Raw genomic sequence first — 144,179 nt, 5'->3', positions numbered from 1 at the left:
TCCATTGTACATCTTTTTTTCCCCTAAGGACATATAAGAAAAAAAATATCATCTTGTTTTTCTATCTAAATGGAGGTTTGTGCTAAACACAAAAATCTAACTACAAATAAATTATGCTCTGATCTTGAAGGATAAAATAAACACAAAGCATTGCAGAGCTGCATTTTGTCAGAGCCAAATGGAACATGACGTTCAGAAGTTTCCAGTTGGGTTCCAAAATTAGAATGAATCTTGGCAAAATGCATACTCATGTCCCATTTAGGAATCTTATCATTTGAACTCATTACTGGCTACTCCACGCCTTACTCATTCCAGTAGTTCCCAGGAGGTCTGAGGACCTTCTTCCATGAGTTCTGGAGCTTCCCTAAGTCAGCTAGTTTTAACTTTGCCTAAGTTAGGAAGGAAATAGGGCATCAAAAACCCGACCAGTGATCTATGACTTGAACACCCACTTCCAGCCGCATGTCTTCTGAGAAATTCAGCTGTTGCTACAGAATGCATGCATTGAGTAGTCATCACTACTGGATTTTACAGCTTAGCCCTCTCAAAAGAATTTGGTGGTAGATGCTGAATCTAAGCCTTCTGGTTGGGCCACGAGCTCTGGTTACTATGAGAGTGTCTCTGGATTATATATTCTATAATAAATAGTTCATTTCTTGACTGGAAGACTTCTTGGATAGGAAGTCTGGTTCAAGGGTGAGAGCACGGGAGTTCCTATCAGGAAACTCTAAAATGGCTGCCAATTAATGTCAAGCAAGGGTGAAAACTTGCTGAGCTCCCTTCCAGGGGCCAGAATGCCAAACTCCATAATCAAAATGGACTGGAAGATCTTCCCTCTGTTGTTCATAGGGCCTCTAAGCTCAGTATTTCATCTTATCTCCCACTACTCATGAATCAGAGTGTAAATACTTTCATCAACCAGTGTCCTATTAGTCCCTTAACATGCTATGTTCATTCTAACTTCTGGACTTCAGCTCATTCCAGTTTTTCTCTTGGAACACTTCCTTTCAGTGCACCCTGTAAATGCCATTCACTGTCTCAAGCCCATCTCACACCTTTTTACATCCTGTATCAGGCATCTCTGCCAACAATTTCAACCCATTTTGGTTGCTTGCCTCTCTCTTTTTTAGTTGCCTCCATCACACAATTACTACTTAATTAATATTCTGTCTTTTATCTTTCTGCAATTGCATGCCACGATTATATTAAAGCATTCTGAATTCAAGGCACATATTTTAGACTCTTTTTTTTTTTTTTAAATCTCTTGAAACTGGAAAGATAGGTATTTGGAGTTTGCCCAAAGTTGAATGTAAATCTAACAAAAAATGAGCAAAATCTGTAGACTGAAACATATAGAACTTTACTGAGATAAAGTGAAGAAGACATGCAAAAATGAAGGTATAGATCATGTTCACAGATTGGAAGACTCAGTATTAAAATCAGATGATTATTTTCATGAGCAGAGGAGAGGCAAAGATTTCATTAATAGCATTTATAAATTTTATGATGTACTAAATATAAAACTGACACTACAGGGTATTAAAAAAGAATACTTCAGGGGATCCCTGGGTGGCGCAGCGGTTCGGTGCCTGCCTTTGGCCCAGGGCGCGATCCTGGAGACCCGGGATCGATTCCCACATCGGGCTCCTGGTGCATGGAGCCTGCTTCTCCCTCTGCCTATGTCTCTGCCTCTCTCTCTCTCTCTCTCTCTCTCTCTGTGACTATCATAAATAAATAATAAAAAAAACAAAAACAAAAACAAAAAAAAAACAAAAAAAAAAAAAGAAAACTTCAGTGTGCTTGGGTGATGTAGTCAGTTAAATGTCCAACTCTTCGTTTTGGCTCAGGTCATGATCTCAGAGTCATGAGATTGGCCCCGCATTGGGCTCTGTGCTCAGCGCGAGTCTGCTTCAGATTTTCTCTCCTTCTCCCTTTGCCCCTCCCCCCAACTCTCTCTCTCTAAAGTAAATAAATAAATCTTAAAAAAAGGAAAAAAAACTTCAGTTAATCAAAAGACACCATTAAAAGAGTGAAAAATGAAGTCAAAGATTGGAAGAAAATATTAGCAAATTATATACAAGACAAAGGACTTGTACCCAAAATATATAAAGATCTCCTACAAATTAATAAGAAAAAGATAGACGTCTAAACAGAAAAAAATGTGCAGCAGACTTGAAGAAGTTGTTTACAAAAGAGAAAATTCAAATGGCCAGTAAACATATGAATAGATACCTAACTTCATTAGTCATTAGGAAAATGCAAATTAAAATCACAAACTTCAAAAACAGACACCAGAATGGCTAAAATGAAAAAAGACATTCAATACCAAGTATTGGAAAGGATTTGGAATATTCGGAACTATTGTACACTATTGTTACACAGTTGGTAAACCACTTTTCAAATGTCTTTAGCAAAATCTACTAAATCTGAACATATGTATATGCTATGAACTAGTCCTTCTAACTCTTAGGTGTATATGAGCACATACACTCATCAAAAGACATGTAGAAAACATATTCATAGTAGCTCTGTACATAATGACCAAAAAGTGGAAACAATCCAAATATTTATCAGCAGTAGAGTAGGTAAATAAATGATATATCCACACAATGAAATGCTTTCAGCAATGAGAATGAGCAAATTATTGCTACTTGCAAGAATCTGGATGAATCTCACAGATAATATTATTGAGCAAAAGAAATCAGACACACGGACTATATATTGTATGATTCCATTTCTTTAAAGTTCAAAAAAGGCAAAATTAATCTATGGTATAACCAGGACAGGTTTCAGGATGCAATAATGTTCTGTTTCTTTATCTGGGTGGTTGTTACAAGGGTTTGGTCTTCTTGTGCAAATTCATTAACTGTGCACTTATGATTAGTGCTTTTTTTTTTCTGTATGCATGAAGTATTTATGTTTAAAAGCAAAAGGTTTCATCCTAGGCAGATGAACTCCCATTCAATAGGTATTTTTATCCACTGCTCATAAGCTCAGGAGTGGAAAGTGAGGAGTTTTATTGAACAAACAGACCCATAAATCCAATTTCAAACCTCATCTTGACCTTGGAAAGAATAAAACACTGGGTTGAACTACTCAGCTCCTCCTGCTTCAACAAATTTACTCATAAAACCATTTTATAGACATTGCTTTGCTTTGCTTTCAACAAGGAAAGCATCTTTGTTAATAACCTTCCCGTCCTCATTATTTCCCATTGTAGCTCATCTCCTGGCTTAGAGTTGTCCAAGTCTCTCTCATGACTGTCATCTTGTTGAATCTTGCATTACAACTGTGGTATTCTTTTCTTATTCCACCACCCTCACCTCCTGAGGGCAAAGTAGCCCTGTGTGGCTCAGTTCAATACATAGGAAAGGCTCAAGGCTGGGTTTTAAAAAAAATTAATTTAATTGGATTAACTGCAAGGCTCAGGGTTATGAACTCAATGGGTGGTGTTGGCTACACCTGGTTATATTTTGGAATCTTCCTGAGTCAGGTAGAAGGCCACTATCCACATCAAAACCCCTCCAAGTGCTGGGGAGTCTTTGCTTGAGTCTGCCACACCCCAGGCTTGATTTTCCAAAGTTATTCTTGGGCACTCAAATTGGTTTAGGTTATTCCAACCAGAGCACTTTTGAATGTTGAAGGCAAATTGGGAAATATATTGTCCTGGTTTTGTGTAAATTACATCCATCATACTAAAGTGTAAGAGAACATTAAATTTGGACTCTAGAAGTACTGAATTTAAAATGTTTCTACTTTAGGGATGCCTGGATGGCTCAGTGGTTGAGTGTCTGCTTTCAGCTCAGGGTGTGATCCTGGAGTCCCAGGATTGAGTCCCACATCAGGCTCCTTGTGGGGAGCCTGCTTCTCCCTCTGTCTGTGTCTCTGCCTCTCTCTCTCTCTCATGAATAAATAAACTCTTTAAAAAAATAAAAATAAAATAAAATGTTTCTACTTTAGCCTTTACCGACTCTGAAACTTTGGTAGTGGAGATGGGAGAGGGGCATGTAGCACCTGTTTCCTTATCTTTCTCCAATGGGGCAGTAATGCCACCCCACAGGATTACTGGGAGAATTCATTCAAGTACACACTGCACTCAGCTTTCAATGTTCGACATTTATTCAAAACATTCTATCAGCTCTGGGGACTCACAAAAGGTTCATAGTCCAGTTGGTGGGTAAGATGTATGAACAAATCAGTTCTGTATTTCTCAACCTATTTTTCATTACTGGCCTCTAAGGAACCTTCTTAGACTTTTTTTTCCTTATCTTTCCCTGCTCTCCATGAAATTTTAATACCACAGGTACACTGTGCATATATTTATGGATTGTATTCAGATCTGTGCTTTATAATAAAAAAGAGTATGATTTTTCCAGACCCCTCCTTCAAGAACTACTTCTTTCCCCCTTGCAGGAAGATATATATCTTCCCCTGAAAATGAAGGAGACAAAGGGTTACAGGGGAGTGTGGTGAGTGCAATAGGAGAAAGTGGTACAAGTTGTAGAGTCACTCCACTGCCCATGGGTGGGGGAGACTGACTGTGGTGGGTGTAGTTTGGAAAGACTTCCGGGAGTAAAGGGAGATGCTAGAAATCACAAAGGAGGAATCAGGACTGTCTGGCAGGCATAGAGAGGGGAAGTCCCATGGAAAGGCATAAAGGGTGTGAGGTGGTATGCCCACTCTGGATGAGTACAGATGGGGAGGCCTGGGGCATGAGGCGGGCTGGTGTGGCCACAGAGGGCCTTGAATGCCTAGCCAATGGCTGACCTTACCCCAAAAGCATGGGAACACAAAACATCTTTAAGAAGCAGAATGACTTGATCAAATTCATACATTTGCAAGTTTCTTCAGGCTTTTGTGTAGATGAGGGGGAATCAGGTCAGAGTCCTTAACAGAAGTAAAGACAGAAATCATGAGGCCTTGAATGAGAGCCTGTGAAAATGAAAGGCGAGAAAGAGATTGTGGAGACAGGATTAAGTGAAACAGTTTATGTGACAGCACCTGGTTTATGCCATAAGTAACCGAGGGCTGTTTACTGAAACTCAGCAATTGGGACGGTTTGGCACTGCAGAAGCTTCCCAGAGATCTCTGGACCAGATTGCTGGGATCTCTCAGTGGCCTGAGGCTTGATATCTGTACAGTCAATATGCTTCCTTGAGGTAAAACCTGGCAGAGTAAACCTAACCAGTGGGCTATGAGGGAATAGCATGGGCTGTTTCTGGGCTGGGCCCCGACTGCTGGGCTGGATGACTCCATGAATCATCACATACGAGTGTAACAACAGGACAGTACCAGCCACGGGCATTGTCGGGCCTGGGCAGGGCTTTCGGCATTGACTTCTGCTGCTCCCTTGCCTTTCAGCTCCAGCCAACCTGAATCCACCAACTACATCACCAGCTGCCCTCATCCTCTGGCTTTACTGTCTTCTGGGAATCACCTGATCTGTTACCAAGACCCCTGAGCGCTGACCACATGCTCCCATTTGTGACTCTAGTTCACAGTAAAATCACCACCTATGGATTTTCCAACATGAAGCTGTTCATTTCACTCCTGTTAGCAGCTTTGAGGATTATGAAGAAATTTTAATTGTTTAAGAGAGAGAGAGAGAGAGTGTGTGTGTGTGCACAAGTGGGGGGGGGCAGGGGAAGAGGAGGGGGAGAGAGAGAACCCTAAGCAGTTCCATGCTGAGCACACAATCCAATGTGGCGCTCCACCTCATGATCCTGAGATCACAACCTGTGCCGAAGCCAAGAGTCGGCCGCCTAACTGACTGAGCCACCCAGGTGCCCACATGCAGAAAATTTAAAAGGCAGCCGTGATGTGACATGTAGGGTAAACAAGGACTGAACGACTCTTCCACTAAGTGTAGGAGCAGGTGTCAGTGGCCTTTTGGCCAAGGCACGCATGCAGGGAGGTAGGCCGGGAGGTGGCAGCGGCCGGGAATGCAGCTTCTTCTCTCTCTTCTGAGGTGCTGGCAGTGGCTGCCCCACAGAGCTGCCTGCCTCAGGGTACCCAGGGAGGGGTCTGTCTGCCACTGGGGACCTTGTGGTACATACATTCCCTTCAGCTTTATGCAGAACACACTCTTCATGTTTGAGAAGATGGCTTTTTTTTTAAGTTTATTTTTTTAATTTTTATTTATGATAGTCACAGAGAGAGAGAGAGAGAGAGAGAGAGAGAGAGAGAGGCAGAGACAGAGGCAGAGGGAGAAGCAGGCTCCATGCACCGGGAGCCCGATGTGGGTTTCGATCCCGGGTCTAAGGGCAGGCGCCAAACCACTGCGCCACCAGGGATCCCGAGAAGATGGCTTTGAAGTAAAGGTTAATGCTCTTTTGCCTGTTTGGAATCAAATCAATCCACTGGCGCCACCTTCTCAGTGATCATCTTTATCATACCATGTCCCTTACAGTCCCTCTCACGGCTTCCAGAAGTCGCCATGAGGGTGACATGAATCAAGACCTGCCAAAGTTTCCCTGCCCACCATCCCTTTCAACCTCCCTGCTCTTTGGCTTCCCCAGTCTCTCCGCTCTGCCCAACCCCAGTGGGACTGACAACCGGGACGCAGCCTGTTTACCTTGGCTCCCACACGGAGTGCCTATAAAACACTGCCCTTCATGGACTTGCGATGAAACTTGGCTAAGGGGCCCTGGCCCTCTGCCATCCTAGGGTGTAGGAACTGGATTCAGTTGGGCTTGCAGAACCTTCCAGATTCCCCTTATTTGTTAGGAGAAGGTGGAAGCCACAGTGCTGAGAGACAGCCAGAGCTGAAAGTGACTAAAGAGCTTGCTAGGGAGCTCTGGAATGCTCCAGTAAAGCCAGAGCTTCTGACTCACCTCGAAGTCCATCCCAAGCAGGGGCTACCTAATTGCTGAAAGGCTATAGCCAAAGACTGCAGGCCTGTGCATATTGATATCTGGAGGGAGGTTTTCGGTGGGGTGCCACAGTTCCTGACATAGTCACCATTTAAAAATTAATTGGATTAGGAGCTTTGAGAAGATGTTAAACAAACACTGAGAGAATGCAAAGCTGGCAGAGGAGACCAGTACACTGTGACAAGCTCCAGGATTTAATGCAACTTTGAGGGGCTGAGTGGTGATGTAATGTTCAGGGAGAAATGTTAATGAGAAGTGTGAATTGTTTTTCTATTAACTGCGTAGTGCATGGGAGAGGACATGTGGCATACCAGCATGAGCTGAAAGGACCTTCAGGATTTTAGTGGATAATAAGACCAAGGGAATACAAAACAGACATGCTGGCACCTCAAATTTTACATACCCAAAACTGAGCCTGTCAAATTTGTTCCTCTCTTGACGGTACCAATTTCTACAGATTAGAGCTATTATTAGCCTCCCAGAATTATCTACCATATGGTGACAGTCTATAGCAACTATTTAATAAACATATATTTGGTATGTATTGAATAATATGTTTTGTTTTAGTAAGTCTTTTTATCATTCATTCATTCTTTCAGTAAATATTTTTTGAGCACACAGTAAGTACCATACCCTTTGTGCAGTGCTAGAAATATAGTAGTGAATAAGATAGACACAATTCCTACCCTCTGAGAGTTTATCAGGCACAACAGGTATTAAACTAGTGCATACACATATAATTATTCAAAATTATAATCTTCATTAGTTTTATGAAAGTACAAGATTCTAGAGGGCATATAGGGGGGAGATAGGGCATATTTGGGAGGAGGATTCAGGGAATGTTCCTTGAGGAAGTGAAATTTGAGCCCCCTTATGGTTGTTCTGTCTGCTACAGTTGCCACTAGCCGTGGCATGTGGGTAATTAAATGTAAGTGGATCAAAATTAAATAAAATAGTTCAGCTCTTCAGTTGCACTAGCTACATTCCAATGCTCAATAGCCACCTTTGGCACATGGCTACTGAATTACATAATACAGATATCAAATGTTTCCATCATTGTAGAAAATTACATTGGGCAGTGCTGTGACACAGAATTTAACTAGCTGAAAAGGGGCCAGGGGAGGGGAAAAGAAATATCTTGAGCCAAAAAAAAGATACTTCTAATTTAGAGAAACTTTATAATCTAAGACAAATAAGATTTTTAGAATGTCCATTTGATGGTGAAGTTGGATGGTGGGTTTTAGTGAAGGATCAGAGGAGATGGGGAATGTCCCCTCCCTAGGTTTTCCAACTCAGGCGCAGACAGATAATACCCAGCCCATTGTTCAGGGCCCCCTGTTCTGGACCTTTGCCTTGGTACCTGGGTGTAAGAAGTAGTCAGTGACCAGGACAGCAGAAAGGAGAACACTTATAATATATAAAATAAGTGACACAGAATAGGGCAACAGGGAGTAAATTTTGAATTGTATCCTAAAAACCACACATAACTAAATCCTGGCAGTCGTCTGCCTCTGAGTCATCTGCCCCTTGCAACAGCCTCTGTTCTCTGCCCATTGAGTGAGTCCTGGTGCCCCTAAGAGTCCTATTGTGGGTGCTATTCTCTTTTCACTCTGTCCATTCCTCTGAGTGTTACCATTCACTCCTTGGTTTAACGTGTATTCTATGTGCTGACAGTTCCCAAGTCTGTATTTCTAGTCCCAGCACCCTCTCTTGGGCCTCAGACTTCTAAATTCAAATGCCCACTAACCATCTCCAGTTGGCTGTTCCACAGACACTTCAAACTCCTCCCTCTGGTGTCTTCCCAGACTGCACCTCTCACTCGGTTCCTTACTTTGACAACTGCAATGTTTTCTCTAAACCAGAAGCCAGAAGCCTGGGCACCATCCTTGACTTCTACACTGAAATCCCATTGGCCACCAAGTCCTGTTGGTTCTGCCTCCCAAAATATGTTCTTGAATTTATTGGCTTGCCTCCCTTCCCTTTTGTACTATCTTAGTTTATTATTCCCTGTCTGAATTATGTAACTATTTCCTAACCAGTTGCCATGGCCTAGTCTTGGCCCCCTTCAAATCATGCTCCACTCTACAGCCATAGCAATCTTTTGAAATCCAATAATGTCCTTCCATTGTTTAAAAGCCTTCAATGTCTCCCCATTACATTGTTCCAAAGCCCTTTCTGTAGTTACAGGGCTCATCTTGATTTGACTTTGCTCACTTCTCCAGCTGCTTCTCTTAAACTTTCTCCTGTGTATATTATTCTGTAAAAACACTTAGCTTCATTTAGTTCCAGGAACCCAGCATGCTTAACTTTGTGTTGTGATCTTTGCACACGCTATTTCTAGAAATATTTTTTATCACCATCATCCTCCTTCTCCCTCCTCTTTTTCTGGCTTATTCAGCTTCAATGTTTTTGTTTTGTTTTGTTTTTTGATTTTCAAGAAGACAACCCCCAGTTCCTCAGTGTGGGGTTAGCTGACCTATCACACACCCTCTGAAGTAGTTTTTTTTTTTTCTGAAGTAGTTTTAATGATGCCCCGCAAATGTCCACATCTGAATTCCCAGAACCTGTGAATGTGGTTTTGATTGGAAAAAGGCTCTTTGCAGATGTAATTAAGGATCTTGAGTTGACAATGACAATGACAAGGGTCATTATAAGAAACAGAAAAACAGAAGAGGACATGTGAAGAAGGAGACAAAGATCAAGTGATGCAGTGACAAGCCAAGGAATGCCCAGGGCTACCAGAAACTAGAAAAGGCAAGGAAAGATTCTCCTCTAGAGCTTTCAGAGGAAGTGTGATCCCACTGATACCTTGATTTCAGTCTTCTATTGTCCTGAACTATGGGAGAACTAATTTATGTTGCCATAAGCCACCAGGTTTGTGGTAATTTGTTGCAGCAGCTGTAGGAACTAATATATCCTTCCCTTACTTCTATGATACCTGTTTTCACAGTGCTTCAAAGTGGCCTCTTTACTTGACTGTCTACCTTCCTAACTTGCAGTAAGCTTCATAAGGCATGGGTTTGTTTATAATTATATTTCCAGCACTTGCTCAGGACCTGGTACAGATTAAGCAACAAATAATACTTGATGTGTGAATCTGATACACACAGGATAGATTAATAGGACCTACTCCTGCCAGAATTTCCCTAGCAGGTGTGCTCAGCTTCTCTGTGTGCTGGGAAGTGGTCACAGTTTGCCATGACATCTGTTCCCCTCCTTTTGGCTGTCCAGCATCTGAATCTCCAGGGGAGCCCACTATAACACACACACATTATCACATTCTTTGTATGCCATGCTCAGAAAAGACTAGGAAATACCTTTAAGGTAAGGAGTCATGGAAGCTTCTTGAACTGAAACATGAATAGGGCCAGCTATATAATTGGTGGGCCCCGACACAAAATAAAAATGTGGGCCTCTGGTTAAAAAATCATAAGCAATTTCAAGATGGAGATAGCAGACCATTAAATTAGTATAAAGCCCTTCTAAGTGTGGGGTCTGGTGTAACTGCCAGATCTCACACTCATGAAGCCAACCCTGACCATGAAAGATTTGCTGAAGATGGATATGAAGTCATTGTGTAAAATGGGTTGAGCAAGTCGGGGGTATATTTGGGGATGAGGTAAGAGGTTACTGCAATACACCAGGAAGGTGGAGGTAAGGAGGCTCTGGATTCAGGTGGTTTCATAGGAGTATGAAGGGAGGAAAAAGGCAAATCTAGGAAGTAAGAGATGATATGTGCTCACAGTCAGGGATGTTTCAGGGTCTCTCTATATTTCTCCCAGCAGAGGAAGCACTGGGAAGCTCCTGAGGAATTGGGGAACATTACTGTGTCATTGACATTGTACTGGGAGCTCTATCGGGTAGGACTGGCCACTTTACTCCACAAAGGAACCACATAGAGACATCAGGCTGTACCTAATAACTTCCTGACGTTAGTGAGGGAGACGGATGCAAAAGGAAGTGGGAGAGAGGACAAGGCTACCATACTTCCGGGGGCCAGAATGTGTGAGGGTGAAGAATGGTAGGGACTGCCACAAGCTCTGGCCTGCCCATGGGTGACGGCCACTGTACAGCTTTAGCTGCACACAGTTATGTGGGAACACAAGGGCATGGTGACCAGAGCTTCAGATTTTTTTTTTTTAAGATTTTATTTATTTATTCATGAGAGACACACACAGAGAGAGAAGCAGAGACACAGGCAGAGGCAGAAGCAGGCTCTATGCAGGGAGCCTGATGTGGGACTCGATCCCGGGTCTCCAAGATCATGCCCCAGGCGGAAGGCAGGTGCTAAACCACTGAGCCACCCAGGGATCCCCTGGAGCTTCAGTTTTTAAAAGAGAAACTAAAGGTTCAGAATTGTGAAATCATTCTCAGTTTTTAAGCATTGACAGTGAAGTTACATTGTGTGTGTGTGTGTGTGTGTGTGTGTGTGTGTGTAAATACTCTAAGCCAAGACATATACACTCATGGGCCAGATCTGGCTCATGGAACTCAGCTTGCAGCTTCTGCACAGGACATAGTTGGTAAGAGCTGGGGCAGGGCTCAAATCCTGCTTCTGCACTTGACCAGAAAGGCTCTTCTAAGCCTCACCCTTCTATATAATGGGGATGATTTTAATATCTACCTCTTGGGGTAGCAGTGAGGTTTAATTGACATCTTTTAGGCAAAGCACAGATGGTGGTAACTGGTATATAAAATCTAAATAAATGTTAGCTGTTGCTGTGTTTACGCATCCACTACATGTCAGCTTCTGTGCTGTGTGCTTTATATATTCTATTTTATTTTGTGCCCACAACCAGGCCGTTAAGTAGGCTTTATTACAGTATACTCACCTCCCAGACGTGGGGCAGAAAGAAAGGCTCAGAAATCCGAACTCACTTGCCTCAAATCACAGGCTTTGAGTTTGAGCAGGAATTCAAATCTTATAATTTCTGCCTACCAAGGTGTTGCTTTTTAAACAGTCTCTCTTACCCTACAGTGACTCTTGTGTTTTATTCTGGAGGTTTTTAGAAAGAATGTCCTAGCCCACAGTACTTTTCGAAGAGAATTTAGTAACAAAACACACTTGAAAAAGAAAAAAGAAAAAAAGCTCTCCCTCCCTCTTCCAAACACAGATACACAAATGCTCAAAACAAAAGTAACGAAAGCTGCCAGTGTATTTTCTCCCCCATCCAGTGGACTCTTAAATAACATTGTTTGGGACAACACATTATTCTTTGTATTTTCCCAGTTCCTCAGGACAACCACTGCATTCTTATTCTGGCTTAGAGGTGAAGAAGTTGACAGCATAATGGATAAGGAACCTGTGTACAGGCCCTACGGCAAGAGATTAACAGGTAGGACTCCAATGCCTTTATTGACTAAACAAACTCTCTTGGGTCCACTCAGCTATGGTGACAGGTGTCAGAGCCAAGCACGGGGCCCTCGGGCCTCTGTGCCTTGGAACGTAATTAGATATTTGCTCTGTGGCCTATACATTGTGTATATCCTCCGGTCTTACAAACTGATAACTCCATCCCCCCACTTCTCTTCAGGGCTTTACACTCTGGAGCTGGCTACCCAAGACTGTCCAGCAAGCAGTTTTTTTTTTTCCTTAAAACAAGAAAGGGAAAGGAAAGAAAAGATTTGCATTGTTTGTAGGTCTGAAAGTAGCAAGAATTTTAACTTGTTCCTGGAACAAACCCTGGAGCATTCGAAATGGGAGTGGAATTAGGTAGGGGTGGGGGAGGTCCCAGCTGGGCAAGTCAGAGTGATGAAATTCATGGCAAACAGCTTTGTTTGAGTCTTTTGACTATGGCCAAGCCAGTAGGGCTGAGAGCATGATGTTCTCAATAACAGCCTTGACAATAACATGATTTGTTTTCCTTCCAAAGCCGAAAATGGCATCTCAGCCTGCAAAGGGGAGCTTTCTTCTGAACCTGTGGGATGGGAGAGCTGATTTCATCCTTCACAGTAGGAAATGAAGGCATTAAGCAGAGCAGACTCAAATCTAAATGTCATCTGACCATAACACTTGCCTAAACAATACATATTTTATTTTGGAGGAGCTTCTCTTTAGTCTTTTCATGGGTAGTATTTCAGACTAGGACGTTCCTCTTTCCTAACCACCACGTTGAAACTAAATTTTGCCACAGTCCGAGAGGTACAATACCCGTGTTATTTCTATACTTCACACCATAAACTCAATTCTGAAGCTGGACCCAATATAGCTGATATTTTTTAGGCCCTGGGATGATACCTACCTAAATGGTTTTCCTTTTTTCACACTTTTCCGGGTTCTTTCAGAGAATTGGAAGGATGTAAAGTAAGCCCCCGTGCTTTCTCAACAGGGAAAACTAAAAGCTAATAGGCATTTATGCCATTAAGAAAAATAATGGTCTCAGTTAGCTGGCAGTTAATAATGATTGCAAGGGACTACAAATCTCTTCAGTTGCACAAATGCTGCAGATAGAAATATGTGAGATTCCCATGCCTTCTCCATTAGTGGAAAGCATGGATGGAGCTCAGTTCTGGCCAAAGCAGTGCTTTAGTGCTTCGGGGAAACAATGAGTCACCAGAGACATGATTGATCCTTGCCCTCACTGAAATTACTATAGAAAGCAAAAGCAGTGTGCTCACAGCCACACACATGCACAAACCTGTGAAAGATAGGCACAGACTCCAAGGTGAGCACTGTGCAAGTTCATTTCTAAATCAATGGCTTGAATTTAGGTTGTATTTGCCAATGTAAATTATAAATTATACCCTAAAGGTTGATTAAGTTCTCCAGCGGGCAAACCACAGCCCATTTGCTTCTTCAGACAAGCGTAGGATTTATCCACCTTCTGCAACTTTGTTTCTGTGGACTAATGAATTGATCCCCTTGGTCCTCACATTAAATCACAGAAGCTCTGTGTCACCATCTTGTTGGAGGGAATGTCCCTTCCTCTCTCCTTTTACTAAGCTTCTGCCTTTTATTTTTATTTTTTTTAAGATTTATTTATTTGAGAGAGAATCTGTGAGCAGGAGGAGGGGCAGAGGGAGAGGGAGAGAGAGAATCCTCAAGCAGACCACCCCGCTGAGTGTGAAGCATGACACGGGGCTTGATCTCATGACTCTGAGCTCATGACCTGAGCCGAAACCAACAGTTGGACACTCAAAAGTGACTGAGCCTCACAGGCACCTCCTGAACTTCAGCTTTTTAATGGTTCCAGTGGGGGTGAGGCCATGGTACCTGGCTATTGGTGGGAGCAGTGAGTGGTAGGTGCCTCGGGTGGAAATGGAAAAGCAGGGAGGGCTCCAGAACATTTAGGGAGCAGCTCATCTTTAGGCAGGAGTTTAATCCTCCCTGTGGCACTTCTTAGTAGTGGGGACTTAGGCAACACTGATTTAATGAGTCCCTTGGCCTTCAGGGACCCTTTGAAGCTAGGTTTCCACATCTGGAAAACAGGATAATAGCAAATGATGCTTCCTTTATGGGACTGTTGTGCAGATAAGAAAGTGGGGGTGCAATACGACCAAGCACTTAATGTAATGTGCTGTCACATAGTTGGCATTCAGTACATATTGGATCTGGATCTGTTAGAAAAAGAGACAACATGTATAAAAGTATAAACAAGTACAAATACATTGAATGCAAACTGCTTATATACAGGCTGAGAAATAGGTGTGGAATTATTTGGGTAGGAGGAGGTGATTTGTGGGATGGCAGATGAAGCTACCCAAGGAAACTCTGAGAAACTTCCATGTGGATGCCCCTCTACAAGACATATCTGTTAACACAGGCAGTCTTTTTGGGTTCTTCATGATGGTCTTGGATTGGTCAGGGCTCCTGTGTGGGGCTCCTGGCTCTGTTTCTGTTCCTGCTGATAACAGGAAGCTCAGCCCCACCCTTGCAGAGTTGCAAGATTTGGCAAGTAAAAATAGAGAATGCTCAGTTAAATTAGCATTTCAAATCAACAATGAATAATTGTTTAGTATAAGTATGGCCTATGCAGTATTTGGGATGTGCTTAAATAAATAAATAAATTCCATTGTTTAACTGAGATTGAAATCAAACTGAGTGTCCTGCAGAGTATTTGGAGACCCTACCCCTAGCACCTCAACTTGTAAGAGACCAAGGGCAGAACTCAACAGGATACTCCATACTGATATGTAGTTAAGAGGAATTAACTAAGAGGTTGGATTGGTTGAAGAAAAAGAGCAAGGGCAAGGTGGAGGTATATGAAGGATGTCTTTGTCAGAAAAGCTCTATCAGCTGCCCTCTCCTCAACTCTATTTGGAACAGGGGCTCTCCTAGCATAAGCAACAGGATTGATGCTTATTCCCCTGCACTGTGGCAGTGTGGGGAATTTGGGCCCAGAGGGAAAGTGCTGCCTGCCCTGGATAAGGATCTGAAAGAAAGTACATGTGACCATTGGTCAGGAGTTCCCCTAGATTCCAGTCAGTCTTCTGCCTCAGAGTCAAGTCTTATAGCATCAAATCCACTGCTCCTCTCAGCACCCACTGTTTTCATGTTTCCTTGATGGACACAGAGACTTTTCATTAATCCTCTACACTGTGGTAATGCCCCTTAGTAAATTCTTAGGACAACAACATGGTTTGAAGAGAAGACAGAACAACGTGGCTTGAGGAGGCAAAGAGAACATTAAAAATATAAAAATAAATGGTATCACCAACTGAAGTTTGGAGGGAGATGATGTTAGAACTTTAAAGCACTCATTTCTTAATCGTATATAGTGAAGAGTAAGCCAATGCTATCAAAAGCTGATGGAACAAGAGCCAAGCACATAATTTAGAGTTATACACATAACCATTAGAAAAACTTAAAAATAATAATGAAACTAACCATACTCAAGAAGTGGGCAGGAGGGTAAGGAAGCCCAAGAGAGTGTAAGAGGCATTCATTCTTCATCTTCCAGAACAGGAAGCAAACAAAACAAAACAAAGCAAAAACACCTATTAAAACCTAAAAAGTATGGGGTGCCTGGGAGGCTCAGTTGGTTATGTGTCTGCCTTCGGCTCAGGTCACGATCTCAGGGCCTTGGGATTGAGCCCTGCATGGGGCTCCCTGCTCAGCGGGGAGTCTGCTTCTCCCTCTGCCTCTGGCCTTCACCCACTCTCTCTCTCTCTCTCTCTCTCTCTCTCTCTCTGTCTCTCTCTCAAATGAATGAATAAAATCTTAAAATAAAATAAAACTTAATAAAGATATATAAGTGTATCATTTTAGCTTTCTTTCTTTTTTTTTTAAGATTTTATTTATTCATCTGACAGAGAGAGAGAACACAAGCAAGGGGAGCAAGAGGCAGAGGGAGAGGGAGAAGCAGACTCCCTGCTGAGCAGGGAGCCTGATGCGGGGCTTGATTCCAGGACCCCAGGATCATGACCTGAGCCAAAGGCAGACGCTTAACCAACTAAGCCACCCAGGTGCCTCACAGTTTAGCTTTTGATGGGTTATATTAAGGCAAAAAATACTGCCTAATAATAAAAAGATGATTTATTATTTTGCTTATAAATCACAGAAGGCAGGCCCACTCACATGTGGGGATCTGAGAAATGGCATGGCCATGAGTTCTCTGGATTTTCTTTTTTGCCTCATATAGCCCAGACTTGAGCTAAAGAAGCCAGCAACCCAGAAAGGCCAACAGAAGCAGACAACAACAGCAATAAGCCCTAACTAAGAAAAGCCTGCTTTCTCTAGTCAAAGGAAGAAGAAAAGAGCAATCTAGAAAAACAGAACATTTTTAGACATTAACTGCTCCTTCAGCCAAAAACCACAGAAAAAGCTGTGGCTCCATTCCCACCCATGCCGGTGAAGACCATGTGAAGATTCAATGCTTCTAACCCTTGTGAGCTTGTATTGAGGTACTCCTGAATCCCCCGCTGTGGGATAGGCAGAGAAGGCCAAGTAGGGGGCTAGGACTTTCATCCCAACTGGCCTGCAAAAGTGTTCCCTCATCCCTACTTTGCATTCTTTTGTAGGTGGAGATTACATGGGGAGCTGTATCTCCCATGGTCATCCAGCAGTAACAAGAAGCCCCTTCCTACACGGGTCAATAGAGACTGTAAGGGGAACGTGGATTTCCGTCTGCTCCCTGGCAGTAACAAGGTGTTTCTCCATCCCCCACAACCCTGCCACCTCCTGCAAGAACAGTATCAGAAAAACTCACTTAACAACAGAAATTTTTATCAGACCCAGAGTCTGAAACTGTTTTTTTTCAGAGTCTCCTGTTTTGATATATAGTTTTTTATTGGTTTCCTGTGGCTGCTACAACAAAAACCGAATGGCTTAAAACAACAGAAAGTTATTCTCTCCTATTTCTGAAGGCCAGAAGTCTGAAATAAAGGTACTGGCAGGGCAGCTTTCCCTCTGGGGGCTTTAGCAGATAATCTGTTCTTTGCCTCTTCCAGTGGCTGGTGGCAGTCTTGTTTTTTTTTGACTTGTGGCCACTTCAATCCCATCTCTGCCTCCATGGTAACAATGTGCTCTCCTTTTTTATCTGTTTCCTCTGTGTGTCTCTTATGAGGACACTTGTCATTGAATCTAGAACCCACCTGGATAATTCAGGATGATCTCCTCATCTGAGGATCCCTAACTTCATGACATCTGCAAAGACCTTTTTGCCATATAAGGTCACATTGATTCATTCCAGTGATCAGGATATGGGCATACCTTTTGGGGGAACACAATCCAACCAACTCTAAGGTTTAGCTCAGTTCTATCAAAATATCAGCAAGATTTTTGTAGACATAGACAAGATTACCCTAAAATTTATATGGAAAGGCAAGGAACTTAAAATAGCTGAAATAATTTTGAAAAAGAAAAGTAAAATGAGAAGAATCAGTCTACTAGATTTAAAAATTTATTATATAGCTGCAGTAATCAGGATTTGTGTGATATTGGTAGAAGGATAGATAAGATGGATCAATAGAACACAACACAGAACCTAGAAATAGACTCTTACAAATATGCCCTACTGGGTTTTGACAAAAAGAAGAAAGAAAGAAAGAAAGAAAGAAAGAAAGAAAGAAAGAAAGAAAGAAAGAAAGAAAGAGAAAAAAGAGAAGGAAAGAGAAAGAAAGAAAAGAAAGAAAGAAAGAAAGAAAGAAAGAAAGAAAGAAAGAAAGAAAGAAAGAAAGAAGAAAGAAAGAAAAAGAAAGAAAGAAAGAAAGAAAGAAAGAAGAAAGAAAGAAAGAAAGAAAGAAAGAAAGAAAGAAAGAAAGAAAGAAAGAAAAGAAAGAGGTTCTGGATCAATTATATATCCATAGGCAAATATATGAAATGCAACCTAAGTCTCCTCTCTTTATAAAATTAACTCAAAATGCATCATGAACTTAGATGTAAAATGTATAACTATAAAAGTACTAGAAAAAATAGGAAGATATCTTTGGGATCCAGGGCAGAAAGGTATTAGACTTCATACCAAAAGTATAATGTTTTAAAGGAAAAACTGCTAAGTCCGAAACCTCAAAAAATTTGCCCTATGAAGAGACCCTGTCAGAAAGAAAAGACAAGCTATGTACTGGGGGAAAATATTTACAAACCACATACCTGACAAAGGACTAGTATCTAGTATACGTAAAGATCACTCAAAACTGAATAGCAAAAAAAATAAATAAATAAATAAAAAAAAATCAATTAGAAAATGAGCAAAAGACACAGAGATATGCCACCAAGAAGAATATACAAATAGGAATAAACACATGAAAAAAAGTTCAATATCATTAGGGGTGCCTGGGTGGCTCAGTCAGTTAAGCTTCTGAGTCCTGATTTCAGCTCAGGTCATGATCTCAGGGTGGTGAGATCTAGCCCCATATTGGGCTCCACACTAGGCATGGTGCCTGCCTAGCATTCTCTCTTTCCCTCTTCCTCTTCCCTTCCCTGTTATTCTCCCTCTCTTAAAAAAATGCTCAACATTATTAGCCAGAAGGGAAACAAAAATTATATTTGCAGTGAGATATTACTACCTACCTATCATAATGGCTAAAATAAAAAAGAATGACAATACCAAACAATGGCAAGATGCTGAGAAACTGGATGATTCTTATATCGCTGATAAGAATGTCAGCCATCCTGGAAAACAGTTTGCATTTTTTCTTAAAAGCCAAACATGTAAGTACTATATAATGCAGCAATTGTACCCCTAGGCATTTATCTGAGAGAAATGAAGACTTACGTGCACACAAAAACCTGTACGTGGATGTTCATAGCAGCTTTCATTTAGTAATCAAACTGTAACTACTGGAAGCAACCCAGATGTCCTGCAGTACATGAACAGTGAAACAAACAGTGATGCCTCCATATCTTGGGAAACTTAATCATAAAAAGGAAAAAACTATCAGTGCACTCAATGACCTGGAGGAACTTCCAGAGAATTGTGCTGAATGAAAAAAGCCAATCCCAAAAGGTTATAGACTTTATAGCTGCATTTATATAACATTTTTGAAATGACAAAATTATAGAAATGGAGAATAGAATAACAATTTCCAGGGGTTAAGGGGAGGGTGGGAAGGAGGTGGGTGTGGCTATAAAAGAAAAACATGGAGGATCCTTGTGACAACGGCCGTGTCCTGCATCTTAATTGTACAGATGTCAGTATTCTTGTGATACTGTACCACAGTGTTGCAAGATGTTAGCATTGAAGGAAACTGGGTGAAGGGTAAAGGAGACTTTTCTCTATTATTTTTTAGAATTGCATGTCAATCAACAACTGCCTCAAAAAGTTTAATTAAAAAAACCTGAAACAAACTAAAAAAAAACCCCTTATTTTTGTATTACTTTGATCGTTAAAAATAAAAATAAACCTACAGAAAAATATATTTAACATAAGTTACAGTAGTTTAATGTTATTATTGTAACATGATCTTTATATAATTGTTAAGAATAGACAAGTAGATAGAAAAATAAAAGCTGCCAACAAGTAACCCTCAAACTGAGAAATGCAAATGGCCAGTAAGTAGTGTGGCCATGAATTCCATTTGCTTCCCTACTGGTTAGTGCCTCTTTTCACTTTTAACACACTTCAGACCAGACAACCAACTGACAAAAGGATGTTCACCTTCATAAGTAGTAAGAGAAATGTGAAAAACAAGTTATTGCTGTCTCCTATCAACTTGCTAAAGAATAAAAGTCTGTTAATTCTCACTGTTGGCAAAGGTGTGGAAAAAGTGCATCTTATGTTTTGTTGGTGAGAGTATAAGTGGATTCAAGTTTTCTGGAGAGTAACTGATCAATAATGTTAAAAATTTTAAAAAATAAAATAAAAAAAAATTTTTTGAAAAGTATATTCTCATGAATAGCAATTCCATTTCTAGAAAATTAGATAAGTAGACAAAGGTATATGTTGAATTATTTGTCCCTAAAATGCATATATATGGTGAAAACTATCCAAATAGCAATCATCATTAATACTCAAATAATGGTGTCTACACATGTACATGTTGATGAAATGTTATGTATGTATAGTAAGATATTGACATATCTCAGTAAATGAGTAATTTGCTAATGCTTATTTTCTTATGTATATTATTTGTGTTTTCTAAACTATTTTAAAAAAACATGTATTATTGTTATAATCAAAGTACAGTAAATCTATTTTAAAAGGGTCCTGAGAAAATTATACCTAGAAGATCAAGGTGGCCTCAAGGAGATTAAGTGAGGCAAGAAAAATGCGGAGTGTCACTTAGGAAAGTGGCCTCCACAGGATGTAGGAATTGATTCCAGCACCTAAGAACACAGTCCAGGCTGGGCCTAGTCATCCTGAAAAATATAGCCACCTTGCTGTCCTGCAGTGTTGAATGCAGTGGCTGTACTCAAAATTAGAATGTATGGGACAGGTACTTCAGAGAGCATAAAAATCTATGAAAATGTAGCTTATCACTCTTGTTACATGTGGCCTCTCCTTGCTGCTGAGCTGGGGTTTAATGGTAGCTCTGGAACACCAAAGAGCCAACTGGATCCTCCTTGTTCACGAATGGGGCGCTCTGGTGAGCAGTTCACATTCAACCCTTTGGCCATCCTTAGGCTCCATGCTGAGACATCACATGGTGTGGTGCCCAGAGCAAAGGTTTGGACATCATAAGGCACAGGATTAAATTCTGACAGACCCATTCATCATTTCAGAAAACCTGGGCAAATTGCTGTAATTCCTCTAGCTGTGTCCCCTACTTGGAAATGAAGAAGACAATAATCCTTATATTAGAGGACTTTTCTGAGGAATCTGATGAAATGGGGTATGTGAAAGTGCTTTGTAAATGCAATTTCTGCAAAGCCCAGTTATGCGTGTTAAAGAGGCAGTGTGGATACTAGAAAGGCATGGCATTCCAGTGTGCAGCCAGAATGACCATCTGCAGTCATGTGAATTTGACAAGTTTCTTTAAACTTCCATTTCCCCATCTATAAAATAAAAATTATAATAACTTCCTCATTGTGTGTGTGGTTTTTTTAAGTGAAAATTACATGAGATAGTGACATAGGGAAGGAAACTCAAATTTATTCAGTTTACCTGCTATGTCATACACAAACTAGATGCTTTTATATGATACTAAATACACAAATATAAGGCATATTTCCCTCCAAAATACCCCTTGATGTAGAGAGTTTTGCCTTACATTCAGGTTCTTACAAAGTCTCTAACTGTGGGATGTTCTCTCAGTTATTTTATATGTGAAAGACAATATACCATTTGGAAAACACACTAGACCATAATGACTCAATGAATGCTGGTTTGGGACACATAAAGGTCATTTGATGGGATCCGGGAAATAGGAGGCCTGAGCGCTGAATCAGGAAGCAGCATTCCAGATGGTTAACCAGCACATGAGGGGCCTGACTGTGAATCAGCATCTTCAGAGGGGGGTTTCTAGCTCTCCCTACATCTTTAGTGAAGTCAATTCTTTGGTACAATGAATAGGTCAAGACTGGGGACTGGTTAGGTATGTTGTAGAGGCTCCACCCTCTTTCATAAGACAAGAAGATGGCAAATCTACCCATGCCACCAGCCCCAAGGGGCTTTTGTCCTTCCCTTTACAGAGGATCCTCTTGCCCAATCCAACTCAGAACTGCCCAGTGTCTTGTCCCCATGCCAGCCTTTCACGCTCCATGCTCACTGGACTGCTGGGGGCCTCTCCAAGCTACTGAATGAACTGAATGGCTGTTTTTGTGCTTCCTTGCCAATACAAGTCTGTATGTTTGGTGGGGTTTAGTCCAACACTTCTGAGGTTATAGGAGAGGGGATTTATAGTTCCCCATGTACCTCTAACCTGAAGAGCCTACCAGTCGTTAAGAGAAAGCCCTGATGTTTGCAGAATGGCTAAATTTGCTGAAGTCAGTTCTTCAAAAATCTTTCACAATGCTGTCTGTCTCTCCACCAGGACATAAACACTTTTAAAGTAGAGATCATGCCATTTCTGTTGACCTCTTTCAAATGCCTAGTATGGTGCTTTGCACAAAAGTAAACGTGGGAAGCAGATACCCTTAGTGACTATAAAGGTTGGATTTGGAATAAAACTTCCCCCAATAAGTAGGTGTAAAATGTTTATTGAGTAAATTATTAGCCGTAGTACTGGATTCTGATAATTGCACAAGAGTTATGTCCAGGCCAGCTACTATTGTGCAATCAGTTGTCATAAGTCAACTATTGGTTCCAAATGTATCCCTGTCAATAAATTCACCTGCACCACCTACTAAGCCACCCCCGGCAGGGTTGGAGGCAGTCCACACAGCTAGCCCCTCCATCTCCCATTCCTGCTTCTTGGGAAAAGCCAGCAGGATACTTTCTGAGAAGGCTGCCTGAGATCCAGTCCCAACTCATTCCTAACGAGTACTGTTTTTTCCAGTCTCAGTGACCTCCGCATCAGGATGTTGATTACGACAAATGGTAGACATTCTTTGTGTCATTCCATCTCAAGACTTTACACTGCTCTTTCCCCCTAACTATGCTAGGTGATTCCCAGAGGGGGAGCTGGAATGAGAACAGAGTACTTGTTGACTCTTGGAAAATAATAGCTTTTCCCATCAGAGTTGGATTTGGCAATTGTTTTGTGGTTAGGCTTACATGCGTGGTGCTTGTTCTGTTTTGCAGCATCACGTGGGTTTCCACACACATGCCCAGAGGCACCAGTATACCCATACAGATCTACGGGAGAGAGGGGACTGGTGCACCTACATGTGTATATAAGCCCCTCCTATTCTCTACACAGATTCCAAACTTATCCTGAAAAGACCTGGCATGGGGAGAGAAGGGAGGGGAAGCAACTCACTTTAGTCTTATCATATTTGTTTTATAATTGTTTTTGAAGAATCAGGGCCTCTATACTCATGTTCATTCTTTCTCTCTCCCCGCTTGGCTTCCATCCTGTCCTTCTCCACCCTGGGAAGGCTCCAACTGTGGGCATAAGCCCAGGTGTGTGTGTGTGCTGAGCTCAAGATGATGATTCACTCCAAATATAGCCTTGTAGGCCCTATATGTGTCCAGTCAGGAGGAAGTCAGGATATTGCCCTCCCATATTAACCATCCTCTCTGCTTGCTTGTGGCTGTGGTGCTTAGGAGAGTCATAGGGAACAGGCATTCTAGACTTGAGGGGTGATAGTCTATCTTTCCAGGACTGCCTTCATTATTTTAGAAGCTGCTTATCTCAGAGACTGTGCCTTTGGGATCCCTAAGTACTTAAAGGCTGCTGGCTCCCACATCCTTGAGATGGTCCCACAGGGTTCAGTTCATTTCAAACAGTTTGAAACTAATGTTGCTTGTCTTACATGTCAAGACAGCAAACATGAGTGTGAGTTCCATCAAGAGGAGGAAAGGCCTCTCCTTCTTGTCTAAGATGGTGACAACATGGCCCTACTCCTCCTACACAAAGGAGGTTCTTTATAGTTAGTGTCTAGGGCCACCAAGGTGTGCCTCTATAAATGGAACTTTATAGATAAACTTTCCAAGCGAATTTTATCAGGCCCCTCAATAGTGTTGGCTGACAGGGAGAGGCAAAGCTGTATTAGCATTCCACTAGCAAGTAAAAGGTATGGCTAATAAATATGACAAGTGAGATGTTAATGAAGTTGAATAGGTAACTCCTGGCCTAGAGAAGAGCAAGAGATAGACATTGTTTAAGAGATATGGGCTCTTTCACCTGGCACCTATGGTTTGTTTCTCCACTGATTATGCGCTGGCTTCAGCAAAGATGGTAGGTAATATAGGTAAAACATGCTTGTATTCTGGTTGTCAAGGATACAGGAAATCTGTTTGCTTAGCTCAATACATAAGCAAACTTAGTAAGCACAACCCAGCATTTGGATTTCTGGGCCTTTACCAAATCTCTGCATCTCTGCCCCAAAGCTATGCTAAGTTTCATGATGTGTGGCATCTTTCTATGTTCCTTTTCTCTCTACCACATGCTCAGCCTATGAACTACTGACATAAAATGAAATCCCTCATGGCAAGGGAGTTTCAGCCAGCAGCAGAGTTTGCCTGATGTTGTTCAGCCCTCCGAATGATAGCACTAGGCGAGGAGAACATTCACAGCCCAGCTCCCAGCACTGATTCCTCAGGACTGTGAGGAAAGCAGAGATTTCCTCAGCTTGTTGACTGGCTGGTTCAAAGGACAGGTGACTGTAATGGAAAATGTGATGTTGGAAGGCTGAAGTAAAAGGGTCTTGGAGCCAGAGAGAAACATGATAGACCTGAGAGCAAGAAGGCTAAACCATAGATGTTGTTGACATGTTTTCATATCAATCAAGTGCATGGGACCCAGGTACTAGAATGGCAGGGTCCTTTTGGCAGGATGGTGGGGAAGCTTGTAGGACTGGTCAGGCCATGGTGAGTCTCACTGGCTGTTCTGTTTTCCTGGGATCATCTCTCGTGGAGTCTGTTTTCCTTTCGTCAATTGGCAAATCATTACAGAGTCACAAGTGGACTACGTGTGAATGTTCCCCAGGCTTCATTAGCTTTGCACAAAAATGAGATTGTCAACCCTTAGGATCAAATTTTGTTTGCTCAACTGCATCCTCCATGGGATGTTGGTCTTTCTTCCACAGTTCTGGCCCCACTGGTATCTCTTGGAGTTCTGAGGATGTGTCTTTTTTATTTTTTTTAAGATTTATTTATTTATTTTAGAAGGGCAGGAGAGGCAGAAGGAAAGAGAGAGAGAGAATCTGAAGCAGACTCCCTGCTGAGCACAGGGCCTGATGTGGGGCTTGATCTCACAACCCTGGGATCATGACCTGAGCTGAAATAAAAAGCCGGATGCTCAACTGACTGAGCCACCCAAGTGCCCCAAGGATATGTCTTATATGCTTCATGGTCAGTCCAGATGCATGGAAACAGCACCCTGTGTTCTGTGAGCCACTGTTTAAGGGGTCGTCCTTTAGTAGATCAAGGTTGAGTTATATATGATCCTTTCTCTTTCAGGTACACCACAGAGGATAGTGAGGGTAAAGTCCAACAGAAGCCATGCATGCCTTTCACTTACACTGTTCTCTGAGATGCATTCTCCCTGAGTAGGCACATCATTCTTCCTTTATGTTTGCCTTCTTTTATCCTCTCCTCCCCTGTTACAGTTCACTGGTTGAAGAAGCCAAGTTCACAGAAATATGTTTTTGTAGCTGAATGAATCAAAATGTACAGGTAAGTGTGGAAAAATCTGATTGCATCCACAGGGAGGAGGGCCTGAGGGAGCAAATGAGGGGCAGGCCTAGAGAGCCCCCTGGGAGAGGTTTGCAGAGCATGGAGAGCTGAGAGATGAGGTTACTGGAGATGTGGGAGGAGGACATCCTATGTGCCTCCATAGCAACCCAGGCTTTCCTGACTTGCCTACCACAATTACAGTGCCTTGTAATTGCTCTTTCAGCTGTCTCTCCACTAATCTATGAGCTTCAGAGACTGAAGCTTTAATCTCTGTATTCCCAGAATCCAGCTCAGTTCCTGATAGGTGTTCAAAACACAGAAGAATGGCTCGAGCAAAGATCTGGAGGCGAAACGGGCAAATTGCGGGCTGGCAGCAGTAAACAAACTTGCTTGGTTCAAAATGATGGAGATGACTCTTACGAAGGAAATGACTCTTATGAGGGAGGGTGACACTTTGACAGTTAGCCTTGAGTACTTGGATTTTACTTAACTGTGAGTCAGAAGCTGGAATCAATCCTTTAGTGTAGATCCAACAATACAGTTTGAGAATTAATATTCAGAAGGTGTGTTTAGAATGCTGGGTGCAGGGACAGGAGGAAGGAAGCTGGGGGCTGAGGGACTTACCTAGAAGATGTTATAGGTAGTAGGCATGAGGTGAGAGAGGTAGGGACTGAAGGAGCATTTATGGAAATAAAAGGGGGGGAGGCAAGAGGGAGGTTGAATGAGCAGGAATCAGGCTGGACTATATGAAAGAGTTATAGATGTGTATTCATTCATTTACTCATTTTTCATGAATTCATGTATGCTTTATATAGCGTTGGGTTGTGCCAGGGCCCTTGCTAAGCACTCTTCTCTGTTGTTGACTGTCAGATGATTGTGGTAGCACACACCACAGTCAGTGAGTAACTGCAACACAGTATGGACTCAGGCTTCAGTTTCATGTCCTAATTCTGTCTGTATGCTTTTTGTCAAGTTTTTAAACTTCTCCAAATCTCACTCTCCTCGTCTGTGACATGGGGATAATGACCTGGCTCACAGAGTTGTGAGGATTGCCTGAGCTAATACACAGAGCAAACTACAGCTAGCTATCATATAATAAATGCAGATGTCTTAAAGAAATGCCCATGTGTTAAGCACTGTGATATTAGGATACCCACACATAGACAGGGAAGATCCCATCTTGCCTCCTAGCACCCTGAAGACAACTTTGGGGGACGGAAATTTGCCAACTGTGCTGTGTAATATAATGTGGTAAATGATCTAATGGAAGGATGATGTTAGTGCCATGGAACTCACACCAAGAGATTAAGGGGCCTGAGGAGTTAAGAGAGATGCCATAATGGAAATGGTCATGGAACTGGATTTTGAAAAGGAGTAGAAATTTGAAAGATGAGAGGACGAAGGAAGAAAAGGAATTTCAGACAAAAGGTAAAACTGTACAAAAGAACAAAAGAAAATGACACACCTTTCTCGCAGTGTTATTGTAAGGGCTGGACTGAAGTACCACAGATGCACTGTACAAAGACCTGCAAAGTGCATAGTAAGCACTCAACAAATCAGCAAACACTAGGTCTCTCCAGGCCTTTGCTGAATATCAGTTGTATCTTCTCTGGACAACTTGTAGCTCAAACCAAGAAAGGAGGTATGCTTCAGAAAGGAGAGGAGAAAGAAAGCTGGGGTTCTACGACCAAGGATTTTATGACCATGGTTAATGAGTGAAGAGGGAGGAAAGCAAGTGTCTGCAAAGGAGGGTGACAAAGGTCACTCAGGGTAAAGAGCAGAAACAAGACGATTCATGTCATAGAAGCTGAGGAAGGAAAAGTCTGAAGAATGAGTCTGGTCAGTTGTGTCAAATGTAATGTGAAGTAAAAAATAGAAGAACATTCTCCGTAGTGCTTCTGGTGGCCTTCAGCATCCTCCTCAGAGGTTGCCATGGTAACCACTGCAGCCACTCTAAGGGGCTATCTCTCCAGTGTCTACTCACAGCTCCAGAAATGGTTCTTCTTCCTCTGGCATCCCTACTGTCCTCTGCATTCCATACCCTCCCCAGGTTCATGGTATAAGCACATCCCAGAGAGGTGGGAGCAAGAGGGTACCTAGAGCCACCCTACAGACCAAGCCACTCTCCCAGGCCAGCCCCACCCACCTGAACTTTTCATGGTTACAGCGTCTATGTAGAAGAATGCCCCCCCACCCCGAGGAATTTGGTCACTGAAATAAAAGCAAAACAAAGCTTTCCCATGTTATTGTTGCTGGGATTGGTCTTCAGATTACCTATTGGTACAATTCTCCCAGGAGATGACCTTAAGGACTCAGACCTCAAATATTTAGTGACAAATAAATAGGGTTGTCAAGATAAAGTCCTATGAGACTGGGTCACTCACAAAGGCACTGATAAATAATGAGACCATATCAAACTACTAAAATGTCAATCTACCCCAGCACCTATAACAAAATTCAGGGAATTTATAGTTCCTAAAAACTACAGTTCTGTAGGCCTTCCTTTGCTTGAATCATATACCAGTGCATCAGGACACGGGCTCCCTTCACTTTATTTACAGTTGAAAAGTAAAGTAGAATAAAATGGAAGTTACTCTGGAAAGCACAGAAATACAATGGAGGAGGCAAACACGATCGGAGGTTTCCTTTTTTGTGTCTCTTCTTTGCCTCATATTTTCTAAAACTTAGTGAATCAGATCTTCATGAAGAACTACTCCGAAAAAGTAGGATAAACTAGTATGCTAATGTTTAATTCACTTTTGGTTGATCAGTACCTTAAAACTTTGACCAAAATGGACTTAAAAGATGAAAGGAGATCTTGATATAATTTTGGTCGAGAAGTAAGGGCAAAAGCAAGTAGTTAAGGAGGAAATAGGTTGTAAGGAGGGAAAAAAGCTACAGCTAAGAAATTGGCAAACAGAGCAGTGAGGATGGAAATCTGTGCTGTGTTAGAAGCTCTTGCCTCTTCATCGGGGACTGGGCTGTGTTCTCACTGTAGTTCCCATGCTGCTAGGCTTCCTCACTCCATGCCCAGTAAAACTTGCTCCTTGGTCACCCAATAGATCGGTCCTAATCTAGCATCTGCTAATTGCAAAGCAGAATACTGAGCATATGGAGCACAGAAAGAATAAAACTCGAAAGCCCCCTTCCTCTTCACCTATCTCAGAAATCCTCCTCTGACCCCTCCACATGAGATCAGGGCCCTCATCCTGGGCTTATGAAACACCCCGAGTGTCTCATTCACAATAGCTATCACCCTTGTGTTTGATTAATTTCTGTCTGCCTATAAGATGCAAGCTCTAAGAGGGCAGTGACTCTCGGTGAACTGATTCTACCTGTATCAAGGGTGTCTCGTATAGTGCCTTACACAGACAGAGGGGCTTCCATACAGGATGAGGGAATGAGTACGCAAGCAATGGAAGAACGGATACCATTTCTAGCCTATGGAGATCATTACCTCACCCCTCTCTTGGAACAGCAATGGCAGGATGTCATTCAAATATCAGCTCATTCTCCCCTTCCTTTCCTTCTCTTTCCTTTTTTTTTATGCTTCTCCTCATACTGCCACATGCTTCCCTCCTCACCCCTCCCACCAGCCCCTCAAATATTAAAATAACAACATCATCAAAAACCACAAAATGCATTCTGAGTGTCTGCATCCTGGAGGAGGTGGTGGTGCCAATGTGGGCTGGATGAGCACAGCCCACCTCCTCTGCTATGCCGCATGGGGTTTTTGTATAATAGGAACATGTCGATTGGCATGTTCTCAGTTTGGAAAGAGAAGCCATGCCTTGTTGTGGCTTTGAGTTCAGACCAATTTTTCTTAATCTTTGAAGATGAAGAACCCTATAAGCAAAGCAAGTCAAAATGAGCCTAAGTGCTTCAAGCTCTAGGCAAGGCAGGAAGAATGCCGTGCGGTGGTATTGTTTAGAAAGAGACTTGGTAATTGCTGTACTGGAGAGCCGACATTTGCAGAACTCAATTGTGTGGCGTCCGACTGAGTAAGTTAGCAAAATAAAGACAGATGGCAATGGATTAACTCCAACACGCCCACCAGACAATGGCAGCCAACATGGAGAACTGCGGAGCGCTCTAAAAATGCGCTTTCTGGAATAGCTCTCCAAATGCCTCTATTAGATGCCACCTAGTGACTCCCCAAAACATTGCATCTTGTACAACCACGTAGGCTGAGGACACAGGTTAAGGAGATCTTGCCACACATAGATGGCTTTTTTTTTTTTTTAATAGAAAGAGAGTGAGAGATGGCAGATCATGAGGGACTCGAGAATTTATAGTTTAACGTCAGTTCACAGAAAAAATGGTTGAATTCTGTATTCTAACTTGTATGTTTAGAAGAAAAAAAGACAAAGAAAGAGAGAAAGAGGGAGGGAGGGAGGGAGGGAGGGAGGGAGAAAAAGAAAGAAAGAAAGAAAGAAAGAAAGAAAGAAGAAAAGAAAAGAAAAGAAAAGAAAAGAAAAGAAAAGAAAAGAAAAGAAAAGAAAAGAAAGAAAACAAATCCTGCAAGACAGGCAACTATCTTGCATTCAGAAATACATGACTCAGAGGTAGGTGCAAGATTTAGGACAGTTTATGCATTTAGGTCCTGATTTTATACAACTAAAACCTAGGGTAGTGAATCATTTCATTTTTTAAAAACGTATTTTATTTAAATTCAATTAGCTAACATATAGTATATCATTAATTTCAGATGTAGAGTTAGTTATTCATCCATTTCATACAACATCCACTGCTTATTACCTCACGTGCCCTCCTTAATGCCCGTCACCCAGTTACCCCGTCCCTCCACCCAACACCCCTCCAGCAACCCTCAGTTTGTTTCCAGTAGTTTAGAGTCTCTTATGGTTTGTCTCCCTCTCTAATTCCGTCTTATTTTATTTTTCCTTCCCTTCCCCTATGATCCTCTGTTTTGTTTCTTAAATTCCACATATGAGCGAAACCATATAACTGTTTTTCTCTGATAGACTTATTTTGCTTAGCATAATACCCTCCAGTTCCATCCACGTCATTGTAAATGGTAAGATTTCAACCTTTCTGATGGCTGAGTAATATTCCATTATATATATGTATCACATCTTCTTTATCCATTCATCTGTCGATGGACATCTGAGCTCTTTCTACAGTTTGACTAGTTTGGACATTGCTGCTATAAATATTGGTGTGGGTGCCTTTTCGGAGCACAACGTTCGTATCCTTTGGGTAAATTCCTAGTAGTGCAATTGCTGAATCATAAGGTAGCTCTATTTTTAACTTAATGAACCTCCGTACCGTTTCTCAGAGGGGCTGTACCAGTTTGCATTCCCCTCAACAGTGTAAGAGGGTTTCCCTTTCTCGGCATCTTCATTAACATCTGTTGTTTCCTGACTTGTTAATTTTAGCCATTCTTACTGGTGTGAGGTGGTATCTCATTGTGGTTTTGATTAGTATTTCCCTGATACCAAGTCACATGGAGCATTTTTTCATGTATCTGTTGGCCATTTGTATGTCTTCTGTGGAGAAATGTCTGTTCATTTCTTCTGCCCATTTCTTGACTGGATTATTTGTTTTTTGGGTGTTGAGTTTGATAAGTTCTTTACAGATCTTGGATACTATCCCTCTATCTGACAAGACATTTGCAAATGTCTTCTCCTATTCTGTAGGTTGTCTTTTGGTTTTGTCAACTGTTTCCTTTGCTGTGCAAAAGCTCTTTATCTTGATGAAGTCCCAATAGTTCATTTTTGCTTTTGTTTCCCTTGCATTTGGAGACATGTCTAGCAAGAAGTTGCTGCACGTGGAAGACCTAAATGTACTATATACTGGCAAATTTAATTTAAATATATTTTTTAAAAGACCTAAATATGAGACGGGAATCCATCAAAATCCTAGAGGAGGACACAGGCAGAAGAATCATTTCATTTTAAATGCCAGCTCCAATTGACTAGCTGAAGCTCTTTGGATAATGTGGAATTGTGAGATGGCTTCCAGGCACAGAGTTGGCACTTTGTGGTCATTGAGGTTGTCTGCAATCGCTATAAGGTGAGGGGACTAGTTATGCTTGGGTGCATATTAGAGAACCATATATCAGGCTATGAAATCTCCTAATTTTTTTAATAGTGGGTATTTAGCCAAAAAGCTCTTTGTATTTCTGATGTCTGAGGGCAGAAGCTGAAAGGTACACAGAACCTATAGAAAAGGTGAAGCTTTTCCATCTAAAGGAAAGGTGAAGAAATAATACAAGCAGTTTTGCTAGGTTCCACCAAATTAGGGTTTCATTATGTTTGCTCTTCCGTTGTGGAAGGCATTGTTTGATTGACAATTTGCACCATTAGCACATAAAATTTAAGTCTTATAGTCCTTGAAATGTGCTTAGTGATGAGATATTGATTATACCTAACTATAGGATTTATTTTACAAGTGAAGATCTCGACAATTTCAGTAACTGACCCAGTATGCAAAGTAGTTGAGGAGAGAATGAGCTTTAGTTTCTGGGCATCTCCATCTCTACTACCATACTGAACTGACACTGTATTTCTTGTTTCTTCCTGGCAGTTTCCTGGCTGCATTTGGGTCAAAAGAGAAATTCTTTTCTCTATTGGTTTTTAACAGCTTTTGGTGACCATAAAACAATGCCAGCTGTGTAGATTTGGGGACTTCCAGTCTATAAGGTCAGGTAGTTGTGTGGTTAATTGATTTGATTCTATCCAATAAGATCCATGTGTCCTAGGTGAGAGCCTGGGTCCCCAGCTGCTACAATTCTGTTTTCTCAAGCAACTTACTCCTTCTTAGAGAGGAGTCATGACTGAGGCCATGACTAAGGGATGTGAGAGCTAAGTGAAGAAGGTGACATTTCAGCTGGGTCTTGAAGGGTGAGGAGGAGTTGGACAGGCCGAAGATGAAGGATTAGCGTTTACAAGGGCAAGGTCACATAAAAGGCAATGTGTGATGCAGGAATAATGAGTAGAGAGGTCCAGGTTGACTGAAATACAGTAACAAGAAGCCATTACTAACAAAGCCAGGAAGGCTTTTTGTATCACTTCTGCTTTGACATGAGCTTCATGTTTGGACTTTATCCTGTAGGCTATGGTCCCCAGTATTCACTCTTAAGGACTCCCTTTTTATACTTTCTTCCCAATTGATCATGTCCTCATAGATTTCTTTTTAATCTTCCCAAATATCACCATTAATAAGAAGTAACTAATTGTTTCCCATTTTTTAAAGTCATATAACTTCCATGACTTCCAATTGGAGCCATGGGTAAGTATGAGATACAGTATGTTACCAAACCAAGTTGATAAAACACCATTCAGGAGAAAAGAAGCTCTCCTATTCAATGAGCCATATCATGGGGTATGTTCCAGATATAGAACTTCAGCTGCTGTATCAGACAAACCCTCAAATCTCAGTGGTTTAACACATGAAGGTTTATTATTGCTCAGGTGAGGTCCACTGTGGATTGGGAAGCCCTCCTCCATGTTGCAGCAAGGCCACTGAGAACAGTTCCTCCAGGGTTCCTGGATCAGGGGAAGACAGAACACGGAGGAGGCACCCCATCTCAACCTGGAAGTCACACTATCACTTTTACTCATAATCCATTGGACAAAACTAGTCACGTGCTCCAATCTGACCTTAGAAGAGGGTAGACCATATGGGGATGCATGCAGAATATTTGTTCATCATTTACTGACTCTACCACATAGCATAAATGTGCAGTTTTGTTCCGGGGTTCTTAGGAGTTCAGGACAGCATCCAGTGGAGAACCACTACTCTGGCAATAGGAAGCAGGGGAATGACTGGATTGATTTCTTTCTCAGAAAGATCACATAGGTGGTGTTTCAAAGAATGGACTGTAATGGGTAGACTGGAGGCAGGAAAGACCAGTTTGGAGGCACTAGGTCCAAATGAGGGAGGATGAGGGCCTGGCCCAAAGCACTGGCAGTGGGACAGAGCAGGGGAATGGGTTCTAATAATAATCTGGGATAAAATTCTTTGGTATTGGAGACAAGATATAATGCCCTGAGGGTGTTGGAGGTGCCAAAATTTATTCTTGGGCTTCTAGGCTGGTTGAGTCAAAGACACTATGACAGCAACAGCATGAGTCAGAGCAGAAGGCAGGGCCTCCTTCAAGGTTGCAGGTATAATGGTAGCCAGTCATTCTTTTTCCTTCTGACCTAGTCATTTGCCCTACCCCCTCCCCACCCAAGAGAAGGCCTTAGTCACAGCCTGTGGGAATTCAAAAGCCAAGGCACCAGAGTTAGGGCAGGTCAAGCTAGAAGTTTCAGAGTTCAACCCAGGGATAAAAGGCTTTGTTGCTCTACCCATCATGTTTAGGTGCTCTATTAAGTGTTTGAGCCACAAGTGCTATCACCCAGTGCTCCTTCTTCTCTTCTACTCACTTTCTTTCAACAGTTTTTTTCCTCTGAGATCCTTCCAAATTATCCCCACCAACCTTTCCAATTTGCACCATTACAGCAATCTCCTACTCACTCTGGGTATATTGGAATCAAATGTATCTGTGCACTTCTTATTCAGAAACCTAGTCTGTCCTGTCCTGTCTCCCATTAGACAGCATCCCTGAAGAAATCACACCTTCCCAACTGCTGTGAATTGAACGGGGGGATGCAAATCCCACCCTTTTCATAAGAGTGCTATACCCTTTACTAAAGCTGGTGCACTCTGGACATCAAACCTTGGAACACAAAAATCAACAGTGTTCCCTTGTTTGAAGCATCTGTCTCTTAGCAGAATCTGATGTCATATGGTTTCTTTGAACTTTATAGACAATTGAAAAAAATCACTTGAGCAGAATTAAAACCACACTTATGAATAATCTGTTCAGTTTCCTCAAAGTTTATTCCATTCACTCACTACAATGAACTACGAATCAGTACATGACCATTATCATGGACAGCAGAAAAGAATGGGCTTGGGCATAAGCCAACAAAACCCTTGGTATGGGGTTGTACCTCTGTGGTGTACTACATATTACAGGACTTTTCTGAGCTCATTTGCGAACCAGGGGTGATAAGAGGCAAACAGCAGTGCTGTTTGGGGTTTGGGCACATGACTTGTAGAGAATTGAGTGTAGGCCTTGCCCAATAAAAGGTAGCAATACCATAGTTACTATTCAGTTCCCTTCCTTAAGGCGTGCGATATTGCAACTCCAAATGTTTCTGCCTTCCTTCTTACCTGGGTTCCCTTGGTTTTGACCTTCTTGATTTTTATTATGCACTGATCCCCATCCATACCTCACATGAAGCCTTGCCCTCCTCCTCACTTCTTAGATCTAGTAGTAATTTTAAAGAGTTCTCAGTATTTTGTTTGCTCAAAAGTTGAACCTAAAAGTACAGAGTTTGCATCAACTGCTTTTATCCATACAGTCTCAGTTATTTATATTTCCATTTGCTGCTCTATGAGACCGTGCAAATGCCAGAGAGATTTGCTTCCAATTCTCTGAGAGCTTCCTGGGAATATTGTCTTGTGGTAGAGGAAGCCGAGCCAGCAGATTCTCCTTTTGCCAGAAGTTCAATAAGTCTCCCTGCCTTTCAGTGAGAAGAGAAATATTTTCAGCTTGAAATGAATACACTGCTCAGAGATAAATTACTTCACAATCTGACTTTTGTGTGGCCATTAATTATCCATGCTAACTGTAGAAGCTGGGGTTGAAATCCGGACTATTGTTTCCTTGCTGCTGTTGTGCTCTTCAACCATTTCTCACCGTTTATATGTGTGGCAACAGCAACTCTTTGTCTATGTGCACTCTGGGAAGTACTTAAGTTTCTTTTTGACCATGTGTGATACATTCCTGAACTAGTCTGAGCATTCAAAACAGCTCCACATAACCTTCTGAGGAAAAATTTGTAGGACTATACCCAAAGAAACAAACACTAAATGACACACTTTTCCATCTGGGCCTGCAGACAGTGTCATGGCATCCTTAGGGTATTTTAGTACTTGAGTTGCCTTCCATCTCTTGCAAATGTTTGACCAGAGCATGGAAGTAACCACATAGGAAAAAGAGAGAGGAAATTACATCTTGGGAGAAATAGCATGGCTGGAGGTATGGCTAGAATGGTAAAAGAGCACATGGTAAAGGAGAGGAGGAGGTGGAAATGTGCTACTATGGGCTGAATTGTATCCCCTAAATTTATATGTTGATGTTCTAACCCCTGAGAAGGTGACTATATTTGGTCTTTAAAGAGGTAATGACGTCAAAACAAGGTCATTTAGATGGGCCTCAATCTAATATGACTAGTGCCCTTATTAAAGAGGAGGTTAAGGGGATCCCTGGGTGGCTCAGTGGTTTAGCGCCTGCCTTTGGCCCAGGGTGTGATCCTGGAGTCCCGGGATCGAGTCCCGTGTCGGGCTCTCGGCATGGAGCCTGCTTCTCCCTCCTCCTGTGTCTCTGCCTCTCTCTCTCTCTCTATGTCTATCATAAATAATAAATAAATAAATATTTAAAAAAAAAAGAGGAGGTTAAGACAGACACCCACAGAGGGAAGACAACGGGAAGACACAAGGAGGAAATGATGGCCACTTCCTGCAAAGAAGAGCGGGAGGCCTTAAGGAAACCAACTTTGCTGACACCTTGATCTTGGACTTCTAGCCTCTAGAGCTATGAGAAAATAAATTTCTGTTGTTTTAGCCACCCAGTCTATAGTGTTTTGTACCACAAGAAACTGATACAAATACCTTACTGGTATATAGCAGCAAGTGAATATTTAACAAATAAAGAAGTTTAGGAAGGCTGGGACAAATAATCAAGTAACTCTAAAATATTGTATGTAGGTATGTTGCTATTTTATATATATTTGAAGTCACTTTCTATCTCCTACTCCTGAAATGCTTGCTCAAGTTTAAATTGTTCAAGATCTTGTGGTCCATCTCACTCAAATCACACTCAAACTCCCCTCTTTTAGAGAGAAGAGAAATTAATTGGTAATTCTCAAACTCTTCTCTCCAGGTATTTCTAAAAGCAGATAAGAATGGTTGCAGCAGTGAATTAGCCTGGAAGGGGAGTTTGAAGTAACCTGACTCTTTTAAAAGTCAGGTTTATTGAGATATAATTTACATAAAGTAAAATTAACCCTTTTAAATTGTACAGTTGGTTAAATTTTTCCAAATGTATACAATCATGTAACCACCATCACAATCAAGATATAGAACATTTCCGTCATCCCAAATTTCCTTGCGCTCCTCTGTAATTTCCTTCCTTTTCTTCCAACCCCTGGAAGCCACTGATATGAATTTTATCCCTATAATTTTGCCTTTTTCAGAATGTCATATAAATGGATTCACATGATATGTAGCCTTTTATGTCTGGTTTCTTTCATATTTTTTGAAGTCTATTGTTTTGATTCTAAAATTTATTTGAATGGGACTGACTCCTTAATTTCTCTTTCTTCAGTCTCATTGTTAGTGTATAGAAATGCCATTGATTTCTGGGCATTGATTTTGTATCCTGCCACGCTACCAAATTGCTGTATGAGTTCTAGCAATCTTGGGGTGGAGGCTTTTGGGTTTTCTATGTAGAGTATCATGTCATCGGCGAAGAGGGAGAGTTTGACTTCTTCTTTGCCAATTTGAATGCCTTTAATGTCTTTTTGTTGTCTTATTGCTGAGGCTAGGACTTTCAGTAGTATGTTGAATAGCAATGGTGAGAGTGGACATCCCTGTCTTGTTCCTGATCTTAGGGGAAAGGCTCCCAGTGCTTCTCCATTGAGAATGATATTTGCTGTGGGCTTTTCATAGATGGCTTTTAAGAAATCTCACAGAGGAAGACATAGACATGGCCAACATGCACATGAGAAAATGCTCTGCATCACTTGCCATCAGGGAAATACAAATCAAAACCACAATGAGATACCACCTCACACCAGTGAGAATGGGGAAAATTAACAAGGCAGGAAACCACAAATGTTGGAGAGGATGCGGAGAAAAGGGAACCCTCTTACACTGTTGGTGGGAATGTGAACTGGTGCAGCCACTCTGGAAAACTGTGTGGAGGTTCCTCAAAGAGTTAAAAATAGACCTGCCCTACGACCCAGCAATTGCACTGTTGGGGATTTACCCCAAAGATTCAGATGCAATGAAACGTCGGGACACCTGCACCCAGATGTTTCTATCAGCAATGGCCACAATAGCCAAACTGTGGAAGGAGCCTCGGTGTCCATTGAAAGATGAATGGATAAAGAAGATGTGGTTTATGTATACACTGGAATATTACTCAGCAATTAGAAACGACAAATACCCACCATTTGCTTCAACGTGGATGGAACTGGAGGGTATTATGCTGAGTGAAATAAGTCAATCGGAGAAGGACAAACAGTGTATGTTCTCATTCATTTGGGGAATATAAATAATAGTGAAAGGGAATATAAAGGAAGGGAAAAGAAATGTTGGGAAATATCAGGAAGGGAGACAGAACATAAAGACTCCTAACTCAGGGAAACGAACTAAGGGTGGTGGAAGGGGAGGAGGGCGGGTGTTGGAGGGGAATGGGTGACGGGCACTGAGGTGGACACTTGACGGGATGAGCACTGGGTGTTTTTCTGTATGTTGGTAAATTGAACACCAATAAAAATTAATTAAAAAAAAATAAAATAAAATTTATTTGAATTTTATATGCAATGCTGCTATATATGTATATATATAAAGTGCATATGATATATCTTCAATGATGATATAATACATATATACATATATGTGTGTGTATATATATGTATATATATAAAATGCTGAATAATATATTCATATTTGTTTTAATATTGCAATACATTTGAACCTACTTACCTAGTTAGGTTGCTTAAGTGTGATCTAGTAATAATTAGATAAAATTAATGCTCCATGAAGGTGCCCCATTTACTAATTTAAAAATATTACTACTAATTACAAAGATGTTGTTTGCAAGACATGTCCAAGAAAGTTCAAAGAGATATTCTTTAAATACTGGAGAAATATGGAACAGAGAATAATGAGCAAAAGTCTTCCTACCTTTTACCAGAGACTGAGATCATAAATGACTTCTGGGGGTTTTAGAGACAACAGTATTATATGCAAAATAAATGGAAAACATTTTTAAAAAGAAAAAAGTATCCAAATAGGCCACAAGATAATCTCAACAGTGATATATCATTAAAACATGCTGAGGTCCAGGGGTGCCTGGGTGGCTTAGTCGGTTGAGTGGCTGCCCTCAGCTCAGGTTATGATCCCAGGACCCTGGGATCAAGCCATGCATGGGGCTCCCTGCTCGGTGATGAGTCTGCTACTCCTTCTCCCTCTGCCTCTTCCCACTCATGCTCTCTCTCCTTCTCTCTTGATCACTTTATCTCTCAAATAAATAAGTAAAATTAAAAAAAAAACAAAACATGCTGAGGACCTAAAGTTTACTACTATCCTGATAGCAGTGGTAGTAGCTATGGAGACTACTGTTTCAGCCAGTACCCACCAAACCACTTCCTCACAACTGGAGGCTTTTTAGTTGGTTGTTTCTCTGGGCCATAGCCTATCTGCAGGACAGGTTTCACATATGTCTCTAGACTGGTAATCAAAAAATAGTTTTGGGGGTACCTGGGTGGCTCAATTGATTAAGTATCCAACTCCTGATTTCAGCTCAGGTCATGATCTCAGGGTTGAGACTGAGCCTAATGTCGGGCTCTGTGCTTAGCACAGAGTCTGCTTGAGATTGTGTCTTGGTCTCTCTCTGCACCTTCCTCTCCTCTCTCTCTAAAATAAATAAATAAATAAAATCCGGAGAAAAAGAGTTCTTGAATGAAGGTAATTCTTTTCATGCAAGGTCCAGGTTTTGGATGAGATCAACAAATAGAAGGAGGGGAAGAAGAGGCACCCACTTGATCTGCTGGACAGTACATTTTCTGTTCTTTTCACAGTCTCCTTAAAATTCTTTAAGATCCCACTCAAATCTTACCTCCTGTAGTGGTCCATTCCCTAACTCAAGGCAGAATGAATTACTCTCTTCTTGGACCCCTTCTAACATTGTGCACAAAGAGTTAGCACATTTTATGATAATTAGTTCTTTATGCGTATGTGTCCCCTACTATTCTTTAATGAACTTGAAGACACAAAGATTGTCTTATCTCTCTCTGTATCCCTAAATCTTTGCATACAGCAAATACTCAATGAATATTTGCTAAATTTAGTTGGCCCCTATAGCACGGGATATGCCACATGTCACAGGCTCATCTCAACAAGACTTTGGAGAACTAAGAACTGGCCTGTGTGGATGAAAAGCTAGCCTCCATTTTAATTTGTGCATCAGGCCTCATGTTTCCTGCCAGTCTGCCAAGCTTTTGACCCAGATTCTTTCTCTGAGCCTATTTGCCTGGTCCAAGTGCAAATATAATTCCTGATCTGACCCAGATCCGCTGCTTCTACTTGTTCCAGCTCACCAGGGTCTCCTGCTTTGGCTTCATCTATGAAACCTGATGTGTGACCGAGGTGACCCTGGTGAAGGGCCAGGTGGGACAAGCTGGATTGCAAGGTCCTGGAGTGACATCTGATTCTCCTGCCTGTCTGTGAGGCAACTGGGTGGGCCAAGTAGAATAAGCCTTCATGGGCTCAAGTGTCCACATGCTCCTCACAGTGAATCCTGAGGCAGGAAACAGGTGCAGACGTAGGCCAGAGCGGAGCCCAGGAAGGAGCAGATTGGTTGCTTGGAATGTACTGCTTGTTCCTCTGGCCGTGTTCATCCCCTTGAAGAACTATGGATGAGATTGTAACAAGTGTACAGGGAAAATAAACAGGAGTAGATTCTATTTAGACCTAATTAGGGACCTGTTACCCCATATAGTATGTTGAATAGTTGGCCCCAAAAGGGACTAACCTCTGGTACCTGTGAATGCAAACCTATTTGGAAAAAAGTGTCTTTGCAGATAAAATTAAGTATCTCAAGAATTAAGCTGAACCCTAAATCTAATGACAGATATCCTTAACATGGAGAGGCAGGAGGAGATTTGGGACAGAGACACACAGAGGAAGGCGGCCATATGAAGACAAAATCAGAGATTGGAATTTTGTCGCCACAAGTCAGGAAGGCTTGGAACCACTTCTTGGAGCCGAGAAACTGGACAAGGCAAGGAAAGATTCTCCCACAGAGTCTTCAGAGGGAGTGTGGCCCTCTTGACACCTTGATGTCAGACTTCTGACTCCAGAGCTATGAGAGTATGAATTTCTGTTGTGTTAAGCCACCAAATTTATGGTACCTTGTTATGGCAGCCCAAGAAAACCAATACACCCCTCCTTTGCTTATATACCAGAGAAATAGGTATACATTGGTGTGATTGGTCCATGAAGGAGGTTTTAAGAGGATTAGTGAGACAGGCAAGGCACAAGGGAAGTGACTGGCTCAGAACCACTAAGAAATAACTCCTTTTCTCCCCAGTAGAGACCAAAAGCATGCACAGGAAAAATGTTTCTACTATTCAATGAAGTTCACTCCAAGAAAGTATCTTCCACTTATATAAGAAATAATAGCAATAGAAATATTAATATTACAGAGAGCATGCCATATGTCAGGTGCTGTATTACGTGTTCCATTTTTCCAATGAGAAAATTGAGGCTTAGAATGATGAGGCAAACCTTTATACAGTACTTAGGATATGCCAAGCCCTGTTCTAAGAACTTTACAATGATTAATTCCATCCTCAAAACAACCTGTGAAGGAAGAGTTATTTCTGTTTTACAGATGAGAATACTCAGGCACAGAGAGGTTACATAACATGTCTAAGGTCACACAGTGAGGAGCTGGGATTCGGATCAAGCTGGGATTCAAATCTTTGTCCCAAAGATTCTTCTTTTACTTAAGTTATCCCATAGCTCTCGGTTAAAAAAAAAAAAAAAGGATTTGAATGCAGGTGTGTCTGACCCCAAATCATATGGTTATTCCATAAGCTACACGGCCTCCTAAAAAAACTGAGAGGTAAAATCACATTGTGAAGAGTGGTCCTGCCCACATGGCCATCCCAACCTGCCCACTCAGTTACAGGCTCTGAGGGTCTTCAGCCAGGAGGCCTGATTCCTCCCAATTGCTTATACAATCTTGAGCATAATAATCAACATAGATAGAAGCTCAGATCCACTTTGGGGGAGAGACTGACATTCGTTTTGTGGGCCAGTCTCTGGGAGGTCACAAGAGAGCCCTACCCACCCCTTTCCCTGCTCCCTCTTGCATACTGTCCTGCCCATATTTACCCAGTTGTGTAACTGAAGTTTTTATTGTTTGAACAAATATTTATCAGGCATTTATTGCATTCTATGCAATATGGCAGATGCTGGAGACAGAGTAAAGGCCTAGGTCCAGGCAAGGCATGCATAGTCTCCAATTCAGGGTGATAGGTGCTACCAAGGAAGAATAATATTAATTAACAGCCACTACTTTTAGAGTGTTTATTATGTGCCAATCATTATATAATCCTCCTACCCATGCTGCTCTGGCTTAACATAGGAGGGTCATCTAACCCAATCTTGGGAAGTCAAGGAAGGCTTCCTGAGGGATGAGTGGGGGTTAACCAGGTAAAGAAAGGGAGCCACAGAGAATGGTCTTCCAGGCAGAAGCCTGAAGCTGAGAAAGCACATAGTATAAATTGTAGAAAGGAAAAGTAGCTTAATATAGTTGGGGGCAGAGCAGGAAGTAGGAGTAGTAAAAGATGTGGTGGGAGAAATGTCTGTAGGTAAAGATTCCCTTGGCCTTGGAAACCAGGCTAAAGGTTTATTAGTCCAGCCAGATTGGAGTCCTCCCTATTGGCACCTGTCAGCAGGGACCCTCAACATCTTTCCCCTTTTGCTGAATTCCCTGCCCCTGTCTACTGCCTGGAGTCTTGCTTCCGGGTGGATGAACAACCCAGAGCTATGACTCTCCCACCCAAATGACTATAAGCACCATTATTGCCCAAAAGCTCCTTGGATATTGACACTGGCCTTAGTGGCTCTCAAGTTCACAGCTCCCCCCACTGTAGACACCTCCAAATTGATGGTTGGACACCACCAGCCCTTTAGAGCAGATCCATAGAAAAGTTATTCCTCTAGGTCTGGCTCAGTTGCCCCTTCCTCCTCATTTTCTGGTTGCTTAGAGGGTCCCTGAATGCTTCAGGAAGATGTCTACCATCTGAAGGTTAAGAAGAGATTCAGAGCTGTGTCTAAACAAAGACTACTTAACTGGTTAGTGGGAGGGCACCCTAGCCTCCTGACTCTATGTCCCCAGTTTTGGTCAAGTGCAAGGGTGTTGGAGACATGTAGCCTGTGTCTGAACACTGATTGTCCTGCTAACCAGTAGCTGGGTGATCTTGGAGCAAGTTACTCAGCTTTCCTAAGCCTCAGTTTCCCCAACTATAAAAAGGGATAAAGTTTCTCTACCTATTAGGATTATAGTGAAAATAAGAGAGTGTGTATAAAGAACTTAGCCACACGGCCAGGCATTCAGTAGACTCCTATTATGAAGAGTGTAGTGGATATTGTGGTACCATGCCAGGTTTCCCTTCATGTCTGAAGCATTCACTCTCCTGGTGCTGATGGTTCCCTAGGCCAAAGGAAGCTTTCTTGCTCAAGGCCATGGCCCTTTTCTGGGGTAGCCCACATTCAATGATAGGTTGATGTGGGAATACAAATTCTGACCCCCTTTGCCCCATAAGGGTCATAAGAAGAGTCTCCTTCCATCTTCAGAGTTCCTCCTGAGATCAGCTGAGGTCTTTGTTGCCACTGCTGGGGAGCTCAACATCTTCCAATCCCATTTCCTGGGCTTTCTCACAACTGCTACCCCCTGGAGCAGTCCTGGATACATTTTCAACATGCATATCTCAAAGTTTTAGATGACCCAAGCTGTAATGATGAGGAGGAAGATGGTGTGGTGACTACCTCACTGCCTTTAAAGATCAAACCTGCACTGGTATTGACAAGAATATTAAACTGGTAGCAAATTAACTTACTGGGTTTTATTTCTTACTTATTCTCAAATAAGTTATTTCTTTGTTTATTTGAAGTTCCTATTACAAAGAGAATATACAAACTCAAATTTCACATGTATGATTTACAAAAGTGTGATACTTCTGAAGAAGCTAGCTTCAGATTCCTCCTTTCAGACATTGATTGTTCTCAGTAAGTCACATATGTGACTTAAGCAATATTTATCATTTATGTTAGAACAGCAAACCAATCAATATCCAATTGGTGAATTCAGTTATAATTGTTGTTAACTATTTTTTCTCAAAGTCTAAATCATACACATTGTAAACTCTATTACTAGGCTTGGTAAAAGTATAGGATCATTTGGACAAACCAATATTCTGATAGAGTTATTACATTTCCACACATGCTTTACCAATTTTAATGAATTAGAAAACTGTAAAACGTATTTAACACTAAAAGTCTGCTGTTCACAGTTCAATATTATTTTTGATAATTTCAAAGGCATTTGACATTTTAAAGGTTATCAGTGCATTATAATTGTGCAGAGATAAGTTACTAGAGAATGACAGATAGCCAATTTTAATCTGTGTCAATGATATACATGAATATCCATATTTGCATATATTAATTTTGTTCAATATAAATGAGGACTATTATAAAAATTGGTAATTGGAGTATAGCTGTTCATGGGTATAGTAGGGGACTCATCTATCTGAGTGGGATTAGATAGCTCAATTTTAAATTAAGATAAAATTTACATACACTGCACATCAAGCGTACAGTTTGATGAATATTGAAAACTGCACATAACTATGTAATCAACAAACTGATCAAGATATAGAATACGTCCAAAGCAGGGATTATGTGGGACAAGTCTCCTGGATTTCTGAATGTCCTCAACAGTATGCTCAGCTTCAATAGAGAGCTGGTCAGCTGTTGGATCCTGGTGCCTGCTTCACCCTTCTGATCTCCATTGCTTCTGGCAACTTCCATTGGCATTCCTTGCCCCTCTCCTCTGCTGAACCTCACGGCACATAGTTGTCATCAGATTTGGAGGTGACTTCTTTCACTTTCCCAGACAAAGGCTGTTTCCTTTTTTTCCTTGAACACACGTAGTGATCAGATTTCTCCACTCCTTCCAGGACCTCTCTAAACCTTTGTTCATAAATCTTCCCAGTACAATCCTGGGTAATGAGTGGGCAGCAAGTCATATGCTCTGCTTTTATAGATGGAAACCTTGAAGCAAAGTGAAGTTAAATGGCTTCCTGACCAAGGAGACTGACACTGACTCACAATTATATGACCCAGTTTGTGCCATGATATTGTTTTATTTTCTCCAGAAGGAAGGAGAGTATGGTGGAGTTCAGGAGCCACTTTATCTATTGAAGCCTCTCTATTTTTTCCACCTCTACCTGAGAGGTTACTCCATGGTTCAGGGGTGAGGACAGAGCAGCCTGGAGGGAGACGCAGCAGTAGGAAGAGACAGAGATTTGGTGTGAGAAGCCCTGGGTCTTGGTGATGTTTTTAGAGATGAGAAGCAAAGGAGAAAGAACCAAGGGTGGAAGATCGTCAGACAGTGCTTCTTGGGGCACCTGGGAGGCCTAGTAGGTTAAGTGTCTGCTTTTGGCTCAGGTCATGATCTCAGGATCCTGGGATCAAGCCCTGCTAAGTGGGGAGCCTGCTTCTCCCTCTCCCTCTGACACACACTATATTTCTAATAAATAAATGAATAAATAAAATTTTTTCATAAAACAGGGGTTCTTAACACTTCTTGCAGTTTTATCTTCAGTAGCTTATATTGGCATTTTTAATTAGATTATTTCACTATCAAAAAGATGGTGAAGAAGTTTGTAAAGAGGTCATTGAATTTTACTTTTTAAGAAGCCATTGAATTTTCTAAGAAATCCCCCTTCCCCACTGCAAACATTTCTCCCTCTAAACGTTGTTCTTTATGTTAACTGATTGGCTTTGTTGAAACAGCCACATTTAGTTTTTAGGAGGAATATATATATTTAGAGGCTTAGGAAATTGTACCAGAGGATTTTCCATGTTTTCAGAAATGGGAGGTGTAGCCACCCAGTGTATTAAATTTTGTAAAAGGAACTGTGGGGCTGGCTTTGCCCCTGCCCTACCTCTCCAAATGGAGCCAAGAGACTGGAGCAATCGGAAATGGTACCACTCTCCAGCTGTTCTTATTGGCTGGCTCACAGTTCACCTCATCTCCTTAGCATAACGACTATGCTGAGGGATTTGACAGTTGCAACATCAAATTGCCTCAAAGGCTCTTTCTCATTTCCAGGGAGTTCCACTGGCCCTCCCTTAGTTTGGTGTAAGAGCTAACCACAACTTTAATTATTAGTCTTCTTGAGAGAACCAGGGAGACCGTCTCTCACACTATGACTCCATCTACTCAGCTCTGAATGAATAATCCAGCTTTTTACAGTTAACTCCCCAAACAAGCCTGACACCCCAAAGAGTGAGTAAAATAACTATATGCCTTATTCATCACTACCTGGGCATGCCGCTCCTATTTTGCTCCTTACAAAATATTTCACATTCATCACAGCCTGAGTTAAACTTTCTCTGGTACCTTCTGACTCATAAGAGCATCAACCTAATCCACTGTAGACAATCAAGAACTCTCTTTAGCTGTATTTCTGGAAGAGGCATCATCATCATCAAGGTTGCTTAGCAGCAGAAATTGGTTTATTAAAAACAACTTTGTGAGGAAAGCACCTCCACATTTTTGTGTGGATTCACATCTTCTTATTGACTGACTTGCTAACTGAATTACTCAAAAGGTTTTCTCCTTATATGTGCTGGGAGGGGGGACCTAAGGGGCAAAATGGCTGGGAAAGACTTGATATTAGAAAGTGGATGAGATACCTTGAAGCAACTAGGGGAATCATGTTTCTTCTGTCCAGAAAGAACATGTGTACTTTGCCCTGCTGTCCAGTCTCATTATGGGCTCCTGCAGGATGAGGGAGAAGCTCAGACAAGAAGGGACACATGTCAGGCTGGGGATGGGGCCAATGAACCCAGGAGATGTTGCAGACGTGGGTTATTATCTAGTGACCTGAGGCACCACAGTTGCCAAGCTCATTTTTTTTTTTTTTTAACTATTCAGACCAACAGTTACGCTCTGAAAAATAGCAAAGCTACCTGTGTAAGGGAGGTGAGGGGGGAATCACTGACATTTACTGAATGATTATTACTAGCCACTGTTTCAAGCATTTTTCTGGACGCAAAAATAAATACTATTGGTTTAACATTGTCCTTAAAAATGAGAGACATAGGGCAGCCCGGGTGGCTCAGCGGTTTAGCAGTTTTGGCCCAGGGTGTGATCCTGGAGACCTGGGATCGAGTCTCACATCAGGCTCCCTGCATGGAGCCTGCTTCTCCCTCCACCTGTGTCTCTGCCTCTCTCTCTCTCTCTCTCTCTCTCTCTCTCTCTCTCTCTCCCTCTCCCTCCTCTCTGTGTTTCTCATGAATAAATAAATAAAAATTTTTAAAAAATGAGAGACATGGGGCACCTGGGTGGCTCAGTCAATTAAGCATCCAATTCTTGATTTTGGCTCAGGTTATGATCTTGGGGTCATGAGATTGAGCCCCATATCAGGCTCTGCGCTGCGCATGGAGCCTGCTTAAGATTCTCTCTCCTTGCCCCTCCTCTACCAGTTCATATATATATGTGTACCTCCTCTCTTTCTAAAAAACAAAAATAAAAACCAAAATAAAAATGATAAACCAAGACTTTGAGAGGTTAAATTGATGAATACAGTTATCTGTAAGTAGCAGGGATGGGATTTGAACCCTGGCATCCAACACTCCTATCCACTGCACTTCTTAGCCACAGGGGGAATTATGGCCGAGTTGTCAGATTTTCCCATTTTTCAAGGAAGCCAGTTTATCTGAATTTATTAATGAGAAATTTCTGAATTTTTAAATTGTTGTCAATATCTTTTTAAATTTTTTTTTTTTTTTTTTGTAAAATTCATTTCAGGTCAGCAACTAAATGCAGGCTGAATGTAATCGAGGATTACTTCCTTTTTGCCAGTCATTAGGTCATTGCTCAACCTGTAACTCTGTGTACATACAGGACAAACCTGGACCAAAGAAGTAGAAATGTAAACAGGAACCCGCACTAGTATCATTGTAGTAAATGCCCATCAAGGAAGCTTTGAAAGATTGGGTCATCAGAGGGAGTCTGACTCCCTCGGCTTTTGCTAGTTTCACTAGAAACCAAGAGAAAATGTGGATTTCAGATTTGTAATGGAGGAGAGTCTAGACCTGTGTGTTTCAGCCTTAATGCTATAGTCCTATGGTTCAAAGAGGTCAGTGGGTTACAAGTGAGCTGAGATACTGGCGCTTTCAGTCCTCAGGGGGCTGAGAGTTTCTGTGGTCCAGAAGTCCCTTGGTTGGTCACCTCTGGCCTTAGGTAACTTCTCCTTCTAGTTCACCGCATGTCGCAGACATTATAATTTTTAAAAATGTGTGCCATGAAGTTAAAACAATTAGGAAGCACTATGATCGTCTGTTTCTTGTGTAATGTGGATTGTTCTAATTTACCATCAAGTTTTTTTTTTTTCTTTCTGATGAATGGGATTTACATCTTTATATGAATCCTTTAATGGAAGTTTTGTCTTCTTATGTTCACCTGGATAGTAGGATATCCTCCTCCCGCTTCTCTCTCTCTCCCCCATTCATGGATCTTTTTATTAAAAGCAAATTATAAAAAATAAAATAAAAGCAAATTATTTCAGGGTGGTTCAGTAGGATAAGCGTCTGCTTTTAGCTCAGGTCATGATCCCAGGTCCTGGGATTGAACCTCGCATCTGACTCCCTGCTCAGTAGGAGCCTGCTTCTCCCTCTCCCTCTGCCAACCCCCCCCTCCTTATGCTCTCTCTTCCTCAAATAAAATAAAAATCTTTAAAAAATTATTTCATTCACTTGTTCATTCGTTCATCCATTCATTCATTCCAGTTTTCTTCCTGACTTCTTCTATTTTTTTTCCTTTTTTTTCTTCCTGACTTCTAATCTCACATGGCAATGTGGTATTATTTGGTATCAATTCATTCAATAATTATTTGTTATTTGTTTGGAAAGGGGAGAGGGTAAGGGACCTACTGGGGCAATCAACTTCGGTCTTCCTGGGACATCTGTAGCACTGAAAGTCCCATGGATTCCCTCCTTAGTCTTGGGCTAATCAGAATAATTAGTCACCCTAGGCCCTAGCAAACATGTAAAGATGTTGTTATAGACATGATAAAAGACCATTCTTCATTTGCACATCTATATATGAAGAAAACCAGGGGCGAATTTCAGACAAAATAACCTCAGTTTTTTACTTAGATAGATGTAAGCTCATCTGCTGGAAAAGAAGGTGAACAGATGGTAGAGGAACTGTCACTCAATGAACCCTCCCCCCCATATTCTAAATAACAAACCTAACAAGTTATACTCACTCAAAATTAGGGGAGATGTGGCTATTATGGAGGGAAGCACCTAATGTGAACCGTGGCCCATAAAGATCCAGTGGAGAGTAGATACCACCAGGTTGTGAGAGAAGCCAAGGACAGAGCAAGTAAAACTCAGTGTGTGACCTGGCACAGGTGTGTAAGTGTCTGTGCCGTGGGCCTCCATCTGCAAAGTGTAGGGGTGGACCATGCACACCCCTAAAGTCTCACATGCATTCTAGAATTCTAGCATTTATTCAAGGATTACATGGGGAGATAAACAAACACACACAAACACACACAAATGTTAGAAGTCCTTGGTATGCGAAACCAAAAGAATAGGCCAGGGATCCCTGCCAAAAATTAGGATTACGACTAGGATGGAGTAAGCTCTGGCACACCAAAAACCAGGCAGCACCCTGAAAGTTTAGGATGAAGGAAGTTGCATTCCCCACATCAGAAACAAACTTCTCACTGTATACTTTAACAATTTAGAAAATATCATCATACAAATCAATAGCTTGTGGACTGAGAAGCATTTGAACATAACAGTATTTCATTTGATCCTCACATGATCCTGGGAGGCAGACAGCAGAGCTTTTACTCTCCCCATTTTATAGATGAGAAAACAGTTTCCAAGTAGCTAAGGTCACAAAGTCAAGTCCTGGACTCTGTTGTCATGAATTTCTGTAATTTCTGAATTTCTGCTTAAAGAGAATGGGGGTCAGCTGCATCTTATCACTAGGCAGGCATTTCAGAAGCAGAAACCCTAGGCAAGAGCGTTAGGGACCCATGGGACACACTGTGCCCTTCCCGGACTGGAGCACAGGACTGTGGTTATGAATGCCATGGTTGGCTTGTTCTGCAGAGGGCTCTTCTTGGTATCACCAGAGATGTCTCTAGATCTGAGGGTAGCCTGATCAGTCTCTATTACCCTCTCCTGGGGCTGTGCCCTTGTGGTCACACTTCTAATCAGGTCACTGCTGGAGTCCTTCTTCCTAAATGTCCCAGTGCCATCCGTAGCTTTGGGCTTTGGAAGGCTGTGGGATTGAAATGATCTGAGTCTATGAGGACTCTTGCTTTTCTGTTGTGTGCTGTTATGTGAAGCCTGATGCAATTGTACCACTTTTGTTGCTGTTTAGATTTTTTTTTTCCATCATAGATCATTATTCCAAAAATAGACTGGTAATATATTCTTATACATCTGAATTTAATTAACAATCTTCTCATTGACATGGATGTTGTTTTACTGCTTCTGGCCAGGCCAGACAAGGGTGTCTAAGGACCGATTTCTGAATTGTGGGATAATTTCTCTGATCTTTTTAACCCCTGCTCTGAGATGGTGATTTAGGACTTTGACGTGCTGTCTTCCACCACACTCTGGTCACTAGGGAGTACATCAAACCTCACAGAAACACTGCTTCTAGGAGTCAGGGTTGTCCCCTCCAACCTCAAAAGGATCCTCATGGAAGTCAGAAGATTATTTAATGTTCAGTATTCTGAGGACTGTCAGAATTGCCCTGGCCTTACTGAATCATTTCATGACTTGGGAGGGTTGGTGATGGGATTAAATCTTCCACACTGTGGTCCATTTCTGATGCGTTTGGCCTATGGAGACTCCAAGGGCTTTGTGGACTCTACTTTGTTTCCCAGGACTAACCAGAAACTCATGTACTATTTTGTTCGGTAGCTTCTCTATTCAGCAATACCTCACCCTTGAAGCTGATGCTGCCTAAAGAATAAGAGAAGGTTTGGCAGAAATGACAATTATTATTATTATTATTATTATTATTATTATTTAAAGATTTTATTTATTTGTTTATTTGATGGAGAGAGAGAGCACAAGCAGGGGGAGTGGCAGGCAGAGGGAGAGAGAGAAGCAGGCTTCCCCATTGAGCAGAGAGCCCGACATGGGGCTTGATCCCAGTACCCTCAGAGCATGACCTGAGCCAAAGGTAGATGCTTAACCGATTGAGCCACCCAGGTGCCCCAGAGCTGACAACTGTTACCAAGTATGCCTCCCATACCCTGTGCCCCTCTCCATATGTGAAGTCCACACCGCCTGCACCTGGGGCAGTAAAAGCCTACATCCTTTAACCACCTTACTGGTGTTCACCCCAGCTATTGGCTCAAATCCTGGGGAACACTGACTGCCTTTTTGGTAGATGTCAAAATCAGGAGATTATGGCTCTCTTCATCTGGAGTTCACACCATTTAGAGCAGAGAGTTTGGGTGGCAGAGATGATGGGACGACAGCATCCACCCATCCATTCATAGTCCTCATTCATACCCACATCTAATTATGGAGCGCCCAGTGTGTGCCACATGCTAAGCTGGATACTGGGCATTCAGCAGTGAATAGAGAAGTCAAGGTCTCAAGGAGGGGGTTCTGTTTTGATAGAATAGCCCACAGAACTCCAACTGCTTTTGCTTCAGGTGTGTAGTTACTGCCAAGAGTTTTTAAGTATTTAAGGGCCTTGCTAAGTTTGGAAAGCTCTGGCTCCTCTCTGCTCCTTTGGAGCCTGGCCTTGAGTGAGAAGCTGGTTCCTCAAAGTGCCACTGTCAGCACTCTCCAGATGAGTACTATGCATGGGGAGGGCCCAGGGCGTGGGGCCCTCTGAGGGCTGTGTCATCCCCCGCTCCAGCCACAGAGGTTACATCACGAAGGGAAGCTGAGCTGTCAGCTTGTTGCTAGGCTGTGGCTATTTATTTTTATAAATGAGACTTGTGCTTAATTTAGAAATCTGCTTTTCCTTTTCCTTTCTTTTCTTCAGCATCATCTGGCTGTCTGGCACCACCAGAGAACTGCATTTCTGACCCAAGGAGAGCTGGTGGGTGGATGGGGGCAGGAAGGAGGTTGGGGAAAGGATGGATGCCAGCTCAGCTGCCTCATAGGGAGGTAGAAACACGTGGCCAGGCTATTAGCATCCAGTTGGGCTTCTAGATGGGTTTCATATGTGACACCTACATAGTCCTCACTTGGAACAACAGAGCAGAAAGCTACCCTGGTGCTAACTCCTCTTCTGAACAACCACACACTGGAATACAGCAGAACAGAAGGCAATGCCACAAAAAAGAGGATCAAAGTCAGCCAGAATCAGGTGACATCTAGACTTTTAGAACTTTGGATGCAGCTATTTTAATAGAGTCACTTTATTGCAATTATTCTGACATGAGGATATTTAGATTTAGCCTAAAAATTCAGCCAATAAATGTTCTGATTTTCAAAAATAAATAAGTAAAATGGGCATTTTATATTCCTTCTGTGAACTCCCTCCAACTCCAGTCTTCACCCAATTACCAATTCTACCTCTGGGCATCAAGGTGAATGGGTCAGGAACAGGTAGGGGGAAAGGGGGAGAGAATAAAAATGGGAGAAATACTGAGGATCAGGTAATGGTCAAGAATGAAGTAAATGTCAGGAATGAGGTGCCCAGTCAGGAGTAAAGGAGAGGAGGGTCAAGAGGCCTCTAAAATCAATAAGAAGGTCACAGTGACACAGAGCAGAAGCCACAGATAGAACGAGGGGTGGGAAATTGGTTTTAAACATAAAATACAGTGAGTCCACATTTTGGCTCACCTGTCTTGAGGTTGTGTGAGAACAGTTGCATGAGAAAACAGTCTACTTAGGATTCAGAATCATTCATGTTGGTTCTTCCATGGGCAGTGTCTGACTCATAGATGTCTACATATTTCACTTGAGGGCTGGAGCCTCAGTTTCCCCACATAAAATGCAGATGATTATGTCCACAATTCCTCTTTCCCCACCTTTTGCTCTCCCTGCAGGGGACATGCTGAGGATGAGCTAGCAGCTTATAAACCGCTCCCAGCCTCTTGGAGAAAGGTGCTTCTGTAAACAGTGGGTATTTGTGTATGTGACTCAGGATTTTGGAGTCGGGCAAGGGTAGCTGTCTGGTGATTCATGTGAACACACTGATGCCTCTAGCTGGAATGTATAGTGTTTGGGATGAATTTGTTCTTGCCACCACAGAGAACTTCACCTTCCCCCAAATGCTAATACTTGAGGAGTCTGCACATGGTCACCAGGACATTAGCTGTGACAAGAGGTGAAAGGAATCTGGCCTTTCTGCCCATCCATCATCTACAATTTTGTACAAAGAGCTATAGCAGCACGTCTATGCCAAATCATCCACTCCCCTTTGCCAGCAAAAATGTCTTCCAAATACTTCTGCCATTTGTCAAACTGGCCAAAGTCCCCCAGAGGCAGTTCTGTAATTGAAGGTAGATGGAAGAGAACACTCTCTGCCAGGCTTAACTACCTTCTGTGTTGACTTTCTGTATTGCAAGGTGAAACCTCACTGATTTGATCCTGGAATGTCCTTCTGGAATTGGTGGGAGGCAGCGGGGTGCTGGGGCCTCAGCTTCCAGGAGCCTGACCTGAAGTCACTACAGCTGGGCAGGGACCTTCCTCTAAGCCCTCAGAATGGAGGTGAAGGAGGCACATATCTGCAGCTCGGCTGCCCCAGCTCTTCTACCAAGTGTGAGCTGTCACCGACCCTATTCTAGAAGCCAATGTGCCATCTCCTTTGGTACAGTTAAGCTTTGTTCCTGCTACCAACTCGTCTTTCTTTGTTATTTCTCACCATGTCCCTGCCTTCAGATTTCTTATGGATTCCTTTCTCAGACATCGTGTTTTGATTCCCTCCTCACATTTACTTCCAATTGCCAAGAACAACTCTGTTCCGGCAGGAAGATATTATTTGGCTTAAAAGAGAGCGAGCAGTGGCTTTTCTCCACTAGCATTCTTTGAATTTACGTGGGAATGTATTCTGGGAACTGCTCAGAGTCTCCCTCAAGTCTCTCCCTCACCATCAACATGTTTCCGTCACAGCATTCTTTGCTTACATTGTTTTTAACTGGGTAATGATAAGAGCTTTTCTTCTGAAGCCCGGCTGTAGGGCTCAGCACCCTCCCCATGCTATTACTCCCCAAGGACCTTGGCTGAGCTCACACTGAATATTACAATGGGTTTGTTACTGTTGTTACAGACCTGAGCATTGTTCCCCGTGTTTGTGTGATAAACCTTGAGTCTACCTTCAAAATTGTTAGTTTTTCCAACTCTCGGGCATCAAGTTCGCCCTTGAAGGCAGCCCATCCCGAGGAAATGACAAGCATTCTTGATTCAGCTGGACAGATAGGGTCCAGCTGACATGGGCTTCTCTGTTGACATCCCAGAGGCCTGAATGACACATATTAAGCATAGTGGCTGATCCCTAGCCATGTTCTGAGGAAGTTACATTGCTCCAATCACTTTGTATAGTGATTCAGGAATCTGCTGTTTGACATAGAGTTAAATGATAGGAGGGGCTGGGCACCACCCAGACAGCAAGCAAGTCTGCTCGGCCTGTTCCCAGAGCATGTTCTGAGAGCCCCTGAAAGTGTCCTGGTCCTGGACCTGATCTGCCTGGACCAATTACAAGGAACAGACTAAGGGACATGCTGCCCTCCCTGAGCAGAATGCCACAGCGGGTGAGGGAAAGATCTCTTTGAGAGGGCTCAGCCAGCAAGACCAGAGCCTCAGAGCCTAAAATCAGTGGAATGCGCCAAGGCTGAGCAATGAGCATCCCTTCCATGTGAAGGTGCTTCCAGATACATGATGGGCTCCTTTGAGTCTGCCCACAACTCCTGGAGGTGAATTGAGCAGGTGTTACTACTCAGATTTTAACAATGGGGAAACTAAGTTCCAGAAGTTCCCCCTAAGACAGTGGCCCAGCTCCTTCCTCCCGGGAGCACCACATATGTGGGGGCCTTCCACACAGTCAGGCACCTGCTAAGAGTGGCAAGCGTGCACCTCCTGGTTGGGCACTGCTCTTCTTCAGCCGCTGAATGGGAAGACTGTGACTCTGCTAGTAATAAATCACAGAGCTCTTCAGGTTGGAAGAATGTCTTCTCCTACTTATCCCGGAGGGCCCCCGCATCAGGGCTGCATGGATGAGAAACAGAGAACTGAGCTCAGTGTCTTAAAAAACAATGCCAAGTCGAAGTAAGCGTGGAGGTTCCCTGTTGTTTTATCTCATTTTGCCGACCACATGGACTTCTGAGCAGGTGTGGCCTCAGCTACTCCTTACTAGCTCTCAGGACTGATGAGCAATGCCATAAATGCTCACTTTCGTTGACTGTGCCTGGATTGACTTGCTCTATAAATTCCTCTTCATGCAGCAGCAAGAGAAATCTCTGGAGCATGGGAAGGTAGAGCCAGAGCTCCCTGGAATGGAAGTGGGTTCCTGGATGCCACTTTCCCATCAGTTCTCCTGGGTTCCAGCAGACAGCAGATTGGACTTGCAACCAAGCAGACACATGAAAGCAAACGTGCGCTTCTAACATTTTGTAACCTGCCTCCCACAAAACAGAAGGCACTCTTCCCCTCGCATTATTCTCTGCCTTGTTCTTGACATTTTTAATGTGCTGAGTCTACAGCCGACTTTGCATTCCCGACACCTCCCACGTCAATTGGCTCCTGGTCCCTCCAGGCCTGAGGATCCCAGTCACGTGCTACACCCCAAGAACACTCTTGGCTCTCTTTCTAGCCAGGCTACACTCTCCTCACCTTGACATTTAGGGCCGGCTGTTTCTTTTCCTCTTCTGCTCCAATAAATCGGGTCAGTCAAGATTCACTGTTCCTGGGCAGGGTTTAGGGAAACTAGTGTTGAGATAAGGGGGGGGGGGGGGGTTCTGTATGTGTTGGGTGAAAGCAAGCATTCCCTTTCTGCTCCTGTTCCCTGGCTTTGCAATAATGTGAAACCCTAAGCAGAATGCCTGGGCTCTGTTTCCAGGCCTTTGTCTACATGGAGCTGAGTATATCTTTGAAGTTCTTCTGTTTAAACCAGACAAAGCTATACTGTCCCTTTCCTGGGTCCTTCCTTATTGATGGCCCAGGCTGAGTGGCTGGTTCAGCTCATTCACCTCTCGGTGTCTGGCATGGAATGGAGTCATTAATAGCCTGAGGGACAGAGGCTGGACCAGTTCTGTCCCTCCCCTCCCCCCAATTTCACATTCTGGACTTTAGGTGTAATCCAGCCTAGGAATGAAGGGAAGTCAAGTGTCAGATGCTAAGTAATGCCTAAAGATACCTATGCATGGGATGATAAAGTCATCTGAAAGAGAGAAAGGGGAAGGGAAAAGAAAGCAGACAGGAGAGATAAAGAAGGGAAAGGAAGAAAAAGTACAAAGTGATAGTAATGCAGCAGAGTGGCTGAGTGCCACCTACAATGCTTGGAGTGGCACAATTGCCATCTGTCACCCATCCTCGTTTCAAAGTGGCATCAGGAGCTGGTGAACACATATGCTTGCTCCAGAGAGGACACACAGCTCAGATTTTAGAACCATGAAAAAAAAAAAAAAAAAGATTTTAGAACCATGTTGCCTCCTATGATCCCCTGGAGTACAAATGAGCAAAACCCTCCTTATTTAACCCTGAATGGTCTTGACCAGAGGACTCTAAAATGCTCTGTAAAAAAATAAGATGGTATTTTTTTTTCTCCTAGTCACCCCAACACTTGAACACATACTGTTAGCACAACCCTCCAAGGTTAATTTTAAGATGCTGGTTTACAACATTTTTAAGGGAAGAGACCGTGAAAGCTGAATTAGGTATATTGCCTGGCACACAGTGTGTGTTCAATAAGCATCTGAACTTGAATTAGTGAATGAATGAACATGAGAGAAATATAATGAACAATAAATGAATAAGATATTTGAATATTTAATGTCACTTACTTTAAAAAAAACTTCATGGCCTTTGTTCAGGGCCCCAAGGATGAGTGAACTCTGATACGTAAAGTCAATAGGTGACCTGAGATCATATGCCCACACTGGAATGCTTGTGCAAGGAAGACATGGACAGGGCACAGGGATGAAGGTGGCAGACTGTGCCCAGGAGCTGCTGAGATCTCACCAGGCCCTGGATGACAGAACAGGACAACAAAGTATGAAACAGCCCATTGTGTCAGAGAGCTCAATACCCTAATACCAGGGTATGGCTGGTGTAAATGGAAAGGGTATGTGTGAGGGGTGGGGTGGGATTGTGGGGAAAGCAGGGGCTTTGGTGAGAGAAAACACAGACAACATAGAGAGCCTTGAATGCCTCCGGTAACCACCAGCTTTTGCTGGTGACCATAGGTATTAGAGTGTCTTGTATAAAGGCCAAGCACTGGCAACAGTAGGTTTCACTTATCTAAATCTTCCTGGGAGGCTGAAACTTCATGTATAAACTGCTGCTTGGCCACTGGGGAGTGTGTGGGTATCTCCATGTCTCCTTATAGCCTCCAAGCTGATGGAAGAGGGGAATGATCTCTGACGCCTATGTGATTTCTGGTCTGTATTCCTCTCTGCTGTGAGCCACTTAAGCACAAAATCTCCCTGGTCTCTGAGCAGACTGAGCACAGCAGAGCTTTACTCTGTATGTATGATAGATGAACATATGTATGTATGTATGTATGTAAGGATGGATGGATGGACAGACAGATGGATTGGTGGATGGGTGGATGTTCAGAGTCCTACAAAGGCCTTTATGCCTCACCCCTCTCTCCTAAGGGGGCAAAATTCATCTTTACCACCAGTACTTGTTCATCATTAGCCTTGTAGTCTCTCACAGGCACAGAGCCCAGAAGAAATCAATCTGGAATGAAAGGAGACAAGGCTGAAGCCTCCAAAGAACTTAGAAAGAAACTTGGTCAGAGCTTATTGGAAGCACGAGCAGCACAGACTCCAAGGCCTAGAAGGAAGAAGGGGCTCGAAGGCTCTACAGATCCCCGGGCTCTTGTGTGCCCAGCAGCACTGGCACAATGGGCCCAGGGCTGGAACACTGTGAACACTTCTGCTGCAGAATGCCTTGGGAGCCAAAAGATTTGATAAAGCCTGAATCAGAGCAGATAAAAGGCAATTATGTTCCCACATCCTGGGCTCCTGCCACCCTGCGGCTCCCTGGGGATATACTTGTGGCATTTGGATATTTCTCTCACAAAGGCCCGCAGAGAGAAAAACAGCCACTCAACATCTAATAAATTATCCGCCATGCCACTGCTTCTGCTGGTCTCATTCTGACACTTCTTTCCTTCTGACTGTAGACAATAATTATCTTCTAATTGCTTAAATAATCTTGTTCATGGAGCTACAGCAATGACAAAAAGCTCTCATTTGTTATTGCTTATTCTGAACGTTGATTCAAGCCGAATTACACCTTGGGTGTACGTGTGACTGTATTCTGAAGAGTAGAGCACCCACCCCCCACCCCCACTGATCAAGGTCTCTAGGTGGGTATCAGCATGTTTCTTGCCTCTTTCTTTGCCCAAGGGCTGCATTTGACTTCTGGGAGGTCATTACTCAGCCGTTCCCCAAATAAGGCACCAAAGTGGGGTCCTTGTGCATTTGAGGGCCACCAGCCAGCCAGCAATGGATGGAGAATAAGTACAGGAAGGCAGTGAGTGAATCCAAATCCCCACCCCTCTAACAGTGGATATTCCTGGAATTCAGAACCAGTCTTTGACTCTGTGTGTCATTATCTCTTTTTTCAGAGCACAGAATTGAATAACAGAGAAATATCACAAATCATTGACTTAAGTAGTATTCACTTCCTAATGCTAGATGCTATACAGTCTTTGAGAAGCTTATTTCCTGTAATATGAGCACAGATTATGCATTGAAGGCACCATGAATATACAGAATATATAGAAATATGAGGTGAAGGTGCAAATCAGACATAGCAATGAGCATGGATTTTCAGAGCAATAGTCAAATGGAGAATGCTTGAGTGAAATACCCGAATATGAGCTGAAGGGCAGGAGATCAGGCTTGTAGATCTCAGTTGCTGGACTAATTACTTGGTTCATTTGTTCAACTCTATTTATTGAGGACCTACTAAATGACAAGTACCAAATGAGGTACAGAGAGTTTTAAAAAAGAATAAAACACTGCCCATCGCTTTGAGGAGCTCACACTGTGGTAAGAATTAAAGCATGAATGTACCATATGAATAATTCATGTACAACAGTACATAGAAAAGTTGGGGTATTAGGAAAGCACTGACGAAAGATGAACAGACTCAGCCTGAGGAGATGGGACTCCCATTTCAACTGGGCCTAGGAGGGTTGATAAGCTTCTGAAAGCTTTGCTGAGGGCATTTTAGGCCTTGAAGCCGAAAAAACAGGAGTCATTAAAAGAATGTGAAACTATTCCATGTGACCAAAGAATATGTGGAGGGAGGCATAGTGAGGGGATGTGGCTGGAGAGGCTGGGGCTAGTTCTGAGTAACATGTGATGGACCTGGGCTTTTACTTCAAAGACTCTAAGTGGGGAGAGGGCATAAAGAGGTTCACTCTGGCCAGTGTGGAGGGAAATGGATGGAAAGAAGGCAGGCAGGAAGCAGACACAGTGGAAAAGTAGCAGAATTAGTACAGCAGAGAAGCTTCCAGAGACCTATGAGAGATGGAGGCTTTGTAATTTCAGTGCATGTGGGGCACTGTTACACAGAGACGTTTTATTATTTGATTCTCGTAACCTGCTTATTCTAGAAACCTGTCCCCATTTTCTTGGGCCTTGAGATCTAGCCATTATTTATGCAATGTCAGGGTGAACACTATTTTTCATCTTTGGCCAGAGAGAGATCCCAGGGTGTACACTCAGGTTAACAGAAGTTTCACGTCACAGGTTGGACTCAACTTGAAGCCCTTCCTTTATGATAAAAGTAATTATGCTTTCTCTTTTCAAGCTGACAAATTCTCACTTGAAGCTGAAGTTATTTGTGTAAGGACACGGATCTCTCCTTACTTCCTCTATCAATGGTGTTAATAATTCCGAGATCAAGTCTCAGCTGGACACCTGCTGTTTACTCTTCACATCATTATTATAGGTTGTGTTCAAGAAAGAATGAATATTGTTCAATGGCCAGAGGAAGGTTCAGGTCAGGTGTTCACAGAAATAGGTAGTCCCTACCTGGTTTTGAACTCAGCCAACCTTAAGCTAATGGTGAACACCTGTTCCTTTCCAAAGTCCTGCCCATTTGCTTGGAGTACCTCTGATGACTCAACATCCTCAGACTTCATACACACAAACATCTGTCTGGGATAATTGTCATGTTGTTTCCAAATGATTTCTGTGAAAAGTGACAAATGAAAGTGCTCTCTAGGAGCCCTCAAAAAATGCTCTACTCTGGACCTTGACCTCTCCTTGTTTTCTCCACCAGCTGTGTTAATAATCCAGGGGTCAATAATCAGTCAATCCATGGTCAAAGATTTATTGGACACCTGCTGTTTACACATCACACCATTGTTCCAGGTTGTGTTCAAGAAAGAGTCTAGACAGAGTCTCAGCAAAAGTCCCTTTTAATTCCTCCCGCTGTCTGCAATCCTTCTTGCTACCTCAGAATAGCCTATGTGCTGTTGTGAAAACTAATCTCTCTTAAAATGCTTGCAAAGCCTGATGCATATCAGTCATCTGCTCCTTACCAATGGACAGAGAAACAAGAGAAGGGCTAGTCTCTGAAATGCTTTTCAGATATAAATCTCCAACCATACGGAGGAAGCAGCCTCTCCCTCAGAGATGGTACATTGATTTGCCTAAAAACAAACAAACCTACATTTCTCTGAGCCTGTTTCCCATTTCCCAAAGGTAACATATTCTGGAGAATAAAACAAAATGAAAATATATTGACTCAGCATATCCCGTATGTGTGTGTCTCTCTTAAGCACCATTTAGGAACTATAGGGTCACAAAAAAAACAAAAAAATAAAAATAAAAAAAGACTTGACCTCTGACCTCATAGAGCTTACATTTTACTTGAGGACACACAGAGCTTGATAAATACCTTCACAGGTCCTAACATGAAAAGATATGGTCCCTCCAACCCATATACAGACCAAAATTTAAAAAAAAAACAAGCACAGTATAAAACACAGAACTACCTGTACGTAAAAATTCTAGATTTTTCTGATTGCAAAATTCTAAATGTTAATTGAATCAAAGCTGAACTTATCTTATGTTTTTGTACTCCTGCATTATTGACTCTTAATGTATGTGCTTCATTTGCCAACTAGTAAACCAGATGAGGGCCTTAACCATACACACCACAAGATACAGGACTGATCACACCAGACAATATTACAAGAATAAAAGGACATGGTGGGTCCCTATGTCATTTAGAGTTCTCAAGAGACATAGAACTAGTAGATTATATACATATGCTATATACAGTATATTTATAGTGCACATATATGTATATGCATATATATACATATGCATAGAGAGAGAATAGATTTTATATATAGGTGTGTATATATATACACACACACATTTACATATATGTGTGTATATATGTATTTATACATATGCATATATAGAGACAGAGACAAAGAGAGAGAAAGATTTATTTCAAGGAATTGGCTTAAGGAATTATGAGGGCAACTGGCAAGTCTGCAATGTGTTAAGTCAGGTCAGCAGCAAACTGGAAACTCTCAGGCAGGGGCTGATGCTGCAGTCCACAGATGGAATTTTTTCTTGCTCAGAAGAACTTGTTTTGCTCAAAAGGCCTTTCAATTGATTAGATAAAGCCCACCCAGATTATCAAAGATAATTGTTACTTAAAATCAATTTAAGTACCTGTGAATCCTATCTACAAAATACCTCCATAGATGACTATAGCTTAGCCAAGTGGACACGTGACACTGACCATGACAGTCCCCTACAAAGGATTTGGCCAAGAGCAGGGTAGATGACCGGAAGGAATTCTAGACTGTCGAGAGCTGGAAAGGGATTTGGAGATCATCAAGCTCAAGTCTTCTGCACACAGGGAAAGGGCCTACAGTGCTTGGTCTGTACAAAATTTTGAAAACTGATTTTTCCCAACCCAGAATCACATTTTATGTGAGGAATTCATGGGGATTGTTACAGAGGCCTGGGGTCTAGATTTTTTGTTGATCAAGGCCTGATGGAATAGAGTGTACACAACAGGTGCCCATATTTTTTTTTCAAACAATATTTTAAAATCAGGTCACGTGGGTATTAGAACTGGGTCTGAGGCTTAGCTCTACGCTTTGAGGAAAGGGTCCAAGATGATCAATTCACTGATATCTTCCTAGGGCCTAGCCAAGTTGTGGTATGTAATAGGTGCTCAAAATTATTGGTGGAATTCATGAATTGAATGAATGCATGGAATTTAGGCCAGGTGGGTGTGCAATATCCTGGTTCTAGCCATAGGAATGCAGACACAGAAAGAAAATATTTTAAGTGTGAACTACAGTATTTTCTGAGTTTCCTCATCAGTCCAATGGAAATGGTAGTATATTACCTATTTAGTAGCTATATTCTAAAGACAATATGGGTAGACAAATAGATATAACATTTAGCACAGCACTTGGTATATAGTAGGTGCTCAATAAATGGTAGTGATTACTATAATCACCATTATTTCACACTATCCGGTTCAGGCACATTCTGTTGGTGCCATACCCAGACTCCTTTTACCCGCCACTGCACCCATCCCCCAGCTCTGGGAATTGAGTGCTAACAGCTCACAGTTGTCCCCTTCTCCAGAGAATTGCCCTCGACTGAAACAAAAGCTGTGTTCACCAGGCAGTTATGGTTCCCTGCTCCTAAAGAACAGCTCACAGCCAATGACTGACCCAAAGGAGAAACGCAGTTAGCGTTAAGATGGCACCAATCCTAAAGCTCATGCTAATCAAACTGCAGCTAGTGCTGAGCTGGGCTTACATGCTGGCATTTCCCCTGCACTTTTCTGTTCCTCTCACTCCCTTTCTCCTGAAAGCATGTCCTCAATAAATCACTTAGACAAGACTCCTCACCTCAAGCTCTGCTTCTAGGGTATTCAACTTAAGACACAGTTACTTGGAGACAGCTCCCCTTCCTTGTCTATGCAGGAATGAGCCAGTTTGCTCACTGTGATCCTGCTATTTAGATTCTTGGGTAACTCACATGATGTTCCTAGCCAGAAGAGTACAAGGGCTCTGCCTCTGCAGCTGGCACCTGGCTCATCCGCATTACACCTACCCAGTCGGAGAGGCTGAGTCCTCTTTATCTTACATTTTGCCTAATTCTTCCTGGCCAAGTCCATTCAATTAGCTTGTCTTGCTCTGTAAACCAAATAATTGGGCAGCCCGGGTGGCTCAGTGGTTTAGCGCCGCCTTCAGCCCAGGGTGTGATCCTGGAGACCAGAGATTGAGTCCTACATCAGGTTCCCTGCATGGAGCCTGCTTCTCCCTCTGCCTGTGTCTCTGCCTCTCTCTCTCTCTCTCTCTCTCTCTCTCTCTCTCTGTGTGTGTGTGTCTCTCATGAGTAAATAAAAAAGTCTTAAAAAAAGCTTGTGTTAAAAATAAATAAATAAACAAACAAACCAAATAACCACGATTTTGACCACCACACTTGAATTTCTGGGAAAACATTCATTCATCTATCCATCCATCCATCCATTCATCCATCCAACAGTTACAGAGTATTGTCCAAGTAGCCAGGTATTATGCTAGGTGCTGGGGACATGGCTATACGCATAGATAAGATAGAGTACTTGCCCTCCAGGAACTCATTCTGGAGGGAGAAATGGACAAGCAAATAGGCAATTGTACATGACGTTTATAACCCACGCTCTAATATGATGCTAGGAGAAAACAGAGAAGTTCCTATATCAGGCTGGAGGTTCAAAATGCTTGGTTTTTATTGTGGTTGATCTACACGCAAATAGAATGGAGATCTCTTAGAACAAACCAGAGTGGTTCCTTCAAAGAATAAGGTGTTACAATGTAGAAAGAAGTGTAGTTTTAAGCACAAAGAATGGTTGCCTAGTGATGGGCAGCATAACAAGATATAAAGGCAAAGGACTCTGCCTGCTGTGTTATTACTGCTGTAGCATTGCTCCCACTCAAACGTTCACTTCCTGGGGGCCCAAAGAAAGAGGAGATGGATTTCGGTTTCTGCTTGGGGACTGGCTAGATCAGTGGTAATAAAAACCAAGTTCTCCCACTGGCTTTCTACCACCGTCATGGCTGATGGCCCACAGCATAGTCAGGATGCAGGGGTCTCATGGCACAACTGCCTTATTATTGCTTATTCCTCCCCTGCCATTCATTAGTCTACTCCGGCAAGACATGCAGAGGTTATAGCATAACTATGAGGTTAGGAATGCTAATTGTTCTATGTTGATATTAGTGTGGCTGGTGCTAATGCGAAAATAATTACTACTCTGTGCCTTTATGGACATTTTCATTGCCCTCTGGTGGTTATGCACTTATTTGGCTATGGATGGTAATGACATAATGCATGGTGGCTATTATTGCTTTAGCTATACAACTCGGGGGAGTCAGAAAGGAGAAGGTGTTTGGGAAGGAAGGCTGGGATTTGATAAATTACTTATTTTCTTGAACTTTTTTTTTATTTTTTTATTTTTTATTTTTTTGGTCTTTGCAGAGAGTTCTCTTTGGCTGTAAGAATATAAAGTCCTGGGATGCCTGGGTGGCTCAGTGGTTCAGTTTCTGCCTTTGGCTTGAGTCATGATCCTGGAGTCCTGGGATCAAGTCCTGCATTGGGCTCCCTGCAGGGAGCCTGCTTCTCCCTCTGCCTGTGTCTCTGCGTATCTCTCTGTGTCTCTCATGAATCAATAAATAAAAGCTTAAAAAAAAAAAAAGAATATAAAGTCCTAAGAATACCAGTGATTTGGTGATCAAGAACCCCAAGAGTTTATGCACAAGTCAGCTCTTCTGGGGATTACATGCTGAAGTCTGAGACATAAGAAGTGGTCCTGGAAGTGCTCCTCTCACTCCCTTCCCCCAAGCTTTGCAGTTATCTAGATACCTCCATTTCTCGTATTCTCCTGTGTAGTCTCTTCATTGGCTATAGAATAAAATAAAAACTTCTTTCGGAGATGCTTCAAGATCTAATTTCTGCCTAGCTTTCTAACTTCACCTCCTTTCCCATTGCCCTGCCATTCCCAGTAGCCTGTGTCTGACTCATTGTTCTTCCCCAAGCATATCATGCTTTCTCCTCATATGCTGCTCTTACTCCCTGGAATGCCCTTATCCTTCAGAGGCTGGTGCATCTGAGAGCCATCCCTAACTCCACTAGGCAAACATGATCATATCTTTCCTGTGCACTGGAGGTTTTACCCAAAGCATAGAAACAACCCCACTGTATTGTAACGGTGTTAGTTCACCTGTTTCCCCATAAGACATGAACTTCTAGAGAGAGGTTCATGAGGCTTTTCTCTCTTTAATTTCCAGTATCTGGCTAAGTGTCAGTCACATAAGTGATTATTTAATATATGCTGGAATAAATTAATAAGGTGGGTTTCCTCCTCATGGGCAAGGTTCTTCTGGATTAAAATGACAGATAAATCAATTATACTTTATAAGGCTCACATGAGATGTTTTTATCAACAGTCATAGTCACATAATCATATCTTTTAGAAGACCAGTTTCCTTCTCTTCATGGACCTCACGTCTGCTGTTCCTTCCACTTAAAACATTCGTTTCCACTCCATATGATTCCAGCTTAAACATGTATTCCTTAAAGAAACTCTGACTGAGCACCTTTCCAGTCACTATCAGACTGAGGCTAGATCCCCACGGCATCTGCATGTTGTTTTCCATTTTATTTACACAAATTATAATTAGAAAATATTTGCTCAATTATTTGTTTAATAATTGTCTAAGCTATAAAATGTTAAGCTCCTTGAATGCAGGGGCTGTGTTTATCTTATTCACACTGTGTTCCTATTGTCTTGCCTATAGAGACTTTACGATAAATATTCCAAATAAGGAACTGAAAAAGTCCCTAAGGCAAGACATACTTCTGTTATCTACTTATATGCACACATTATAGGTTAAATAACTACATCCCTTTTCAGAGATAAGCTGAAGTATATGTTTTCTTACGTAACATTTCAAGGAGCACACTGAAACTTCATCAACTTGGACTAAGGGGAATAGGAGAGAAGAAAGGTTTAAATATACAATAAATTTCAACTTCAAGCTTCTTCTTCCAGATGGGTTTAATTCAACATCTACTAAGCACTACTTTGTGCTAGGCACCGTCCCAGACTCAACACAGGGTCTGCGAACATGAATACAACATGGCACCTGACTTTGAGATGCTTAAAGCCCTCTGAAAAGTGTCTTTCTTTCTGTAGATTCACTAAATTCATATTCACTCTAAACACAAATTGTTTCTTTAAATCATGTGGTCACCTCTGCCCATTTCTGTGTGCAATGCTCTTTCCTGTCTTGGACCATTTAGCTAATTATAATTTTTCTCTCCCATAACAAACCTTTTTGATAAGATCATACCCTTCCATCATACCCTTCCTTCCTTCCTTCTCTCTGTTCTTTCCTCAGAATCCTACCCTCATAGCTCCTTCTCTGCTCTACTCTCTTGTTCTCCCAGGCCTCTCCCCATAACACTATTCATTGCACCTTCCTCACCCCTTTACTCTGTTCTGTGTGCGTCTTCAGGACAGATACCATCATTTTGTCTGTCTCTAGCACAGTGACTGAGCCGTAGGAGATGCTCAATGATTCTTGATGTTATTACAGTGAATGAATAAATGAATAAAACTAGTGTTTATGATTAGAGGTCCTGCGAGACTATTTTTAATGGATTGTTTACAATTAGGAATACTCACTCTACAGTGATCTAGACCCTCAAAGTTCCTTGTTTGTTTTTTCCTTCAATCAACTAAGTTAAACATCCCCTCATATATTCGAGATTCTATAAAATTCAGCCATATGAAGTTATAATTTTTGTGCACTCAAAACGACTATCAGCACTTCCCACGTGTCAATCTAATACTTAGAAAATCCACTTGCTAATGATGGTGCCAAGGTGAACATCAAAGTGTCTGTACTTAAATGTTCCAGATTCCAAATGTAAGAACTGTTTTCCTTATTTTGGCCTAGGTCTACCTGGCTTACATATTCAAAGCTATTCAGAAGGGTCTGCTAAGCCCACTGCTTCTTACGTTCTCCCTAAGATCACAGATGCTTGGAGTGCTATGAAAAAATAATATTTTTTAGGATCACTTATGAAAGGTTAGCATGTTATAGCCAATTACTAAAAGCCTCGCACAAAGTAAATGTGAACAGAATAAAGGAGATGTACAAAACCCCAGCATAAAGTAGAGGTACATTCTTTGAGAACTAAGTAGCACAGGAGGTATTACTCACATCATGAAGAAAATCACCAGTTGGTGGGAATGCAGGAGCTTGTGGGATGGTGGTTTGGTGAAGTCCCTTCATTTCTGGAATAAGAGTCACACGGTTTGGCTATTGTCCCTGGGTCTTTAACTCCACTGCCCTGCTCCTGTCCCATGTGGCCAACACCTACAGCTGTCCTCTGAACTGTCTAATCCACAGCCTCTAAGACTTTATCGCTCATGCCACCCTTTACTCCATTTTCCACACAACTGGTGTTGTTAGCTCCCAGCGTCTTGACTCATCTCCTGTCTATGGGATAATTACACTGCAAAAATCTCACCACCAGTATTTCTCTTCCAGGATTGTCCTAGATTTCCCTCCTTAATAGAGGTCACTCAGAATATCATCTCAGGATGTTGACAGAGCACCTGAGACCCAACCCCCAGCACCACATCTACTCATCTGTTGCTGTCTGTGCACCTCACTGCTATTTCCCAGCCCCTGAGATGGGTGACTTTGTCCCACAAACGACCTGTGGCTGCGAACACAGGCTCCTCTAAGGTTCAAACGTCACCTAATATTGGTCAAAACTTAGCCTCCACTCAGCTCCCTCTTCACATTTCATATTTCTCAGGCTTACTGGAAAGGTGAAAGAAGAGAAGCCGGATGAGAGGCGTGAAGCCCAAAACCTTGGGTATTTTTATTAGGTAAGAGTAAAAACTGACCTGGACAAAGAGAAGCTGTGTATGGAGGGGTATTGTGTAGTTCAAGGCCACCACAGCTATACAGGCCAATGTCACTTTAGCAAGAACGCTGACCTGGTTCCCAGGGAGAACTGTTTGTTGCTTTCCCCTGTAGGTATTATCCCTTTTTGTCCTCCAGACAAATAAAATCCCTGCTCCCACCTCACAGGATTTAACCTTCAGTTTGGGTCCTTGGTTTCCTCCCAGATCCCACCTCTCAATCTTCTTTTTCCTTATTCTGTGACACTTGCTGAATGAGGCACACGGTTTGCAGTCACTGCAGTAAAACTTGTGATTGTGAGGTAATTGGATAATATTATCACCTTCTCAGAAAAGTCTTCAAAAATTGTCATGAGGAAGTGAGGCATTCCTCTCCTGGTAGGTATCCGTGTGGTCAGATAAGACGGCTGCTACATTCCATTCCAATCAGGTCATTCAGCCATTCTTCCATAGCGGGCACCTCCACGGAGACACGAGGGATGTGATAGTGCAAATCGCCTGGCTAAAATGGAATTCCAAACATAGCGCCTAAACTTGGGTTTCTTTCTTTCTTTCTTTCTTTTCTTTTTTTTTTTTTTTAGATTATTTATTTATTTATTCACGAGAGACAGAGAGAGAGGCAGAAACACAGGCAGGAGAAGCAGGCTCCATGCAGGGAGCCCGACGTGGGACTTGATCCCAGGACTCTAGGATCATGCCCTGGGCTGAAGGCAGGCACGAAACCGCTGAGCCACCCAGGGATCCCCCTACACTTGGGTTTCTAATAATCAGTCCATATGTAGTCTGTCCACAATCAAGGGCTTAGTTCGTTCCCTCTCTGTGTGTGTTTGTTTTGTTTTTGTTTTTTTGTTGTTTTTGCTTCATCTTGCCCTTCAGTAGTTTCAAGAAAAGTCAGCGTCATCTTGCAGCTGGCGACAAGTGTCCATCATCAAAGTGAGCTCTCATCACAAATCCCTTTTGTCATATGTAAAGCACAACCATTAATACGTGGGGCTTTATGAGCTAGATTGGTTGGGTATAAACCTTCGTTCTGGCAATTTTTAGGTTTTTAAACATGAATACCTTACTTAACCTCCCGATGCCTCAGTTTCTCATCTATAAAACGAGGATTTTAATAGGATGTGACTCACAGATCATTGGGAAGACTAAACACACGGCATGTGCAACAGGGCCTGGCAAAAGCTGACCAAAAAAATATATACATATATTATTGACCGGAATGGTTAAAGATCATGTTCCGTACTTGCCTCAGAGGGGGGGGTCTGCCCTATGTGAGAACTCAGTGAACCCCTGAATGCTTCCCTGAACCCTCCGAGCTCTCTAGCCCCGGCACTGGGATTAGCAGAGAGAGCCCCAGCCTGGAGGGCAGACGACCTGGGAATTTTTGAGGTACTTTTGAGGTATTTTTCACGAATAACCTACCACAGGCCAGTCCTGGCGCTAGACTCCGCTCCTACGTGTTCCTCACACCAGCTTCCCAAGGCGGACATTGCTGTCCCCATTTCACAGATGAGGCAACGAGTCCGGAACAGTGTAACCACCCGGGCCAGCGGCGCCAAGCCGCGAACAGTTCCTTCTGGGGCCATTACTGCGATCCCGGCAGGTGGGTCTGGGGCGGGTGCCTCAACCTGGGTGGCCCTTACGTGTCCGGCCTGTGAGGCGGAACTAGCCCTCGCGGGGTCAGGAGCGACTGAGAAAGATTTCACGCAGGTCGCGGGAGGCCGCGAGGCTCAGGCGGGCGTGGACCCGCTCCGGGGAGCGCGGAGCCGAGGCACCTGAGGCGGCGGGGGCCGGGAGGAGACTGCGGCCCCGCCTCCCCGCCGGAGCCCGGATAGGCGCGCTCGGCTGAGTGGCAGGAGCGTCGGCCAATAAGGGCCGCGGAGGGCGGCGGGGGCGGGGCTGTCCCGGGGCCGCGCTGGACCTTCTGGGAGGGCGGGCGACCTCGGGGGTCGTCGCGGCAGCGCGGAGGAGCCCGCTTCTCAGTGCGAGGCGACGGGCGAGGTGTCGCCCGCGGGGACGACGTGGTGCCGGGGGCCTCGGCCGGCTCCCGGGCTCTGGCCGTGATGGCGACCCGGGGGCGCCCCCGCCTTCTGCTTGCCCTGCCAGCCCCCCACGGACGCAGGGGTCAGGGCCCGCCCGGGAACTGGGGACGGTTTTCCTCCCGGAAACACCTTCGCCGTCCGCCTCGGAGGAGGAAGTGGGAGCCGCAGGGCCGGCGAGGAGGGCCGCGGAGGGCCGCGTGGTTCCCGCCGTCGGGTGCCGTCCCGTCACTGCTGCCGCCGCCGCCGTCTGCTCGCCTGCTTCTTTATTTTATTTGTTTTTAAATGAATTTATTTCTTATTGGTGTTCAATTTGTCAACATACAGACAGCATAACACCCAGTGCTCTTCCCGTCAAGTGTCCCCCTCAGTGCCCGTCACCCAGTCACCCCCACCCCCGCCCTCCTCCCCTTCCACTGCCCCTTGCTCGTTTCCCGGAGTTAGGAGTTTCTCATGTTCTGTCTCCCTCCCTGATATTTCCCACTCATTTTCTCTCCTTTCCCCTTTATTCCTTTGCACTATTATTTATATTCCTCAAATGAATGAGACCATATAATGTTTGTCCTTCTCCTATTGACTTATTTCACTCAGCATAATACCCTCCAGTTCATCCACGTTGAAGCAAATGGTGGGTATTTGTCATTTCTAATGGCTGAGGAATATTCCATCGTATACATAGACCACAGCTTCTTTATCCATCATCTGTCGATGGACACCGAGGCTCCTTCCACAGTTTGGCTATTGTGGCCATTGCTGCTAGAAACATCGGGGTGCAGGTGTCCCGACGTTTCATTGCATCTGAATCTGAATCTTTGGGGTAAATCCCCAACAGTGCGATTGCTGGGTCGTAGGGCAGGTCTATTTTTACCTCTTTAAGGACCCTTCACAGTTTTCCAGAGTGGCTGCACCAGGTCACATTCCCACCAACAGTGCAGGAGGGTTCCCCTTTCTCCACATCCTCTCCAACATTCGTGGTTTCCTGCCTTGTTAATTTTCCCCATTCTCACTGGTGTGAGGTGGGATCTCATTGTGGTTTTGATTTGTATTTCCCTGATGGCAAGTGATGCAGAGCATTTTCTCATGTGCATGTTGGCCATGTCCATGTCTTCCTCTGTGAGATTTCTCTTCATGTCTTTTGCCCATTTCATGATTGGATTGTTTGTTTCTTTGGTGTTGAGTTTAATAAGTTCTTTATAGATCTTGGATACTAGCCCTTTATCTGATATGTCATTTGCAAATATCTTCTCCCATTCTGTAGGTTGTCTTGTAGTTTTGTTGACTGTTTCTTTTGCTGTACAAAAGCTTCTTATCTTGATGAAGTCCCAATAGTTCATTTTTGTTCACCTGCTTCTTTAGCATCTTGGTTCTGCGGCTACATGGTCCAGACATTCCCTCTGCAGGAAACCCTTCTGTGGTTCCCCACCACCCTCAGGAGGAAGGCCCAAGGACCAAACATGGCCTTCAGGGCAGCAGAGGCTCTGGCCTCCTGCCCCAGCCCCACCTCCAGATACTTCTCACTGCCTTTCCCTAATGAAAAGTGAATTATTCCTCAAACCATCAACAGTAGTGTCAAGTGAGAATTCCACCATCATTTGAACCCTCGTGTGTTGGGTGATCACTTGAGTTGGAGAAGGCAATTCCGCCCCCAGAATCCCAAGAAACCTCCAATCCAGTTCTTGCTTATCTGCTGATTTGACTGTGTGATCTGCCCCATGTTTCTTCCAGTCTCTGTTACTTATTTATAAAATGATGCTTCCTTTCTTTTAAGATTGATTTATTTACTTATTTTTTATTTATTATTTATTTATTTATAATAGAGAAAGAGAGAAAGAGGCACAGACACAGGAGGAGGGAGAAGCAGGCTCCATGCCGGGAACTCGACATGGGACTCGATCCCGATCCCGGGATTCCAGGATCGCGCCCCCGGCCAAAGGCAGGCGCTAAACCGCTGAGCCACCCAGAGATCCCCATGATGTTTCCTTTTATTTCTACTTTCTCAAGGTACTTTCAAAGATACATCCAACAGTACATGGAAAAGGATTATAAATTCAAAGTATTGTTAATATATGTCCTTTAGACCAAGTCTTTTTCTGGGTCATGGGGAATCTCTACTTTACATGCATTGCGTAATACCTGAGGCCTATCTTTATATCTCAGCATGAATTTAAAGCACCCCACAGGTTACCTTTTCCTATTGCTGGATCTGAGGGGCAGGGCTGACTGGTAAAACCTTCTCCACTTGTGCTCACTGGTTACTGTACGTAACAGAGGGACCTAGAGAGAAAGTAAGATAGAAGATGTTAGCTAAAGAGTCCTGCCTGGATAGAGTAAAAAATGGCTCTGTCTTAAGAAAACCTTGAAAATTAATTCTTTTTGATTCTTTTTGTGCCACATATAATGATTGCCCTCAGAGGAATTGGAATCACATGGAAAATACTAGAATGTGGGATTGCGGGCTGTAGTAGGCCTCTGCTCATTCTATGTTCGTAATCACCTTATTGTCTCAGCCTTCAGTGTGCTTTCCCCAGCTGGGGTTCATTTCTCCTTTTCTTCCCCCAGCCTCCTAATATATATATATATATATATATATATATATATATATATATATATATATATAAAACTATATATATAACTGAGAGTTAGCTAACTCTCAGAAGGTATAATAAATATTGAATGAATGAATGAATGAATGAATAAAAAAATGAAAGGGTGATGGATGGAGGGAGGGATGCATAGATGGACACCAATGAATATAAAGCCAGAAGATCTGGGTTCTTCTGTAGATCAACGCAACAACCTTATGAAGTAAATACAGCATCAATTATTGTCCTATTTTGCAAATGATGAAACTAAGGTTCAGAAAGTTATGTGATTCAGCGGAGTACACACTGTTCAAAAGCGACAGAACTGACCTTAATTTTTACGACATTTTTCTTCCCACACATCCTCATTCTTGAAGGTAAGAAAGACTTAATTTCCACATTTTAGGCAGAGAACAAGCTGAGAACAGGACATTGATATGCCTGTCTCCTTCACCACCTCCTCCTCCCCTAAGCAAGTGATTTCAGAGGCAAGCCAGTACTTACAGGCTAATTTTAAAGACAGGGCTAGAAAGTGACACCTGGTAGGAACACAGTAAGGAAGAATTAGACATAATGAGATTTCAGCCCATTTTTGCACCAACTTTTAATGGAAGATTCAGTACAGTTCTCTGCTTTTGAAAGAAACCTGTTTCCATGGTAGAAGAGGAACTGAAGGAAGAAGGAGAGAGAAAAAATGGTAAAAACATATTTTCTGGAGATTCCTGGGTGGCTCAGCAGTTTAGCGCCTGCGTTTGGCCCAGGGCGTGATCCTGGGGTCCTGGAATTGAGTCCCACATCAGGCTCCCTGCATGGAGCCTGCTTCTCCATCTGCCTGTATGTCTGCCTCTCTCTCTCTGTGTCTCTCATGAATAAATGAATAAAATCTTTAAAAAAACCCCATTTTCTCAGAATCATTTTTCCAGATACATTGAACAATTCAAAGGATAAGGGCAGTTCAGTGACAGAGGAGTATGGCAGTAGGTGAGCTCTGAGAAATAGCCCAACTCTTTAGGTTTCATCTAATGGACAAGATAAATGAGAAACTTGGAAATGTTTAATTGAGCCCATGAGCCTGCCTGTTTCACTTATTGTGGCTCAAATCTCTTCATTTGGACTCTGAAACTAGACTTCTTGGATATTAAACCCCAGCTTTATCACGAAACGAGCTCTGTAATCATGGTCATGATTCTATCTATCCTTATCTGTAAAAGGATATAAATAATAATAAACACCTCTCTTGCAGGTTGTTGGGAGAATTAATTAATTCATTTTTATTAATACTCTATGATCAATGCCTGGCATATTGTATATGCTATTGTCACTAACATCACAGCTGTCTCTTGATAATTGAAGCAGGGCATATACTTTAAGCTTTATTTTCAGTTGCATCAGGAATGGAGGAAAAAGTCACAGGATCACCTGGAGCACTTTTACACGTCTGGTCTGCCTCTCCATCTCCTATCTCCTGCCTTCTGGAAACTCAGACTCAAGAGGTCTGGAGTAAGACATAGGGATCCATATTTTGAAAAAGCATATCTAAAGTGTTTTCTTTCATCTTTCACTTCAACCTGACACTCCACTGGAACCCCATTTTAAGGGATTTCACCAGAGGATGAAAAATATTTTTACCACATGAGGATTACCCAGGTAATATGGGCAGGGCATGTATGTATTATTAAGTCCATCTCCCTACCTAGATCAAAAGCAACCTAAGATAGGATTCAAACTTCTGCATTATGATAAACTGATGAGCCTGCCTCCAATTCACAGATGATATTGTCATGATGATACTCTTTCTGGAGAAACTAAGCCCTGGTGATGTAAAGTTTGGTCACATGGTACTGTGTGCATTAGGCTGCAACTCACTTTTTTTTTTTTTTTACTTAGTGACCTATGTGGACATCCTTCCAGGTTCATGTACATAGATGTAACTTATTATTTTTAATAGCTGCATAATATTCCATAGTATATAATTTCCATGCTTTCTTCAGCCATTCCCTATTGCAGAAAATGTGAATTGTTTGCTACCAGATTTTAAACACCAAATATGATGTACACCCAAGGTGATAAACACCCTTGCATGTATATCCTTACATACTTGGGTGTTTTTTTTTCCTCTTAGGATAGAATCAGAAAATGTAATGGCTGGATCACAAAGTACATACATTGTTAATTTAACTTCATTTTAAAGATTTTATTTATTTGAGAGAGAGTGTGTGCTCCCATGCACAAACTGGGGCGGGGGGGGGGTGGTAGGCAGAGGGAGAAGCAGACTCCCCACTGAGCAGGAGCCTGAAGCAGGGCTCAATCTCAGGACCCTGGGATCATGACCTGAGCTGAAGGCAGATGCTTAATGACTGAGCTACCCAGGGGCTCCCACGTGGTTAATTTTAGATGATATTACCAAAAGGGTATAATAATAATGAACTTCACCACTGCCCCTGCCCTGAGCTCCTCCTGAGCATATTCTGTGTACTGTGGAAGGGGCAGGCTGACCTGGAATACCTTCAAGTGGATGCGGTTGTGAGTATAACAAGACTATGATTCATGGTTTGTGAGGCATTTTGCATTTTATGGATCTGCTAAAACCTCATCAGATCACAGGCCGCCTTCCCTTTTTTAACCATAACGGAGTCTGGTGTGGCTGAATTTACCGCCCACCATGGCATAGCCACAAGCTTCGATCTACCTTCCATCCCTGTTCTTAGTTTTGTATGATACCTACTTGAGGGAGAGAGGGGGTGGGTGGGAGTAGATGCAAAAAAAAAAAAAAAAAAAAGAGTTCAGGAGCAGATAAAAGGAATGGAATTGTGGGAGCGGAAACTCAAGCTCAACCCAGAGACCACAGGAGAGAGGTCAGATAACAGGATAAAATCTATTTCCTTATTTTCATGCTCTCTCTGCTCAGAAACATATTCAGCTTAATAGCCCCTGACTTCGATACCACCCTCCTGTAATCTACTGCAAATCCAACGGACGCCGTTGTCACACTTCATCAGCTGTGCTATAATTCCCAATAACTGGCACACAATTGATGTGCTATCCCTGAAAAGCTGGCCCCAAAATAAATGGCTTCAGAGGGTTTAATGATAAATCAGTGGCATTCTGAATGGATTCTGTAAGTATTCTAAGTCAGTACAAATCCTCCCTGGGATCCAATTTGGCTGGTTCATTACCAGTTCTATCTCCTGCATGCAAAAAAGATGATAAACAACATTGTAAAGATGTAGATGAGATTGGCTTTTGTGACCTAATGTTTCTGGTGAAGGGAGAAGTACATGTTGTTAAAATGAGAAAGAGGCACACAACCCACTGGCAACAGATTATTATAAGCTTCATTTTGAACAGGAATCATTTGTGATTTTATTACCGCGGAGACAAAGACCTGGCTGCTTTTGCATTTTATAGTGGCTTAATTAACCTTTGTGCGCAGAAATCTGGTACACCTACTCCATGAACAAAAAGCCACTTAAAAAAATTGAAAGCCACCAGCTATTTCTGATAGACTCAGACGGAGATTCTGCAGGGGCTTATAGTGGTGAAAGCAGAAGTTTCCATCATCCCAAATTTTCTGGGGATGGGTCCCAGCAAGAGACTTAACATCTCTGTGTGTCCATTTCTTCCATTTGGAAAGTGAGCTAATAGTAGTTTGCACCTCATTTCTTTTAAGTGGCATGAAGACGGGCCAATAAATAACCAAATGTGAGAGGGATAAATAATCAAATGCAAAGAGGGAAAGTTTAATTCATCAATCTAGCCTTGGAGAAATCATCAAGAATCATTGGCGTTTGGCTGTCACTTCAGGTTAAGAAATCTCCACATAAGGTGTTGGAATTGACAGTAGAGTATTGTGTTTCTGTTCATGGCCTTTGGAGTCAGGTAGACCTGGAGTCCTGGACCTGATGGCCTGGTAAACTCCCAGCTATTTCTTGAGTATTAGGTGTAACCTTGGGGAATGTGCTGACCTTCTCTATGCCTCAGTTTCCTTATCTGTACATGAGTATTGTTAGAGTACCCAGCTCAGGGGGTGCTCAAGAGGACTAAAAGGTGCCTAACTCACAGTAAACACTAGGTAACTGTTGGATGTTACTAGGCACTTCTGTGTATAGAGCTGGAGAAAAGATTGGGAACCAGGTAGGACACTTGCTACATTTCTAAACCTAGAAATCCCTACCATCTGTTTTTTCCTTTTGATTTCATTACTTGCTTCTAAGAGCATTATGCAGAGAACATTTTGGTTAACCGAAGACCATGGTTATCAGGACACTCATGAATTAAGATTTTCTATATAATTATGTGCACTGCATTAGTAGACATGTAAAAGGGCAGATCCAACTCCATGGGGCTGGAAACTTGCATAACTCAGGGGCCCTCTCGAGGAAAAGGAACACAAAATCCCAAATACAGAAATAGGCACAAAAGTGACTATTTACTTATAACGAGAAAAGAAAGCACAACAAATCACTGGTTCAAGCTGGTCCTGCACAGGAGGCAAATGAAATGCAGATTTCGGGGGCTGACCTGTGCACAGAGTGGTAGTCTAGGTGGAAAGAGCAGCAGTTCCAGGAGTGGCAGACTGTATGACCACACCGACAGTCCTCTCCAGGAACAGACATCAATAAAATTAAATCCACTAGTGCATAAAGATGATTTATTACATGTAAACTAAAGGAATTTATGTTCCCTTTTTAAGACTTCACAGATACGGGCATCTGGGTAGCTCACTTGGTTGGGCATCTGACTCTTGGTTTCTGCTCAGGTCATGCTCTCAGGGTCTTGAGATTGAGCCTCAGGGTGGACTCTGCACTCAGTGGGAAGTCGGCTGGAGATTCTCCCCCTCTGCAGACTTCACAGATAAAGAAATGTATAGATGTGTCTGAACCAACATCCCAATTTGGGAGCAGGAAAATACAGTCCTGTGTTTCCTTTTAAGTTCTTAGCCTTCATCTCAAAAAAGATTCTCCTTCAGTTCTTATCTGGATGGACAGGGGTGCCTGGAAGTGTGTCCTTGGGGCATGTCAAGACTACAGTCCCTTCTCTTCCATTTCTCTCATGTTCCTGAGTTTTCAAGTGCTCTGTGGCTGGGAGAGAAAACATGTGTTTAAGAATTTGTGTGGTGAGTCTTCTGTCCCCCACCACCTGCACCACACACATCACTTCTCAATATTGTCCAGACAATTTTGGAAGGGTTGAAGGAATTCTAGGAAGTATTATCCTACACATACAACTACTGGAAGGGGGACAAAATCTTTCTCTCTCTCTCTCTCTCTCATTTCTTTTTCTCTATCTTCCTCACCTATTCCCACATCCCCCACCATTCCAAAATCCTACACAGATACCAAGTTAAGAAATCACTTGCTAATTAAGAGCTCTGAAATACCCCAAAGCATAAATAACTAATAGTGAAAGAATTTTGGATGCTGTGACAGGAAAGAGGAAGTCAATATGGGGGGCTGCAGGAAGGATAAGCTTCCAGGCACTTGCCAAATGACTCAAAAGCCATGCCTGCCCACTTCTTTTACTCCCCAGGTCATTGCTGCTCTTGGAGATAAGCTGATCCCTATATTGGGCAGTGCAGCGGGGCCAGCTCTGCCAGGCCCAGTGAGGGTGACACACCCACACCAGCCTGTCCACACATCCTCCTCTGCCAGAAGCTACAGCACATAGAGGAGTGTTGTGGATTCCAGTGTGGGTCATCTCAGAACTAATGCTTCCTGAAGTCCAGGATTCATCTAGATGATTCAGGGACAAGCAGAGAAGTAGGAAGAAATTTGGCATCAGGTCCTTGACAATACATGAGACTTGATTCTACTGAATGACTTAGAGTTCCATCCTGTTAACAAATATGTATAGCAGCCATTTATTCAAATATTCATTCAACAAACAATTCTTAACACTTGCCAGTCTTGTACAAATAAAAGATACAAAGAGAAAGTTCACACAAGTTTAATTATAAAAACATACAAGTATATCAAAAGCAATATAGTATAATGTGATAATTGCTATAATGGTAGATAAATAGAACTTTAGGGAAGCCAAGAAGTAGGAATGATTGTGTTTATATATGTGTGCACCTGCATGTAGGGGGCTCTCAGTGAAAGCAGGGAAATGTGATTTTGTTTCATATGTAACCCAAGGATCTGTCTCCTGACAGTATAACCCCTTTCCTGGTAAGAACTAGCTTCCCCCTCCCACCTTCCCATCAGGGTTACCTTCTAAGACACTTTCATAAATCAAGGTCACATTGATGACTTTTCCTTTGAGAAGCTTCTCCCCTAGACACAGAACAGCAGCAGTCACATCATTGTTGTTAGAGCATTTGTTTTTTACCCCCTTAAAGGTGAGAGGGGGGAATAAAATTAAGTCTTACAGATCTGAGTCTTATGGAGTCCCTTTACCCAAGAAGGTGTGTGGAGCAATATGGAGACCCAGAAGACAGGTTCCAGAGAGTGATGGCCCAATTGGGTTGAAGTTTTGTACATCTGTCCATCTGGACATATGTCCTGGACAGATTCTTTGAATCCTACCTCCTGCAAGTACCATAGGTTTCATGTTTTCTCTTTTACTTCAAAATTGTGATTTTAATCCATGAAAGAAGCCCTGAAAGGATCAAAAGGCTACTTCAATCATGGCAGTCTTCAGCTTCTGTGTCAACAGCAGCACACATATGTGGGCATACCCCTTCTCTCCTTGCCAACTCAGCCTGGTCAAGTAATCCGGCCACAATGCCTCAGATAATACAGAATGAGAATTAATGAAGATTGAAAAAGAAAGATTAATGAAGATGAACACTTGCTTTGGTTTAAATGATCTGAGCAATGTGAAAAAACAACTTTTAAATTTTAATTTAATTTTTTAAAATTTGTATCGTCCAAGACTTAGGTCTTCTTCAATCAAGCCTTCTAGTAATTTTTTTTCCCTCCTTCTCTGAGAGATCATTTCTGGCCCATTCTTAGGGCTATGGTTTTGGCCTCAGCAGCTCTGCCAACCAGACTCTACTGTCCTGTTGAAGCATTCCCCCACCCCCCCCCCCCCCCCCCCCCCCCCCCCCCCGCTTTGCTCTCATTGTGCTCTCAAGGCAGATCTTTGTGAAACTTTCTTGCTGGTTAGAATCCCCATCCCCAGAACTTGGCAAGAAGGGGCTCTCCTCTGAGGCAGTGGTTGGGGTCAGACACAGAAGTCCCCTGGCTACCTGCCTGGTGACTATTACCACCACCACATGAGGCCAGGGACCACTCTGGGTTGAGTGGGTAAGAATGTTCATTGTAGTACTTAGTATGTGGGTTGTAGTTCACCATCTGGGATAGAAAGATGAAGCAGTAGTCCTGAGCAGGAGGGCACACATCATGGAGACTCAGAATTGTCAAACACAGCATCTGAAAGAAAGGGGACAGGGAGATATGGGAAGCAAAAATGTTGTTGCTTAGGAGCTTTAGGAATTCAGAGGGAACTCCACTGTTGGGGAGATGAATGCAAAAACGAAGCTTGGGGCACCTGAGAGACCCAGTCAGTTAAGCATCTTGCCTTTGGCTCAAGTCACCATCTCAGGGCCCTGGCATCCAGCCCCGCATTGGGCTCTCTGCTCAGAGGGGAGTCTGTTTCTATCTCTTGCTCTGTGATCTCTCTCTCACTCTCTCTCAAATAAATAAGTAAAACCTTAAAAGAAAGAAAAAAAAAGGGAGGGAGGAAGAAAGGAAGAAAGGAAGAAGGCAGGCAGGCAGAAAGAAGCCTAAACCAGCAAGAGGCAATGAACCCAAATTTCTGAGACTGAGAGGCAGCTACTTCCCACTTGAAGCCACCAGCCCTCACAGATTTCTCCCTTTTCCCGAACTCCTCTCACATTTTCCATCTTTATTACACGTTTTCACATTTATATCATAATCTGTCTTATGTTGCTTCCCAACTATGGTTTCACGTATATGCATGATCTCTTCCCAACATTGAATATAAACTCTTGGAGAGCAAGATCATGCCCAACAACTGGCAAAAGAGATGAGTGAAACCAACCTTTACAACTTGCATATATAAGAGACACAGTACAATGGAGTTGTATCATGCATAGAAATAAAAATTAAGTATTATAAAGAAACCAACCAGCACTTTATAAAAAAGCATTCTTTATGTAATTTCCTGGTTCAGAAACTATTTTTAAGGATTTTAATAATAATAAATCTTAAACATACACTCAAGTAGAGAAAATAGTTTAACCCGCATACCACCATCACCCAGAGCCCCAAACTTTCAAGTTTAACCACTCTTGTTTCTTCATTCCCCCTTGTACCAAGAGTAATTTAAAAAATTTTTTGAGTAATTTAAAAATTTTGATCACAAATCCCAGATATGTTACTTTTTGGTATGTATTTCAGTATGCATCTCTAAAACATATGAATGTTTTCTTTCTTAACCACAGTGCTTTCATCAGCTCAATTAGCATCAACTTAAAATTAACAACAATTCCTGGATATCATCTCAACTTTCCTGATAGTTTCCAAAGAGTAAGAACATCATTTAAAAGAAGGCCTGTTTTTCAGCCTGTTGCAGAAAGCCATGCTGGGAACTGACAAGAGAAGGCAGCAACTAAATTCAAGGTCAGTTCTTGTTTGGCCATAGTAGCCAAGTCTGACAATCATAGTCACCACCTCACTTAGGACTGGGTCAGAGTCCAGCATTCTGGAAAGGAGCTGGTGGGTCCCAGACAGCTAATTCTGTGTAGACATGTGTATATGTGTGTCCAGCATAGGGGCCATTTCTGGGGCATTCAAGTGGGAATAGAATTCAAGGGGGGCGGGTGGCATTCGGAGGGGAGGGGAGAGACTATGAATTTAGATGAGAAGCTTTAATAGAAATTCAAAATTTCTTTCAACTATAATATAGACAACAAACCACAGAAGTATTAGTATCTATGACTTTGTCACCAACAAAAATGAAAATATTTTTATTTTTATTTTTTTTAATTAATTTTTATTGGTGTTCAATTTACCAACATACAGAAAAACACCCAGTGCTCATACCATCAAGTGTCCACCTCAGTGCCCGTCACCCATTCCCCTCCAACACCCGCCCTCCTCCCCTTCCACCAAATGAAAATATTTTTAAAAAGAAATTACAATATTTTAATATTATACTATGATTGCAGATTTCAGCAAATATTGCAAATACCCATTATTTACTTTGAGATGATGTTAATTGTTTTCCCACCTCTAGATCTTGTTATGTTCAATAAGAAAGCACATATATTTCTATATCACAAATTTGGTTTGTTTTGCTTTTTTATTACTTAGATAACTGCATTTTGATATGCTTGATATCCTTTGTAGTCCCGAGCATTCTATTTTATACATTTTAAAACAGTATTCTGGGAGAGACCACAAGTATCATGAGACAGGCAAAGGAATCCATGGCACAAAGAGAAAGGTGAAGACACCCAGGAAGCCTAAGAGTGAGAATGCTATGAGTGATGTTTAGGGGAGTAAAGGGATTACCCCTTGACCGGTTCATCAGTTCTTTGAACTCTGGACATAATAATCAGGGATGAGATATCAGCCCTTATAAGGAGCCTGGAAGTTGTTGCAAGAGCCATACGAAAGCCATCTCCAAAACATTTCTGCAATGCTGGCATATGAGTCACAAACTTTGGCCAGCAATTTTGAAAGGATGCTCAAAGTCCTCTAGAGGCAGAGTACTATAAAAATCTAAAGTATTAATAGAATTCCTCCTACCTCAAGGCTGTGGCTCCTCCCACGGCCTTGCAGGCACCAGGAGAGGCATCCTGCCAGGCTGACTATGTGGAGGACTGATGGAGACAGCTCTCAGCTCACAGTCTGATGCCAATACCGACTTGCTGTCGTGAATGGTGTGAGGGGGAGATAGAGTGATTTGCCTAAACTTCCTTTTCTGGGAAATGGGAGCAGTGCCACTTGCCACCTACCTCACAGAGTTTTAAGTCAATCATCACGGTGTTATGTTAAATCCTAGGAGTGTCACATTATCATAGCATGAAAAACTTACCAAGCTTTGCTAAAGGCAGAGGGTAAATCTAGCCAGCTATTCTTGCTGGGACCACATAGAGCCATATTCTTTACTCGTAAGTTCACCAACTTTATATGCTTCTCACTGACTTGTGACTATTAGCATTATGCAGTGAAGTGCATACAACTGCCTTATACAGTAACCATATCTTTAAATTTTCCAAGCAAGAAAAAAGCTCTTTCACAGTTGGTTTTGCTTCCGATAACCATAGCCAATTTATCAGCCTCTGAATTTCACATTCACATGTGGTGTGACTTTTGGCAGGAGTGTGTTAACAACCATGAAACATTAAAAACAGCTGGCAACCATTCACATTAGCTCCAAACTGGAAATGACCCAAACACCCATCAATAGTAGGACGAATTAAATAATTTTTGGTACATGCCTGCAAGGGCATACTATACAGCTGGGAGAATGAATCAACTATTGCTATTGGCAACAACATATATCAATCTCACAAATATACGAATGAGGAAAAGAAGCCAAACAGCAAAGAGTATACCTTGAATGGTTCCATTTATAGAGTTTATAAATGTGGGTTGGTGACTAAGCAAGCCTGGGACATTAGAAGTCAGAGCAGCGGTTGTCTGTGGATGGCAAGTCATGACTTCTTAGAAAACATGAAGGGGTTTCTGGGAAGCTAGCACCAATTCTGTTTCTTGACTTTGGTGCTGCCTACTAAGATATACTCATTTTGTGAAAATTTACTTACCTGTACACTTACAATTTGTGTACTTTTATGTGTGTATGTTTTAAGCTTCAACAAAAATTCAGACTTAAAGACATGAACAGAGACTAATTTTTTTAATACAACTTCTGTCAGAGCACATACTTTTTTTTTTTTTTTTAGAGAATTGGCAATATTTTAAAATAGTGTTAAGAAATCTGGAATTCTTAATTGGGATTTTTGGTAATATACAAATCACCAAAAAATTAGCTATCCTGCCCATCCATCCTCCAATTGGGTTATAATACTTTCTATTGACATATTTGTTCATCTTAAATGATAGATATCATAAAGCCAACTGTGATCTGTTTTAACGGCTTCTTAAAGTGACCTTATATAAAATGAGCAATGATGAGGATGGCTTTACTGGAAGCTTCTCCCCAGGAGGAAGGTTGGTAGTGTAATTTTGGCTTGGCAAGGCCACCCAGCCAGGTTGATGCTCTGCATCCTGTGTAGTGCTTGCAGCAGGAAGAAGGAGGAACTTCTAATTGGTCAGCCCAGGAGGGCTTTCTTCCTGATTGGTGGACCTAAATGGGTACCATTTTAGAAGGGGGAGGAGCCTGGGATGCAGTCCTGCATCTGTCCCCTATAGGGACCTTTCCTCAGCTCATCTCAATTGATGTAGGACACTGTCCCTCCCTCCCACAATTGCCTATCTTCTTTTTTCCCTGTCTTTACATAAGAAACCTTTGGGAACCATGTCTTTTCTTGTATGTCTCCATTTCATTCCACCCCCAACTCCAGAGCAGAATTGAAAAATTTCACTGTTCACTTAGCAGGGATGAAAGGTGGGAACACTGTTTATGAGTCACCAAAACCTAGTCCCTATCCCAAGGCTTGGTGTCTAGGAGGAGGTTAATAAGCATTTTTTCAGAAAAGTAACTGCAGAATCTTGGTATTTCTTTTGGCCCTTTTGCATTTTTGTCTTTCTGTTATTCTTTGCTATTCTGATTATCAGTGTGGTACAGTGAAAAGAGAGCAAGTATCAGAGTTAGATCCCATGCCAGAATCTTGATAGTCACTTGTCACTTGTTAAACCCTGGTCAAGTTGCTTATCTCCAGTTCCAGTTTCCTCAACTGTAAAACAGAGATGATACTATCTTCCTTGCAAGGGTCTGGGGAGAATTATATAAACAAAATGTATGTGGCTCCTAGAACAATATTTGCACATAACATTGAACATTCATGCATTTCTCCATTCATGCACTTGATAAACAGAATCCTGTGGAGGGATGTATTTGTAATCCATAAATCTAAAAAAAGCTTTTACTTACAGAATTGTAATAGAAATATAAGCAGGGATATCTATGTATTCATCATTTAGCTGTTCAGGCATCCATTCTTCTGTTTTCACATGTATGTGATTCTTCTATCTGCCTCTGTTGTGATAATATCAACTATGTGTGTTTGCTATTATTATTAATGATAACATTATAACTGCACATAAAGAAAAATGCTATGAAAGTTATAATTATATACACTGAGGTGTTTATATTATAATTACTTCTGTGAGATCTGAAGTGGGTTTTTCCATTTCTTCTTTCAACTTTTCTATATTGTTTGAAATCTTTAGCCGTAGGTAACATTTTCAAAAAAATTAAAACACAAAGAGTTTTATGAACTAAAAATTTGAAAACCTAGACAAAATGGAAAATATATTCAGTGCCGAAACTGACATAAGAAATAGGGAACTGGAAGAGATCAATAAGTTTTAAAGAAATTAAATTACAACTGATAACTTCCCCTCTCAAAAAACGGAATGCCCAAATAGTTTTCCAGGTGAGTTCTATCAAAGTCTTGAGGAAAAATAAATTTTTATCTGCATTATAAGTTATTCCAGAAGAGATAAAACCGAAAGCTGCAAGCTCATTTCATAAAATTGGTATGATGATATGAACACAGCATAAAAAGAAAGAATGAAAGAAAACTATATCCCATTCTCTTATGCAAGTAGATGAAAAATCTTCTCAAATATGAGCTAATTGATCCCAACAGTTTGTTTTAAAATAATACAGCTTGGCTAATTGATGGTTGATCATTAGGAATTCTGCCAACATAATACAGAAAATTAATAGATTAAAAATTTAAAACTCATGATAGAAAGAGCATTTGATAAATTCTTTACTTATTTATGATAAAACTCTTAGCAAACTAAGAGTAAAAAAGGATTTCTTTAATTCCCTTAAATGGGTGATGGTTATATTCCAAAACCATTTTTACTTAATGGAAAAGCTTTAAGGGCATTCCTGCTAAGATTGGAACAGGAGAAATATTGTAATATATTGTAATGTATTACAACCAACACTATAATATTGGAAGCCCTGGCCAACACTGAAGAAAAGAAAGAAAGAAAAGAATTGGAAAGAAAGAAACATAACTATCAGTTTTTGCAGGTAATATACTTACCTACTCAGAATAACCAACAGCATCAACAGGTAAACAGTAAGAACTTGATGGGTATATGGTCAAATTATGAAAGCATTTCCAACAGCAAACAAGTAGAAAATATTATTTTAAAAAGGCAAGATACCATTCACATAGCAACAACTGAAAAATGTTGGGTAATTAACCGGGAATACATAAGGCCTCCTTGAGAAAACTTAAACACTCTAATAAAGGACATAGAAAAACCTCAGTGAACAAGGCACATTCCTTGTTCTTGAATCAGAAGACTTAAAATTATAAAGATATCAACTCCCCCACATTTACCTAGTAAATATAATGTAATTGCACCAAATTCCAGTTCGATCTTTGAGATACATGATAAATTTATTTAAAAATGTGTCTGATGTTGATGCAGTAGAGGACTTTTTAAGAAAAAACTTCCAAAAAACATATAGGATAAAATTGATTAGAGAGTACATCAAAGTTAAGGGTTTCTGTTATACAAAGGGAGCGTAGATAATGTTAGAAACACTTCAATATGGGAGAAGAGCTTTTACAAAGTTCCAACTGGATAAATGGTTCCTATCTAGAATATAGAAGAAGATAAATCAAATAAGGAAGCAAATCAAACAAATCAACAAGAAAAAGACAACGACCTCAATAAAAAAAAATGGGCAAAGTACATCAACAGGCAATTTACAAAGCGATACACTCAGAAAGCTAACAACATGAAAAACTCAGCAAATTGACATAACAATGAGCTATAATTTTGTACCCGTTTGACTGCAAAAATTTCAAAAACTGAATTACACTCTGTGTGGGCTGGATATGGACCTATGTCCTGCTGATTACTCAAGTAAGGACCAGCATGGCCATGAGGAAGCACAGTCAATACTATTCAGGCAAAGTAAGAATATCCATGTCTTATAGTCAGCAAGACTGAAAGAAGCATGGTAAAGAAATGAGAATAAACAACAAGGTTTCTGGCTTACTTGACAGAGTAGATTCAGGTGACAGTACCTGATATAGAGAAAGAAGAAGGAATGAAGAGCTGGTTTGGGGATAAGGATGTTTTCCAATTTGGATCTGTTAAGAATTATGAACTTGTGGGACACCTGATGGGATTAGTAGGTGTTCATTCAGTCAATATTAACATTCCCCCATCAAATAAATTCCTTTTTCCTCTGTGTTTAGGAAAGATGGAATCTTATTTTGTAATTTTTTCCAACTTAAATTCTGTTAGTTTTTATACTTTGTAGTGTAAGGACCAATATTTCTATTCACCCCTTGTCAATAATAAAAGAATGAATAGATAACAGCTGATTTTTAAGGTCATCGAAACTTTGAAGCTATCATTAGGAACTGAGTGGGAAGATATGCCTATTTTTTCCAAGTCACCGAATGTCCATGTTCTTGGACATATTTTTTTATTTTATTTTTATTTATTTGTTAAAGATTTTATTCATTTTATTTTATCTGAGAGAAAGAGAGATAGAGAGAGGGGGGAGGGGGAGGGGTAGATGGAGAGAGAAAGAATCTGAAGTAGACTCTATGCCCAGCAAGGAGCCTGGCACAGGGCTCAATCTCATGACCCGGACTCAGGACCTGAGCCAAAATCAGGAGTCAGATGCTCAACTGACTGCACCACCCCAGGGCCCCTCTTGGGCATATTTTTAAAAGTGGGGTAAAGAATGCTTAAGAGACATAATTTTAGACTGGAAAGCTCATGTGTTTTGGTGCCAGAAAACCTGAATTCAAAATCCAGCTCTACCATTAGCAAGTCATGCACTTCTGGGGAAGATACGTAGCCTTTCAATAAATGGAGCTAATAAAAATTACCTCTTTGTAATGTTATTAAGGTTAAATAAATTCATATAAATCAAATATCAGACACAGAGTACATGCATCATGAAGGCTATTATTATTATTTTATCATACCGTTGTCTTCAATTCTTATTCTGTTTTTGTTTTTAAGTAGGCACCATGCCCAGTGGGGAACCCAACATGGGGCTTGAATTTACAACCTGAGATTAATATCTGAGCTGAGATCAAGAGTCAGACACTTAACCAACTGAGCCACCCGGGTGCCCCTCCAAAAAACATATAGGATAAAATTGATTAGAGAGTACATCAAAGTTAAGGGTTTCTGTTATACAAAGGGAGCGTAGATAATGTTAGAAACACTTCAATATGGGAGAAGAGCTTTTACAAAGTTCCAACTGGATAAATGGTTCTTATTAATTATTATCTTATTATTATCTTATTATCTTATTAATTATCTTATTAATTCGAAATGTCACAGAATAGTCTATATCAGCACTGTCCAATAGGAACATAATGTAAGCCACACATGTCATTTAAAATTTTTAGTAGCCATATTAAGAAAGTAAACAGAAACAAGCTGAATTGATTTTAATAACCCGCTTTAACGCAATATATACAAAATATAATTCCAACATGTGACCAATATGAAAGTTATTAATAAGATATTTTACATTTCTGTTTTTGCATTGTTTTCAAAGTCTGGTTTGTATTTTATACATCAAACCTACCTCAGTTCCAATGAGCCACATCTCAAGTGCTTAAAAATCACATGTGACTAGTGGCTCCTGCATTAAGCAGATCTAGATGCAATATTTTAGATCCTGCATAATTTAGACGTTCTCTTTAAAATCCGTAAGTTCCTCTGTATTGTTCTCAGACGATAAGAATTTGTCTAACACACAGCATGTCATGTTTTCCCACCTCTGTCATTAGAAATGGAGATTCTTTGGAACAATCATTAGGCAGTTAGTACTTCTGGCAAGAGGTCTTTGCAAATTCTCCCTCCTTCAGCCAGGCTGACTGGGGCCTCGGAAGGATTCCCTGAACCTGTCCATGGAGCAATTTTGGCTACACTTTGAGGGGCTGCAGGTTTTCTCCTCCGGGTTCAGAATATGAATTCTAAAACAGATCTTATTCCCTTCCAGACCTGGGAAGATCCAAACCGCAGTAGCCATGAAACAAATGGGAAGGAGGGAGGCAACTTTTTCCATTTGGGGCTTACGCACGTTCCAGTGCAATCAAGCAGACCATTTGTTCTGTTTGGAATTAGTTTGGAATGAGACAGAGAAGAAAGAAATACATATTATATAAACTTACAGTAACCACAGTTTGTGGTTATTAACAATACTCGAAACAAATGAAAATATGTGAAATTACTATCTTTTTCGGCAATATCTAGCGGAATATCCTGTTTTGGGAGGGAGGGTGCCTGGGGAACTTCTCTCAGATCCATTTTAAGTCTATTTATTCTCTTGTTTTTGAAGTAATTATGTAGAGAACATTTTTTTGAACTTGTGGTAAAAACACATAACATGAAATTTCCCATCTTAACCACTTTGAAGTGTACAGTTCAGTAGCATTAAGTATATTCACATTATTATGAAACAAATCTACAGAACTTTTTCATCTTGTAAGTCTGAAACTCTGTCCACATTAAATGACAACTCCCTTCCTCTCCACACCCTAGCCCCTGACAACCACCACTCTACTTTCTGTTTCTAGGAGTTTGCTGCTCTAGACATCTCATATACATGGAATCAAACAGTATTTGTCTTCTTCTGACTGGTTTATTTCACCTAACATAATGTCCTCAAGGTTCATCCATGCCGTGGGAACATTCTTTTTAAGTTTAGTTTCCCAGATTTATCATTAAAAAAAAAAGGCATTTGACTTGATCCACTAAACTTTAACTAAGCAACCACTATATGCTACATGCTATACCTATTTTCTCTCTTTTTTAAGCAGGTTTCACACCCAGCATGGAGCCCAATGCACGGCTTGAACTCACACCCTGAAATCAAGATCTGAGCTTAGATCAAGAGTCAGATGGTTAACCCACTGAGCCATCCAGGAGTCCCTATACCTATTTTCATGTGTAGTGGCTGGAAAGCTGGAATCTTCATTCTCAAGTTAATGTAGCCATGGTTGGGACTTCCTTGACTTATTCCCAGAAGCTCTGAAGAATATGTAGGGAACACATAGCAGTGTGTCCAACTTAAAATTTGTCCGTGCTCCTCAGCTAGGCACTTCATTAATCTGTGTTTTCTCACTCTCCTAGGGGACGATTTGGGTCCACAGGCTATGGGGAATATGGGATTATGGGGAATATGGATAAAAGTCAGCACAAAATGTGTGTGTAGCCATGAATGAAGATCAATTCATAAGCTCATTATTTCATGCTCAGTGATTTGGGTGGTTCACAGGCTGGCCATAGAGAGGCTGGCCAATGGCAAAGAATCCCACATCACCAGACTCTGTCCCCACCCTCTGTCTTTTCCACTCCTCACACTTGACATCTCCAGAGCAGTGGGAATCAGCCCTGCCATGTATATCTTTGCTCAAACAAAAAAAAGCACAGAGCTCCAATGTGTGATTCCCAGCCTGAAAGGAACCAAGTGTCTTCTGATAAACAACATTGAGAATTTTTTTTTCTATGAAGGCATTAAACTGACCTTCTTTTGAAATGCGCTAGACGGGGCAAATAGGAGAGATCTTGTTTTCCCTTCATCCTGGAAAAATAACATTTCTCCCTTTCCAGCTCAGTACAGTTGACTGAATTGGAAAGGAATCTATTTTCTCTGGAAAGATTTATTTGCCCAACAGTCGTGTTTTTGTATATGTGTGTGTGTTGGCAAGAGGCGAGAGATTTTCAGAACAAGGGTCGTCTTGTTCACAGTTTAAAGGGGCCCAGAACTTGACTAAGGAATTTAACGTGAGGGAAAGCTTCTGCAGCCTTCATTAATGCTATGTACAAAATCCAACGCCTCTCAAGTTGGCCCCTGTTAGGACAGGGAGATAGGGTAGGGAGTCTGTGGTCCTACTGTACTCATCTGAGAACTGACAGAAACATCTCTACTTTCTTCACCTCGATCTCAAGACATGTGACAATCAGTCTGTGAGAAAGCATCTGCATTTCCAGTTGTTTCCAAAATAGTTAAACAATATTTGAATAAAGTCATATGGAAAAACTAAGAGTAGAATTCCTTTCTCTCTCCACAACCAGACTTCTTTTCACAGCTGAGGACACATGTCCCAGGATCGAGCAAAGAAGGTATAAAGTCCTGTCTGGCCAAATTAGAGACAAGACTTACAGGAATCCCTAGCTGTCTCCATCTCCTGTCTCCTCCCCTACTCAGCTACCCATAGAGCTGGTATCACACTGAAAACTTTAGAGCAAATATGTTCTACTTTATGAAGAATGGATTTTGCTACTTTTGATTTTCTCATACTGTGTGCCAGGCATTAATATCATAGAAAATAAGCTTGTATACTTTGGGATATTTTCTTGAGAACATTTCTTTGAAGGTGGATGACTTCTTGTCAATTCAAAAAAAAAAAAGTTGAACATCTGTATATATTCTAGCCCTAGAAATGTGCTGTGTCTTAAGCGGCTGCTCCTTCCCCTGATTTTTATTTGTTTGTTTCCAAGTCACTGCTTGCTGGACTCAACTGACAGCTCAGCTGGATTTTGCACAAATGACTTTTCACTCAGCTGGTCTTTGCCTTGCCAGGTGTGGCTGGCCAACATAAAGGAAAGAAAAGGTGTTTTTCCTTTCAGCAGGAACGTTAAAACTTTTACCACATTTTCCATCACCCAGTGTCTGTTTTCAAGGAAGCACAGATCAGCAGAAAACAGGAGTCTGAGATTTCTCCTTTATAGATGTTGGCTCTCAGCCTCCTAGCACATTTAATTTAGCAGAAGTCCACATCATTAAACGAGGGGAAAATGTAATTTTTCTTTGATGGCAAAATGGTTTCCATCAGGAGAAACTGGCTGATGGCATTGAGTCTGGTGTTGCTGGAAGACTTCACTGTCCCCCGGCACCCGGGCTCTCAGCGTTCCCAGGGGCAGGCAGCACTCGCAGGGCTGAGCCGCTTTCCACTTAGCAAGTGTACACATTCTTGAGGCATTTTTAATTTTTACCAATACATTCCCATTGTGTGCCAAAGTCCATGTACCTGGGAGAATTGGAGATTTCACTAATTCCTAGTGTGTTCTTTATTAGCCTGGTTTGAAGGTAGTGGGGACCGAATCTGAGCTAAATGAGTTTTGTACTTGTGGCCCAAGTTTTCAAGTGGCCCAGCACACAGGTTCCTGAAGAATCAGCAGGCTCTTTGGGAAAGACCCCAGAAGTTTTCCAGAGTAGGGTCCAGCTTTTCTTCTTAATCTCTTCTCCAGACATCTCCCCCATGCTTGGTGTTAAATAAATTTTAATTGGAAATGTTGACCACGAGGTAACACAAATAGAAGAGAGGAGAGAAAAATCTTAGTTCGCTACAGCTTAGTCAAGGGTAAAACAGAGGTGATCATCCAAGAGACCTGGACCCGATTCCCGATCTCTAGGTTATTCTTGTAGGGCTCACTGCTACCAGAAGCTTCCATGATCCCTTTTGATTTGCTTCCAGTGGTGCCCCCTCAACTTTGCCTATTCGTTCTCCATCAGCACCCTTCCTTTCTCACCCCAAAGTGCTGAGTAGCGTCCACGGCACGGACTCTCCTGTCTCCCATCATCTCTCTTCCCCTCCAGCCAGTGGCCTCAGGAGAGGGGGCAATTAGAAACAGCTTCTTCACCAAGAAGCAGTGAAATCTCTGGGATGGAATATTATGTGGCTAGAAGAATCCTGCCCCCGAGGTTTCCACATGTAGAACAAGAGGCAGCTGCCTGGACTGGTAAGAAAGAGATTTAAGGTGGAATGTTGGCACTTGCTACCAATTAGTCAAGGTGGGTTGTCCACAAAAATGCATTCTCTCCCTTGGTTTGTGGACAAGCTTACTGTAACAGAATAGGGTGAAAATGGGCTATCTCAGCAGCTGGCTTTAAAATTTCACCTATTTTGATGAGCCAGCCTGATGTGAAGGGATGAGCTGGAAGGTTAGGCCTCAGAAAAGTTATGGAAGGAAAAAATAGAATCAAGAGAGGGCTGAATAAAAATGGTGAAAGAGAATAAAGGGGAAAGGAGAGAAAATGAGTGGGAAATATCAGTGAGGGAGATAGAACATGAGAGACTCCTAACTCTGGGAAACGAACTAGGGGTGGTGGAAGGGGAGGTGGGCAGGGGGTGGGGGTGACTGGGTGACAGGCACTGAGGTGGGCACTTAACGGGATGAGCACTGGGTGTTATTCTATATGTTGGCAAATTGAACACCAATAAAAAATAAATTTATAAAAAAAAAAAAGAGAGAGAGGGTTGAACTGGTCTATGCAAAAACAATGAACCTGTAATGCTTTTTGCTGGTGAGGATGGGAATAGAGGGGAGAGTAGTAGGTCTCAGTTGATGGAAAGAATATTTATGTCATATCATTTTAAATTATTTGTTTGCATCAGTATGATGTAAACGTGATTTATCCAACTAAAGGGTATAAAGTACATATAAATTACAATAAAGTATATATAAAGACTGTGTGTGTGTGCATGTGTGTGCATGCGTGTCTGTGAAAATCAAGGGATCCTTCTGGATTTTCTACATCCAGACCCACATATTAGAGAAAACCCACAGTGGGCAATGAGGTGACACACATATTGAAACATAAAATCAATAAATCCATGGGAGGAGCTATTGATATCAATAACAAAATGCACACCTTCTTTATGCAACCAGAACCCAGGATGAAGAGGATGTACAAGCTCCCTCAGGTGGGAATGAAAAGCAAGTCATTTGAGACTCAAGACACAGATTTTGTTTTTCTCTGATACCTTGGTCAAGTGAAGAGCAAATTTGGCAAAGTAGGGGGTGGGGGATGAGCAGCCATTACTGACTTGATTTGGGTCTAGCAGTATTACCTGGGAAAAGAGACAAATGAAAAGAAAATTTAAACTTCTATCTAGTACTTTGATGCTATTGATAGAGTCTTACCTTCCTTCATAAAAACATAAGGATCATAGATATATAGAATCATCCAAAAATGTTGTCATGAGCCCAAATTTAACAAAAGCCATAGAACATATGAATCCAATCTCTGGAACCAGTTACTTGGACTTGATCCCCTTCCCTTTACTTGTAAGTGATCTTATGCAAATTTCTTAACCTCTCTGTGCCTCAGTTTTCTGTTCTCTAAAATGGGGATAATCATAGTTCCCAGCTTATAGGGTCTTTGAGAAGATGAAGTGAGTTAGTTAGGGCGTAGAAAGCACTTAGAATAGCTGTGGCACATTCAGAACTTTAAAAATTTAGAACTGAGTTAATATTATCTTGTCTTATCACAGGAAGCTTGGAAGGAGATTATACCAGAAAATTTGCATACACATTTCATTCCTCCCAACAATTAATTTTCATAACAATGAAACATTATTTTCTCAGCTGAAGACCTGAGACCAAGGATGATAAGTAGATTTTCTAAGGTCACACAACTGGTTAGAAACCCATGCCAATATTGTGAAAATGTCAATGCTACCCAGGGTAATTTACACATTTAACGCAATTCCTATCAAAATACCATGGATTTTCTTCAGACAGTTGGAACAAATCATCTTAAGATTTGTGTGGAATCGGGATCCCTGGGTGGCGCAGCGGTTTGGCGCCTGCCTTTGGCCCAGGGCGCGATCCTGGAGACCCGGGATCGAATCCCACATCAGGCTCCCGGTGCATGGAGCCTGCTTCTCCCTCCGCCTGTGTCTCTGCCTCTCTCTCTCTCTCTGTGACTATCATAAATAAATAAAAAATTTAAAAAAAAAATTTAAGATTTGTGTGGAATCAGAAAAGACCTCGAATAGCCAGGGGAATATTGAAAAAAAGCAGAGCTGGGGGCATCACAATGCCAGATTTCAGGTTGTACTACAAAGCTGTGATCACCAAGACAGTGTGGTACTGGCACAAAACAGACACATAGATCAATGAAACAGAATAGAGAACCCAGAAATGGGCCCTCAACTCTATGGTCAACTAATATTCGACAAAGCAGAAAAGACTATCCACTGGAAAAAGGACAGTCTCTTCAATAAATGGTGCTGGGAAAATTGGTTGCACTTCAGCCACGTGCAGCAGAATGAAACTAGACCATTCTCTTATACCAGACACAAAGACAAACTCAAAATGGATGAAAGATCTAAATGTGAGACAAGAATCCATCAAAATCCTAGAGGAGAACACAGGCAACACCCTTTTTGAACTTGGCCACACCAACTTTTTGCAAGATACTTCTATGAAGGCAAGGGAAACAAAAACAAAAATGAGTTATTGGGACTTAATCAAGATAAAAAGCTTCTGCACAGCAAAGAAATAGTCAACAAAACTAAAAGACAACGTACAGAATGGGAGAAGATATTTGCAAATGACGTATCAGATAAAGGGCCAGTATCCAAGATCTAGAAAGAACTTATTAAACTCAACACCCAGGAAACAATCCAATCATGAAATGGGCAAAAGACATGAACAGAAATCTCACAGAGGAAGACATGGACATGGCCAACAAGCACATGAGAAAATGCTCTGCATCACTTGCCGTCAGGGAAACAAATCAAAACCACAATGAGATCCCACTTCACCCCAGTGAGAATGGGGAAAATTAACAAGGCAGGAAACCACACATGTTGGAGAGGATGCGGAGAAAAGGGAACCCTCTTGCACTGGTGGTGGGAATGTGACCTGGTGCAGCCACTCTGGAAAACTGTGTGGAGGTTCCTCAAAGAGGTAAAAATAGATCTGCCCTAGGACCCAGCAATTGCACTGCTGGGGATTTACCCCAAAGATACAGATGCAATGAAATGCCAGGACCCCAATGTTTCTAGCAGCAATGTCCACTATAGCCACACTGTGGAAGGAGCCTTGGTGTTCATCGAAAGATGATGGATAAAGAAGCTGTGGTCTATGTATACAATGGAATATTCCTCAGCCATTAGAAATGACAAATACCCACCATTTGTTTCGATGTGGAGGGAACTGGAGGGTATTATGCTGAGTGAAGTAAGTCAATAGGAGAAGGACAAACATTATATGTTCTCATTCATTTGGGGAATATAAAAATTAGTGAAAGGGAATAAAGGGAAAGGAGAGAGGATGAGCGAAAATATCAGTGAAGGTAACAAAACATGAGAGACGCTTAACTCTGGGAAACGAACAAGGGGTAGTGGAAGGGGAGGTGGGCGGGGGGTTGGGGTGACTGGGTGATGGGCACTGAGGGGTGCACTTGATGGGATGAGCACTGGGTATTATGCTAAATGTTGGCAAATTGCACTCCAATAAAAAATTTAAAAAAATAAAATAGTAAGTGGGGGAAAAAAGAAGAAGCTGTGGTCTATGTATTCAATGGGATATTCCTCAGCCATTAAAAACAACAAATACCCAAAATGTGCTTTGACGTGGATGGACCTGGAGGGTATTATGCTGAGTGAAGTAAGTCAATAGGAGAAGGGCAAACATTATAGGGTCTCATTCATTTGGGGAATATAAAAAATAGTGAAAGGGATTATAGGGGAAAGGAGAGAAAATGAGTGGGAAATATCAGTGAGGGAGACAGAACATGAGAGACTCCTAACTCTGGGAAACGAACAAGGGGTGGTGGAAGAGGAGGTGGGCGGGGGGTTGCGTGACTGGGTGATGGGCACTGAGGGGGGCACTTGATGGAATGGGCACTGGGTGTTATGCTATATGTTGGAAAATCGAACTCCAATAAAAAAATATACAAAAATACAAAAATAAAAAATGAAAAAAAAAGAAACCCATGCTTTTGTGGGTCATTTGTTTTGTAAATTTACACAGCAAAATTATAATTATTGATTATAGCTCACACAGGAAATAGTCCAATATCTTCTATGGCATTCAACTAGAAATGGAAATCAAAATAGGGAATAGCTATATGTTAAGTGCACTAGCTCAGCCACATGCCATTTTAAATGGGAAAGTGCGAAATGTAGTGAAACCGTTACAGTTAATCTCTGAGCAGAAAGCATCATGGGATAGGCAGTGCAGCTGAGCTAGCATGTCTGCAGAGGTCTGCATTTCTCAATTTCTGGTCTGCTGTTGCTTGAATTTTTTAAAACAATAGTAAGAGTAGATTTAGCTAACGCTTCACACACTAAATATATATGTATTGGCTGAAAGAAAAAGAATTTTTCTCCTTAAAACTGTGTCTAAAGTAAAAGTCCCTTTTCCTCTTAGTAAGCAGTTTGGCCAAGCCTGGTTTACTGGCAGTTGGCTTTCCCATCCGCCTTATGGCTTCGAGCCTGATCTTGATCTGGGCTCTGGGGCTGGGCTGCGAAACTGGACAGAAGCCTTCTTCATGGAGCACCTCCTACTGCTAGTGCCATGCTAGACCCTGGGCAACCACCATCCCTTCTAATTCGCACGTACCTCCACCTCCTGAGAGTGATACTCTCATCTTTTTAGAGTTGAGGAACCTGAGGCACAGAGAGGTTAGGTGACTGATTTATTTTCTAGAAGCTATTAAGAGGGGACCCCAAGGTTCAAACCAAGGACTGACCCTACAGCCCATGCTCCTGATACTCATAATTTGCCCCCATTAGTTAAAGATGGCTCCGCATTAAATCCAATGCCAGGCCAGGCTGAGTTGTAAAACTCGAATCATGCGTGTATACGTACGTAGAACAGAAGTAGAAGTTTAGGTTCTTCCAAGCGATTGCTGGATGGACAAACAGAGCACAAAGGGCCCTCAGATCTGAACGGTTGAAGAAGGGCTGTGATTTGGTCAGATCATGTCTTACGTGGTTACTCAACAATCCTTGACACTGTGCAAAGAAATTCATAGGCTTTAATCTCTTAAGCCAGTGGTTCACTTTTCACATGTGAAATAAATGGCATATTTTGTTCTAGTGAACGATACGCTCCCCCGGGTGTACTCAGGGCTGTGATAAATTTGCTACATCTACATTACTTTCTCCTCCGCTTATGAAAACCTGTCAGAATGCAAGTGAAGTGAACACTGTGTGGCTATTAGAGCCATAACTTTGGATCCATGCTCATTTATATAAAATAGCACGTCATTTGCAAACCTCAGCACTTCCATCATTTTTTTTTTTTTTTTTGGTAATAAACTACATTAAAGGTACCAAAGATCTGTTATTCAGATGTGCTTAAAATCTAAACAAAGCAGATATGGTGGGTGCCTATTTCAAAGCATCTCCAAAGGAAAAATTCTGCATGTTCCTCCCTTTTTTTATCTTTTCTTTTTTTTTTTCCTGGGATGCTCTGTTCTGTGCTCTGTTTCCATCAGTAGAACTAACTTCCCTAGAGTTGTCCAGACTCAGGACCTCAGGGCCCTTTTAGTGCCAGCCTCACAATCCAATACTTCTCTCAGGCCTGGTCTCTCTTCTCCATCCTTTGTTCAGGTAATTACTTCTGGACTAGCCTCTGTCAACTTGATTCCCTGCCTCTTTTCTCTATAATACTCTTTTCATTTAATTGCTGCCAGGTGAGTATCTCCAAAATACAGTTTAAATACTATCATTTTATTGTAACAGAACCTTAAAAAGTTACCAGATCCAGTGTGAATGCCTCGCTTGAGCCCCTGATAAACCTTACTGTTGGACCCCAGCAAGCTTTCTACTATCTGAACCCAATGCCTTAGCTGATATACAACTGAAGCCTGTGTTTCTCTTTGATCATCTATTTTGTTTTTATTAAAATGCTATCTATCAAAAAAAAAAAAAAAAGCTATCTATCCTGGGACACCTGGGTGGCTCAGCAGTTGAGCATTTGTCTTTGGCTCAGGGCATGATCCCAGAATCGGGGGACTGAGTTTCACATTGGGTTTCCTGCATGGAGCCTGTGTCTCCTTCTGCCTATGTCTCTGCCTCTCTCTCTCTCTCTCTCTCTCTCTCTCTCTCTGCATCTCTCATGAATAAATAAATAAAATCTTAAAAAAAATTTTTTTTAAATGCTACCTATCCTTCAAAATCCTTTTCAACCTTCTCCAAAAACTTCTCTACTGAATCTCTCAATCAAATGGAATTTTTTCTTCCTTTGAATCCTCTGTCATAAAATGAACAGAAATTGCTCTATCTCACTGTAATTTCTCTTATTATCTCCAGTTCTCTGGTCTTTTGTCCCTGTCCTCCCTCACCTCCCACCTCCCAGTAAATTATCATTTCCTTGGCAGTTGAGACTTTGTATCCCTTATAGTTCTGGTATGGTCTTTCCCACGCAGTGGTAATTGCAATCATAATGTTGGTGTTGCTAATGAAGGAGGAGGAGGGAGAGGAAAAGATGGTTAGAGAGCTCTTTTGTTTCTTTAGTCATCATGGTTGGACAGCTCTAATTGTTGAAAAGTTTTTCCCCATATTCATCTGAAATCTGTCCCATTGAAATTTGCTTCTATAAATATTTATTGAGTGACTACTGTGGAAAAATTGCACCATGTTAGGCACAAATCTCACTCACTGATTCCAGTATAGCCTGTATGCTCACCTTCCCATGACCCATCATCAGGGACCTTCTTCTCATACATGGAGAAGGAAAAATGTTGTTCCTGATTCCACACGTTTAGTAGCTTCTCCAAACTTCTCTCACCTCACCCTGTTCTCTAAGTCAGTTTCTTAAAAATATCTTTCTACACTCATCTCTGAGCTATAACATTGTATAAGGGTGCATATCATCTTGCTGATTTACTGGATTTATTATCTCAATATATAGCAAATCCCTTGGGGTCAGAGGCAGAAAGATTTGTCCTTCCATTTATGCAAAAAATAAATGCATCTCATCCTCATGGTTGAGTCTTAAGATATTTGAAGATCACTACTCTATTTCCCATAAATTTTTGGAAAGATTTATTTACTTTGGAAACAAGGAGCAGAGGGATAGGTAAAGGTTCATAGTTAAAATGACAGGAGATGGGCTTAAAAGGGGTGTATTTAGAAAGAGGAGTCATTTATGTAGGGCTGAGTAGATAAATGACAGTCCATAATTACCAAGATGGGGAAAGTTTTGTGAGTGTCTGATTAAATTAGACTTTGGTGGCATTCTTGCATAGCTGGTAGAGAAATAACTTTGGTCTTAATAGGTTAATTGCATGACTCAGACTTTGCAGTAGGTAGCTGCTATGCAGTGCACTCTCTGATTTGACACTGGGAGCAGCCAAATCCACTGATGTCCATCTTTCCAACACCACTGCCTTTACTCTCATTGTCTCTCTCCCAGAACATGCAATGGCCCCCCATCCAAGATCTTTTTTTTTTTCCAACCAAGATCTTTATCTCTGATCACTCCTTCCACCAAACCATACCACCTGATTGGCCAGTGAGGCCAATCTTGCTAAAATGTAGCTGTAATCATGTTCCCGGCCCAGCAGTCCAGTTTCTTAAATCTTTAATCTTAAACTCAATGCCCCTTCCTCCCTTGTCCATGGAGCTGTTCTTAAGCTCCATAAAGAGTTTACTATTTCTATGTTTTTCCTATTATTTCTAATGTGGATTCTAGTCATAGTACTGTAACACTATTTCTTTACATCTCTCTCTTACTTCCAAGACTGTAATTTCACATTTGTAGCTCCCGTGCATACCATAGTGTCTCACATCCAATGAATGTCTAATATCTTGTCTTAGGAATGAATGTAGGAGAAAACCTAGCTCCCTGGTGGAGCACCATAGGCATTCCATAATCTTGGCTCACCCTATCTGTCCCATATGCCTACTCATGGCTGCTGTTTCTTTGCAAACCACAAGGCAAAATTTTCCCTTAACGAGGCGTGAATCTTCCCACTTCGATGGGGAAATTCTCTGTCCAGTCTGTTGCTTTCACTTTGATGGCCATTTTTTCCCCTCTGCTTATTGAAACCCTACTCATTTCCTAAGACGGTCCAGATGTCCCTTCTTTATGAGGCCTCTCCGTGCTCTGATCACAACTGGTTGATCTTTGACAGCATTGATCAGACACTTATTTAATGACCTCATTCACTTTCATGTTCACCACAGCCTTTAGAATTGGCAGTTGTCCAAATAGGTGCTAAGAAAATTGTTTGGAGTAGAAATAATATGGCTCTGTGCCTTACTAGAATAAGGCTCTGCTGACTTTGCTGATTAGGCAGCCCTGTCCCACATGCCTAGATCTTGTTACTGAAAAAATGTTAGAAAATGGCACTGAAGGCATAGTTAGAACATGATCAGGTCAAAGTCCTTTTTTTCTCTATTAATTTTCTCCAGAAAAGTAGCCAGCTGGGCTGTAGAGCCTAGAGCTTCCCAGCCTGTGAACCCACAGTGATGGGTTACATACCGGTGTATGGAGAGAGGGATTCTTCTCACCCCTTAGGGTATCTGGACCAGGTTCCAAAGACCCAAGCCCCTGAGTGTTAATCCAGTGTGCTCACAGACACTGTATGTGTGTCCTGTTTTAAAAAAAGTTTGGGGAGCACTGAACTTAGCCAAGTAGGGCAAAACCCCCAACAGGTGGACATTCACACACTGCAATGGCAGATGCCTCTGTTTGGGTTTGGTGTGCCCTGTGCGAGCACAACAGGAAAAGTCAGGAACCCGGAGTCAGGAGCTGTATTCTAAACCCATCCCTTAGGTATGTGTGACTCTGAGCAAATCATGCACACTTTCTACACTTTTATTTCCTGGAAAACGTTTTGTTCTTCACGGATCTTTTTCTTCTTAAGCTGGCTTCCTTTGAGGTCAGGGGAAAGCCATGGACTAAGCGATGGCCACACTCTCTTTCAATGCTCATGTCCTTGGAGTCTGTGAAAACCTATTTCCTGTCACTATTGAAAGTAATTAAATTAATACCCATTAGGCCACAACTATTTCATTCTTAAATAAGGTAGACTGTTTTAGTGGTCTGGTCACTGGATCATGTGGTTTTCTGAGAAAGTAGAGTCCTTCGTGATATGGGTGTTAAATCTATACAGTTAAAAGCAAAAAGTATGGCTCCTCTTGGCAAAGAAATATGAATGTCCTTTGGGGCATCAAATGACATAGATATCATTTTCAGGTGGCTTAATTCTCCACCCGCCCCCCAATTAAATATAACACAACCGTGAACTAACTTTAGAAAAATACAACCTGTAGGTTTTGTGTTCTTCATTTATTACTTCAACAGATAATTGCTTGCAGTAACCATACCACTGTTTACCTCAAAACAGTTCAGGTTGGATTTTTTGTGCATTAGGTGATCTCTGCTAGTTATCTTTAACACTTCCTTTCATTTCACATACTGAGCACCTTCTCTATGCCAGCAATCTGCCCCTCCAGGCTGGGTTGATATAAATTCACACATGACTCAACTCATTCAAAACAGAAAACTGGGCCAAAACAACCTCTTGAAATCTTTGCTTCTGAACTTGATCACTTGAAGGTGGTTAGTAGTAAATCAAGGATGGTGGACTCTGAATGCATTACAGAATTTGAAATCAAACCCTCTAGTCAAGCCCTGATTCCATCTTGGATATGAATTTTTAGAATATTCTGAATTCACGCTTTCTCCTTCGTGTTTGCATAATTATGGTTTATAAAAGTTTGGTTTTCCACATAAGGAATTTTGTCCTTGGTGTGGACACTCATCAGAGCTTGACAACAGGGATCCCTGGGTGGCGCAGCGGTTTGGCGCCTGCCTTTGGCCCAGGGCGCGATCCTGGAGACCCGGGATCGAATCCCACGTCAGGCTCCCGGTGCATGGAGCCTGCTTCTCCCTCTGCCTGTATCTCTGCCTCTCTCTCTCTCTCTCTCTGTGTGACTATCATAAATAAATAAAAAAATTAAAAAAAAATAACGAGAGCTTGACAACAGAAGCCTCTTGGTGCATCAGAAGCTAGTCCTTGAGGCAAGAATCACTTGGTGAATGAATACACCTTATAGGTGCAAGGTGTCTTCTTCACCATTCCCAAGCATGATTTATTCACTCTCTTCCACTCACATTGGCTTCTGTCTTCACCCACAGAGCTAAAAAAAGGGTCTTGTTTATATAAAGGTGTTGTACAATGAATCCATCCCCCCAAGGCCTCCTCCTTTGCCACAGGAAGGACTCTCCCATGCCCTGCACTGTATAAACACACACTTTCATCAACATGTGGCGTGCTTTATCCACTTAGAGCCTGTGGATTCCTTTCCTTTATTCTGATCTAGTAATGCTTATTTCTTTACCTAGAAGTGTGATTGGGTTTCTGGGATCTTCTCTTTGCTAATGCTCTATGATGCCAGAGTGTGGTAGATCCTGTTTAAGTACAACCTTGTCTAAAGCCTTCACTGACCCCCACACCCTCTACCGTGGAAATAAGCTCTTCTTCCTCTCATTTCCTATAACGTTTCTCCATAATCTTTCTTCTTGCATTTATCACTGCTTAAAATGATCAAAGATCTTCATCTTCCCATCAGGGCTGGGACTGTGTAAGATAAGGGACTTGTGTCTGATGCAAAATTAAGGGGAGGGGCTAAAAACCCAGTCAAAATAAATAATGTAATGTAACATTTAAAAAAATAAGTATTGGTTTAAAAAAAAAGTCCATGAAAAAAAAAAAAAAGTCCATGATTTTGCCATGAACAAAGCATCAAAACTTCCCATAAAGGTGGGATCAGTATTTTCCTTATTTTCCCTCTTCCTTTGAGTATTTTTCTTTTGACTCAGGCTCTGATATGGCCCAGCACTGTTACTGATTCTGCTTTTATGGGAAATTTTGGTATTTTGGTCATCAGAGATTTTTGCATTCATTTTGAGTTTTTAAAATGTATTGCGTTAAAGTGTTACTTATCTTGATTCCAAAGTTTTTGGCATCCCCTTAAATGTTGTGCTTCGGGCCAGTGCCTCAGTTGCCTTACCATGACCCTAGCTCTGATCACCATAGCAAATGGCATAGGCCTTTGCCCCTTCGTATGAACTCAATTAATATTTCATGAATGAATGAATGAATGAATGAATACTAGAGGAGATATCTTAGGTGATTTTTTCTAAAGGCAAAATGACACCTACACACAATTTATCATCTACCATGACATCTAGATGGGCAATGACACAGGGAAGTAGCAGTGGTCTCAAGTAGCTGCCTGTAGTAGCTGTCAGTGTTGCTCCTGCTGAATAAAATAATTGATCCTAGACCTCTTTCACTGTCACAAGCAAACTCCCCTCCTGTCTTGTTTTCATAAACAAATAATTCTCAAGAAGCAAAATAGTTGCAGAGATACAGAATTATCTTTCACCTTCTTCTAGTGACCTGTGAGCCACTGAAAATAAAAGTAACTTCTCTGGAAGTCCAGAATATTGGGAGCAGCGGTTCTGTGGATGGGTTTCTGTCAGGAGCCTCAGCACCTATAGGGAGAGGAAGGCAGAGGGTTAGAAGACCAGACATTGTGGAGTCTGCCCCTCCAACTCTACTACCCAGCATGGCAGAAAGTAGAATTTTGTTTCATTACAATAGCACAGATACACAGAAGAGGTTCTTATTTCTTGGGGGAGAAAGACACAGATCACAGGGGTGTCAAGTCTGAGTCTCACACAGGTCCCGAAGAGTATAGTTGACTCCTCGGTATATTCATCAACATTTATCTTTAAAAGACAAAAATGATCATTCGCAAATCCTCTCACAAAATCATCTCTAGAAATTGAGCCTGTAATAACAAAATTATTTCTATGCCCTGGTAGATCGCCCATGAAAATATGTTTTTGATTTAGTTACAGGAATTCTATTCAGCAAACAATGCTGTTAAAGTGTTTTCTCTGGGTTCTGTCCATATAATAGTCACTGTCCCTGGGAGAGTGGATTTTATTCTGTAATAGTTACAATGATTTACACTTTGGTCTAGTTATCAAATGATCGTTAGTCTCTATTATCCCCACTGCTCTAACCTTAAGTGGTCCAACTGTAAAAACATTAACTAAATTAACTTTGAGAAAACAGAATAGCCTACCTTCCCCCCAATCCAGGAAGGAAAGAAAGAAATCTAGGAGAAAGAAAATGGTTCTTAGAGACAGCTTTTTTGTTTCTCGGACCGTCTTCAAATTATTTTTTCCATATCATTTTTTGGCTGTTCTATGCAGTGACTGAAACTTCACTTCTGCTCTACCTCCGGAAATGTGGGGATCTGAGACCCAGCGATGCATTCATTTTAACAAAGCATCTTACTGGAAGAATGTTTAGATACTTCCTGGAATCTCAAGAGAGCCTCACTAGCACGTTGGGTTTCTATTTCACATTTCCTGAGGGCCTAGTGTGTGGTAGCCACCGTGCTCGGCAGCTTTCCCGTGTTAATTTATTTGACACTTTGAAGAGTCTAGAGGGAGAACAGGTATGGTCAAGCTCATGCTAAGGAAATAAAAAACAAGCCTGTAAGAGGTTGTAATGTGCCCAGGGCTGCAAGACTAGTAAGGGGCGAGGCTGAAGCTTGGCGCAGGCTCCCTGCTTGTCATAGTACATACAACTGCCTGGTTATTGTCACAGAAGGGAAATAGCATGCTGCTTCTTCTCCAAGAGATGTGGAGAATATGTTTATCCAGCCCAATTTGTCATGTGGTTAGTTTCCATGGTGAAATGAACTAATTCTAAGAGGCGTCAGACATTATTTTAACCTATTTGAAGAGACAAGCACCATCTGTCCAGCCCTCTTGACCTTGTATATACCTTCCCTGGAATTCTAGGTTTATCAGAGAAACTTCTCCCTTTTCAAAAAAGTCACTGTAACTTCCAAAGAGGCTCACAAATAATAGTTTCTAGATAACCCTGGAAGAATTGGTAAGGTGATTGTGTATGAGAAAGAACAATTTGATCCTATGGAAAGGAAAATGCACCAAAGTTTATATACACCTGAATTTTGGGAATGTATGTGGGCATAGTTGATGTAAGCTAAGGGTCGGGGGAGAACATATACAACAGAAATTGAATGATGCTGAAAAATAACCTCCTAATCACTTGGGACCATATTTTTGATAAACAAGTAGTCAAGTATTCATGGCTACAACAATAATGGATAAAATGACTCAAGTTAAAAACAGTACAGGAGAAGTAAGAATAGCATGGCACGGTGGTTAAACATGTGGGCTCTTAAAGTCCCATGAGTTTGTATGCCAGTTCTGCTGCTTACTGGTTGTGTGACATTGAAACATCACATAGGGGCACCTGGGTGGCTCAGTCAGTAGGTGTCCGCCTTCAGCTCAGGCCACGATCCTGGGGTCCTGGGCATGGAGCCCTGCGTTGGGCTCCCTGCTCAGCGGGGAGTCTGCTTCTCCCTCTGCTCCTCTCCACTGCTTGAGCTCTCTCTCTCAAATAAGTTAAAAATCTTAAAAAAAAAAAAAAAAGAATAGTGAATATGAATCTAAGTTAAAAAAACAAAACAAAACAAAAGCCACATAAAAACAAACAAGCAAACCCTGTGTGTTCTGTATTCCTACCTATACAATGGACACAATAACAGTAAATATACATAAGGATGTTGTGGAGGTTAAATGAGTGTATATAATATGTCTAACACACCACAAAAGTGTGGTATTGTCAAAAGGAGGATATATATATATTATATATATAATATATATATATAATTTTTGAGCTCCTTGTGGAAGAATAATCTATTTCTCAGGTTCAAGATGTTGGGAAAGTTTTAATTACAACAGGAATTGTCATCAGACTTAGAGATAGAGGATATGATTTTATTAGTGGAAGTCAATATGACCCCAGTAAATTGGGAGCACAAGACCTACAAAGCAAGGGGAAGAGGACATCCAACTAATAAATAGTAATAATTGCAGTATTATTGGCAGCTGAACCCTCGGAGCATCTACATGCCTTTAACAATTAATAGGCAAATAACAATTCAGTGGCAGTGGATCTGCACTGACCATACAAGAGGCGCCAGCAAAACTAGAAAAAAATCCAGCAGATGCCCCTTGTAGGAAATTCAATTAGAGTGGAAAGGACTGTAATAACATTCCCATTGTGCTCTTGACTCAAATTGGAGAGGCAGAGCATTGTGTGAATTCTCCAGACCAGGAGGCTGGCATGGAAACAGCTAAACACTGCGGGCCTCCTCAGATCCTGCCAAGGGGACCCTGTGGCTGTGTCAATTGATCATCATCTCCCCAAAGTCACAGGGCACTTGCAGATCAACAACAATTCCAGGTCACGAAACGGGTGGGAAGCCACAGAGCTCTGAGCCCTATAAATGAAGTTAAAGATGATATCATCTGTAATGAAACACTTTCATATCTCCTCATGGCCACTATTACTTAGTCACTGATAATACAGTAAACTCTTCAGAAATATTTCAAGGAGCTAAGAAATCAAGCCCCTCCCTTTTATGTTCTGGGGCATGAGCAATGGCTCCAATTCTTGAAAGAGGATGTAAGATCTATTACACACCCTCAGCCCATGATGTTTTCCTGCAAATGTGTGAGACCTAAAATCTGGGAGGTGGTAGGTACTTCCAAGGGAGATGGTGCAATAGGTGCTTGCCCTTGAATGGAAGAACCTGGTTTCAAATGTGGTCTTCACAGCACTGGGCAAATTATTTCATTCTTGGTTTGCTTATCCTCAAGATTGAGTAATAATTGCATCTACCACATATGGCTCTTGTGCCTTGTCCGCTATGATGCCCATTCTTGCAAGCAGTTAACAGTGGCCTCACTTTATTGACAATCTAGCAAACAATTTTTTGAAAAAAGATACATACCTATAAAATGTGTATTTCTTATAACTAAAATATCTAATAGGATATATCCTTAGAAGTGTGATTGCTGGGATCATAGGGTAGTTCTGCTTTTAATATTTTGAGTAACGTCCGTATTGTTTTCCATGGTGGCTGCACCATTTTACATTCCCACCAACAGTGCAAGGGTTCCTTTTTCTCCACATTCTTGCCAGCACTTGTTGTCTTTTGCTTTTGTTTCTCAATAATAGCTATTCGAACTGGTATGAGGTGATAAATATCATTGTGGTTTGGTTTCACTTTTTGTATATTAATTATATCTTAATAAAGTTGTTAAAAATATCTTATATTGTTTCTTACACATTATAGGTAGCTTTTGACATTTTGATCACTGTGCAAAAAGATAACATGTCTTGCTTATGCTCTGGATGATACCCTCCTCCTTTGGAAACTCTACTGCTTTGACCTTTCCCAGTAGACCTTTTGAAAGGATGACAAATATCTGCCTTTGGCAAGTACTTACAGGGCTCATTCTAAATGACATACACCCAGTAGGTGCTAAGAATAGAGTTGGGGGGTGCACAGGGAGGGTATGGATGAGGTCCCTCCTTCATGGAACTTTAACTCTGGTTAGACAAATGGTAACAGCAAAGCCCGAGAAGCGTTAGCATTGGAAACCCTGAGCATGAGGAAGTCATGTGGCAGGAACTCCTAGAAGAGGAAGAAAAGGTTTCCCTCATGAAGTACAATTAAAGCTGAAAAATGAAGGATTCTAGGGTTAGTTACACTTGAGAAAGTGCTCCAGGCAGGTTGAAGAATAAGGCTCCACAACCCTGGAAGGAAAAGAAGTCTGGAGATGAGAGGAACCATATCCCCCTACCTGTAGCTACAGGAGATGGCAAGGTAGATAGATGGTGGCTAGACTCTGGTGACCTTGTCAAAGGGTGAGACTTAATAGTTCTCAAGCAGGGGAGTGAAATGATCTGATCTGAGATTAGGAAGCATCATTCTGGCTGCTCCATGAGGCAAGAGGGAATGTGGGAATCCTGGTAGGAGGCATAGATACCTCATGTCTTGATGATTCTGGCCCAGACTTGAGTGGTTTGGAAACAAAGTAACGAATAGATTTGAGGGAAATTTAAATATCTGGCTTCAAACCAAAGCTACCACCTCCCACCACCACCCAGATAGGGATGAGATATGTAGAAACCTTAATCTTTACCCTGCCCTTCTGCAAACAACACCCAGAACATATTTAGTTTGGAAAAAAGAAGGGAACCGATATCCAAAGTGGAACTAGAAGGTTGTCGTGTCAATTATCTGAGCTAATCTGCTTGACCCACTGCTTCAGCTAATGAAGGGCTGCTTGCCCTCCTTCCACCCCAATTACACTTATCATCATGCTTATCATCGCAGGGCCCCAAAGAAGCCAGGAATAACTCAACACCAGTCCCTCTAGCCAAACAATCAGAAAACAAAGATAACTTTAAAGAGTGTCAAGCCCAACTTTATGACTCCCTCATAGGCACCAAGGGCATTGTCTCAACAGCCTACGCCACAGACAAGATAGCCCAGGACTATTTGTGAGTTGACTTGCTAGGACCAATCATGACTCAACTGTTTACAGCAGAGCAAAGGTAATTCGGGATGCGAAAATTGACAGCTGCCTCCCGGGAGACCATTGCACCTGGAAACAAGGCACTTGGTTTCAACGGGAAATGTTTGTATTGGCACAGACCCAGGCTGGATAAAGTGTGCCCGATGAGAGGTCACGCCATGGGGAGGTGTGAGCACATGCACATATTTTAAAGAACCGGAGTCTTCACAGCAGACTGTCTGTTTCAAGGCGCTCTCATGGTTACCCTGAGCAGCTCAGAGGCCAGCAATCATCACTCATATGTGCTCTGCTATTTACATTGGGATATAAGCAGATCTTCTCAGAATCAGATTTCATTTCTTGGCAGAAGTAAGATTCAGGGCAGCAATAATAAGAGTAATAATAGCGATGTTAGTATCATTTATTAATGGCATATTACATTCTGGAGGCATTATGTCATTCGGGTCATATACATTACCTCTACTGTCATCACAGCCTGGTGCACATACAAATCACTTGAGGAGCTTTAAAATACTGATGCCTGGGCCCATCCCGCAAAGGCTGTGATTTCATTAATCTGGATGGAGCCCAGGCATTGGCATTTTAGGGCTCCCCAGGGAATTCTGATGTACAGCCAGGGTTGAGAACCACAGCTTAATCATCACGACAACCTGCAATGTAGGGCTCTTTATTTTACAGATGAGAAGAAAAAAAAAATAGAGCCGAGAGAGCCCAAGTAATTAGCCTAAGTGCAACCTGGAGTCTGTCTGGCCACAAACCCTCCCTCTGAAGTATTGCTCCACACACTGTGTAGGGAATCCTTGGATAAAGAGTAGCAGAGAGAGCACACGGAGGAGAAAGGGCAGCCGAGGGCAGCACCCGAGCAGGAGGCTCCACCCCCCCTCCCCGAGCCAGCTGTGCACCCCGCAGGGGTAGGATCTGTGAAGGAGAGGAGCTGAGTGGGCAAATAACCCACCTTCGTGGTTGCAGCAGCCCCTGGCCGCCCTCCAAGCCCCAGGGGATGGCACAGAGGAGAAAGCTGAGCAGGGCATGGCTGGGCTGGGCAAGCAACCCCACGCACACTCATTCACCCCTTGCTTTGTCATACTGCTTCAGGGACATGAACTTCCTTCCCCAGCTTCTGCCTTCCCACCCTGGGCCGTGTCTGCTCAGGGCTGTGCCAGGTTCCCCAGCTGCCTCTTACCTGTACTTTTGAAACCTGTTACCAACTAAAGGAGGTCACTCTGATGGATACATTATCGAATGGAAAGGAAGCATCCTCTGATTCTTGTTTCTCAATCATGAGCACCCTTAGCCATAACTGCCTGAAACAAATATAATCAAGCAGGAACGTGAAACTTCCTTTTTCTTCTTCCCTGCAGGGAAGAGCAGGCCTGGCCCTTCTGCTCTCCCCCTTCTAGAGTGAAGCATGGATACAAAGCAAGGAGCTGGGCTCCTCTGTACCGTCCCACTCCCTAGATGAAGGCAGATATTCCAAAATATTTCTGATACTGCAGGGAGTGGCTGAGAAAGGATCACACCCTGGGGATAAAGGAAGGTGGGAAGAAGTTTCTGGAACCTGATGTGGGCAGTGTCTGACCCTTTCTGTACTTCAGGTCTGAACTCTGCTCTTATATTCCCCATAAAGGCTTGGACTAGCCAGCTTCATTTGTTTATTTACTAACAGTTATTAAGGGTTTGTAGCACTGGGGTTTCTTAGAGAAGGAAGACCCATCTCTGGCCTTAAGCAGCTCACGGTTTTAGCAGAGGAGTCATACAAACAGCAATATCACAGCGGGGGAAGCAGTGATGTGGTAGGGGACACCAAGAGAGGCCCTAGGCCCAGTCAGAAGAGGGCATCAGTGTTCTAGAGGGGTGACCCTTTTCTGGAGACTTCCTGCAAGCCTTGTTGGAGTTAGCTAGGAAAGGGGGAATTGGTTTTCTAAGTGAAGTTGGCAGCTTCAGCAGGGGGGCTGAAGAGTCTGTCCCTGGCTTCACTAAGGGACATTCCTTGCTGGAAAGTCACTTAGCTGCTGGAATGCTTCCCTCTCTAGGTTGCAGAGATTTGGAGTTCCTGCTCTATATTCAGGTCAAAGGGCCGAGTCCAAAGTGCAGCTGAATTCCTCACTCAGTTTTTTTTTTTTTTTTCTCAACAGAAGCAGATAGTGCTGAAGGCCTGCCAGCCACACCAAAGAGCTTCTCACAAGAAGGCATGAGCCAGGTTGAGGCAGCTTCACAAGGGGAGGAATGACCTGTTTGGGACCAGAAGCCATGACTCGAATGAGGCTAACAATACACAAAGCACAGGCACCATATAGAAGAGTAATTTTCCTCCTCTCAGGTTTCATCATAGTAACTGTCATTACAAGGCAGACAGAGATCCATTGGATGGAGTTGTACCTGGATTTCCAGTCCTGGCTCTGCTATGTAGGGTCTTGGATGACCTATGACAGGTTGGATTTGGTCACAAATCCAGAAACGACTTCATGTCACTGAGGTATTACTCTGCTGCTCTCTATGTCCAAGCCCATTTTTATATAGTTTTATAGTCTTGTCTCTCATACTACGCACCTACCAGCCAGACACACCTGGGCAGGCAAGGAGAGCGGGAGTACTGGTGTTTGCTGCATATCTACTATGTGTTGAGCATGGACACTTTAAGGTACGTTTAAATTTACCTACAGATTTGTCTGGAAGTGTTTTGATCCACACTTTCAAATGAGGGAACTGAAGCTCAGAGGGAGTTAATGACTTTCTCAAGGGCAGTTTGACACCAGATACAGTGACAAAGAGAAAAAAAAAATTGTGGGATGGAGTCTATTAAGCCAGGCTCATGGATCTGATAGGATCCGAGCCAGAGCCTGGTCTGGTGGGCAGGATGGGGCAGGATGGGTGAGCACAGCATCGCAAAGGTTTCAGACTCAACATGACAGTGTAATCATTTATGACTTTCAGAGGTTGTACCTGATTTCCTTTAAGAATGAGGTATTCGAGTTAATTGCCTGGTTTTGAGCATGCAAACACTGAAATGTGCTAGAAGGGCCAAAGTTCAGGGGTAAGTGAACTGTACTGCAGCACGTTAGGAATAGAATAAATGCTGACAAAGCAGCAGAGATTTTTACATTTTAACTGCAGGTCAAAAGAGGACTCTTCATACAAGATGGCTGAAATTGAGCAAACACACAATCCCAGATGGTTTCAGACAGCAGGATAAAAATGAGTAAACCAATATGGGTTCATTGAAGATAACGAATGTACCACTCTGTGTTGAGTGTGTGTATATGGGGGGGTGGGGGGCGGAGGGTACATAAAAACTTTGTATTTTCTCTTCAGTTTTGCATGGACCTGAAACTCTTCTAAAATAAAATCTACTTTAAAAAAATGAAATGAAACAACTTAAAAAAAAATTGTTTTAAACAAATGAGGCCAGGTCCCAAAGTTGTCCCCTGAGGCATGAGGGGAGGAGAGTGTGTGCCCTCTCTTGGTAAACTGGAGCACAGACACCTTGCCCAGCTGTGGTGAGTTTTGTCATCTTTAATTTTTCTAGTTCACTTGCTAACGAAATGCTGATGAGCATCAAAGGCTTTAAAAAGCAAGATACAGAATACGAAAAAGTAGAAAAAGGAAAATGAAGAGGAGGAATTGAAGGATGCTTTAACAGCCTGCATATTAAAAAATAATAAGCTGGCTGCATGTGCAGGTTGCAAAAATTTAATGATTTAAACGCCCACGAAGAGGAGTTTTACAGAACATCCAATATTTGGTAACACTGGGAGTGGTGCACTTGTCTCTTTTTCCTTTATCTATTCTCTAAAATAGAGATAACAATACCTACCTCCCATGCTTATGGTGAGGATTGAATGACATAATATATATAAAATTCTTAGCCCATGGGCACCTGGGTGGCACAGTCCATCGGGCTGCTGACTCTTGGTTTCAGCTCATGTCATGATCTCAGCTCATGAAATTGAGCCCCAGGTTGGGCTCTGAGCTCAGTGCAGAGTCTGCTTGTGTTTCTCTCTCCCTCTGCCTCTGCCCCTCCCCCCACTCACTCATGTGTGCTTGTGTGTGCATGTGTGCATACACGCGCTTTCTCTCTCTCAAATAAATAAATCTTTAAAAAAATAAAAATCTTTGCCCAAAAGTCTGCACTCATTCATTAAAAATAGTTATTGAGTTGCTGATTATGAGCTAGATAACAAGTTGAACAAAACAGATGTGACGTCATGTGATGTGAGTCACATGAGTCATGTGACTCATGACTGAAAAGGGAGAGTCAGATGTTAAATAAAGAAACATAAGATAATTAGTTACAAATTGTGAAGAGTACCAGAGAGGAAAACTTCAGAACATTGTGAGAAAATGACGGGGGCCTCAGAGTCCATGCTCAATAAATCGTAGTCATTTCAAGACACACATTTCTTTGCAACTATGATAGATTAGTTTCTATCAGACTAGACCCTTCCATAAGGGATAACTGGGAAACCTTGGATTAAAAAAATAAAAAAGGAAATCTGTTTGAAGGAATACAAGTGCTGCCAAGGCGATAAGGGCATTAGTAGACAAGATTCCAGAGCAAAGGTAAATGAGAAGAGGTCAGATTCACATGCTGCTCTACTTTCTCCAGGAAGCATGGGTAAGATAATAAGTGGCTGCAGAGAGGTTTCAGCAATCTCATGGGACAAAATTGGAGTTCATGGCTTCTAAGGAGGAGGGGCACTGAGAAACACAAAGGAAATACACAAAAGAGGTCTTTAGGCAGAAAAAAAGTGAAGCTAAATGACAGCAAAAATTATAGGAAAGAAAAAATAGTAAGGAAAAGATATATATGCAGGGAAATCTAAGTAAATATTAACTATATAGAAATAATACTAATACTGTCATGGGGTTTTAAATATATGTAGAATTAAAATAAATGGCAATGATAGCATAAAATTCAAAATGAAGAAAAGTCAAAGTGTTTAAATGTCCTTTCATTGTACAGGAATTGATAAAAATATACTGTTGTATATTATGCTTTAGTAAAGTCAAGATTCTTGCTGAATCTCTAAACTAGCCTCTGAAAGAAGGCCAAAAGTTTTCGTAACTGCCAAGATGTGAAAAAAGTAGAGTAGTAAAACCTACTTGATTAACCTAAAAGAAGGTAAGGGGGGAAAAAAGGAACGTAGAATGAGTGGGATTAATTGGAAGAAACAAATAGTAAGATGGCAAATTTTAACCCAAATGTTTCAGCAATTATATTTGTTTAAATATAATTGACAATTGTAAATAATTTTTTAAATGTATATTGTCAGACTGCATTAAAGATAACAAGACTTAATAGTATAAAACTTACAGGAGAAGCATCTTAAATACAAGGATACAGAAAGAATAAGAGTAAAGAATAAGGAAAGACACACTCTACAAATCCTAACCAAAAAAAGTGGCATTGGCATAGTAGTATCAAACGAAGTAAATTATATGGCATAAAGGGACCATTTACAAGTGATAAGGGGCACTGGGGTGGTTCAGATGGTTGAGTGTCTGCCTTCGGCTCAGGTCATGATCTCCAGGTCCTGGGATCAAACCCACATTGGCTCCCAGCTCATCAGGGAGTCTGCTTCTCCCTCTCCCCCTGCCTGTCTCCCCTGCCTGTTCTTTCTGTCAAATGAATAAATACGAAATCTTTTTTTAAAAAAAAGTTATAAAAAGATAAAAGGATTAATCCGCTAGGAGAATAGAATAGTCGAATAGTCTTAAGTTTGTAGTATTTAATAACATAGGTTCAGAATATGTAAAGAAAAAATGATAGAATTAAAGGAGAAATAAGCAAATCTACAACCACTGGAAGCTTTTAAGCATATTTCTCCCAAAACTGATAGAACAACAACAACAAAAAATACAATAGTGGGAAAAATCAGACATGGTCCCTGTTGGACTGAACTTGCATTAGAGTAAGAGACACAAATAATAATCAAATAAGCAGGTGAATGAATGTAAAATCGCACATTGGCTGAGTGCTCTGCAGGAAAGGAAGACAATTCTAGAACATTGAACATGACTTGAACTGAGGGAATTGAAGTCTTTCCTAAAAGACGGGACACTTGATTTCAGATCTAAAAGATGTAGGAGGATTAATTAGGTGAGTGAATGTGGAAGGGTGAAGCAAACAGCTGACACAGCAGGCATCACGGTACCTGCAGAGATCTCAGTAGGAGGGAGCATTGTGAGTTCGAGGAGCTGAAAGGAGGCCTGAGAGTGACTGAGGCAAAGTGAATGAAGGAAAGTAGCTCAAAGTCAAGCTGGCAAGGTAGGCAAAGCTGGAACACTGAGTACTTTGTAGGCCACATTACGGATCTTGGACTTTATCCAGAGAGTAACTGGAAAGCAATCAAGAATGTTAAAGTAGTTGGTTTTTTTTTTAAGTTTTTATTTATTTATACATGAGAGACCACGGAGAGAAAGAGAGAAGCAGAGACATAGGCAGAGGGAGAAGCAGGCCCCCTGCAGGAAGCCTGATGTGGGACTCGATTCCAGGACTCCAGGATCACGCCCTGGGCCAAAGGCATACACTCAACCGCTGAGCCACCCAGGCGTCCCTTAAAGCAGGTTTATATTGTCATTGGACTTAAGTTTGGAAAAGATTATTCTCGCTGTGGCACGAGAATGGATTGTAGAAGGTCAGAGTCAACAGAGGAGGCTAAACAATTCAGCATTCCTCAGATGACCATGATGATGGAAACACAGAGGTGGAAAGGAGTGAAATGCAAGAGACATTTAAGAGGTAAAAAGCAACAAGACTCGGTGAAGGATTCTACATGGTGACTGAGAGCAAGGGAGACATCAAGAATGTCTTCTTGGGTTCTTGCTTGTGCAAATGTGTCCAACAGTGATGCCATTCTCAAGATAAGAATCAGGAAGAAGGCCAAGTTTTGGAGGGAAGACCATAAATCCAGTTTTGAACATATTGAGGTTGAAGTGTTTTTTCTGTTACAGATTATCTCTAGAACGTCTCCTCAAGGCTCTTAATTGATTTTTCTTTGTGGTGTTCAGTTTGTTTTATTTGCTTCTCTTACCCCCTGCAGTCTAACATTTCAAAAATGCAATTGCAAGTCCTAACTGTGGATATTTATCGTGTCACTGCATCAAAATATTGACATTTGCCTAATTTGAACCTTCCCAGGAAGTAATGCAAACAAGAGAGAAGATGGAAACTTTGTTGTGATCCCCAGGAGTGCTTGCAGGATGTTGGACACTGACCCCAGTTAGAGTCCAAATGTGCCAGAGAACTTTCCTGGCTCTGGTTGTCAAAAGCCATTTAATATGGCAAGATCACTTTTCTTAAAGATGCTGCACAAGGATGAGCAAGCCAAGGTCAGGGGAATTGGCTCTCAATATACAGGGAAATTTCAGAGAAACATTAATGAGCTCCCTCTTCGTTGAAAATTAAATCTGTCAAGGATATGAATCAGGTGTCATGTGAAAGAGCCTGATCAACTCTTTCAAAGCAATTTCCTGTTAGAACTCCAGGATGGAAGATGCCATTTCCCTTGCTCCAAGGTAGTTGAGATCCTGTTGGCAAGTTGTTTTGCAATCCTTCCCATGAGGAAGAACACAGTAAAGATGACAGCCCAGTTAATTCACATCCAGAAAAATGAAATGTATATTCATGGTCATTTCTCTTTTTCTCGACGTTGATCAGTAACCTTGGGAGAGCATATCAAGCCCTTTTTTCAACACTTTTTTCCTCTCCTTCTTCCTCATGTAGTTTAATTCTTTTGAGGCCTAACTTAAAAGAAGAAATTGAATTTCTATTAAGATAGAAATTTTGATAAGAAGTTTGATTATGTAGGTTCATAGATTATATGAGTTTTAAATTATGTATTCTTCTTTAAGGCAAGTTCAATTTTAAGGTTTTGTCCTAAATCTTTATAATTGAGTCTGCCTGCAATTTCAATAGTTGTCATACTGCGGGGGGGGGGGGGGGGGGGGAGATCTGCTTCCTTACGTGGAGTAGAATCTTGAGATTTGTAATTATATGAAGAAGATAAGAGACAGATGATTTACAGCTGTTTCACAAACTATGAACACAAGCCAATTATTGAAGGAGGAAAGGTAGTAGATATTCAGGAACTTGTTATTTCATGTGTTTTTCTGTCTTTTGGATTTTCTTGAGGATCATTGTTTTAGGGATTTATAAAATAAAAGGCTAATTACATGTAGCCTGGAACCAAGTCAAAGTATCATGACCTTTACCAAAGCTGCTCAAACAAAAAGCACCTCAGAATTTTGAAGCATAGAGGCACTTAAACCATCAGGTAGTCCAGGGCTTTCTGGGTGGGGGAGGGGAGGCCCTGTGATTTGGGATCCTGGTTTTAATCCTCCCTACCTCCTATTACCATAAAAGGAACAAATTCCAAGAGGGAATGTCCTGGTAAAAGTCACATGACTTGTATCTCAGAATTCACCTTCTTATGAATTTTCTTCAGGGAAAAGCAGCAAGAACTTGAGCCAGTCCTTATTCCAACAGACTGATTAGGTATATCACAAATGGAAAGTCTCAAATGATAGGATTGGGAAGAATTATCCTACATACGGTCCCTTTCTGGAGACTCTGGGCTTTAGTTGTGTTTAGGCTATTTTATTTCCATTTTGTATTCCTACAGACTCTGTGATTTAGAAGAAGCCATCAAGTTGTTGGATGATTGCTGAGTGGAATTGAGAGAAATGAGAGGAGGGAAGCATCTCAGAGCGTGTCTGAACTTGCTCCTTGCTTTGGCCCTGTCCTACACACTGACAACTGAGAATAGAGTTCATGAGCTAATATGTAAGGTTGTTGGACTTGAATGTTTTGCTTTTTTGTTTGCGAGCTTTGTGCTTGTTTCCTTTCCTTGAAGAGAACATTACCTCCTTTCCTTGTGGCCCCAACCACATATGGGGAAATACGGGCCAAGTCTACCTTTTAATAATTTATCATGGTGTTGCTTATTCTTGAATTTGATGGATGAAACAAATGACCCAGAGTTTGTGATTAATGGAACCCCATCTCTATTCCAACCCCAACTCATGAACCAATGACTTCTACTTGCGCCTGTCATATTAACAAATTTGTCAGAGGCCCTAATTTAAATCTGGAGCTAAACTGGTGATCTCAGTTGAAATACTCTGATTTATTCTGAACAATCATTTGATAGAATAGTCTTAGTTTTTCCATCTGTAAAATGAATTCAGTGTTGGTAATACTGGTGTTATAGTAAATAACTTTAAGAGAATTGATGAAGGCTGTGACATACGACCCATTGTATTATTATTTTATAACGGAGAGTTTTACCTTCCAAAGAGAAGTGCTATCGGCTTCTCTTGGCATTGCTAGTAATTTATTATTAATGATATCTAAAAATTCCAGCATCCCAGGAAGCTTCAAGCATCATTACTGCATTACATTTTGCTTTTGTGTTAATGGACAGCCATTTTTCACTGTCATTTTCACGGGTAGCAAGAGAGCACAGATGAAAAGTTTTCACAAATGTAGGACAGTACAGACATATTCCAGGCTCTGTTCCTTGTTATTAATCGAATGATCAAATTCAGCTTTATCACAAGTGAGAATTTTCTAGATGTGGACAGTAACCTATGTACCTCCTTCTTCTTGGTGCCCTCAATACATCACACCCACTTAGGGGCAAGGGTTAGGAAATAATGAATTTATTTATTTAGCACTTTCATGTTTGAAGAATTAAGAAATCCACATCATTGATTTTTTTTGCTTTTTCATAATGGAGAAGAAAAAAGTCATGGTTTAATTTCAGGCAATGGAGAAGCTTCCATTCAATTCAACTTCTCTATGTTGAGTAAGGAAGTCCCTTTGATGCCACCAAAGAATTTCTCCCTCTAGAAGGAGGAGAGGGTTTTCTGCTTTGAAGACAGTTCTTGTAGATAAGGACTCCTTGCTTCCACAATCTGGAATAATCTAAGTCAAGCCCAGTTGACATGCTATACAAGCCAAACTATGCTAACCCTTGATGTTACAAATGAAAGCGGTTCTTTTCTCTCTAAATCACATTGCACATCTCCAGCTTGTAATTTGCCTTTCTTCAAATGTTTATGGTCTTGGGATGGCTGTATCAGAAGATGCTAACAGTCAGCAAGAACAAGGGTCTCAGGGGTCTTGTTCTGTCTCCTTTCTTGTACCTGCCCTTTGGTTAGTTGGCACTATGTGAACAAACTTACAAATTTGAATGGCAGGGCATCTGGGTGGCTTAGTTGATTCAGTGTCTCCCTTTGGAGCCTGTGTTGGGTTCCCTGCTCATCAGGGAGTCTGCTTCTCCCTCTGCTCCTCCCTATGCTCATGCTCTCTCTCTCTCTCTTTCTCAAATAAATAAAATTTTAAAAAAATTTTGAATGGCATATTTTCAAAGGGATGAAGAATACCAAGACAATAGCTCTCTGCAAATGTAGTATAATTGGCAGATGTAAAAAGTGGAGGAAGGAGATATTTAGCAGGTATATACTCATTATTAATAGCTTACAGCTAAGCAATTTCACATTTTGTTTTGATATCTTCTGACTTCATAGAGTTTTCCTTTATACAGTCCAAGCATGTACAGCAAATACTTTTTCATCCAATTACAGATGGCAGTGTATTTTTCCCAATTAGCAGGGTGCTTGGGTGTGTGGTAACAGGAGAAATAAGGACATCAGGGGTCTCATTCTTCTCTCTTATTTTCCATGCCTGCCCTTTGTTGTTTGGTTTGGGTTATTTTGCCAAGAAACAGCTCTAGATGCGTCATATTTCCACCCATTAATCAATGCTAATCCAAAGAAGCATGAGGCATAGACAGGGAAAGTCTCTGCCTTCACTTACAAAACAAGTCAGTGTTTATACTTGGAATCTGTTCTAGACAAATTAAAGGATGAAAGAGAATGCCCTGTCCATTAAGCATCATGACAACCTGGCTGTAAAAACTCATAATTTGTTCAGAGCCAGTAAATGGATATTCTGATATTTGTAATCTGTATTATGGTCTAGTGAAGTATTTCCTAAAAGCCATTTCAGGGAAGAGAAATCCCTGGAGATGCTTCACAGAAGGGATCTGGAATTCAGTAAGTTTGGGGGAACATGTCACCAAGATTTCCCTTTTTGAGACTCACAATGCATAACAGAATTTTACAGCTCTGACAACTCCTCCTGTTAAAAACAAAGAAACAAAACAATTGTATTTTGTATAACCTAGCATTTTAAAAACTCATTTGGTCATAGACCACATTTTTTAAACTTACTTTTTGGAATAATACTTATTCATATCTGAAAGTAGCAAGTGAAGTAAGTGATCTGTAAGCTATAGTTTGGGAGCTGATCAGTTCTTTTAATCAAAAGATAAAGTTTCAAACCCAAGGTCTGCTCTTGATTTGTAGTACAACACAAAATCACCATTATATCCTGATACACCCCAACAATACTTCCCACTTTTAAATGAAAATAATAAGTGAAAAAATTTTAAATTCTTATGATGTGTTAGGCACTGTACTAAGTGCTTGAGATGCCTTATCTAATTTATTCCTTTAAACTTGTATTTATTTTTAAATAAACCAAAGTAATGGAAGAATATATTCTCACTTATTTAAAGTAGAAAAAAACCTACAAAAAATTCCTTTTGTTTTAGCATGTGAACATCTGTATCTTTTTCTGTGCATTTAAATAAAAATGTTTATTTTTTTAAACATGTATGTGTTTAAATACATATGAATACATATACATAAGAAATATACATGTACACATTTCTTATTTTATCATACATTTCTTATTTTATCATAATCAGAATTATATTATGCATTCTGCTGTGCCCTAGCTTTTTTTAAAAAATTCAAAGTATGTGTTACAGATATTTCTATGTCAGTATATGCACATCAACCACATTCCATTTAGTGGCTTCATAACATTTATGGTGTATCACACTTCCAATTTTAAATGTTAGATATTCAGCTGATTTGCAAATTTTTCAACAATGTAAACAATTATTTTTGTTTCTATTTCCAGTAATATGGCAGATAGGTAACTTGAATGATGCCCTACTTGAGACAATCAGAATGCTGGAGAAAATACAAGATGTATCAGCTTGTATGTAAAGAAGGACTACTCGGGGCTCAAAAGATAAAGTGAAAGCATGGACCCTGTGGAGCAAGAGATGGCCAGGCTTGTCTTTCTGAATTTTTTTTCCACAGAACCCTGGAAAATTTGACCAAATTCTTGGTGAGATGCAGAAGCCAAGAAGTAAAACTTAATGTTCATACAAGGAGCTGAAAACAATAGAAAACACCCAACATAAAACCTGCATCTAAAGCACGACACCTTCAGTGTGACAGTGTCCCCAGGAGGAACAATTTACCTGGCTAAGTCTGGGTGCTAGGTAAGCGATGAGGATAATCTCTTCCGAGAGTTTAAAACCACAAACCTGACTTTATGTGACTTTGAAATCTAGCTCATGGTATCTTTGTTTTTCAAAAAACACCAAGTTGAAAATATATAGTTGATCCTTGAACAACCCGGGTTGCATGAGTCCACTTATATATGGATTTTTTTCAATAAATATACATACATTACTGTGAAAGTATTTTCTCTTCCTTATGATTTTAACATTTTATTTTCTCTAGCTTACTTAATTGCAAGAATACAGTATACAGTACATATAGCATACAATATATGTGTATTACCAGTAATTCTTCTAGTCGGCAGTAGGCTATTAATAGTTAAGTTTGGTGGGGAGAGGGTAGTCAAAAGTTATACACAGATTTTCAACCATGCCAGGAGGTCAGCTCCCCTAACCTCTGCATTGTTCAAGGGTCAACTATAATGTGCATGCAAGTTAATGATGCCCCTAAGCATATGATGTAAGTAAAACAAATCCAAATCCTCTTAGAGAAATTTCAACCCAGGCTTCCAAGAATTCCCAATAGCATAAAAAAAATTACCAGTGTACAAAGTTCACAAGACACACAGAAACCAAGATAACATGAGGGAAAAACCAGCAGAACAATACACAGGAGACTCAGACTTCATATGTTGGAATTATCAGACACTAAAATACAGTTTAAAAAACTGTATTTAATGCTTAGAGAAATAAAAAAAGTTTGAGGATATGAACAAGAATAAGAAATTTTAAAAGAAGAACTAAATATATTTGCAAAAGAATTACTAAAAACGAGAATTCTAGAAGTCGTAAATATACAGATTGAAATTAATAAGGCAATATAAACAGCAGATGAGACAGACACAGATAAAGAAGTAGTCAATTAGAAGACACAGCTAAAGAAGCTATACAGAATACAGCTCAGAGAGATGACGAGAGAGACAATGTGAAAGAGTGGCTAAAGACATAGAGGATAGAGCAGGAATGTTTGACATACATTAATTAAAATTTCAGAGGCCAATAATCAAGATAATGGTGGGAAAAGTAATTCTAATTACTGAAAGACTTTAATCCTCATTTTAAAGAAAGCCAATGAGTTACAAGTATGATAAACAAGAGAAATGGGTTTTGTTAAGCCTTTATTTATTTATTTATTTATTTAAAAGGAGAGAGAGAGAGAGAGAGAGAGAGAAAGCACACAGGGGGAGAAGCAGAGGGAGAAGGACAAGCTGACTCCATGCTGAGCATGGAGCCTGACGTGGGGCTCAATCCAACGACCCTGAGATCATAACCTGAGCCAAAATCAAGAGTCAGATGCTTTACTAATTGAGCTACCCAGGCACCTCAACAAGAGAAATGTTTATATCAAACACATCTAATGAAGCAAAACACCAAAAATGAAGAGATTAAAAAACAAAGCAGTAAGCAAGGTGGCACTACAAAGTAAAAGCAATTAGAATGGTGGGTAACTACTTAAAAGCAGCAATGGCAACAATTATCTGTTCAAGTTGGGAATATAAATGTTAACTTAGAATCTTATACTAAGAAAACATCTTTCAAGATTGAGGTGAAGTGAAGATATTTTCTATCTTTTTGCTTAGCCATTCTTACTCTGGGCTATTTACCTTGTCACAGAATGGTTGCTTCACCTCCAAGCATTGCCCCTGTGTTCTGGTAGGAAAGAGGGAAACAGCAAAAGAGGGGAAAAAGGCCAATTATTCTGCTCCTCTTCTCCTGGAAGCCCCATCCAACTTCACTTACATCTTGGCCAAAGATCTATTACATGTACTCACTTATCTGCAAGGAAGCCCGAGATGCATTGCCTCTCCCAACAAAATTTAGTTTCTATTTGTGAAATGGAGGAGTAGGTTGGATATAAGATAAGCTACTAATTAGTGATTTCTATTACAATAAAAAAATAAAACATGATTCCTGTCCTCAAAGAATTCAATCTTGTGAGAAAGAGGGACCTATAAGAAAGGTAGGTACCTCCAGACATCCATTTCTACAGTTTTTTCTATACATTAAAAGGGGAGGCTATTTACTACTCTCATTTTGAGTCTTTATTTATTATCCCATCAGCAAACCAAGCAGCTGACTTTAGTAAGTAGGCTCTTGTGCTAGGAATTATAGTAGGTCAGGGGTACAAAGAAAAATCAAAGGTGGTTCCCACTTTGTAAAGGCTTATGACCTTGTGAGCGATTTCAGGTAGAAAAAAATACACTAGTGGGCAGCCCGGGTGGCTCAGTGGTTTAGTGCCACCTTCGGCCTAGGGTGTGATCCTGGAGACCCGGGACCAAGTCCCACATCGGGCTCCAGCCCTGTGTCTCTGCTTCTCTCTCTGTCTCTGTGTCTCTCAGGAATAAATAAATAAAATCTTAAAAAATATACACCAGTGCAAGAAATTATTACAACATAAACAGGAGAAAAGGATTAAAAGAGGATATTATAGATTGAATCGTGTTCTCCAAAATTTATATGTTGAAGTCCTAACCCCAAGTATCTTTGAATATGACCTTATTTGGAGTTAGAGTCTTGACTGAGGTAATCAAGTTAAAATGAGGACATTAGGATAGACCCTAATCCAATAGGATTGGTGACCTTATAAGCAGGAGAAATTGGACACAGACCAGCTTAGAGGGAAGGCAGTGTGGTGAGATGGAGGAAAAGACAGCCATTTATAAACCAAGGAGAGCATCTAGGACAGATCTATGCCTCACGAACTCAGAGGGAGCCAACACTGCCAACACCTTGATTCTGGACTTCTGCCTCCAGAACTGTGAGACAATCAGTTACAGTTGTTTAAGCCCCCATGGCTGTGATACTTTTTGTCATGGCAGCCCCAGCAGACAACTACTGAGGGAGTGGCACATTGTCCTCATGGCATAGAGAGTACAAATGTTCCAGAAAGGCCTCCATGGCTTACCTAAATGTTGAGTTGCAGGATGAATAGACATTTGCCAGGCAGAACTGGAGAAGGAGAAGCCATAGGAACTTCATTCCAAAAGGACATCATGAATGAGCAGTGTGATGAAGCATGACAAAACTGACAAAACACTAGAGTAGGGACATAGGTTTGGGGTAAGATACTGTGAGGGAGAGGGCTGGAGTAGCAGGATGCTCACATTAGGAAGGACCTTTGATTCACGCACACGAAAATATCTCTTTGAAAAATAAATAGGAAGCAGAGAAGCCTTTGTAGCTAGTTTTGTACTGGATTGAGTCTGTTTCTGATTTCTTTGATGCCATTTAAATGAGCCTTCTTCATGAGTTAAAACTCATGCTCTGATGAAATTTGCACCCTCCAGCGCACATCTCCAGTGCATTATGCACAGTACCCCATACGCTTCCAGGCACAAGTTAAACAAATAACTCCTGATGGAAATAGGGGTACTCAGCACTGTATACTCAGTGAGCGATGAAGCTACACAGCTTGACATACTTTCAGGAAGTCAAGGTCTTATTCTTAATACAAATATGTTCTTTTGATTCCTTTAAAGATAGCTTAAAGTTGCACCTTTGCTTAAAAATATGAAATCGCTTAATGTAGAAGATTGGGATGTCTAAAGATAGGTTGATATAACACTGCTATAATTATGTGTCTCTTCAAATAATTGTGATATCTTCATGCCTTTCTAATTTGAAATCTCTGATCCTGTTATATTAAATTTAATAAAATCAAGTATATGCAGGAAACATTAGAGGAGCATTAGATACTAAGACTTTCATGTTCAAAACCAGAGAACAGAAACTCTTGCATGTTTTAAAACAGAAATTATTTCTTCTTCTTCTTCTTCTTCTTCTTCTTCTTCTTCTTCTTCTTCTTCTTCTTCTTCTTCTTTCTCCTTCTTCTTCTCCTCCTCCTCCTCTTCCTCCTTCTCCACCTTCTTCTTCTTTTTTAGAGAGAGAGAGAATTCAAGTGTAGCAGGGGTTGGGGGGGTGTTGGAGAGAGACATAATCTTAAGAAGGCTCCAGGCTCAGTATGGAGCCCAGTACAGGGCTCAATCTCATGACCCTGAGATCATGACCTGAGCAGAAATCAAGAGTTGGATGCTTAACCGACTGAGTCTCCCTAAAATAGAAATTTTTTCAATTAAACTAACTCCCTCCTGCGCAATAAAATTCATATAAATCAAATTTGATGCCAAGACTTTCCTTCTTTTTTTTTTTAAGATTTTATTTATTTACTCATGGGAGACACAGAAAGAGGCAGAGACACAGGCAGAGGAAGAAGCAGGCTCCATGCAGGGAGCCTGATGTGGGACTCAATCCCGGGTCTTCAGGATCACACCTGGAGCTGAAGGCGGTGCTAAACCACTGAGCTGCCAGGGCTGCCCCGATGCCAGAACTTTCTACTTGTAACAAATGACTGTTAATCAGCATAATCTTTATTATAATACTTGTCACACCTTGAATCAAGGTTATCAAAAAAACTGTTTTATAACAGACATAACCTTTCATTACTGACTTTTGTTATGCCTAAATTCTAAACGAAAAGTCCATCTTCAGTATAGTAATTAAATTTTAAAAGCAATAAAATAAAATATCACAAATCCTGTGAAAGGTATTATACATCATACACATCTTCAGTATAGTAATTAAATTTTAAAAGCAATAAAATAAAATAATATATCACAAATCCTGTGAAAGGTATTATACATCAGGAAAGTCTAAATAACATAGCAACTGGGTTCCATTTGAGAAATCTGTTATCCACTCATTATGAAGCTTTGGTAAACCCTTCATCACCAGAGTACTTCTGCTTTTTTTGTTTGTAATATTAAAACAGGAGAAACAGATGCCTATTCATCCAAGGAAGTACATTGGGATCAAAGTACTAATATTCCAGTAGTACTTGCTTAAATGTATCAAAAAATATTACATAAAAATAAGTATTTTTGCTTGAAAAGACTAAAGTAATGTATAGTTAATGTTGGAAGACAGTGCTCAGACAGAAAGATAGGTTAACACCAATTTTGCTTATGCAGAGATTAATTTTTTATTCAGCCAAATTTACAAAAAAGGAGAAATAGTCAAGTAAATAAAAGTTCTTTAGAAAAATACGGTTATTAATTGAATATGAAAATTGGTATCGGGGATCCCTGGGTGGCGCAGCGGTTTAGCGCCTGCCTTTGGCCCAGGGCGCGATCCTGGAGACATGGGATCGAATCCCACGTCAGGCTCCCGGTGCATGGAGCCTGCTTCTCCCTCTGCCTGTGTCTCTGCCTCTTTCTCTCTCTGTGTGACTATCATAAATTTAAAAAAAAGAAAAAAAAAAGAAAAGAAAATTGGTATCACTGGAGTTGAGCACTCTTGCTGCTTTGGGAACCGAATTTGAAAAAGTTATAGTTCATACAAAGGACTTCATACCAATTATTTGGAATGGAAATAATTTGCTGGGTCTCCAGACTCCCTTGTTATCAGCACAGGTTGTTGGTATGGCTCTTCCCTGATATCAGTCCATTTTCATCACAAATTGAAAAGGTGCTACACTTTTTATTTGTTAAAACATGGGTTTGAAAATCTGTAGCAATCTAAAAGATTTTTAAAATATTAGAAAATTGTCTATTTTTATAATAGTGCAGATCAATTTTTTAAAAATAGGTTGTCTATACAATTTTTGGCATCAAGATTATATAATTAGGGAGCATTTTCAAGCTTCTTTTTCAAACTTTCTCTCTACAGCTCATAATCCCCTCAAAAGCAATTACTTTTTCATTCTTCATTAAAATAAGTGTGTTCATGTTTTTAAATACCAGCCATTTAACGATCAGCCTTTTGTCATGGTTGAAAAGGTAATCAATTTTGGTTCATTCATCTTTAATAGTAGAAAGTAAGTCATCTTAAAATTTAACAGATCTTTTAAATACCTTGCCATGAGAGAACCAGGGAACCTCTGCATCAGTAAAGAACACTACAATCATGGACACCGACACATGCCAATTGCAAAACATCAGAATATGCTGAAAATGAACAAAAGCCAAAGAATAAACTACAAGAGAAAAACAAGACAGTTGGGTTTTGTGAGTTGTTTGGCGTTAACAATTTCTCTTAAAATTAAAGAAATAAAGAAGAAAGGGAAAAGTATAAGAGGTAAAAGGAGAAAATCTATCCTTTTCATTCAAATTTTAAAGATTCATTTCAGAGAGAGAGAGGGAGGGAGAGAGAAAGAGAGAGCTAGCAGGGGCAGGGAAGAGGGAGAGAGAATCTCATGTAGACTCCCTACTGAGTGCAGATCCCAAAGCCTGACTTTGCGCTTGAACTCACAACCCTGAGATCATGACCTAAGCCAAAATCAAGAAGTCAGATGTTTAGCCAGTGGAGCCACCTAGATGCCCCTGTGTTAAGATTTTAGTGTTTGGTATTTGAATCTAGTGTCTCCAGTGCAAAGCCAAATAGTGTCCTGAAACTTCATTCAAGTGGCTACTGGCTCTTAATTCAGATTTTAAATATGCAGAGTCCATAGAAATTTAATTTTTCATCTGTATAGTTAATGCCATTAAATTGATACCAGCTATATCTTAGACAAAAATACAAACTTTAACACTTTCATTTGTAGCAAAAGTAAAATGTACTAATTTTGACTTTATTACTTTGTAACATTTAATCATTCTATGTTCATCACCTCTAGCCTAGTAATTATACTTTTGGCATTCAATACTGAGAATGTGTTAATAAAAACTTAATGTAACTTAAAATAGCATAATATTTTATGCAACCTAAAATAACCACTAGTAGGAGATAGTTATGTAGCCAATATTAGCTGTTGATAAAATATTATGCAGATATGAAAGGTTATACCTATAAAGCATTTTATAACATGAAAAACATCCTATAAAGCTAAGTTTTTAAAGCTCTGTTCTGAATTACATATAAAGTATAAATACAACCAAGCCAAACCTTATGTGTAGAAAAATTACTGGAAAGAAATATTACTCAGGGTTATCTTTCATTGTGTGTGGGTGCTACAGTTATGGAATTTTCTTTCCTTTTCATGTTTTTTCCCCCTAAATTATCTTTATTGTAGTGCATATTCTAAGCTGCCATCATCTCCTGCCTGGGCCATCACAAGAACCACCCCTCCCCCCCACCCCAGGCAACCTCCCCATTTTCATTATAAATGTTTTTTTTTTCCATTATCCATATATTAGCCAAGAGTGATCTTCTTAAATAAGCTGGACCCTTCTTAAAGCAAGTTAGCTTTCTATTACAATTAGAGTACAATCCAAAATCTTTAACCTGTTGACAATAAACTGCTTGATCTGACCTGCTATATAGGTCCTGTTTTATTGGGTACATTTTTAAAGGATTTCTCATTTCTCCTGAAATCCTTCATTATCTTCCTGAAATAAAACTTACATCTTATTTATGCTCTTCAGTTCAGTAAATCTCACTTAAATCACTGACTATGAATTATATTTCACACTCACAGCTTGGACAACTTGATAATTTCAGCAACTTTTACTAAGAGAACATGTGTATTTCACATTCTACCCATAGGTGCAAATAACACAAATAACCTAAAAATGCTGCTAGTAATAGACACTGAAGCAAGGGAGTATGAATGAATGATTGACAAGATGAATTCATATTAAGCAGCTTTTTCCTTACTGAATATATAGGAAGGGTGTGCTTTCAGTAGCAAAATCTGATTGTTCAAGAGAGATTAGATCATTTGCTCTAGGAAAAGAGAACTGCATTAACATTTATTGAGTTCCTACCTGTGGTAGATAATTAATATTTGTCATCTCACTTAAGACTGGAAGTGTTAGTAAATACCTGATGCAATGAAAACAAAGATTGCCAAATAGCAGTCTGAAATAAGTTGAATCTTCTTTTTTGTTCCAGTTCAGTGGATCTCCCTGGGTAGAAATTAAAAGAGCTAGATCAGTGTTGTCTAATAGAAAATTAATGCAAGCCACACAGGTAATTTTAAATTTTCTAGTATCTATATTACAAAATTAAAAATGAAACAGGTGAAATTAATGTTAATAATGTATTTTATGTAACCTAATTTACTTAAAATATCAATATTTCAATATGTAATCAATATCAAATTATTAATGAGATATTTTACCTTTTTGGTACTAAGTCCCCAAATTCCACTGTGCATTTTGTATTTAGAACCATCCCAGTTTGAACTAGCCCATTTCAAGCACTCAACAGCCATCTCTGGCTAGGGGCCACCAGGCTGAATGGCATAGGACTCAATAATGATCCAAGAGGAGAAAATAAACAAATAACAGAGAGTCTAAGTATAGTTTTCTGGGTGGCTTATTAGGCAAACCGTAAATACTTCTCTGGGATTGGTTGCCTTCAGTTTTTGAGACACCAAGCTGGGAAGTCTGGATCCAAACAGTCTGAACTGGATTGTCCAAGATCCCAGACAGTCAAAGGTCAATCAGTATATGTGCTTGGTTGCACACCATTGAAACTTGGCAAAATTTCTCTTTGCCATCCAAACAAGTCTGCAATCCACCACAGATGAGAACAAGAGTCTTTTATTGTTTCATCAACCACATTGATCTTTAGTTAGGATGACATTATGGTTGATTATTTAAAAAGGGATACTTTTGAGAGAGAAAAGAGGTGCTCTTAATAATTACCTTGGGACAACAGGCATAATAGGAGACTATCCCTGCTGGCAGATCAGGACACATGGTCACTTTACCTTAACTTCACATTTTCACCTCTCAAACAACCTGAGTTACTGCCAGTAGGTCTTCAGAATCTATGTAACTCTATGAAGAAGAGCCAGTTCCCGTAGGAGCCCTGCACACAAGGCCCTAAAGTCCCCCTATAGAATTCTAGGTCTCATCCCAAGGACTGGCACCATAAAGGGATCTTTTACTCACATGTCTAATAGCATTGCTTTGATGCAATTTGCAAGCTTCCTGTTTTGCAATATTCCACTCTGGATCTTGCTTAAATTGGGGGTTCAATGAGAAATGGCTGTTATCAGTTAAATGGAGCTTCTTGGCAGTGTCTCCCAAGGAAACTAGAGGACCAGTAAACAAAGCTGTGCATGCAGGTAGCCAGGAGAGGGTGGATTTTGTGTGTGTGTGTGTGTGTGTGTGCACGTATGTGTGTATGTGTGTGTGTTTGGTGATTTGCTTTGCTTTGCTTTTTTTTCCTTTCGTTTTCTCCTATATAAAAAAAAGAAATAGAACAATCAGCAATGACAGATGAAGGAAATATTCCACGCAAAGTAACAGATGGCTCAAAGCCACCTTCATTTCTGAGTGAGAGGGAGAAGGCCCATGGGCCTGGAAAATTGAAGGTTTGGAAACTAATTTTGTTTGACTCTTTAATCCATTTCAAACATGGGCCCCAAAATGAAAGATTAAAGGATTTTACTTTTGCTGCTGAGTATATTCAGCTCAGAAGGGTAAAACACACAGAAATAAGATGTCTGTGAATGGAACAGCAGGAGATTGAACAGGAGAAACTTACCGTGATTAGTCTCATGGTAGTTGAACAAAACTCTCAAATTAGAATTTTGTTGTTGTTTACATTAAGACTAAAGTATTTTACACTCATTACCATATGAGGCTATGTTTTATGTAGAAACTACAGGCCAGATTACTCAGATCAAAAAGTCATAAGGGAAGATTTAGAGGTTGGTTAGGATAAGCATCATAGCAAAAGTAATGAAAAGCACAAAAGATTCAAGTTTATTCATTCGTTCATCAAATATTTATTGAGTGGCGGGCAGTGTTCCATTTCAGGTTTGGGAATCAGCTGTGAACAAAGTGAAGTACTCTGTTCTCTACATTACAGCAGCAAGAATTTGACAATAGAGAAGTAAACAAACAGTAAGATAATTTTGGATATCCATAAACATGTGAAGAAAATGTAAAAGGGTATTATTGGGAGAAAAATTAGTAGGATGAAATGGGGGTACTTTAAATAGTATGGCCATGGAAGACCTCTCTGAGGAGGTGGTATTTAACCTGAAACCTGAGTGGTAAGAAGGAGCTTTCCAGATGGCAAGAGTAGTGTGTGCAAAGACAGACAGCTTGACCTACTGCATGCCGGGTATCATTCTAGGTACTAGAGATGTAGAGCTCAATTTACAAATCAGGCTCAATTCTTGCCCTTCTAGAGCTTACCTTCTTATAGGGGTAGAAAATTAAGTTAGGGCTAAATAGAAGAACTTAACTGGAGGGTGGAAGGTGGTAGGTAGAAAAATCAGTCACGGAAGGCAATAGGTAATGGCCCAGAGAAGGTTTCACTGGGAAGTTGACATTTGAGCAAGGACTTACGTAGGCAAGAAAATGAGCCCTGCAAATGTATGGAGGAAGGCAAATGTTCTAGACAGAGGAAACAGCCAGTGCTGTTTAGACCTTAGGCAAGAATCTGTGCAGCTTATTTGAGTCAACAAATAAGCCAATATAGCTAGAGTTTACCCCTGAAAAGGACAAGAGCAATTTTTACTTAATAGTTAATATCAGATGGATGCCTGGCACATGGAGAGAGTCTTTATCGCCCAGAACTATCATACCTCCTGTACAGGGAAGCTCTTCCTCTGACAGCGGAAGGCCTATATCTAGCTCTGGGGAGATAACACTCAGTTTAAGTAACATCCTTTCATTGTCATATCTCCCTCACATTCCTCAAGTTCCACAGTTATTTCCAGACATTGTAAACTCTACAATTTAAAATGTGTATTCAGAGGTAGTTTGCTTCAATATTTTCTTTTTTATTTTTTTTTAAAGATTTGATTTATTTATTCATGAGAGAGACACACACACACACACACACAGAGGCAGAGACACAGGCAGAGGGAGAAGCAGGCTCCTTGCAGGGAGCCTGACGTGGGTCTCCGGGATCATGCTCTGGGCTGAAGGCGGCGCTAAACCACTGAGCCCCCCGGGCTACCCACTTCAGTATTTTCTAACTTGATTGTTGACAGGAAAGACTAAAGATTCCTTGGCCAAAATGCAAATCAAAACCACAATGAGATATCACTTCAATCTGTCAGAATGACGAAAGTTAACAACACAAGAAACAACAGGTGTTGGCAAGGTGGCAGAGAAAGGGGATCTCTCCTACATTGTTGATGGGAATGCAAACTGGTGCAGCCACTCTGGAGAAGAGTATGGGGGTTCCTCCAAAAGTTAAAAATGAAACTACCTACCCTACAATCCAGCAATTGCACTACTAGGTATTTACCCAGAGGATTCAAAAATACTGATTCGAAGGGGTACATGCACCCCAATATTTATAGCAACATCATCAACAAAAGCCAAACTATGGAGAGAGCCCAATGTCTATCAATTGATGAATGAATAAAGAAGATGAGGTGCATATACACAATGGAAAATTACTCAGCCATCCAAAAATGAAATCTTGCCATTTGCAGTGAGCTAGAGTGTTTTATGCTAAACAAAATAAGTCAGTCATCGAAAGACAATTATCATATGATCTCACTCATATGTGGAATTTAAGAAACAAAACAGATGAAAATGTGGAAGGGGGGAAAGAAAAAAAGAGAGAGGGAAACAAACCATAAGAGACTCTTAATGATTGAAAACAAACTCAAGGATTGCTGGAGGGGAGGTGGGGGAGATGGGCTAGATGGTTGATGGGCATTAAGGTGTGCACTTGCTGTGATGAGCACTGGGTGTTGGATGTAAGTGATGAATCACTGAATTCTACTCCTGAAACCAATATTGCACTGTATGCTAACTAAATAGAATTTAAATAAAAATTTGAAATGAAAAAAAAAAAAAAGATTCCCCGGCCAAAAATATCAAACTTCAGGATTTCATCAACTCTTAGTATGTTTTATAATCCCTAGTTTAAGGGCACCTTGTAGATATCTTTCTGTTATTAATTTTTACTTTAATTCATTATGGGTAGAGAACATACTTTATATGATGTAGACTATTTTACAAATTTTGAGATTTGTTTAATAGTGCTCAATGTGGTCGTAGTGATTGTTCACGTACTTTTGGAAAGAGTATGTATTATTCTGCTGTTGGGTAGAAGTCCTACAAATGTCAATTATATCGGTTGGTTGATAGTATTGTTCAATGTCCTATATTCTTAAATTTTTTCTATCTAGTTTTAGTCCACCAGTTAGTGAAGGAAATATGTTGAAATACCCAATTATAATAGTGGATATGTTCATTTCTCTTTGAGTTCTCTTAGATACTTGCTTGTGTATTTTGAAGCTTTATAACAGAGACAGACACATTTTTAATTGTTATGCCCTCATAATTTGTTGATGATTATGAAATACACTATTTTATTGCAGATAATATTTCTTGAAATAAACCTTATCTGATGTTAATATAATTGAGTTTGCTTTTTTGTCCAACCTAACAATTTCTGCCTTCCAACTAGATCAATTAAACAATTTGAATTTAACGTAATTTTTTATACAGTTTAATTTAAATCTACCACTTAGATATTTAATTTCTATTTTTTGGTTGTTTTCTTTTACTCTTTGCCTGGTATTTTTTGGAATGAACACTTCTTGTGATTCCATGTTCCATCCACTAATGTCTTTTTAACTATACTTCTTTTTATATTTTTTAGCAATTATTCTTAGAGTTATAATATTCATTTCTAAATTATCACTGTCGACCTTTAAATAATAGAGTGCTTCTTAATGTATAGTATAAAAACCTTGCAACAGAGTATTTCCTCTTTCCATCTTCTGTGTTATTGCTATGGCCATTTTTTCTTCTATATACTGTAAATACCACAATACACTGTTATTAATCAATGCTTTAGTCAATTATTCTTAAATAGAAAAAACATGAGAAAAATATTTCATATTTACCCACATAATAACATTTCTGACACTTGTCATTTTTTAATGGAGATCCAAATTTTCAACTAATACTAGTTCTTTTACTTCTCTTTCTTATATCATAGATCCTCTGGTACTGAAATCTCTCAACTTTTCCCTTAAAAAAAGAAGTCTTTATTTTCCCTTATTTTTCAAAGACTTTTTCCTAGGTATGAAAATCTAGTTGGACAGGTTTTTACATTTTTTTCTTTTGCTGTGTCTATCCATTGTCTACTACCGTCTATAGATACTAAAAAGAATTCTACCATAATTCTTATATCTGACCTTCTGTACATAATGTCTCTTTCCTCTTGCTGCTTTTAAGATTTTCTCTGGGGATCCCTGGGTGGCTCAGTGGTTTGGTGCCTGCCTTTGGCCCAGGGTGTGATCCTGGAGTCCCAGAATCGAGTCCCATGTCAGGCTCCCGGCATGGAGCCTGCTTCTCCCTCTGCCTGTGTCTCTGCTTCTCTCTCTCTCTCTCTCTCCCTCTCATGAATAAATTTAAAAAAAAAAAGATTTTCTCTGATTATTGATGTTCTGAAATTTAATAACAATATGACTTTGTGTGGTCTTTTTCTATGTTTATTTCTTATAGTCACTGAGCTTCTTTTACCATCATATTGTTTCTTAATTTCTCATATCTTACCTTTTGTTGAGTAATCAATATTTTTATTATTTTATTTCTCCCATTAGTTTATTATCTTTTTTTTTAAATTTTTATTTATTTATGATAGTCACAGAGAGAGAGAGAGAGAGGCAGAGACACAGGCAGAGGGAGAAGCAGGCTCCATGCACCGGGAGCCCAATGTGGGATTTGATCCCGGGTCTCCAGGATCGCGCCCTGGGCCAAAGGCAGGCTCTAAACCGCTGCGCCACCCAGGGATCCCTAGTTTGTTAATTATCATTCTAGTGATTAAAGATTACAATATGCACACTAAACTTTAAATTACTGTCTTATTATTAAACTTATTACTAAACTATGTTACTTATAAAATTAGCATTTTTAACACTTCCCAGATAATGCAAAGAACTTAGAATACTTTAAACTCATTTACTCTCTACTGTCTTTTGTACTGTTGTTGTGTGTATTAATTCTGTATGTATTTTCAACCTCAGAAGATATCTTTATATTATTACTTTATTTTATTGTTTTATACAAGTCAATATATTTACTCACATATTCAGCTTTCTGTGACTCTTCCTATCTTTGTGCACTTCTGTGATTTCATTTAAAATCAATTTTTTAACAAAAATCATTTTTCTTCTTCCTGAAAAATGATTTTAAATATTTGTTATTGTGTAGTTTTGCTGGTACTTAATTCTCCAAGTTTTTATTTATATGAAAACATCTTTATTTCCCTTCATTTCTGAATTATATTTTCATTCAATATAGTGTTCTGGGTTGCCAGTCTTCTATTTCAGCACTTTTTAGATGCTACCAAATCATCTTCTGACTTCTGTTATTTTCTGTTGAGAAGCAATCAATTTGTAATTGTTACTTTGAAAAATAATGTCTTTTTTTCCCCAGAGACTTTTAAATTATTTTATCTTCTGCTTTTATTTACAGCAGTTTGACTACATTGTTCCTCAAATGGTTTTCTTTGTATTTAATAATTTTAGGGTTCTTTGAGATTTTTGAATGTGGGCTGATATGTTTCATCAGGTTTTGGAACTTCTCGGTCATTATCTCTTCAAATATTGCTCCTGTCCTATTTCTCTCTCCTCTATTTTTGTAAACCCTATCACAAATGTTAGCCTTTTGTTGTTTTTTTTTTTTCTTACTAGATTTTGGTACATATATACACCCTTATACACTCTCTGTATTTTTGGTCTTCTTTTCTCTCTGGTTTAATCTGAATTTTCCTTCACTTACCTATTTTCCAGTTCACTAATTCCTTCTTTTGCTTTAATTTTCTATTCAACCCATCTATTGGGTTATTAATCTAAGATACTTTCTTTTTCAATTGTACTTTCTATTGGATTCCTTAAGATTTCAGTTTCCTATTCTTCAGCCTATATCAGTTTTCTCAAAACTACTAATATCGTTAATTTGAGGTTTCCTTCAAATAACTCCAATATCTTAATTGCTTGTGGATCCATTTCTATTACTTTATTTATATCTTGTGATTTCCAGTTATTTGGTCTTCAGACATGCCCAGTAATTTTCAACTGAGTAATGAGTATTACCTATGAAAAATTGTAGAAGATCTTGTGGTATTATTTTTCCACAAAATGTTAACTTTTCTTCTGGCAGGCAATTAGAGTGGGAGCATGTAACTGTGATTCAAGGGGCTATTGGGAGAAATCAGGTTGAATTTCAATAGTTTGTGAGGGTTTGTCTATTTCCAGTTTGCCTTTACTTTTCACATGTAGTTCTTCATGGGTCCCAACTAAGAGTCGAATGTTTACCATTGCCGCTCATCCTTGGTTGGGATGTGAACTCTCATTTGTGTCTCCCCTTGATATCAACAAAAGTTTGCTAGGCTATTAACCTCTTTTGTGTGTCATTATGTTTGTCGTCTAATCTTTTCAGCTTTGCAATGACAGCATGTCTCCAGGGGAAAAGCAACAGAATTTGTTAAACTGTCTCATTGCATTTCTTCCTTTCCGAAAATTTATCCCCTACTCCTTTCCCCCTTCATAGTTCTTTAGTGCCTTCACATTGCTACATTTTAGCATTTGTTTAGGTTTCACTGAGGTTATCAGAGCGAGAGTTGATTTGATAGAAGCTATTCTGATTCTCAAGTATGTAGATTAATGTAGTTTAAATTTTTTCCACTTCTAAATATCATTTTGATGAAAAAAATATTTAGGTATCAAAGAATCATTATATTTCTGCCAAGTAAAATAACAACGTGAGGTAATAGGACACTTACTACTTGACAACCACATTTTTAAAGGATGACTACATTGTGATTATGCTGGAGACCGAGGGATAGGAGGAAAGAAAGAAACCATGAGATCATATTACCAGAAAGATGTTATTTGAAACCAAAGGAAAAGACACTGGAAAACAAGTTCTGCAATGTCAGTGTGGGTGGATGTAGGAGGATGAGAACCATTAATAGCCTATTTATTTTTAGAATATCTTTTTCATTCTAAAAATATTATCATTTATCAGGTAGCACTATGATCTTTCAATGTAACTTGATAAAAGATGTTGATTGAAAGGCAAGTGATATTAATTATTCTGTATCTGCTGAAATTTTTAAAATAAGATGGCAGAACTGAGTGTCCCCCTTTCCTCAGCTATTAAAAATCCAGCTGCATCAGTTAAATGAGAGACAGCATCACATGGTAGCATTTGTGGAAAAGTGTTATTCTGGGCCCAATCTATTGTAAAAGCAGTTATGGAAATGAGCAAATGAGGGAAAAAATTAACAAACACAACTTCCAGACCATTTATTTGGGTTATCAACATCCAGCAAACTATTGACCTGCCCTCACAGAACAAAAAGGCGCAACCACTGGAGAGTGATGTTACAGTTCACCAAACAGGTGAAAGGTGAAGTGTATGAAAGAAATCCAGAAAGAGAGTAGAGGAATGAGAAGGGATCTTAGAGTCACAATATCAAGGTTCAAATTCCTGGTTTTGTCACTTCTTAACTATGTGGTCTTAGTCATGTTGCCTGAGTTTCTGATTTTTTTTTTGTTTGTAAAATGAGGATCATGATACCCACTTGCAATGCTGTTACACAGGTTAAAAATATCCTAGCAATGGGTACCTGGGTGGCTTAATCGGTTAAGAATCTGCCTTTGAAAAAAAAAAAAAAAAAAAAAGAATCTGCCTTTGGCTCATGTTGTGATCCCTTCCCCCATGCTCTCTCTTGTGCCATCTCTCTCTCAAATAAATAAATAAAATATTTTATCTTTTTTGTATATTTTTATTGGAGTTAGATTTGCCAACATATAGTATCACCCAGTGCTCATCCCATCAAGTGCCCCCCTCAGTGTCTGTCACCCAGTCACCCCATCCCCCTGCCCAACTCCCCTTCCACTACCTCCTGTTTGTTTCCCAGAATTAGGAGTCTCTCATGTTTTGTCACCCTTTCTGATTTTTCCCACTCATTTTTCTCTCCTTTCCCCTGTAACCTCTCTACCTAGCAAAATGACAGACATAAATAGGGTCTCAGTAAGTCATTGGTATTTTTGTGATCTCTTTCTCAAAATCACCAGGATAATAATGTCTATTTAGTTTACTTATTGTCGTGTAATCTTTACGTGGAAGACAATTTGCCTTAGAGGTGCCTTCTGAATGAACGTTCAATTTTTATATTAAAAGAGTTGTGCAAAATTTGCAAAAGGTTAGGTGATGATTTCATTAAAAGAGTTCATAATCATTATCCCAGGAGCTATTAGTAATTTCTCATGGAGAAAAGAAACAAACACCATAAGGTTGAGAAAAAAGGAAATCAAACAAATGCTTTTGTAATTATGATTTGTATTACATTTATCATTTGAATACAATGAGATTTCAATCCAGGCTTCCTTGTCCTCAGCGATTGGAAACACAATATTAATTTGTGGCACAATGACCTCAACACCGATCAATGTACTCTTTCTGTACCACAACTTTGATGATTGTTCATAAACAAGAACATCTACTTTACTGATCTCACCATTGCTGTTCATCACCTTGTTCATGTTCATGTCCTCAACTTACCGCCTCACTAGGTTGAAGATCCCTGATCCATAATTATAACCACTCTATCTCCCACTTAATTTTCTCGCTCCTTCCCCTTCCATTATGAAAGCACTGCAAAACATCCACTTTCTCACTGTGACTCATTCCTCTTTATAGAAAAACTTGCATGTTGTATGTTGTCCTCCCTATGTTCCCTCTGCACTCATTCTCTCTTAAGCCCACCCCAGCCAATCAGACTTGTGCATACCATTCCTCTCAAACTGTCCTTATCAAAGGCAGCAAATCCAGTAGTCAACACCACATCTCCCCCTCACTCAGCAGCATTTGATGCTGATGATAATTCCCTACTTTTTAAAAAACTTTAATTGGCTACAGGAACACATAATTGTCTACTTTGTCTCAGACTTCACAGGTTGTTACTCCTCTGAAACTCCTCCTCCTCCTCTTCTCCTTTTCTTGATTTTGCAGTCCACTGGGGCAAGTTCTCTGACTCCTCTTTATCCACATTCTCTCTCTTGATCATCTTGTCCAGACTGTGGCTTTAAATAGTATCTGCCTATTTCATCAAGTCTGAGATTCTGTGATAGGCTGAATGGTGGCTCTCAAAGATATCCAGGCCCAAATCCTTGGTTTCCATAAATATTACTTTATATGGCAGAAAGGGTTTTGCAAATGTGATTAAGGTTTGAATCTTCATATGGGATGGTGGATCAGGGTATTCAGGTGGGCCCTAAATGTAATCACTAGTGTCCTCATAGGAGTGAGGCAAAGGGAGATTTGACTACAGAGATAGAAGGTGATGTGATGACAGAGGGAGATGCTATGCTGCTGGCTTTGAAGATGGAGGAGAGGGCCACACGCTGATGAATGCAAGGACTGCAGCTCTCAGAGCTGGAAAATGCAAGGAAATGAATTTTCCCCTGGAGTCTCTGAAGGAATGAGGCTTTCATTTCAACCCAGCAAGATCATTGGACTTCTGGCCCTCAGAACTCTACAGAGTAGAAACTTATGTGGTTTTAAGCCATCAAGTTGTTTGGTTTGTTTTTAATTTTATTTATTTATTCATGAGAGACACACACAGAGAGACAGAGATTTAGGTAGAGGGAGAAGCAGGCTCCCTGTGGGTAGCCTGATGTGGGACTTGATCCCAGGATTTTGGGATCACAACCTGAGCCAGAGGTAGACGCTCAACCACTGAGCCACCCAGGCACCCCATACCCTCAAGTTTATGACAATTTCCTACAGCAGCCTTAGGGAACTGATGCCATTACAATTTTTTATTTGCATTTTAATTTCTTTGAGATGAGGATGCACGTAACAATCATGCATCATGCAGGAGAACTGCTGTCAGCCAGACAGAAGTTGTGACCTAGTTCGAACATTTGGTAGTGCTAAGTATATTTACATTGTTGTGCAACCAATCTCCAGAGCTCTTTTCATCTTGCAAAACCGAATCTGTGTATTTATTAAACAACAACACCCCGTTGTTCTCTCCTCCCAGCCCCTGGCAACTGCCCCTCTACTTTCTATCTCTATGAACTTGACCTCATGTAAGGGGAATCACACTGTTTTTGTCTTCTCATGAGTGGCTTGTTTCACTTAGTATAATATCATCAAGTTTCATCCATGTGGTAGCATGTGCCTAAGTTTCCTTTCTCTTTAAGACTTTAATAATTCATTGCGGATATACCATATTTTGCTTATAATGTATTTACCACATTTTGTTTGTCCATTGGTCTATCAATGGACATTTGGTTTGCTCTCCCTATGGCTTTTCATCATGCTTGGGATAAAATCGGAAGTCCTTATGATGGCTTACAAGGCCCTCTATGATCTGGCCCTTAGCCATCTCCTTGGCCTCATTGCCTATTGAGCTTCTCCTCACTATACTCCAGCCACCCCAGTCTCCATCACACCCATGCTGTTTCCTCTTTTCTCAAGACTCCTCTGTGCATAGGCCACATGGCTCCTCCCTCTCTTCCCTAGGGCCCCCCTCAAATGTCCCTTCTGAGAGATGATACCCTGACCACCTCATCTGACACAGTGCTGCTTCTCCCTGTCCTGCCATTGTGTTGTGCTGACTCATGTTCCTCCATACCTCTTACTGCCTGGCATTATTTGTGTTTTTATGAGTTTATTCATGGCCTGTCTCCCAACGAGAATAATATACCAAGAGGGCAGGGATTTTGTGTCATTAAATGTTGACTCCTGAGTGCCTAAAATAGGAAATAGCACATACTAGAAATTCAATAAATGTCCTAGCATATTGAATGAAATAAAAGAGATCAGCTTCAGCGATTCATTTTCAGAGTCTTTTAAATTTTTCAATGAAAAGACTTTATTTCTTGGGGTACCTGGGTAGCTCAGTCAGTTAAGCATCTGACTTTTGATTTTAGCTCAGGTCATGATCTCAGGGTCATGAGATCAAGCCCCACAATGGACTTGGCTGTGGGCATAGAGCCTGCTTAAGATTCTCTCTCTCCCTTTTCCTCTGACCCTTCCCTCCCAAAAAAGACATGACTTATTTATTAAAACAGGCTTAAGCTTTCCAAAAAGAAATGCACAAAAAGTACAGAGTGTTCCAATATACCCCTTCTAGTTTCCACTGTGATTAACATTTTGCTTTACTGTGACGTGTGTGTTGCGGTTGACAAACCAATATTAATACATTAGTATTAACTAAACTTCATGGCTCACATTAGGGTTCAGTCTTTGTATTATACATTCTATGGATTTTGACAAATGTATAGTGTCATGTATCTACCATTGTGGTATTACACGGAATAGTTTCACTCCCCTAAAATTTTCATGTTCTCCACCTATTCACCTCTCTTTACTTCTCCCCAGCCTCTGACAGTGCCTAGAGTGTTTTAATTTTATATGACTAGGTGACTAGACACTTCCCAGGACAGATATTAGAAGTCCATGTGTGAGTTTTCTGCTGCTCCTAACACACTGTCTTCAGGCTGAATGTTCTTGCCTTTCAGAGCTATTAAGGAACCACAACACATTTCTTGGGTTAAAAAAAGAAAGGAAGGAAAAAAAAAAAACACTTCACCTAATAATGTTCCATCTTGTTCTCCTTTCAGAAAGATTGGTTGGTTCCTAATTATCACCCAGCTGTGGTCCCAGAGGCTGACGTCTGAAAGCTGTGATGAATAGGGGGACTCACCGGGAAATCGTTTCTCACATAGATTCATTTCCTCCTCCTAGGACTCTCCCCACTCCCACATTTTTTTTCTCATCTTCATTTTCTAACAAGTTGGAGTTATTGAGATTTCTAAATCTGTTTTTATGCAATGTCACTTTAATTAAGAAACAGCCACAAGCAAATTGATTTTTCCAGTCAGTTATGGGTGGAAGCTGTGCCTGAAAGTTTCCAAATCAACCGAGGCTCTACTATGGGTATTGGGGGTGGGGGTAGGGAATTCGGAGAGCCATCAAAGGCGGGGGTGTCTTTCTGTGGGGATAGAGACAGAGGAACCGCTAAGTGAACGACTTGTCTTTCCTGATAAGGAGAGAGTCTCTATCCTATTTACTACCTGTGAAGATGACTGAAATGTGGCAAGGGGGAATAAGGCTTTGTGGTCTTCAGCTTGGCTCCTGGAGGTTCTTCCTTCCTTTACTCACATGATCACTAGCACTGGACCATTTCATTAGCCTTCAGTACGAGGCTCTGTCCCGGGAGAAACTTGCCAGTTATAAAATCACAGCTTTGCTAAATGCAGAGACGTCTCCTGAGTGCTAAAGAAGAAGACAATGTATTCGAGAGAGGAAATTATTTATGTTCGTTGTATAAATCAAGTTCTTAAGAATGGTTTGTTTCCCCAAATTGCTTGCCGTCTCCCCAGCACATAATTCGTTCATTCACACGTTTTCCATGTGCTCACCCGATGTCAGTGCTCCCATTTCTTTCCATTTCTTTCTTTCTTCCTCTTCTCCCTTGGTGACATCTTCTCTGTGGCCGCAGGGAGCGAGTCACTCCTTGTTCAATCTCCCCTTCATTCCTTATGTAACGCAACACTTTTTGCTCCCCTACTAAGTGAGAAGTTCTTTCTTAAAGGCAAGAAGTTCATCTAGTGCTCCACAATCCATAGTTAGGAGCTCTGGAAATTATTGATTGCAAGAATGAGCTTAGATCTTTCAACTGGAGTGTAGCCGGAATCCTGGCTTGGGTGCAAGTCGTGGGGACCCTGTGGCCACTCCAGGATGTCTGGAGGATAGGTGGAACCGGGCCACTGCAGGCTGCTTCCATGAGGACAGAGAATCTCCGGGGAAAGAATCAGTACTACAAGGCTCTTTCCTGGAAAGACCTAATCTCTCCTGCCTCCAGGCCTCTCTACACATGCTCCGCACATGTTCTGCCTGAAACTCCTCCTCCACCTCTGTGCCGAGCTAATTTCATTCATGTTACAGAGCTGAGTTTAAATCTCATTTCCTTAGGAAGCCTTTGCTAGCCACCCGGACTGTCAGCTTCCCTCGTCTTCCCTCTCAAAGCCTGGGGATTCCTGCATCAGTGCCTACATCATGCTTAGGTATTGTCCAGTGTCTGTCCTGCTCGCTCGTAAGTTTCGTAAGGTCAGGATGTCCCTGTTTTGTTTACTGTTTTACTCCAGAATCTGGCTCAGTTCCTGTGCACAACAGTGACTCAAAAATATTTGTCAAATAAACAAATGAGTATATGCAAATGCTCCACTTCAGTGACTCATAAGCACATCAAACTGAGTATGTTACAGGCTGCTGACTCTTTTTCTCAAGCCTGTTCTTCATCTTCCTCATTTTAAAAAATGCATCGATATTTATCCAGTTGCTTAGCCCAGAAACTTGGTGGTTGGTCTTCATTCTTCTTCTCTTTTACCACACCTCCATATTTAACACATCCACAAATCCTTCCAGAACACCTCTTCCGTTTACTTCTCCAGTGTTACTGTCCTCCTTCAAGTCACCATCATCTCTCACCTGGATGACTGCAAATCACGGCCTGTCTGCTCTGCCTGCTGGCACTCTGTTCCCTTCTACTTGCTATTTAAACTGCTAAATGACTAATTCCCCCACAGAGCAGTCAAGATGATCTTTGCAAAATGTAAAGAACACTATCGCATATCGCATTTTTCTGTTCTTTAATGGCTATCCCACTACAACCCACAAACCCAAACATAGCCCGACCATTTCCCTCTGCTCCAATCCCACCTTCTGCTACTCTCTGCCTCTCTCACTCAGCTCTAGCCATGCTTGCTCCAAGCTTGTTTTAGGTCATTGAATGTACCTTACTTCTTTCTCCCTTATGGTCTTTTCGATTCCCTTTGCCTGGAAAACTCTTTGCTCACCTCCTTCTTTCCTTCTCATCCTTTGGGTTCAAGTTACATGTCATTTCCTGAATGAGGTTTTCTGACAACTTCATCAACTCTTGTTCCTTATTACAATGCCTCAACTATTTCCTTCTTAGCATTTCATATCAATAGCTGTTCATTTACGAATTTGTCATAATGCTTGTTTTGCATGTAATTGTGTACCATAAGCCATGTGCTCAGCATATAATAGAGGTTCAATAAACATTTGTTGACTGAGAGAGCATGAACAAAGCTCAAGGGCAATGGCATGGGGATAGAGTAGAAGGGCAATTATGAGGAAAATGCAGGATCTGCAATGGCCCAGATATCACTTTCCTCTGCCTGGGCCACCATTAGCCTTGGTGTAGAC

The 144,179-nt window shown here is 41.0% G+C and overlaps 1 protein-coding gene across 1 annotated transcript; it reads left to right on the top strand.

Annotated features, from left to right (window-relative positions):
- The first annotated feature begins 51,712 nt into the window (after nucleotides 1-51,712).
- On the top strand, nucleotides 51,713-51,952 carry SMIM2 (small integral membrane protein 2). Its single transcript, XM_041731063.1, is given in 1 exon segment — nucleotides 51,713-51,952. A coding segment is annotated over 1 exon segment (240 nt).
- Nucleotides 51,953-144,179: the final 92,227 nt, after the last annotated feature.

Source organism: Vulpes lagopus, chromosome 16, assembly GCF_018345385.1.
Source record: "Vulpes lagopus strain Blue_001 chromosome 16, ASM1834538v1, whole genome shotgun sequence".
NCBI lineage: Eukaryota > Metazoa > Chordata > Mammalia > Carnivora > Canidae > Vulpes > Vulpes lagopus.
The sequence above is the reverse complement of the archived record's forward strand: the minus strand, read 5'-3'. Positions and strand labels throughout refer to the sequence as shown.